Below are 140,015 nucleotides of genomic sequence, written 5' to 3'. Positions count from 1 at the left end.
ATCTTGATAAATTTGCCTATGCTGGATATTTCACATAAATAGATCCATACAATTTGTAATCTTTTGTGTCTGGCTTCTTTTGTGTAGCTTAATGTTTCAAGATATGTTCGTGTTATAGCGTATATCAGTACTTAATTTCTTTTTATTGCTGAATAATACAGCATTGTATGGATGTACCAGTGATATATCAGGTCATTAGTTGGTGGGTATTTGGGTTGTTCCCACTTTTTGGCTGTCATAAACAATGCTTAAGAAACCATTCTTAATCCAAGGTCTCAAAGAATTATGTCTGTTTTCTTCTAAGGATTTTATAGTTTTAGCTCTTTATAGTTTAGCTCTTACAGCTCTTAATTTTTGTATATGATATGATTTAGGGGTCCAACTTCATCCTTTTACATGTGGGTATCCAATTCTCCCTGCTATGTTTGTTAAAAAAGATTCTTTCTTGCATGAAACATCTTGGTACCCTAATCAAAAATCAGTTGGCCTCATATGTATTTTTTATTGCAGTAAAGTTGATATACAATATTACATTGGTTTCAGACGTACGACACAGTGACTGGTGTATTTTTATTTCAGTTTTATCTCTGGTTTATTTATTTGTTTTGACTCTCAATTCTATTCCATTGATCTAAATATCTATCCTTATGCCAGTACCAAATTGTCTTGATTACTGTAGCCTTGTAGTAAATTTTGAAATTTGGTAGTGTGAGCCCTCCAACTTGTTTCTTTTTTAAGTTTGGTTTGGCTATTCTGGATCTTTTACATTTCCATATAAATTTTAGGATCAGCTTGTCAATTTCTGCAAAAAAAAAAAAGGCAGCTTGGATTTTGATAGGGTTTGCAGTGAATCTGTAGATCACTTTGGGGAGAATTGCCATCTTAACAATATTAAGCTTTACAATCCATGAACCTAGGATGTCTTCCCGTCATGTCTTCTTGAATTTCTTTTATGTTACTGATTTTAGGCAGAAGCATGACATGATCTGATTTATACTCAGTAGTAATCTTCAGGGGTAAGAGCTGCTGCATGAACAAAGGCTATAATAGCAGGGACAAAGAGGAAATCACTTGTTAACAGAAATATTTTTGATGTAAATTGGCAGGATTTGATGACTGGCTTTATGTAGACAGAGAGGGAAGAGTAAAGAATGAGTCCCAGGTTTTTTGCTTGGGTACATCATGATGCCACCAACTGAGATAGAAAATACGGAGGAAGCAGTTTGGGGGAAAGGATAAAATGATTATTTGGTACACGTTGAGCTTGAGGTGACTGGGACACCTGGGTGGAAAGCAAAGGCAGTTGGATATTTAAGTCTAATGCTCAGACGAGCAGCCTAATCAGGGGAATGATTTGAGACTCATCATATAAAAGGGGGACCATGAGATTACATGAACCAACCAATGGGAACAATGAAAGGGTGCAAAGGAATACTAATACTGAAAGCTTGAGCTGGTGACCAAAAGGCCACAAAGGAGACAGAAGGAACAACCAGAGAGGTGGGCGGGAAACCAGGAAAGAGGCACGCTGGGGAAGTGCAGGCAGGCAGCTAATAATGAGTTTCACGGACTGAAATGCTTCGCTGGACTCAGAGGAGTTAGAAGTCACTGGGGACCTAGACAAGGGCTCTTCCAGCAGAGGGCTGAACCACACCGCTGTGGACTGAGGAGGTGGTGGCAGCTGAGAAGATGGAGACGGCGTGGACAGCTAATTCATTCCAGAAGCTTGGAGGGGAAGGGAAAGGAAGCGAAAGTCAGTAATCAGAAATGAACAGGGGGTCAAAGCGAGGATGTGTCTTTTAGAATAGACTTGGGTATGTTTCCAGGCTGATAGGAAGGACTTAGCCGCCAGGGCGGGGGATGAAGGACGGAGCAGAGTCCCTGTGGCAGAAGGCGGGAGGAGGCAGCTTTAGAAGAGTGCTTTTCAAATTTTCACACGCACACATATCACACATATCAAATCTTCCTCTTTTCTCCATCTCCACAGCCACCATCCTGGTCCAAGTCTAAGTACCTCCAGCGTTTCTCACCCAGACAACTGAGCTGGCCTCCGGATGCTCAACTCCATGGCATAGGCCTGGTAGTGGAGAGGCCAGGAGGGGGCTAAGTAGAAAGAAGAAGATGGAAAATATGAGAGATGCCCTCTCAAAAAATAAATAAATAAATAATAAATAAATAAATAAATAAAGAAGAAGATGGAAAGGGCCAGTGGCCTCCGTGATGTTAGGGGATGAGGCCCTGGGAGTGGAGTCAGGAGAAGGGCCTGCTACAGGGGAGGCCTCTGTGGGATGCTTGAGGCTGGGATTCCAGAGGGGGACATTCAAGGTATGGTTCCAGAGAGGATGGCTAGGGTCATGGTGAAGGGCAGCGAGTAGGTCAAGGAAGAGTATTCACGTGGATGAGCAGGACATTCGGACAGATCGTCGGACTGAGATCCAGAAACCAAACTCCTTGAGGGACGGAGAGCAGTGACAGGGAGAGCTACAGATTAAAGTGACAAGAAGGTGCCTCAGAGTAAAGCCAGTTGGCAAGAGACTCAGGAAAGGAGAAAATGCTATATGCACGTAGGAAAATACCCTCCGAAATGTGAATGGTGGTTGTCCATGGGACGGGGAGGATTATGAGTAGTTCTGATTTCTTTTTCATGCTTTCCTGTTTTTTCTTCCACGTTTTCTACAATAAACTTTTTATTTTAAAGAAATACAAAAAAAAAAAAATAGAAAAGATACAAAAAATTACAAACACCACCTTCACACCATATATAATTTGTGATTATAAACATGTTAAGTCCCCTTTAACCACTCCTCAGACAAGCTGGCTTTTCATTTTAGGTACATGTATATACATACCTAGAGTAGAATATGGTAGGGTCTGTGTGTGGTTATTTTATTTACATGGAGGAACTGTTCAGTCAGTCAGGGGGGGAAAAAAAGCTTTTTTTAAGGTGAGGAGGAGTTAAACAGGACTAGAAGCCTGAGCCTCCCTCCCCAGCCGAGCCACCCAGGCAGGGAGGCCATGCCTAGGAAGACCCAGCCTTCAGTTTAAGTGCACAGGGCCACACCTGGTTGTTAACTGTTCCAGGAAAAGAGAGAATTACTACTTGCATTTCTCTGGCTAATTTCCAACCCGCTGTCATGTCTCTCAAGTGGTTTACATCTCAGAAATTTAGGAAGCAGGAAAGGCAGTCATTATCCCCATTAGACAGGTGGGGAAACTGAGGCCCAGGAAAATGCAGTGAGCTGCCAGGGTGTCACAGTGAGTTGGTGGAGGACAAGGGCCTAGAGTTCTTGTTCTTTACAGAACTCCAGGCCAGGGTGCAGAAAGGGTGGGGCAAACGCAGGGGACACTGGGTGGCTCAGACTAATGGACTTTGTCCGCTTGGCAATAAGGAAGAGAAACGGCAATAACTTCAGGCCGCCAAGGCTGGGCCAGGGCTGGGAAAATTGTCTAGGGAGAAGCAGGTGTAAGTTTTCCCTCCTCAGAGGCTCCAGAGAGCAGGCCCACTCCTGGGAGGCTTAGACTCCCCCAAAACCCACCACACTCAGGAGCAGCCTTTCCTGAGAGGCAGGCCTGGATTCAAGTGTCAGCTCTACCATTGATACATGCTATGTGATCTTTGAGAAGCCTTTGACTTTTCTGGGCTCAATTTCCTTATCTGCAAAACAGGATAATAATCCTTAACTTTTCCAAGGATAAAAAGAGAGGGTCCTCATCTATACATACATCTGAAAGCAGAGACATTTAAAAGGTCTGGGTCCCCCACCTCATTGCAGAAGGCTCCAAATGGGCTCAGTGTCGAGGGGTCTGCCTGATAGAGAAGCCACATGCATGCACACACATGCCAGTTGGCATTGGCTTTGCATAAACACATTGCATGTTCTCCAGGGCTGCCCCTTGGGAGGTGGCCTTTGTTATTGAAAGTTGTTGGGGAGATGGGGGCAGGGTGGTGACGAGGAGGGAACCTTCTCTTTCTTTTTAACACAAGCAAGAAATAAATGCTCATTGTAAGACTTCAACAATACAGCCATGTGTAAAACAAAAAACAAAATCCTTCCCCTCCCTCTCTTCTGGGCGCACACCGTTCTTGGTCATCACTTTGGGGCTACTGCTTGCAATTGAACAGCTCCTACATTCACGTCATTAAATGCAAGTGTATCTTTGCACTCTTGGTGTGTCTGATAAAGACCGAGAAATGGAATTGCTAGGTCACAAATACAGGTGTTTGACCATTTACGGTATGGGTAATACTACCCAATTGCCCAACTGAAAGGTTGTCCCCATGGGCATGAACATTTGGATGCCAGCCTGGGAGGGCACCAGCTGGATGGCTTGCTGAACTGTCCCCATCTTGCCTTCCACCTCACAAGTCTCTCTCCCCACCCTGCACCTGGCATGCACTGTTCTCCTTCAGATGACAGGAAGCAGATCTGCTGAGAGGTCACCAACCAGCCTGCCTGACTGGTCTGCCAGTGCCCCAGGGGGCTTCCCAGATGGCTCCATTCCCTCTTTTGGTGTTTATACGCTAAAAACTCCAGAGGCTCTGCGTGCTGTCCCAGGTGCACGACATACAAGGCACCAGTAGGCACACACCAGTGGACATATGGTGTTGGTTCTTCAAGCCAGCCCCTGCCCTCAAAGCCCCTGACCAGTATTGTGTAGGGGGAGGGGAGGTGGCACAGAGATCATGAACTGATGCCGCCCAGATACTTGGTGCCTCCCAGAGGCCTGCTCCAAGGGCCCAGAGAGCCCAGGGAGAGGACCACGGCCCAGAGACCTGGGCTCTGGTTTACTCCAGCACTTCTGGCTGGGAGCTTTGGGTGAGATCCAGATGAGGTGGATCAAATGAGGGCAGGGGTCCATCCTGACACACTAAAGGGGCTCAGTAACCAATAGCCAGGATTAGTAAAGCTCCTATTTCGTGTATCTGCTAAGTCTACACTTTATAAAGATAGTCCGTAGAGAGGTTTCAGAGTGCTTTCTTATCTCGTTTTGTCTCACCATGACCTAGGGGACAAGAATTATCCCTTGTTTTCCAACGAGGAAAAAGAGACTCCCAGATGGAGAAGTAAAGCACCTGGCTCAGCGTGGAGGACTCAAGACCCCCAGGCTAGGCCACACAGGCCACGTGCATTGCCCAGTAAAACTAAGGTCCAGAGAGGGAAAGTGTTTGCCTGGAGTCACACAGCAGGCCCGGGACAGACCCTGGTGCCCCAGGCAGTGCTTTTGCACCACCCCTCCCCATTCTCTAGAAAGAAGCGGATTCCCAGCCTTCACCCTGGGGTCTGGCCAGTCCGGGTGCCCTCCAGGACGCACACGGCCCCCATCTGGATGAACACGGTCCCCTCTGAGCCTCACTTTGCACCTATTAATGGGCATCACCGGAGTGAACGGGCTATGACTCGGGGGGCGGTCGGCTCCGGCGGGGATCCGAGGCGGGCGCTGGAGGGTGGGGCCAGCGCCGTGACTCAGCCGGGCGGGCCAGGAAGGGCTGCCCAGCCGGTCCGACCGGCCGGCATGCAAACGAGCCGGCAGGGCCCTCCCGGGGCTGGGTCGCCCGGGGGGTGACGGGAAGGAAGGCCGGCCGGGGCCCCGCGAGCCCGGCTCCGGGCGGGAAGTGGGCGCGGCGCGGGCTCGGCGGTGCGCGCTGAAGGCGGGCGGCTCGGCGGCTGTGGACGAGGATGGGAGCGGGAACCCCCGGCCGCCCGCAGCCTCTGGGGCCCCGCTGAGGCCGCGGCGGAGGGCCCGCGCCGGGAGCCGAGATGTGTCTGCGCCTTGGTGAGCTGCGGCCGGACGGCCCGCGAGGCCCGGGCCCGCCCCAGTCGTCCCGCGCGGGCGGAGGGCCGTAGTGGGAGCCCAGAACCCCCGGCCCAGGCCGCCTTCTCTGCAGGTCACTTTCTGCTCTCGGCCTCAGTTTCCTCAGCAGTGAGATGGAGGGAGGAGGGCTGCTGGGACCTTCTGGCTGTGGGGCAGCACCTCCGCCCGCCCCCGCTTCCTTTCTTGCGGAGGAGGGACCCTCGAGGGGAGAGAGCAGCCCTCACCTCCGCCACAAGAGCGAGCAGAGGGAGTTGATCCAGGGCCCAGGGGGTTCTGAGCCGGCGCGCCTGCCCTGAGGCCTCCTCGGCCCCCCGCCCCCAGCTAGCGGGGAGGGCGGGGCCATTGGCAGACAGGGTCCAGATGGAGAGTGGGACTGATGTGTCCCCCTTCAATACCTGGGCACAGCGATGCTGCCTGAGCTTGTTTCCTCATCTGTAAAATGGGGATGACTGCACCACCTCCTGCTATCAGGAGAAAGAAGTCAGCTCGTAGGAGTGAAGTGTTAACTACTGTGCCAGCCACATAGCCCAGTGCTCCAAGAGTGGTAACTTAGAAACAGGGAAGCAGGGGACTGCCCTGGGACTTTGTCCAGGGCTCCAGGCACAGCTCCACACTGGTCCTGTGCCTCCAGTTTGACCAGGTCTTGGTGCTGGGATGCTCTTGTTCATGAGTCCAGCCCTGAGCCAGCTGGTATCTGGGCTGCCAGGTAGGTGGGTGGATGGGATGAGGTGGGTCAGGCCCCTGGGACAAAGCTGCCATGCCCCTTCCTGTTTGGCTAGCAGTTAACCTGCCCATTGTCTGTGCTCTGCTTCTGCTAGACCTGGTCTAGTGCCAGGGTCCTGCAGACTCCAGTGGGTTCAGAGACCAGCCAGACTAACACCTACTGTTTTACACACAGGAAATCTGAGACCCAGCTTGGGAAGGGGCTAGTCACACAGAGGGGCTGTGACGTGTGGCCACATCCCTCCCTGCTCCCTGGGACTGCCTCTTGGCACAAGGCCCCCAAGAACATACTATCTAGTGATTTCTTTCTTTGTTTTTAGCTGCAGAACTACCAAATATGAAATCTCCAACCCTCTCTGCCACAGATGGGAAGACTTAGGCCTAGCAAGGGACTCAGTCAGGTCCCACCAGGAGCTCTAAACAAAGAAGGGGGGCTGATTAGTTCTGGGGGCTTGGCCACTCGTAACAGTCTTACGGAGCTGCCTAGAGTGAGGGGCTGCTGGGGCCATGGGCTAGTGTCATCAAGGGCAGAGTTGGGACCCATGAGGGGCCTTCCAGAGAGCAGATCTGAACAGCCTGAGCTTCCCAAGGAGGAGGGCTCCCCGGCCCTGGGGCTGAACAGCCACTGGCCACTCAGAGAACTTGTATATGAGCCTCTGGTGGTCTTTGCCCCCAGGTCCCCTCACTTGCCCCATCTCTGCCTGTCTCTGTACCAAGAGCTGGCTTTTCCCAGCATCTCCAGGGAATGTCCCTCTTTCCCATTCTTCCACTCATGGGCCCCTCCTTCCCACCGGGAGATAAGTGTTATTCTTCCTATTCTACAGAGGGGGAAATGGAGACTCAAAGGCTTGAATTTTTTGCCCCAAGTCAGTTGAGCAATTGTGAGTTGAGTACCTACTGTGTGCCAGGCCCTATTCACCAAACTGAATCCCAGGCAGGATCTGATCCCTGCCCAGTGAACTGGGGGCTCCTTGAGCCTGGACAGTGAGTGTCAAGCTCACTGTGGTACCTCAGGGTGTGGCACAGAGCAGACACTCAGTGAATATTTGTTTAACAAACACATGAATGAATAAATCAGTGAATGGGGAGCTTAATGGAAGAATCATGGGTCTAGAGCTAGAGACCCAGGTTCAGATCTTGACTCTGCCACTTGTGACCTTGAGCACCAACAAGGGTTACTACCCTTTATTAAGTGCCACTGCTGTGTTTCTCCAACCTTAGAGTTCCAAGGAATCTCATGATGGCGTTGTGAACCCCTCCTCCAGGGAAGAAAACTGAGGATCAAAGAAGACAAGTTACTGGCCCCAAGTCATGCAGAAATAGATTTAAAACCCAACATCGGTCACTGCTGCCAGGGCCTTGGTTTTCTCCTCTGCCCACAGGATGAGCCCCACCCATGGCCTTGACACAGCTGTCCCCCCCAGGTGGCCTGAGTGTGGATGACTTCCGGAAGGTGCTCATGAAGACAGGGCTGGTGCTGGTGGTGCTGGGCCACGTGAGCTTCATTGCAGCTGCTCTCCTCCATGGCACTGTGCTGCGCTACGTGGCTGCCCCCCATGACACTGTGGCTCTGCAGTACTGCGTGGTGAACATCCTCTCTGTCACTTCCGCCATCGTGGTACGGCCAGTCTGGGAGGGCAGCTGGCCAGAGGGGACTAGGGGGAGCTTGAAAGGTGTTTGATGAGTCCCCACCCAGAGCCTGGGGTGGGTAAGCAGACAGCCCTGAGCGCTGGCCCCTGCTCTGCTCCACCACTTACCAACTGCACAAGTCATTCAACCTCTCTTTGCCTTGGTTTCCTTGTCTAAAAATGGGGGATGATAACAGTGTCCACCTCCAAGGGTCCTGGTGAGTACGGAATGAGTATCATTCACATACAGTGCTTGGCACAATGTCTGGCACATGGTTAGTGTGCACTACCATGAGTTAGGGTTATTATTACAATCGGGAAATAGTCAAGGCACTGCTGGACAGAAGGAAGGAGCCTCAGCTCAGCATACGCAGGTCCAAGAGGGTTCACAGGCTCCTGAACTGGGTATTGGTGGGCGAGTAGGAGTTCAAAGATAGGCTGCAATTACTTAACCCAAGTATGAAGCATGCTGGAGCCAGAGGGTAGGAGTGGAAGTTGGAATGGCATTCCAAGTACAGAGAACGGCAGATGCGAAGGTGTGGAGGTGGGAATGGGAAAGATCTGCTCTGGAGGCACTGAATAAACCAATCTGGCAGGAGCTTAGCATTAGGCCTGGTCTGCAGTAAGTGCTCAATAAATGGTAGCCATGGCTATGACTAGATGTCGGTACTTTTTTGACAAATATTTGACTGAAAAGACCTGGTATTCTCAAGCTTATCAAGTTGTTTCCCACCTGTTAGCAGAGGTTGCCCTTTGGGCAACATGTGCACATCAGTGTCTGAGTTCCATCTGCCACCTCCTCCTGGCTGAGGGATTTATGTCTCTCTCTAAGCCTGTTCCCTCCCCTGCAAGATGAAGCTCAGACAGCCTACTGGCCTCAAGGTTTAGGTGGATGAGGATCACACTCCCCAGCAAGTAGGAAAGCCTCCGGCTGGGGGACAGACCGTGCAGACGTATGCACTGTCCCTTGGAGGTCCTATGACTGTTGTTTTCTCCTCTCACCAGCCTTGTGAGGCAGGCAAGGCAGGCAGTGAGCTCAGGGTTAGCAGGTCCACCCGGAGTGGACTCTGGGCTGGACCGCTTCACTTGGCCCTCATTTCCTCAGTTCATCTTCACTCCTAGCAACGTGGGCCACTGTTACCCCCATTTTACAGAGGGGGAAAGCGAGAAGTGGGGATCCATCTAACTTCCTGCTGATACAAAGAAGCCAAGCTGGATTTGAAACTATTTGTGTCTGACATTAAAACCAGTATCCTTGCCAGAGCTCATCCTGTAGAGTAGGGCTTGGCCCAGGGAGGTTGAGGCAGTAACTTATAGCTGCACAGTAAATAAAAGACATCACCAGGCCCCCATCGTACCACCTGCCTCCCATGGGTCCAGCCCACGCATGGAAAAGTAGGGAACTCACAGAAGCCTGGCTGAGTGGAGCCCAAAAGATCCAAAGGGCAGCTGGTGGTCTAAATGGTGGGGTGCTCCCACATCTTGGGACTGAGGGTGGTTGGGGAGGCTTACAGGAGGAAGAACCGGGGCAGGAAGGGTGTTCCCAAGAGGGCACTGTGTGGGTGGGATCAGGAGCAGGCTAGGTGTGGGTGTCCATACCCAGGGCAATGAAAGATGAGACTGGCCAGGGTGCGGTTGAGAAGCCGACGGGACAGGTGCCAGGCCACTGAAAGCCTGGGATAATTTGAAATACTCCTAGAGATTTTAAATTCTGCCCCACATAGTTTCCTGATTTGTTTTAAAATAATAATTTTGTTTGTAGTTCTTTACCAGTTGAGTTACTTAGTTTCTTTCAAAATCTTCTCCACTCCAGGGAGACATGTCATGTGTCCTCTGACATGCCTGTGCAGCCCTGGGACACCCGACTCTGAGATACACAGCTATAGGCAGTGGGGAGTCAAGAAGGTTGTAGGCAGGGAGTGACTGTGTTTTTGAGGAGGCAGTGCCTTGGGGAGATGGAGGTAACGAGGCCAGAGCTAAGCAGAAAGTCAGGTAGTGGGGGTTTGGAGGGCTAGAGTTGGCATTGGCCTTGACCCTATGCCTGCTTTCCTTCAGCAGAGGGGTCAGGGCTGACTTAAGCCTCCCCCACAGGTCATCACCGCAGGTATTGCAGCCATCGCGTTGTCCCGCTACCTCCCCAGCATCCCCCTGGTATGTGGCATCTCCTGGGATGGGGCTCTAGGGGTAAGGTAGGGGCAGCCAGCCCAACGGCCTGGTCTGGTTGGAGGGGGTAAGGCTGACTCCATGGGGGCCAGAGCTGCCCGTGGGTCTGAGCCTGCATCCACTGACCAGTGGCCTCCCTCATCCAGCGTTGGACAGTGTTTAGCTCAAGCATGGCCTGTGCTCTTCTCTCTCTGACCTGTGCTCTTGGCCTCGTGGCCTCGATTGCCGTGACCTTTGCGACCCAGGGCCGGGCACTGCTGGCTGCCTGTACTTTTGAGAGCCCTGAACTACTGGCACTGGTGTCCGACTGTCCCTTCGACCCCACACGAATTTACGTGAGTGCTTAGGCCTGGGGTGGTTGGCAAGGACATGCAGGTTCTCGTCAGAGGTGGGAAGGGTTCCTGGAGTCCTGCCCTCCATCCCTAACCCCAGGCAGCCATCTCTGCCCCCTGTGTCCCCACAGAGCTCCAGCCTGTGCCTCTGGGGCATCTCACTAGTGCTCTGCGTAGCGGAGAGTGTGTTTGCTGTGCGCTGTGCCCAGTTTGCCCACCAGCTGCTGGAACTGAGGCCCTGGTGGGGGAAAAGCAGCCACTGCACGGTAAGGTCTGCCCCCCTCCCCACAGCCCTGACTCCCCACATTTCCTGGGAGCCCCAGCAGGGGAGCCCAGGCTGGTCTGCTCCCACCCCTCTGTACAAGCCCCCACCTTGAGAACTGGGGCAAGACTGTTTTCCCTTAAGTCCAAAGGAGGGTCAGAGAGGTCAGCTGAAAGCCCAGGGTGAGTCTTGAGGCAATGGGGGAGGTATCTAGGCTTGAAGTGGGGGCACTCCAAGGGTATGGCCTGCCTCTCCAATGAAGGGGGAGTAATGATGCATGCTTTTCACCCCAGAGATTCTCCCAGCACCCCCCTCCTCCCATTCCCAGGGTGGCCTGGAGGCAGAGACCCAGACCCAGCAGGCCTGGCTGCCGCTTGTGTCTCCACAGATGCAGGAGAAGCCAGAGCCCGTGGAGAGCCATGACCTGCTGAGCTGCACCAGCTCTGAGCTGCTGACCCTCTGACAACTGATGCCTCCTCGCCAGGCTGGGGCCCTGCAACCAAGTCTGCACTGTGACCAGGCCAGGATTTCTGGAGGCCACCCAAGAGGGCTCAGTGGCTATTTGGGGACCTAGGTGGGGCTTCCAACCCCTTCCCACAGTCACCCAGCCCACTGCACTGAAAGGAGACTTTATTCTGAAGTTATTAAAAAGAACAGAGATGCTCCACGTGGGTGCATGCAGCGGGGGAGGGGCTGGGCCAGGGGCCTGTGCTTCATTCCCACACAGGAGGGCTGTGGGTGGGGCTCCAGATGTGTCTGCCCAGCTGTCTGCAGGCCTGTTTACATGTCCCATAGAGGCGTAATTCACAGAAGGGTAGGTGGGTCTGTGTGCATCTAAGCGCTGAGAAGCAGGTAGGGATTCATGGGATCCACGTCTGGGAGGCTGGAATCAGGAGGTTTTCCTTTTGCATCATGGCCTCGATGCCAACAAGTGCTTTGGAGCAGGGAAGGTTGAGGATGGCTCAAGGAAGCTTTTCCTCAAACCCCCACACCAGGGAATCTTTCTCTCCACTCCAAATAAAAAGACAACCCCCCACCAGGGCCTGATTCCCCCTCCACCCAGGCTGAGATAACCAGGGCAGGGCAGGGGAGTTGGCTCCGTGGCTGGGGAGGGGAGTCTGGGCTGAGGGTCGGGGGAGGGATGGCTGTAGTTCTGTCTGGGTAAGCGAGGGCTGACTGAGGGGAACACCAAGCCGGAGCCTGTGTCTCCATCCTTGCCAAAGGGAGGGAGATACCGCCTCTTGGACTGCAGGACACTAACCGCTGGCTTGCTTGGGCCTTGGGGACCTGCAGGGTACCCTACTCCATAGCCCCCCCCTAGAGTGCAGACCCGGGGCGGGGGGCAGTCTGACCCCCAGCCTGGACGGACACAAGGGGAGAGGAAGCTGAGAGCCGGGAGGGGGCCAGTGAAGGCAGGGAGGAGGTGGAACCTGGCTCCTCTCGCTCAAAATTGGGAGGCGCTGCTGGGGTCGCACTGCAGCAGACGCACGATGGACGGGTCGCTTTTGGCCCCGCGGATGAACTCCTCCAGGGACAGCTTTCCTGCGGGGCAAGGGGATCAGTGATGCGGGAGAAGGAGGCAGCGTAGCGCGGGGAGGCAGAGCACAGAGCGGGGGAGGAAGGGTGTGGCGCCCGCCCAGCCCCGCCCCTGCCCCTCACCGTCGTTGTTTGTGTCCATTTGGCGGAAGATTTTCTCGGTTCTCTTTTCTGGGGTCGACTCGTCCTCCGGCATCTTCATCACGGAGGAAACCATCTTGTAAATGGCCTGTGGGGCGGGAGGGCAAGGCAGGAAGTGAGAGTTGCCTGCCTGGGCCCCTCACCCCCAACACTCAGAAGCGCCCCCAGATATGGTATTGCCGCCCCCGCCAGGGTGAGGTAGGGGGTCACGGAGACGTGGAGGAACTGGACGGCGCAGGAAGGAGTGTCTGGGAAAGCTGCTCGGAAGAGGAGGCTGCTGGAGCGGACCCTAAGTTCCTTTGGGGCGCTAGGTGGGAAAGGAATCGCTGGCAAAAAAATCTGCATGTACAAACGACCCGCGGTGGGAAGCGCTGAGTGGGCACTGAGAACTGGGGGGCGGCTGAATGCAGGGGGTCGGGAGAGATGTAGTACATCGGGGCCCAAATGGTCAAAGGCTTAGATGCTCTTAGCGCTGTAAGGTTCCAGGGTAATTACCGGGTTAGCGCAGCTTTTCAGAAACTCCGGGGCTTCCGGCGCTGGGCGCCCATGCCCTCGGTGACCGACAGAGGACGCTAGGCGGAGGGGGTGGCACTGAGCCTCTGTGGCCGGCAGGGGGCGCAGCCCGCACTGACTGCTGGAGGACTCCAGACAGAGGGGACCCGGAGCATTATACAAATAAACGCAAATGAGCATCTGCCTGAGGCTGGGACAGCCTGCGCTTTGCGGTGCTCAGGACAGCAGCCGCCAAGTGCAGGAGCTGCGGAGGCGACGCGGAGAGTTTTTATGCTGAATGTACACAGAGCACATGGGGCTGGACCAGTTGGATAGGCTGGGCGTCCAGTAGCTGAAGGAGCAGAGTCGTCGCCTCAGTCCCTGGCTGCTAGTGACACCTCCTCCAAGAAGCCTCCTTCATCCATCCCATAAACGTCCCTGGCCTTAGATCTGGCTTCAGCCTATGCACTGGTCTCTTCTGGCCACTTTCCCCGGGTCTGCCCCCAACACTGCCTCTGAAAGCTCTTTCCAAACACAGATCTCCAGTGCCACATCCTCAGCCCACAGCGGGCCGCCCCCTTGTTTCCTTTGCACGCAGGCCTCCCTCCGGGCCTGCCGTGCACCCAGCTCCAGGATGCTGCCCCACGCTCCTTCTGCTGCCTCCCACTCCTGGGGGCTCAGCTTTCATGGAGCTTTCTTAAGGAGGCCTTCTCTAATCCCAGCTGGGTCAGGGCCCATATGCTGACCAAGAGCCTCCTGAGCTGTTCCTCTGGGAATACCTCTCCAGAAGCAATTATGCCTTTGTAGGATTGCTCCTAGTCCCCAGCATACAGAAAAGGACCACGGACATTTAGCTAGTGCCCATCTCCACAGTGCCGGCCATCTGGCAGGGACTCCCCTGCTTAAAAGCCCTTGGCACCGCCCACTGCCCTCTGTCCCAAGTCCAAACCATTTGGCCCTTAGCCTTTGAGGCACTTCATGCTCTGGTCCCTGCTGACCTCACCCCCATCAGGCCTCCCCTGGTAGGTGATTTTGCCACAACCAAACATCCCTATGCCTTTCAGGTTCCCCAGCATTTACATACAGCCTGTACCTGGAACAATGATACTACCTACCACTTATCAGGCAACTACTATTTGCCAGGTACTTTACATGCATTATTTCTAACATCAGCCCTGAAAAGCAGGTATCATGATCTCCATTTTCCAGATAAAAAATCAAGCTTGGCACGGCAATTGACAGCAGATGCCAGATTAGAACCGGCTCCCTCTTAGCTACTGGACAGATGCTGTGGGATGGTGATGACCAGCAGAGACCTGGAGTGGTATCTGGTCCCACTAACCACTTTATGTGTAGCCCTGGACAAGTACTTACAGCCGCTGTGAGCCTTGGTTTTCTCAGCTGTAAAATGGGGGTAACCATATCTCCTTCATTAGGATTGTCCAGAGGATTAAAGAGGTAAATGACACCTCCTCCAAGAAGCATGTAGGTTAGAATAGTACCTGGCTAGAGTAAGTGTCAGTAAACAATGTCTCATATTATAATTACTCATTACACATTACATTACCCACCATATCCTCAGTTCTTCCCTGCCCATCAGTCCCCCAGACTCCCAAATGTCACCTTTGCAGTGGTCAGTGGGGCCTGCACATTTGTCTCTCCTGCCAGAGTGGGAGCCCCAAGGGGCCTTGATGCCATCCCTACCCTTCCCATGTGTGCACTCCCTGACCACGGGGCTGGTCCTGAGAAGGACTGAGCAAGTGACAGTGACTGCTCCCCTTGTGACAACCCTTCTCCTGGGCCTCCTAATTAATTGTCTGGAATTGCTGCTCATTCATTGTTTCACTGGAGCCGACTTGTAATTAATCAGTCAATGGGGTTTGCAGAGCCCTGTCTGCACTAGCCGTCTGGGGCTGCCGTAAAGGAAACGAGGGCCTACTTGACAGAGGCCAGCCAGGAAGGGGTCCTGATGATGCCCAAGGAATACCCTGGAGTTGGTACTACCAGCAGGGCTGGGGTTTACCAGTATACACCAGTGCAACCACACTAAGTAGTAGAACATGAACATCCCTCTTGACTGGTTGGCATCCAGGTGCTGCCTACTCCCTGCGTGATCTTCCATGACCCTGGCTATCCCAAACCTTCCACCAGGGCCCCCAGGACTTCTCAGTATCCATCATCTAAAGAATTAACACCTGGCCCACAGGAGTCATTGACAAGCATTAAGGCTTCCCCCTAACGATAGGCATAGGGAGGGCACTGCCTCCCAAGGCAGTCCATTCCAGCTGGAGAAAAACGACCCAGACCCTTAGCAAGAGAGAAGCCAAGAGTGCTGCAGAGGCCATTCTGGCTAGAGCAAAGAATGTGCAGAGGAGAAAATAACTGACAATTGCTAACGTTTACCAAGTGCCAGTTACATGCTGGGCCCTCTGCTGTCTCCCCATCCCTCTTTATAACTTCAATAGCCTTGTGAAGGAGGGAGGTAATGCTCTCACTTTGCAGGTGAAGACCCAGAGGCTCAGGGAAGAAGTAAATAAGGAACTAAGCAGGTAAAATAGAACCAGAGCTCTGACAGCCTTAAATGCTGGGCTGAGAGGATGGGCACTTGCGAATGTTTTTGAGATAAGGCTAAAATCTGTAACACTTAAATTTGTACTAAGAAAGGGCATTCACATCAGGTCATTAAATCTCCCCATGAGGTCAGCATCACCATCCCTATCTTACAGATGAGCAGTCTAAGAGTTTGAGGCCAACTACAGAACTGGAAGCCAGACCCCTATTCAAGAGGTAGCTCTGAGTGGTAGCCAGCCTGAACTTGACTCCACTTATGTGCTGTGTGACCTTGTGTAAGTCACTTCACCTGCCTGAGCCTTGTGGGGTTGTAAGGATACACTGAGTTCATGGGTATAGGCATCACTCAGTACTGGGCTCTCAGTGGACCCTCAGTCAGTTAGTTGGACGATCCAGATGGAGTGTGGATGGTGGAGCCAGGTGGCCCATTTGTAAGCTGTGTAGCCTCAGGCAAATCTCTTTACCTCTCTGAGCATCCGTTCTTCCTGAGTAAATGAGGATCAATGAAACATAATTGGTCTATACTCTGCAGAAACATCAAGTCTTGAAAGGCAAAGAAAGAGTGAAAAACTGCTACTTATTAAAGGGGGATAGAGACATGACCACTAAATGTAATGCATGATCCTAGACCAGGGCAAAAAAAACACTATAAAAAACATTATTGAGACAAAATTGGCAAAATTAGAATATGATCTCTAAGTTAGATAAATAGCATTGTTTCTGTGTTAAATATCCTGACTTTAATAATCTTATTATGGGTTATGTAAGAGAATGTCTCTGTTCTTAGGAAATATGTCCTGATGTATTCAGAGGTAGAAGGTCATGTTCAGGACAACAAGACATTACACACATGCACACACACACATAATGATAAAGCAAATTTGGTAAAATGTTAGTTGGTAAATCTGGGTAAAGGGTATGTAGGAGTTTTCTCAACTTTTCTTTAAATTGGAAATTACTTCCTAATGAAGTTTTTTAAATGGGTCATAAGAATAGCACCTGTCACACTACCTACCCACAGGGGCAGTCGAGAGGATAAAAAAGGGTGGTGGGTGCAAGCTGCTGGGCCCTGTGCCTGTCACTCTGAGGGGCCCAGGGGCCCACCTGCACAATCTCGAGCATCTCCTCGCGGCTGATGTAACCATTGCCATCCAGGTCGTACATGCTGAAGGCCCACATGAGCTTCTGCTCCAGGCGGCCTCTCGAGGTCACGCTTAGCGCAATGATGAACTCCCGGAAATCGATGGTGCCATCGCTGTTTGTGTCAAAGGTGCGGAAGACGTGCTCGGCGAACTTGGAGGCATCACCATAGGGGAAGAAGTTGGCATAGATTTTCTTGAACTCATCCACGTTGAGGATGCCCGTGGGGCAGTCCTTGAGGAAGCCTTTGTACCACTCCTGCAGCTCCAGCTCTGAAAATTCCGTGTTTTCCCGCAGGTCCTGCAGCATCTCAGGCCGCAGCTTGCTGTTCTGCTTGCCCATGGCCACTGAGCCAAGTCCCACCTGGGTCGCCAAAGGGGTTAAGGAATAGAGAGGAGTGGTCAGGCCCTCCTGGCCCCTTGACACCACTGCAGGAAGCCCCCAGAAACCGGCCACCCCAGGCCATTTGCCCCAGTGAGAGAGAGGAGATGGCCCAAGGTCACAGAGCCTGCACCAGGGCATCTTGCCGCTGTGACATGCCCTACACCATCTCCCCAGACCTTACACTTCCCCAGGGAACAGACCTGGAGACAGAGGAAGGGAAGGAAGCTCACCCTTACTGAGGCCCATCTCTGAACCTTCACAGGTGTGCACCATTTCACCTTCACAAAGTGCAGCTTGGGGATTAGTCCCATTTTACAGATTAGACAAAATCAAGGATGTTAGGTGACCTAGTTCAGGTCACACAGTCATGGAATGATGGCTGATTTCCAGCATTGACCAGGGAGATGCAGAAAGGCCTTGTAGACCTCCTCCCTCCTACACACTGCTCCCTCATTGCTGCACATATATATGCCTGCTCACCACAAAATACACCTGCAGCCCAGACACTGACCTGATCTTTCTTCCACACACATGTGCCTGAAAAGGAGCAGCATAAGGTGGGTGTTCACCGAGGTTCCAGAGCCAGACTACCTGGGTCTGAATCCCAGCTCTGCCTCTTACCAACTATGTGACCTTGGGCAAGTTCCTTAAACTCTCTCTGCTTCATCTGTAAAATGGGGGTAATAGTACCAACCTCATTATTGTTATGGAGATTAAATTAGTTAATACATGTAAAGCACTTAGAAAAATGCCTGCACATAACGTGCAACATAAATGTTAAATAAGTAAAAATTGTTTACACGTATCCAGATGCCAGAAGACTCATGCACAACACTACACAAATGAACACACACCAACATATTATGCTATCCACAGAGTCCCATGCCACTCAAATATCAATCCACACCCACTCAAGGGTCACCATGCCTCCAACATGACAGTATTCCCTCTGCTCTACAGATCACATGTACTGACACACGGCACCACTCACGAACAGCTCCCATACCCTGCGCATCAAGACACACCAGCCCACGACCCCACATGTCTCACACATGCCATCACAAGCCAACTCCCATGCTGACACCTCTCACATGGCCAGCTGCACGTGGGACCCTCAGACACCCTTGCCATCTTTCTTTCTTCTCCAAGGGATGCTGCCAGGTCTGAGGAGAGGGACCTGCTGCCCTTCTCAGACCTGGTAGGGGCCCCTCTTCCAGAACAACTCCTAGCCAGCCAACCCTCCCCCAACACTTACCTTTTATCTAGGCCAGAAAGGTCCCCTCAGTGTAGGAGGTTAGAGCATGGAGGGCTGAGGGGAAGGTAAAGGAGAGGAGAACCAAGCAGTTCTGGGCAGGGATGTAGGGGTCTTTGCAGGTAAACCTTGCCCCCCACCCCACTTTGGGGCTTGAGTGAAACAGGGTGAGGGAATTCCTTGTGTGTGCATTTGCATTAAGCTCTGTGCACATGTGTATGAGTGTGTGTATGAGTACATGTGCTCATTTATGCATGTGTGTCCCTGGTTTCTGCACTGCATTTGTCTCCCCATGTGCTCAATCCGTATCTATGCATGTGCATATATGTGCCTGTGACTAGGTGTGCACCCATCACAGTGTGAAGGGCATGTGCCTGTGTGGCCATTTGAGGGACCTGTGTGTATCCTCAAGAGTGGGTCACATGCATTTTCTGTAAGTTGGTGACCCTCCATTCTAAATAAGCCGCTTCTGCCCCAGACTGAGGACCCACTGAACAAGTGTGTGGGAGGGGGTTAAGGAAATGTGTGGGGCTGGGGCGGTGGAATGTGTCCCTTAGTCCCCTCCTCAAGGTCCAAGGAACTGGGTCATCAGGGCGGGGTTAGAGAGAGGCGCTGGGCAGGAGAGAGATCTTCCAGTGCCCCCTCCTCCCTGCCAACCTCAGAGCTGCCCCTCCCAGTTGGAAGACTTGGAAACGAGGGTGGTAGAGGGAGGGTTGTCTCCGCAAAGACCACCCTCCCCGTCCCCAAAATGAGAAGGACGCACAGCTCGACCTGAGAAACCCGCCCCGGGGACCCTCTGCGAACCTCTCCCAGATCTCGCCCAGAGCCCACGCCTCAATCCTGAGTGCTCGCACGCGGCCCCTCCTGGAGGGGGCGCTCGGAGGAGGCCGAGACACGACTCCTCCGGGCTGGCCGCTCGGCCGTCAGGACCCTGGAGAGCGCCGCGCGTTTCTCCGGGGGAGCCCCCGCTCCTGCGCCCGCGGAGGGAGTATTCCCGGGAGGCGCGGGAGCGGCGGGCTCTGGTAACCCAGGACGGGGCCCCCTCCCTCCAGGATGCCCCTTCCCCGCGTCCCCCAGCCCTGGCCAGAGCGGCCCCCACTCACCCAGCGACGCGGAGACACCGACTGCGCAGGGAAGGCGGCGCTGCTGCGGCTCGCGGCGGCAGAGGCGGCCGGAGGGGCGGGCGGGGGGCGGGGGGCGGGACTGCGAGGGAGACGCCCCGCAGCGTTCGCCCGGAGCCCCTCCCCGGGGGGCTCCCAGTTCCTCCGGTTCCCCTCCAACCCCGGGGGTGGGCAAGGCGGTGCGCTGCGCTCCGCCCCCGCCTCTGCTCGGGAGAGGGAAGGGGACGCCCCGGCTGCCCCGGCCCCCCTCACGAGGGAGCTCCCGCGGGGGGAGGAGGACCGAGGTCCCCATCGCCTCGGCATCTGACTCAGGTAGCCTGAGGCGGGTGGGACGGTGTGTCACTGCCCAGAGACCTCCTTCCCAAGCTGGGGACGACCCGGGCCGCTCCACCCGCCTTCCTCCCCCATGCCTACCTGGTCGCAGAGCCGCACGTCGCTTCGAAGGCGGAATCCAGATCCTGGGAGGATAGGCACCCTCCCCGCCCCCGCGCCTCAACTCGGGAAATAAGTGAGCTGGGGGCCCTTCCGCGAGGTGGCAGCGCCCACTCCTCTGGTCTTTGAGGTCTTCGGCGTGGAGGGGGGGGGCAGACACGCCCCCACCCCACCTCCACCTTAGAAAGCCTCGCCCCCTCCCCTGGCCGCCTCTCCGGATCTCGTTCCCAGGAACCCTCTGAGTGAACCCCACCTCCCAACATTGATCTTACTTGCTCCTCCCATTCCCCCCAACTCGGATCAAAGAACGCCCCCCCCCCTGCCTGCTCTGGATGGTGGTATGTGAGGGCTAAGGAGTTTCCAGCTGGGGAGTTCTGAGGGGCACAGGCCCTCTGCCTGCAGACGGGACAGCCCTTCTGCAGAGTCACAGACCCCCATCATAGCTGCTCCTGTCAGAATAGGGGCTGCATCCTTCTTCCCCAGCCTCCACAACAAGCCCCACCTCCTGGGCTCAAGTTTTGTCCTTTCTCTATCTTTAGGGGGTGTCCTTATTGTGTGAGGTGAGAAATAGGTTTCTCACAGGTGAGAAAACAGGTTCAGAAGGGTTAAATGATTTCCCAGTGTCACCGCTAGTGAGTTTGGAAGTCTTGGACTTGAATCCGTGTGTCTTCATCTGTTCTTCGCACAGTTATTTTATTTAACAAGCACTAGTTCTGTGCCCAGCACTGTTCTAGGCAGTGGGGTTACAGCCATGGACAGTAGACAACAGACATAACATGCTATATGGGGAAAAGTTGAGATCGGTGTGCAGGCGGTTAGGATGGCTGAGTGCTTAGGACCTTGCCAGGGACTTTAGGTTTTATTCCAGGTGAGATGGGAAGCTCTTAGGTCTTTGAACAGAAAGAAAGGATCTGACTTCCAGGTCAAGCTTACTCAGGCATCCTGTCCAGAACTGACTTTGTGAGGACTGGGGGTCAGGGTGGGGTCAGGGGGCCATCTTATGACCAGGGGTTATCTGACAACATCTGCCTTCTGATTGGACAGCTCCACAGCTCGTTCCAGTTTGATGGCAGCTGCTGTCCACCCCCCCATATCCGGCCATGGGAGTGCAGACCAAAGCTCACCTCCAGTCTCCCAGACCAAGCCTCTTAGGTGTCACAGTCTAGCCTTAGTCCCTCTTGCTTGAGGGCAAATTAGGAGGTCTCAAATAGAGGAACTGGGAGCCAGGCTGGGGACGGGGAGGTGGGACAGCTGGGCCCTCCTGAACACCAGTTCCTCTCTGTGCCTTGTGGTGTTGGGACCCCCGGTGGAGGCGTGAGAGACGCCAGACATGAGTGGGTGGTTCCCAGCTGCCTCCTGCATGCAGCCCTGGGGACAGGGAGAGACATGCTGTTCAGCCCCCACCCCAGGCCCTGGAGTGACAAGCTCCTTCTCTTCTTTCCATTAGTCCTGGAGAGCCTGCTATGCTTGGGCTGGGAGAGGGGCCTGCCCTTCCTCCAGCACTTGCTACTTCCTCTCTCCCCTTCCCGAAGCTGGAGAATCTTCTCAGCCTGGTCTGGGTCCCCCTCTCTATCCTCTGGGGCCTCAGCTTACCCTCACAGGGAATGCTTAGCCACTCTCTCTGCTTCCTCGCACCTCACCACCCCAGCCTCACCTCCTCCATGCTGACCCCTGGGCTCAGCCCCACAGGAGCCTACTTCTCCTAGTCCCATGTTTTTCTTCTCTGTGAGGTTGACTTTGATGCCCTGCCCTCAAGACCCCCAGTCTGCATCCTATCTCCCCAGTAGATGGGGCTTCTGAAAGCAAGACCATGTCTTCTCCCCACCCTGGGTCCCCCACCCACCTTTGACTTTCTCTGAACCTGGAAAGAGCAGGGTGGATCTGGTAGCAGTTTGCACTCTGGTAGGATCTGCTGGCTACTCCCCATCAGCCATCTCTCCCCTCCCGGGGGCCTAAGAAGCACTGGAAGGCCCCCATGAGCCAAAGGGGAATCCCAGCTTGGCGATCCCCACGCTCCCCACCAAGGCTCTTGGCCCCAGACCTAGTACCTTGAGATATAGCCGAGGAAAGGGGGGCAAACAGGCAGCTGTCAGGGGGCCTGGGTCCCTCCACTTCTGGATGACCTGGAACAAGTCTCTTCTACTTTCTGAGCAGAAAGTTTAGACAGGGAATATGGGTGCCTTGACATCCTCATCGAAATCCCTGAACAGAGTGCTGACAAGACAGCCTCACTGACTGCCTCACTGGGCCTCAGGCCTGAGGCACAGGTTCACTGGGACATGAACACAGAACATGGATAAGGCCCCGGAGCCCTGCAGGTTTGAAGGGTTCTATGAAGGCCTGTTTCCGGGGCTGGGGTGGTGCCTACTGATGATCCTCAGCCCCCTCCTGCCCCAGAATGAGGCAGCTAGGAGGGCGGGAGAGGCATGGCTTAGAGTAGAAGTAGAGGGGGCCTCGTAAGGGAACTAAGCAGTAGGCAGGGCCCATGGAGATGGGAGAAAGAGCAAGTCCCAGGGGAGGGGATGTCCCCAGCATCTAAGGGGTGAGGTAGCTGTACAGAAACCGGAGGTGGTAACCCTTCTCTGACACTAAAGAGAGCAGACCAGCTCCCAGGAGGCTAGAGAGAGAAGCAAGTGGCGGATGAGTGAAGGGACTGCATATCTCTTGAGCACCTGCTGTTTGCAGAGTGCTTTGCACGTGTCCCCTACTTGATCTGAGCTAATCCTGAGGAGTCAACAGTGTTGTTGCCATTTTACAGATGTGGAGACTGAGTCTCAGAGACATGAAGTCACCTGCCCCAGGTAATACAGCAGGAAAGTGACAATGCCAAAATTTGAACCCTGTTCCATGTGACTTAGGAGTCCAGGCCCCTTTCTGGGAGCCTCTTAAGGAAGTAGGCAGAGGTAGCCCCTCCACAGCCCCCTCAGAGGCACAGACCCCACCCTCCCCTCTCAGGTCCCAAATGGTTTGGAAAATCCTGATGGGAGCAGATGGTGGGGACAGATGGAGGGAAAAGCATCTCAGGGCTTCATTACCCAAACAAACACTGATAAAGTGATTAAAAACCTCAAGCCACCCCTTTCCAAAGGCCCTGCCTACCTCAGCCTGGAGCACAATGGACCCTGACATGGGGAGCTGGGCGGTGGGGGAGGTCTCTAGAAGCCCGACATCTTAGCCCAACAGATCCCGGTGTCTGCCCATCCCCCCTTGCCGCTGGGGACCACCCCCGGACCAGAGCCCAGGGCGCAACGCTGCCAGGAGCACAGCATGGGAGGGGGAGGGGTGGGTCTGGTTGTTCCCAAGGGAGCTGGGCCTTGAGGAACAGAACGGGGGTGCAGTGAGGGACTCGCAGGGGTGTTGGGAACGTCCTGGGAGCTGGGACGGCAAACCTGAAGTCAGGGGGAGGGGGAAGGTGTTGTTGCAGTGGGGCTGGGGTCCCTTGAGCAAGCCTCACCTTACAGATTGGGCTCAGAGAGCTGCCTGTCCAGCTCAAACAGCAGCCTAGCAGCTCCCACAAGGCAGGGCCGAACCCTGACACACTGACGTAGGCAAGGCCCTTCACCTCTGGAAGGTTTGGTTGGGTCCTTCATCTGTAAAATGGAAACAGTAATATTAGCACTATCCTGGAAGGGTCTCTGTGAGGACTAAGCGAGAGGAAGCCTGTAAAGTGCAGAGAGACCTGGGCCTGCACACGGTCAACACTCAGTTAATATTGGCTCCAGGTGGCTAGCTGGGGCTGCTTGGAGATGGTCCCTCTGCAGAGCAAAAGTTTGGGCTTACAGATCCTGTCTGTAGCAGAGTTTGGGCTCTGCAGCAGAGGGATGGCCAAAGTGCCCTCAAGAAGAGCATCAACCCTTCTTGGGTAAAGACAGCTGATCTGCCTGCCAAGCCCAGAGGCCAGGACTCCCAGCAAGAGAGAAGGGCCTGCATCTTTGCTGATGCCTCAATATGAGCCTACAGACTTGAGAGGGCAACAGATGCAGTTCAGGTCTTGGTCGGCAGCTTTGGGAAAGTTGGCAAAGAAGTCCTCTGTCCCTCTGGCTCCTCAGTAAAGCCTGTATTTCCACTTGCTTCCTGGACTTGCACCCAGAAGCCCACAGGCACCTCGGACTCAAGCCAGCCAACATCCAACTCACTGCCTTCCACTCAGCCTGCGCTGCACCTGACCTGGGTCTCCCTTCAGCCCCACCCCGTCTGGACCCTCCCTCCTCCTCACCCCCACACCTGCTTCCTTGCCAAGTCAGCCCATTCTACCAAAGGATGTCTCTCAGGCCTGCCCTCTCCCTCCCCCCACCTCCCCTGCCTTCCCTCCTCAGATGGCCCCGTGTTAATCACTCTGGTCCTCTTACAGCTCTCCCAGCCTTCAGTTTCTCTAACTAATCCCCCTCCTCCTTGCTTAATAACCTTCCATGGCTCCCCACTACCTACCGGAGGAAGCGGATGTTCGCTCCAGGACATTACCAACCCTTGTCTCCACCTCAGCTCCTACACTCCACGGTCCCCACGTAACTCCCCACCAGTCCAGCACCTCCTTTATGGATGTTCAGGGTCTCCCCTACACTGAAAGGAGGAATATGGAGCCAAGGCTGGGGAAAGGGGGATCCCTGACCCCCATATCCCTTCATATGCCCTTCAGCTAGGTGGGGGTGGGGTGAAGTGCAGGCAGCTGGAGTCACACGCCAGGCAAACCTTACCTGTGCAGGAATCCCACCTCCCTCTGCTGGTAAAGGCCGCACTCAGCTGGAAGGGCCTTAGGCTCAGCCCCAGAGGGGCAGTAACTTTCCTGAGGCCACCCAGTCGGGCCCACCCTTTTTCCCCCTCCCCAGAATGCAAGTGACCCCTTCTGGACCAGCTTTTCTGATAGGTAAGCATCTGGATTTTTCTCACACATTCCCATTGCTGAAGAGCTTGCTCTCCCCGCCCCTCCTTGTCTATCTCTGCCCATTTGAAAACTCTTCCTGGAATAGCTAATGGAACAGTCACTCTTGGAGGTAGAAGGGGGAGGCGGGAGGGAGCAGGCAGGAGCTGAGTGTTCACTTGGAGCTTTATACACAATTCTGTCTCGATCAATTACAACTTGCATTCAGGACACTGGAGACCTGAGACAAAAATCTACAGAGCCGAGTTTTGTGTTTTTTTTAGGTTCTTCCTAAACTGGGATCTGCCTCCCAGAAACCTTCCAGCATCCCTGCTCTATGCTGGGGCTTTGTCCCGGCTGCCCCCTGCACGTGATGGTGGCCCCAGTGTGACTATCGTCCCGGCCTGCTCTCACAACCCAGAAAGTGCTTGAAAGCCCCAGTCGCCTCTCTGGTGTGGCTCCACGGGCTGAGAGGTTGCACAGTGTTGCACGGCTGGTCCTGGGTGAGTGGAGGGCAGCAGCCCTGACCCCAAGCTGGCCAGCCATGTCCTCTCGGAAGCTCAGTCCTCCTCTTGTGAAATGTCTCCATCCCGGAGCTGCTGTCCACGGGACACTGGAGGGGAGCCCCTGCTCTGTGACACTTCAGGGCTCAGCGGTGCACGGCCCTGCCATGAGGGTAGGTACCCTTGGGGAGGCGAAAGGCAACATCCCAGCTTGAGGCTTCTGCTGGCACCTGCTGTCCTCCCCATTTTATACAAGAGGAAACTGAGGCAAAGGGGGATCAACTTCCTTGCCTAAGACTGTGCATGAAACCCAAGATGGGACCCAGCTCTGTTTCTCAAGCTTTTTTCAGTGGGCCAGGATGCCTTGGAGAAGGGAGGGAGTCCGAGAGGGATATGAGGGACCCAGAGGCCCAGAACCCAACCCCCAAAGGCCAGAGTTGCTGTATCCCAGGGGCCGCATGCTCTGGTTTGTCCCGCTTGCTGGAAGACTGGGTCAGCTCTCATTTCTGGCATCTTAGGCTCTCCCTGAGGCTGGGGATTGTCTCTTTGTTTCCATAGTAACAGGGAAAAGAGGGGCCTCCCGAATCAGTGCAAGGATCCTGCATGTGCCCTGGGAATCCCAGTGATGGGTAGCCTTAGGTACACGCACACACATGCACACTCTTGTATACCCTTGTACATGCATGCACACTCAACTCATGTGTATGCACACCTGTGCCCTCTTGCAAACACACATGTGCACCCTTGCAGGCACGTGCAGGCACATGAACAATGTTTCTGCTAATGGAGAAGTGGGTCAGGACATCACCCTGCCTGACAAGACCCACTCCCTCAGCCACCTTGGCCCACTCAGCACAGGGAGTCTTGGGGAAAGGAGGGACTTGCACTTTATGATAAAATCCACTGCTATACCCAGAAAAGACAAGCATTTTACTACACTGATGTACAGTGACTACAGTGGGGTATGTGGGGAGGACTTGATAATATGGGTGAAAGTAGTAACCACAATGTTGCTCATGTGAAACCTTCATGAGATTGTATATCAATGATACCTTAATAAAAAAAAAATCCACTGCTACATTTATGGGTATTTATGATACGCCCAGTGCTGCACTTTCCCTTTCACTGGTAACAACTCCTGTACTCCCCACAATGCCACTCTGAGGTAAGTGCCCAGGGAGGAAACAGGCTCTGAGAGGCGGAATGACTTGCCTGAGGTAACACAGGAGGCGTGGACCAAGCCAAGATTTGACCCCAGGACTGTTAAGCTCTTGCCCTCCCCACCAGACCCCTTGGTGTCCGACCCATGAGCACTCACCTGGGACTCCCAAACAGATGGGGGAGGCCTGGCAGCGGGAGGGACTGGAGCTGAGGCCTCCCAGTTAGAATGCCAGGCTCTGGGTCGGATTTCCTCTCTGGCCTCCAGCCATTCTCGATACTGAAGCCTGAAGGGCGGACCAAAGGACAGCAGGGCCTTTCCTTCTACTCCCTTCTCCCAGTCAGCAGGAAAGGAGCTTTGGGCAGTAAGAACAAGACCCACGGGGAATCTCCTACTAGTGAAGCCACCTGGGCTCACCTGTGAGCTCCCTGTCCTTCCAGCAAAGGCAGGGACTCAGCTGCCAGTCCTGGCGCCCTGACCTCATCTCCCTGGGCCAGCCAGAGGCTAGGCCAGCCAAATCACCCTGAGAAGGAGGTGCTGGTGGGGGGTCTTTCAGGAGGCAGCTTTCAGCAAGAGGAGCTGACAGGAAAATGGGCCTTTGGAGAGGTAGTGAACTCTCTGTTACTGGAGGTGTCCTAGGTCAGTAGGCACTGTGCACTCTCCAGTTAGGAAATTCAAAATAGTGACTGAATCCTGCGCCATTGTCATCATTGTCCTCGTCATAGTTTCCACTGATGGGATACCCTTTGTGTCAAGCACTTTAAGATACAACTGCCACCACTACTAATTAAAACAGCAGCTCCTATGTGCTCAGCCCTCCTGTGGCTGATTGTCCTTGAGTCCTCCCAGAACCTGCTAGGCAACAATGTTAGGCCCATTTACAGATGAGGACACTGAGGTTCAGAGAAGTTCAGTGACTTGTGCACTGCGGTGAGAGTAAGACTTGGGCTCTGCCTCGCTGCTGAGTCTGTGGTCTGAGCTGGCCTCCTGGGACTTGACGCCCGAGGGAGCAAAGGAGGAGGCAGGGCGGCCTTGCCCAGCTGGGGCTCCGGGTCCCTGGAGCCTTTCCGGTTCCAGGCAACACTGCCCTCACTACGGCCAAGGTGGACGCCCTCTGCTGGCTGTGCCCTAGCTCAGCATGTTCCTCCAGCCGAGCTTCGTTCCTTCAGGCTGAGGGAGGCAGGAGGTGGGCGGGCCCTTGATGGTGGTATCTGAGGTCACCCAGCCAGTCAGGGCGCGAGCTGGGGCTTGAGCCCAAGGGCTGCCGGATGCTAGGCTTTTTTTTCCCTGCTGGGGAAAAAGTTTTACTCCAGCTGCCTTCACTTCCTGCCACACCCCTTCCATAGCTGGGTCTTTGGCCCTACTGCTCTTGATGGATCTTGGGGACTGTGGTTTGTAGCTGAGTATCTGTTTCCCAAGCAAAGCTGGGGCCCAGAGTTGCCACTGGCCGGCTGTGTGATGTTGGGCAAGGTTCTCAACTTCTCTGAGTGCCATCAGATGGGAGTCAGTTCCTTTGTACTCTGAAGAACTAAAGAGATTTGAGGTCTCCTCTACCCAGTGGGAAGGCCTGTACTCAGCCCGTCTGCTTCTCCCTTGTTCCTCTGCTCCCTCTTCCCCCTTTTTTCTTTCTTTTTCCCCTTTTCTACCTCAGCCCCCCACCCCCATCACTTCCACCCCTCTGTGGTGTGGATAATATTATCTTCCTTTTCAAGAGGAGGGATTTGAGGCTCAGAGAGGTGGAGTGACTGGCCCAGTGTCCCCCAGCCAGGTGTTTCTGGCTTAGAATCCAGACTTTGGAGACCTGCCCCCCGCCCCCCACCCTACTCCCTCTTCATCTCCTTTCTCCTCATTCACTGTGTCTCATCCATCAGCTCCTCCTACAAAAAGTGTCCCAGATCCTCCATCCACTTCTCTCCCTGTACCCTTGCCACCACCCAAGCCTTTCTGGCAGCCTCCTTGCGTCCTCACAGGTCACTGCCCGGTTTTCTGCAGTCTGGTCCAAACACTGGAGGAGGCAAAGTGAGCCTTTTATAATGTAAATCAGGTGACCTCTCTTCACTCTTAGAAGCTTCCCACTGCAAGTGGAATTACTCTCATCTCTCTTCCACACCCCCACCTCCCACCCAGGGCCAATGCTATCAGATCCTAACCACCTTCATTTTCTCTTGCTCACAAAGCCCTAATCTCACCGGCTTCTTTAAGTTTCTTGGACATGCCAAGCTTGCCCCTGCCCCAGGGCCTTTGCACATGCTGTTCCTGTGGTTGGAGCAGCCTTCCTGTGATACATGTTATAGCTGCCCCCTTTTCCTTCTTTAGGTCTTAGTTCAATCTAGAACACCCCCTCAGACCACACTACCTAACATTACCCCACCCAGCCATTCTCTTCCACATTACTCCTTTCCTCAGGCCCCAGGTTTCACAGCCCACTTGTCTATTGCCTGCTCTCCCACTCAGTGTGAGATTCTTGGGGGCGGAGACTTGGTCATCTTGTTCACAGCTGTGTCCCCAGGACTAGCATAGGACCTGGCACTTACTAGGTGCTTATACATATTTGTTGAATGAATAAAGCCCCTCCCTACCCCTGACTGATTTTGCAAAGTCTTTCAAATCCAGTCCTATTTTTCCCACTCCCACTGTCACAACCCAGAGCTTGTAACAACCCCTTCTAGGCCTCCCTCCCCACTAATCTGGAGGAGAAACTAACCCTCCTGTTTCTCCTCCACATAAACACTATGCTCTCCCAGGCCTCAGAGAGAGAAATTCCTTTTTCCCTCTACTCCTTTCCCCTCATCTGGTTAATTTCCACCTGACCATCAGTACTAATTAATCTCAGGCATTACCTCCTCCCAGAGGCCTTCCCTGCTTTCCTTTAAATTAGTGCTCCTGATCCAGAGGGCAGTCTTCTCTCTGTATGTTAAGAGTGTTTTCTCCTCCTTGGACCTCCTCAAGGGCTAGGACCAGTCTGGTTCATCACTATGTCTATAGCACCCAAACCCAGGCTGGCCTGCCACAGGCACTCAGGAAACATTGAGCTGGGCTGGCCTCATCACTGCTGTGGTGGGACTTCGGGAATAAGACAGACCAGACCAGTGTCTCCCAGCTGTGACCTATGGAAAGCCACTTCCTCTCTTTGAGCCTATGTTTGCTTATCTGTTAAATGGGTATAACTATCCCAACTGCTCAGAGTTGTAAGGATTCCAAAGAAGCTTCTCTCATACATGTAATATACAGCATGTGAGAAATGTTGAGTGAATGGTGGGTCCCTTGCCCAGTATGGTCTTGGGCCTGGGCTCAGTGACTGCCTCTGTGAGCAGCAAGTCCTATCAAGCCCTCCAGGGAAGGAAAATGTATGTCCTCTAGTGAGCACTGCACCTGGGAACCCTTCCGTGAGGAGCCTCCAAGGGTGAAGGTAGGAGGTAGGCAGACTGGATCAAGCCCTGAACTTGAAGCCACATAACTGAATTTGAGACATGGCTTCATAATTCACTGCCTATGTGACACAGGGCAAGTCCCGACACCTTTCTGAGTCTCAGCTTCCTCATCTGGGATGGAAGCCAATAACACACACTAGCCTAAGACTCAAAACAACATGGCCAGAAAGTCAAGGTATTGGTAAGTGCTTGTAATTATATCCCCAGAGCAATCTTCTGCTCTTCTGCTGATACTTTCTGCAATTTGGGTGCATGTATCTAGGGTGTGCCTTAGACAGGCTGTGGCCATTCTAGGCTGTGAACAGGAAGGACCCTTCCCATTCTAAATGGTTTCCTGGGATCTGACTTGGGCTTTGCAGCCTAGGTTGTATGCTGGGACCCTGGATATCACTGGACACTCAGGAGATCCAAATGCTCTGCTCATGACCCCCGAGATGCTAATGTGTAAGTGACCAGCCAGACTCCTAGGAGATGTCTGTGGAGTTCCAAATACAGATCTGTATAGCTTGGGCAGACAGAGGGCCACTACTCAAACCCCTCTGAGATCCCCATTCATGCATTTCTTCATTCTTCCACTGCTGTATTTCCAGAATGTTGCACAGAGCCTGTGGTACATAATAGGTGCTCAATAAGTATATGTTGGAAGAATAAATGTATTCTATGCATTCAACAGACATTTATTAGAATGCCTACTGCTAAGTGTGCAGATGTTGTACATGAAGCAGCTGGTCCTGAGACCCCCTCCTGAGATCACTCAGGGTGCTTCTTAATCTTCTCAGCTCTTTCCATTCCCCGCCTAGCTTCTACTGGTTGCCAGGCTCCAGATACCAGGACTTTTCCCAGAACCGAGATAATACCCAAGCACCCTATGCCTCATGGGGTCTTGGAAGGCTACACAGCCACAGCCGCAACTCTCCAAATCCTCCCTGCCCTTGGTGCCCCCTCTTCAGCCACCTTTCCCCATCCCTCTCAAACCAGCAGGCTCAGCCATCTCCCTCAACGGAGTACCCTTCTACCTGGGGTTATATCTGGAGAGGCCAGTAGGTGGCGCTCAGGATCCCTTTTCCCCCCAGTACAAGACACCACCAGGACCCTCTCCCTCCCTCCTTTTCTCGCCAGCAGGGACAGGAATGGACTCTGTGACCTCTAACTGACCCCTCTCCTTCCCGCTGGCTCCTGTGATAAGGCCTAAGGAGACTCCAGTTGTTCCCGCAGGCCCCGGGTTGTCTTTTCCGGCCTGGTGGGTGAGAGGGGTCCCTAGGGGCCAAGCTGCAGCTGGTGGGGCGGAGCCGGGCTGGGTGGGGCAGAAAGCAGCTGCTGGGAGAGAAGAGAGAAGAGAGAGAGAGAAAGGAAGAAAAGGAGAAAGAGAAAAAGGAGGGAGGTGCTCTGGTTCGGAGCTCCTCTCCCAAACAGGTGGAGGTCCCAACGAAGGCTCACCCCAGGACAAGGTATGTGGCTGAGGAAGCAGGTGGGGCTGGGGGTGTCAGCCTGCCCAGAGCAGCAGGCCTGGGGGTACTGAGTGTCTAGCCAGTTAGTTTCCACTGCTCAGCAGGAGCCCCTGAGCCCCCTCCCATTTCACCCTTTCGAAGTAGAGACTTGGGGTCTGTGAAAGGAGTCCTGGGGTGGGTGTCAGGAGACGAGGGCTCTAGTGCTGCTCTCAGGTTCACTGTGAATTTGCACCAAGCTCTTCCCATCACTGCGCCTCAGCTGCTTGATCTAAAAATGGCAGGCGGGGAGATCTTGACGACATTCCGTGGGGTAATTTTGCAAGGTGTTCCTTTTCAAAACAGATCAGCCCTTCCAGGGCCTCTGGAAGACAGAGGCCTTTAAGACCCAAAGGAATGATCACCTAATGGTGGGATTTCAGACAGTGCCGGAAGGGGCTCATTTGGAAGGATGGGTGGCCCCTCCATGTCAGTGGCCCTAGGACCCTGGCCTGTGACTCTCCTTGACCTTGTGTCTCTGACTGGGACTCAGGGTAGACAGTGTCACAGGGTGGGTGGCGGTGAGGCCTTCCCTAGCTGCCTGGTGTTCCAGAGGTCCTCATTATGGAGAGAGTGGTGGGCGCAGGACCAGGGTATCTCCCTGCCATTCCAACATCAAAAGAGGAGTAGATTGGGCAAAAAGGTGTGTGAGACTGAGGTAGGGACAGTGACAGGCATATGGATGACCCCAGAGTTATGAGAAGGGATCCCTGAAGCCCTTTTATTAACTGCGATTGTGCCAAGTGTTCAAAGCCCCCTGCACTTCAGCGCCATTAGCTCAGTCACTGCTCACAGTGTTCAGCCAGGCCAGCATGGGGGCGGGGGAGCCATTCTTCCCTTACCCTGCTCTGGGGAAGAGATTGTTCCCGATGATCCTCTGGCTGGGGAGGAGCTGGCACAGGCAAGTTCTAGGATCTCAGGGATCCCAGGGTGGGCAAATTCAGTCTGCAGGGGGCGATGGGGGCATCAATCATACATTTGGTAGACAGATCAGCTTGTGTTCAAATCTTGGCTCTTCTGTGGGTTCTTGGGCAAGTCAGGTAACCTCTCGGAGCTGCTGGTGGATAACAGAGCAGGCTCTATAGGGTCGCCGTGGGAAAGCGGCATAATTCAAGTAAAGCGCTCAGCACTGTATTTGGCACCTAGTAGGGTTGGTTGTCATTGTGTGGATAAAAACGGGAGGCCCAAAGAAGGGGAAGGACTGACGGGGGTCCCAGAGCCAGGCCCGCAGTGAGTCAGAGCACCTCTTCTCGGCCTGTGGTAAAAGAAACACTGAGCACATACTGTATGCACCCCAGCCCCTCGTCAGCATTCTAGTCACCTCCATAGCTACTGTGATTGCTCCCCTCTGCTCACTGCACACCGGCCAGCAAGGCCGCGGGGCTGGGGTGGAGTGAGGGATGGGGACCCCAGGCCGAGGGAGGGCGGTCAGCAGTGGGGCGGGGTGGGCTGGGGCACAGCTGAGCGTCTCCGTGGCACTTGCCCACCTCTCCCGTGGGAAAGGGCAGAGACGACGGCCGGGTCAGGGCTGGCGGGGCCGGGGCTGTGAGCTTGGGCTTAGCTTGGTGGTGGCGGGGGCGCGGAGGACCGCTTGGGCTCCGCACCGCCAGAGGATGACAGCCGCCCGTCCGCTCAGCCCCGCGGGCGCGGGCCACCGGCCCAGGCGGGAGGGGGGCGCGAAGGGGGCGCCCTCCGCCCCTCACCCCGCCCCGCGCCTCTCCCCGCAGCGGGGGCGCCCCGCCCCCCGGGCGCCCGACGTGTACGCGGCAGCCGCCCGCCGCCGCCGCGCGGGAGTCGCTGTCCGCGGAGCCGACATGCAGGCGGCGCGGGGCGGCGCGGGGCGGCCGGGCCGCGGGCCGGAGCGCGAGCGCGAGCGGCCGCCGGGTGCCGGAGCCGCGTCCCCCTGCGCCGCCCCGGGCCGGCCAGACGGAGGAGCCGCCATGCACCCCGGGCCGCCCGGCGCCGCGCTCCGCCTATGGCTGGGCTACGTCTGCCTCGCGCTGGTGCAGGCGGGTAAGGGGGCCCGGCTGGGGGCTCGGCGCGGGCCCGGCGGGCGGGCAGGCGCCGGGGTGGACTCCTCTCCTGTGCCAGCCAAGGGAGCCCTCAGGTCCCTTCCCTGCTCCCTTGGGGCCCCGACCCTGCCCCGCTCACTGCTCTCCCAATCCCCCGCAGCCTCTTCCCTACCTGCTTGACCCCCAGAGCCCTTCCCGCCACCCCAGCCCTCGGTCTAGAGTCTTGTGACCCTCCAGGCCCCTCATCCCATTGCCCTGACCCCAGGCCTTTGCCTCAGCTGCCCTAGCTCCCTCCTCTGGCCCTGGGAGCAGCTGAGGACACCCGTCCCTCAACCTTGGGCCTCCCTCCCTGTCTCCAAAGCCCTGCAGGACAACTGTGCAGGTCGGAGCAGGCTGGGGTCCCAGAGTACCTGGGCGTGTGTAAAGGAATGGGGAACCAGTACCCTAGGGGGGATGGCCCCCTGAGCCTGGTGCAGCCAGCGTCTGGTGCCAGTGGGGCGCAGCTTTACCCTCAGGCAGCCCCTCCTGACGCCTGTGTCTGCTCTTTGGCTGCCACCGTCACTCCTCGGTCCCTCTACCCATCTCTCCATGGCTCAGTGCTCTCTGCTTCTGTCTCTGTGTCTGTCTCTGGTACCCCACTTGTCTGTTCTCTTGTTGTGTCTGCCGCCACCTGTCTGTGTCCGTCTCTCTACATCTCCATGTATGGTTTTGTCTCCCCAGGCCGCAGGCCTCCTCTGTGGGTGAGGGGTGCTGCTCAGGCCCAGGTCTTCCCCTTGCAGCACTGGCCCTGCCCCAGGAAAATACAGAGGCTTGTGCAGCTCCACTGCCCCTCTCCTGGAAAGGTTCATCCTTCCCTGACCCCCTTCTTGACTGACCCCCCTTCATCCTCTTCCCACACCCAGATGACCGTAACCTGTACTCTCTACTCTCTGCCAAGGGAGCCCTGCTCTGAGTGACCCTATCTTCCTCTTGCATCCCCCCACCTGTCTCTTGGGGCTGGCAGTGCGAAGAGGCTCACACGACCCTTCCCTAGGCTTCATTCCTCCTGGGTCACCACACTATTGGGGGTTCCTCCTTGATCCTCACTCCCATCTCAGAGCTCATCTCAGCCTGACTCTTCTCTACCTCTGGGTTTTCTCCTTCCCTCAAGGTCACTCACTTGACAGTGCCATATTGTAGAAAGAGCACTAGACTGGGAGTCCTTTTGACCACTTTTCACCAGAATTAACCTTCAGGTCCTGCAACCCCTGCCATCTATGCCCCCCTCATACCTGCCACCCCCCAGTTTACTGCCTCTCCGTTGGATCTGACCCTGGCCCAGGCCCATCAGTTTTTGCTTGGACCCCTGTTAGGGCCAGTTGTGGCCAGGCAAATTATGTCATGTCCTGGACAAAAGGAGCCTTGGGCCTCACAGGACTGGTTCTTCAACTACTAAGGAACTGAGACCCATGGACCAACCATCGGAGGCTATGGTTTCTTCCTTCCCCCATCGCATGACCTTTCCCAGGTTTCCACTTAGGAGACAGTGGGTCTGGGCCTGACAGCAGGGGGTGCTCAGGCTCAGGTGCCTCCACCCCTCAGACAGCCCCTCGGCCCCGGTGAATGTCACTGTCAGGCACCTCAAGGCCAACTCCGCAGTGGTGAGCTGGGATGTCCTGGAGGACGAGGTTGTCATCGGATTTGCCATCTCTCAGCAGGTAACCCTCCAGGTCTAAGAGGGAAGAACTCCTCGGGATGGTAGTGGTGGAGGGGATGCAGAAACAGAAAGGAGAAAGGAAGGAGGAGCAAGAGAGACAGGCAGAAAAAGTGTACATATGGCCTGAAAGGGGAGTCTCAGAAGGGGATCAGTTTTTAAGGGAGGACTCAGGGGCCTTTGAGTGGCACCTAGGAATTAAGAGTATGGTTTTGATCTTTAACAGACCTGAGTTTAGGACCTGGCTCTGGTTCTCACTGGATGGTCTTGGGCAACCTTTCTAAGCCCTCTGTACCAGTCTCCTTATCTGTAAAAGGATACCTGGCTGCTGAGAGGAGGGGATACATAAGGAAGATTGTGTATGTACAGGATGTAGCATGGTAGCCAGGTGAGCCCTTATCTCCACTGGAGAGGTGGGCAGAGTGCAGTTGGTGACTGGATAGGGCAAGAGTGGGCCCGGCTTTTGCCTTGGCAGAAAAAGGACGTGCGGATGCTGCGCTTCATCCAGGAGGTGAACACTACCACTCGCTCATGCGCCCTCTGGGACCTGGAGGAGGACACCGAGTACATCGTGCACGTGCAGGCCATCTCCATTCAAGGCCAGAGTCCTGCCAGCGAGCCGGTGCTCTTCAAGACCCCTCGTGAGGCTGAGAAGATGGCCTCCAAGAACAAAGGCATGCTGGGTCCCTTGAGGAAGGGACTGGGTGAGGGTGGTCAGCCTGAGCAGTGGGTGGCCTCAGGAAAACGCTAACTCCCCTGTTCCTCCCCGCCACCCCCTGCTGCCAAGTAGAGCAGCACCCGAGAGGAGCTCACTCTCTAGTCCCCAAGACAATGGGTATATGAACTCTCAACTGGATTAAGTCCTATCACTGTCACCCCAAGCGGACCCCAGCATGGTCTCAGATCTCTTTCAGTCAGTCATGTGGGCACCTGTAGAACGAGCGCTTGATGTCCTGGCCTTGGCCCTGGAGGAGGGGAGCCCTGAACTGAGTGTCTCTCTCCCCGCAGATGAGGTGACCATGAAGGAGATGGGGAGGAACCAGCAGCTGCGGACGGGCGAGGTGCTGATTATCGTCGTGGTCCTGTTCATGTGGGCCGGTGAGTCTGGCCTCCAAGGCCTTCTTTGCTTAACTCTGGGAATTGGAGGCCCCTGACCAGGCTCCTTCTCTCACAGAAACAAAGGGTAAGAGGCCTAGAGACAGCTGAGAGACAGTGTGAGGAGTCTCTGGGTCCTGCTCTGCGGACTGGCTCTGGTCCGTTTGCTAACTTACCCCTCGCCAGAAGAAGAACACATTGAGAGCTGCAGTTGGAGGAGGAGCACTGGCCCTTCCCCTCCCTCAGGGTGCCTCAGGTTCCTGAGAGTAGACAGCCACAGCCCCTGCACCTGCTGGCCACGGCTTCACAGGCTCTCGCCCCACTTCTGGATCGCTGTGCCTCCAAGTGCCTCAGGCACATCCTCAGAGATCTCTCTGAGACCACCTCCATAAAACTTCCCTCACCCATCCATTAGAACGTCTCTCCCACCTCCATGCTCCCACAGCACTCTTTGCTCCTCTCTTGAGCCCTTCTTAAATTAAGGTAGTCAGTCTCATGTCTTTTTTCCCATGAGCTCCCTGAGGATGAAGAACAAATTTCATCTTTGTAGTCAACCAGCATTTTCTGAAGCACCACTCCATTCCAAATAGTAGTGCTACAATCATGACTAAGAGGAGCCCTGTGCTTGCAGAAAGCTCAGTCTGAGAGAATCCATGCCCATATTTAACTGTAATTCAAAGTGATGAGGGCTGTAATGGAAACAGAGGGTAGGGAATTAATTCTGGGGGTAGGAGTAGAAATCAGGAAAAACACAGCGAGGAGGTACATGGGAATTGAGCTTTGAAGGATGAATAGGAGTTTACCAGGCAGCCAAAAAAAGGAATGGTGTTCTGGGCATGGTGTTTTCAAGAAACATGTTAAGCTCAGTCTGGCTCAGGGCAGCTGCACCCTGAGAGAGAAGGCGGAAATGGAGTAAAGGATGGTGAGGCTGGAGAGTAGGCCGGAGTCGTTCAGAGCAACTTGACCACCATGCCAAAGCTATATTTACAGGGTGGTCGAGAGGACAGCTTCTGTTTTAGAAGCATTTATAAAAAAAAATGTCCCAGAGGCACACTGAGAAAAAGAACAAACAGGAAAAACAAAAAATAGTATAAAAGAGGAGGTTTGCTTATGGTGCATTATTAGACTTGGCACAGACAGTATTTACATAATCATAATGATATAAGCACAGTGAATTAACCCCAAATTGTGATGTAATTCTGTTAGGATGATGGGGAAGGAAGGAGGGGGAGTTATAAGGCTTTATCTACCATGGTGGAGAGTGAAAAGATACTATCTAAAATGAATAGATCAAGGAACAGCACTATAAATAAAGCACAAGGTAAAAATGGGGAAAACACTTGTAAGAATTGGAATTGGCTGCCTTCATACTGACTTCCAAAAGAAATTATATTAATCTATTATTAGTCTGATAACGAACATTTAGCAGAATGCAGGCCCTAGAGTGCGCGGCCCAGCTCCAGCTCCGTGTGACCTTGAGTAAATTATCTAAGCCCCGAGTGTCCCCACTGAGAGGATCAGAGGCGCCCTTGTGAAGCTGTCCGGACTCGGGGAGTGCACAGCTCAGGGCTGCCAGTGCTCAGCAGATGCGTTGTCTCTGTTCACCCTTAAAGGGAAAGGGGAGCTGTCAGAGGTCTGTAAAGGGAAGGGAGACATGATCAGATGCGTATTGTGGGAAGATCAACCCAGCAGCGGAAAAGGGATGGCTGGTAAGGGGGCAGGCGGACACAGGAGCCAGAGGCCAGAGGCAGACTGTTGCAGTAGTGCAGTTGAGAGACCATCTGGAGCTCGGCACTTAACAAGAGCTCAGCAAGTGCAGCGAGCTGACAGGGACTTGGGCTCTGGCCTCTGACAGCTCTCCCTTGGCGCCCCCAGGCGTCATTGCCCTCTTCTGCCGCCAGTATGACATCATCAAGGACAATGAACCCAATAACAACAAGGAAAAAACCAAGAGTGCGTCAGAAACCAGCACACCAGAGCACCAAGGCGGGGGTCTTCTCCGCAGCAAGGTGAGGGCAGGACTTGGGCCTGGGTGGGGGGCCCCCTCGCTTGTGTGCTGGTCATCCCTGGATTGCAGAAGGGGTCAGCTCAGGGCCTGGCACGGCTGCAGCCGGGCAGAGCCAAACTTGGCTGCTATCTGTGTGACACAGGGGACACTGCAAATCGATTTTGGATCCTCTGCTTTTGCAGGGTGCCAAGGGCCAGTGAGGTCTGACAAAAAAGGCAGCCAATAGGGAGGGCAGAATTCTTGACTGGTGTGGGGCAGCAAGAGAAGGGGTTCTGGGCTCATTTCTGCTCCTGCTGTGCTGTGTGACCTTGGACAGGTGCTTCACCTCTCTGTACCTTCATTTCCTCTTCTGTATAACAGATCTGAAAACCTTTTCAGTGCTTGCTCTGAGCAGCTCAGAAGAAAGCCAGTAGAGAATGTGAGAGGATCTCATGGTCCTGATGATGAGAACCCAACAAGCAAACATCTGGCCCTCTCTACACTCCCTCCTCCTTCCATTCCCTCACACCCTCTGGCTTACTGTCCTCTCTTTTGGCTTCTCTTTTTCTGGCGCATTTTCCTGAAGCTTCCTGTTAACCCCCATCTCCAGAAGCACCTCAATGTCAGTGGCTGAGGCTGTGCTCAGAGGCAGAACTGCAGGACGTGAGAGAACCAGCCAGTGGGATGGTCCCACTGGGGGTGGACTGGGTGCCAGGGGCCAGTCTTGGCCATTCAGTTATGGGAGCCCGAGGCTGGGTTTGAGGAAGCAGAGAGACAAGATACCCAGGCAGGGCTCTCCTTTCCTTCCACATGGGACAAGAGCCTGGCTTTTAGGCTGCAGCTCTGCTGCTCCCTTCCTTCGTGTGTCCTCTTCCTGTTTCCAACCCTGCAAGAAGTCTATTCTATTTGCCCTGGCGGCTTCTCTCACTTTTTTCCTCCCAGTTTCCAAACAAGCCCTCGGTGAACATCATCGAAGCATGACCGCCTGTCTGCAGGGAGAAGGTCCATGGGCATGGGGAGGGGAGGACTGCAGTGGGGGGAGGCACAGCTAGCTGCACAGTTCTCCCCGCCCCCGTCCTACTCTGGTGAAGGAGGCTGAACTACAAACCCCAATTCTGCAAAAAATAAGCCACAAAACTGAGGCCTGGCCCCGTTCTGGAAAAGGCAAAGCTGCAGGAGACACAGCCTTCTTTCTGTCTCCTCGCCTCTCCTGGACTGGCTTCCTCTTTGAGAAAATGCACAAAAGCTCCTGGGAGATGACAAGCACCCAGACTGACTCAGGCTGTGTCTTTCAGACTGAAAACCATCAGGGAAGCCGTGGGGCTGCCTGCTGGGCAGGGTCATGGCTGCCATCAAGCTTTTTCTGGATCCAGCCATCAAGGACATGTTTGTGGTGTTATGTACAATTTTGCAAGTGTGTAAGATGTTATCTGTTTTGTCTCTTTTGGAAAACACAATCGAAGGGCTTTACTCCAGAGGGCAGAAGGATTCCCCAGCTGGTTGCCTGCATCCCCTGTCTTCTTTGGCCCTTCTTTTGACTGTAAGATCATCAGTCTGGGATCTTCAGAAGACAAAGTAGGAAAGAGACTGGAAGGTACTGGCCCTGTTTCTTTAGGTAAAGTCACTTGGAGTTGTAACAGTGCTGGCTTGTACAGCTGAAAAAGTACGTCCACATGGGAGCCGTTAAAATACCCACTCTGGAGTAGAAGGTGCTGGAAGGCAGGCCTGAGCTACTCACCATGGTCAGAGCAGCCCTGGCCTCTGGGGTCTCCATTATTCTGCCATCTCATCCAGGCTTCTGTGAAAGCTACCCAGGGTCCTCATGTCCTTCCCTAGAGCCTGAGCAGTATGAGGTGACAGGTCTCTCCACTGCTCCTTTCTGGTTAAAAAAAAAAAATGGTGCTTGATAAGGAAAGGCAGACTCTTCCCTGAGACTGACAAGTTCTGGCTGCTGCATGCCTGCCTGGGAAGAGATGGACCTCTGTATCTTCCATGGGTGGGTAAGGATGGGCATGTGACGGGGACTGTGCCTAGCACAAGCCTGGCACATAGTAGGCACTTAGTGAATACCTTGAACTGGATGTTAAAAGCAATGGCCCCCAAGCCAGAGAGCTGAAAGCCATCGCTCAATGACCGCCCCTTCCTTCCGGTCTACAAGAGCTCTCACGGCTGGGCCAGCCACCACTCTGCTTTGCCCTGGAGTGGCAGCACAGGGAGGGAGGAGAGACAGGGTAAAAGGCAGATGTCAGCAATACTAAGGGCTTTGTCATGGAAGGACATGAGTCTCCACTCACTGTCTTGTGACTTCCATCCCTGCTGAATGGGGCTGAGGCCAAGGCTCCTTAGGGGAGAGGTCCTTACCTCTGATCCAGTTAGAGCAATAACTACTTTTTAAATGTAAAATAAAAAGACAAATGAAAAGGCACATCCTTGTCTTCTGGTAAATGCCCAAATGTTGCCCTCTTTTTCTGGCAATTGGCAGCAAGTCAGGATGTGTGGAGGAGGAAGTCAGTTCTCTCCATCTTGGCCTGCAGCTTCTGAGGGACATGCCTGCCAGCCAAGCTGGAGTTGGAAGGGAAATCTCGAACAGATGGGGATGCACGTGTAGGAGGAGAAAATAGCTGCTCCATCTTCCTATTACTGAGGCCCACCCCCCAACACAGTCAGTCCATGCTTGGGCTGCCACACCGCATAGGTATGTGCACTGGTGCTGTTTTTAAAACAAAGGGTTTTCCCCCTCTGGTGCGGGGAAGGCAATTCCTGTTTCTCCCCAGGGTGAGCAGGGAAGTGAAGAGGAACTGAAAAGCTGCCGCTGCAGCTTGGTATCCACAGCATGCTGTTCTGGGCTGTTTAAGGATCATCATGATCCCCAAAGCAGGCCAAAAGGTAGAGAAATAATGCCATTAGCCAATGAGCAAACCAGTCAATGGGGTGCCTTGAACATTTCTGTCCAGAGCTAGCAAGAACTTGGAGAGAAAACATCAGGCAAGCAGGGCATAGGGCAGACAGTTTTGGAAGGTTCTGAGAGAAAGAAAGCAGGTCTTAGAGGCTGGGTGGGGAAGTGGGAAATTGCTCAGTACACAAAACTCTAAGCCAAACTTCAGAGGTTCTGCCCAGGCCCTCTGTGCCTGTCTAGTGCCAAATGTTAGAAAGTCCTCAAGTTAGCATCAGGTAGATGGCTTGGTGGGGCTCAGGGGGCACTGCCTGTCCTGCCTTCAGCTTATCTGCGCCTGTGGGACATACATCAGCTAAAGGTATGAGGAGCTATGAGAGGAGAGGAGAGAACTCTCCTGGCATAGGTAAACTTCATCCCCTTTGACTGACTCCCTGAACCCCAAAGCTCTGTAACCATCAACTTTTCCTACAGCTTCGACTTGGGATGTGGTCCTTTCTTCACCACTCCCTCAGATGGGCAGATGCCTCATAGCTTGGGAAGGTCCTGGGCAAGTTCTCTGAGACTGAGACCTGACTTGCAGACCATAGCAGGCCTGAGGGAGGCAACCAGGCCTGAGATGTAGGAGACCCTGCCTTAAAATCACAAGACACCTCAGGCCAGTAACTTGAGGTGCGAAGGGGGCTTGGTTTCCTTAGCCAAAAACAAAGGGGTAAGAACAGAGGATTCCCAGCTCCCACCCACCACCTAAAGTAGGAGCCAAGGGACTTTCTCACAGGAACACTAGGGAAACCCAGGACCTGAGGAGAGGAAGGACTGGGGTTTCTGTTGGGCAGGAGTCCCTTTCTCTAAGCTTGTCCCCTTAACCCCTGGCTTCTCAGTGTGGGCCTCCTCTAGAATCCACATTTCAGATCACGAATTCAACCCTTTACTGACATGATGTCTCACCATCATGTGATGTTTCAGACTTCTACTTTATCCTTACCCTCTTTAAATCTATTTGAGTTTGGTGATGTTGCTTTTAAGTAGCCCTCAAGAACAAACTGCTTCTATAAACAGGACACCCTCCACTACAGCCCTGGCGCCACCAAACCCCATCAGTATAATATTCCCAAAGCCTCAGATGCTATTTGAAGCTAAGTTAAAGACCTTTATATACAATGGTTCCCTAATGATATATTTCAGGACTATCACATGGACTGCCGGCAAGTTTGGCCAAGACTATATTCCACCCCCTTTATAGTAGGTGTTGGGGAGGGTCTGATTTTCTGTCTGTGGCATGTTCCATCTGTCACAGGGGGAGGGCAGGTGGGCAGGATTGGCAAGGCGGGAGCTGTTCATTAAGGAATTCCACCACTGACCAGCTGATACTTCCTGTGACAAGTGCAAATTTTTTTCCTGACAGGTGCTCTGGCATACAAAGCAAGCACACCCTAGAATCAGTTTAGGAATAGTAGTTTGTTTGTTTTTTAAGAAAAAGCAGGGAACTCTTTCTAGTGGTTGGGATTTTTTTTTCTTCCTGTAAAAAGCTCACGATAGGCTAGTTAGAGAATGAGCCCATTCCTTTTAGAGAAGGCCCATTTCTCTTTCTCCTTCTCACATTTCCATAATGTAAAATGAACTGGGAGTAAGGAACATCACCCTTTCAGAGAAGTCAGCCTGGTCTCTGAAACCTTTGATGCCTATAGTAATGAACTGCTAGAAAGGAAATAAGCAATTCCTGGACAAACGATCATCTACATCTGACAGGAACAAAATGGATACGTACAGGTCAAAAGTACCTCAGAATATCAATGAGTTGAGTAGCAAATTTATGTTGAACCTTTTACTTGCACTATAGAATGAATACTGGGCAAAACTTACAGAACAGCAGAGAGCCTTCCAAACATGTTGCTACTTTCTCAGCATGAACTGAGATTCAGAGAAGCATTGGCTAACAGATGACAAGCTATTATTGCCTTCCCTTTCACTCTGGCCCCTGGGGTAGGTCTAAGAAGCTTAGGCTCACAATAGGGACCTAAGGAGCACTGTGTCTCACATCTACCCACACTTCTCCAACCTTCACTCCAGGTTCTAGGGACAGTCAGTTTCTGGAGAAGTTAGGTTAAGAACAACCATCAATTTTGTACTATCAATTCTGGTTTCTTACATCCCTCTCAAAGGGAGAATGCCCCAGGATAGCTTGGCTTCTTAATCAGGGCTAGCTCTGGAGAGGCAGACACACAGAGGCCAACCACACAGCCCTGGGAAGAATGCAAGGCAGTGCCTGTCTGATGGGGCTGAGCCGTCGTCCCCCTCTGCAAAAACAGCAGCACAGCGTTATTGCAGGCTTCCCTGTCAGGTTCCTGACATGCCCTACATGTAGCTGCAAATCCCAGCCAATTTCAACATTTCTTAAATGCTGGAACGCCTTTCTTAACACTGTAATTTACACTCAAAAGAGTAGGGAGCATGCACCCTCGCCTCCCCAGTACCACATTCTACTAAGTGCCTCCCCCTCCATACCCCACTAACCTACCTACACAAAGGAGGAAGGAACCCTCCTTCAAAGCCCGCAATAGACGGCCACAGTACGTGTATGCCACTGACAAGAACTTTTATTTCTTTTTAATGACATTAAACACAACTGCTACAAGAGAAAAAACATGATAAAGAGGCACCAAACTTCAGTTTCATAATTGATCCTGACAACTCAAGTAAATCAGGGCCTGCATTAGATGCAAAACTACAGGTTATTTCAGGCGCTTTGCTTACAAGTAAACTATGTAAACAGCACATTTTTACTTTGCTCTGTCAAGACCCCTGTGGTGAGAATGTCGTCATGATGAGAGCTAGGTAGGCAGTTAAATGCACATAACCCTTATTCCAATAAAACAACATAGCAAGAATTCCACATGGAACATTAGACTTAGAGACCAACACCAAATATGAGAGACGCAGCTTTAGAAACTCCAGATTTTACCCACTACCGTCTTTTAGGTAAACAGGCCTGATGAGTTTTCTTTGGCTTTTTCTCCTTAAAGAGTACCATGTTAACTGCTGGAGAACAGTTCTCTCCTCCCCCAGTCCAACAGATTTCATTAAGCTGGGAAAGCTTTGGAAAAACAATTATTTGAGCAAAGAGGAAATGTGATTGTCACATTTTCTAGTTAACCTGTCACTTGTTTGATTTGGCAAAGGCAGTGCTTCTATTACACGGTCAGACTTAAACCTCTGGTACCAGAGAGGTAAGAACATGAGTTGTACAGATTTTTGCCTAAGCGAAATCCTGTCCCTTCACTCCTTGGGTTACCTGTGGGGAAGCAGGCAGCTGAACATCTAGTTATTCCAGCTACAATTTTAACTATGCTATGGTTCCAAAGGTGGATGTTTGCTGGTCTCACTCCATCAAGCTAATTTAGGGAAACTTGGAGAAGTGATGATGTAAATGTCAATTATGCCAACTGAACTAACAGATTTTGACTCTTGCCTTTGAACAGAACTTCTTTCCATTTTGGTCCCAGAATCTAAACCAAATGTCCAAGGAAAAGAGAACTCTCACCTGGGTAAGAACAGTAAACACGTAGGGACATCCATCTAAGTTTATTGGTGTCTTAAACCACCAAGCTTTTCCCAAGTCAGTTTCTGAAGCAGGGTAGGATGTTTAAGATGGATTACTCACATACAAAGATGAGGCTGATGAAGCAAATCAGACAGAGGCAGCCAGCCTAGGACCACAGGCTGCACTACAGCAATTACATACAGCCTTCAGACAGGCGACAACAGCAGCACAAATGCTGGACTGCAAAATCTCCCCAAAGATGCCCACAGCTGTCTGGAAAGAAAATAAACTCTAAGATATCCATTAATATGGCTGCACAAAGTCTGTCAACTTGGGCTAGACCACCAAGCCATAAGGTCAGGTAATGCTTTTGTGCACAGGCTTAATCACAACTACATTAGATCCACTTTTGCAGTCTTGTGAAACTGTATTAGAGGTCTGACCAGATGAGGAGATGGCAACATCCTGGGTCTAAAGGCACCTTTTGTAAAATGATAATGGAGACAAAAGAGCACCTCTCCAAGGTCTCTCCCACAGGATGGAAGCTCACCCACTAACACAACTCATACTTGAATTTGGGGTTCAGGAGATGAGACTAGAAAACTGAAGATCAACTGACAATAGCACTGGCTTTCTGGCCTGTTCCAGAGTCAAGACTCTGGGTGGGCAACTCTTCAATAAAGAGAGCAGCAAGGCTATTCTTAAGAGGCTTATCTATGTATAACAGGATTCAGGAATATGCTGACAGAACCCTACGGAGCAGTGTCACTGGAGAAAAAAGATGGAAAAGCCTTGAAGAATGGCAGAGATGAACAGTCACAAGACCACAAATCAACAGGAGTTAGTCAGCAGTCTTCTATCAGAGTTAAGATGTAGAAGATTTGTAAGCACTATTGTGCACAACAAATTTAATGAAGAATGAAAAAAAACAGCCAAAAAATAAAGGCAGCTAGTAAGGACAAAAAGAAGAGAAAATGTACACTTTCAATTTGTCCTTTGAACAGTATTTTTTCTTGCTCCAGCCTCCTTCCAATGTCCTGGATTACCAACTTTCAAATACTGATAGATATTCAGAGATTCAAATAAAAAGTAAGAGGGGCTGTTAAAAGTGACTTAGATCCATTTTTAAGTCATCAGCAATAATAAACACTGGCTTGCAGCCTGATAATCTCTTCCTTAGACATTAAAATATCATTTCTTTTGGGCACCAGAAGCAGGCTTCACCTCTGCACAGAGGCAGGCGTTTGGCTTGAGCCAGTGTGTTTTGGCTTAATGATGGCGTTCAGGAGGCAGCCACCTTCAACTTAAATTAAAAAATAAAAACTATATCAACTTATTACTGCTTATACACATACACGAACAGGAAGGACCTTATACAAAAAAATTCAAGTCAGCAATGGGCATTTCTTAAAGGTGACAAATTCTTTAAATAAAAATCTTGTGAAAAATAAAACTCAAAATCTACAAAGCACAAAACAGCAGAAGATGAGATACTGCTCTGGACAGGACCCTGGATAGGAACCTTTACTGCTGAGGGGATGAGACAAATGGACTGCACGGAAAATCTGAGAGCCGCTGGAACCGATGGTGGCTTCGCATGTTCCTGTCAACCCACTGAGTCAGACTGTATCTTTGCAGAGAACGTCGGAATCGGGCATAATTTCTATCAGGAGAGAGGGAAAATAAAAACAGAAAAGATTTGGAATGGCTATTTGTATGCAAAAAAGGCAAAGACAACTATTTTAAGAATACTTTTGAAAATCGGATTAATTTTATATTTCAATTTTCACAACTTCAGAAATTTTACACTATTTTGTTTATATGAAAGTCACACTGTAAGTTAAGTGCTATTTCCTTCTAACTTCCAAAGCCACCTAATTCCTACATAGGTATTTTGGTGATATGTGACACATATGCACATGTTCTAGGAAAACCTAACATATAATATGTAATAAAATTTAAGTAGGAAAAAAAATTTTCTCCCTTAAGAAACACTTAGAATGGGATCTATATTTCATTGCTTGCAATGAACCTGTACCTCCAACAGGGCCTCACTATCTGTCACAGCTCAAGGTTGCTCAGGACACAGCAGTTAAAATTAGAATAAAATTCCCCAAGGTAAATCATCATGCGAGTATCACACTGCAAGTTTAGACCGAATAATGAATAGTATCAACTCAAAGTTTCTTGAGCGTCTCCTTTAACATATACCCTGGCGGGGTTCTCAACAAGACTGGGACAATTTGATCCTATTCTCAACTCCCTATGTTTCTAATAACGACCTGAGAAAATTTAAATATACAAATTCTTAGCCACTCTCCCCTGCCAACCCAGACTCAATGATTTAGAATTTCTGAAGTCAGGGCCTGGACATCTGTATTTTGGACATCTCCATGGGTGATTATAAGGAGTGGCCAGAGCTGAAATTAATTCTAACGGTACTTGATCTTTACCTGGCCCTATATATATATAAAGCTGAATTCTTTGAAGACCTCATCTCATTTAATGCTAATAACAATCCTACCAGAAAAGCACTCTCATTAACTGCTTGTATGGATAAGGAAATAGTTTCAAGTTAAATAACTTGCCCAAGGTTATATGATGGAGTAAATAGAAGAGCCTCAAATTGATTTCAGTCTGACTCCGGAACTTATCTAATAACCATTACACTACACTGTCTTAAGCTGTTATTTTGGCAACCATACAGGAAACACTGAGTGTAAAGGTCCTGAAGTGGGAGCATGTCTGACATATTTGAAAAATAGTATGGAAGCCAGTGTGAGCAGAGTGAGCAAGGGGAAGAGTAGTAGGAACTGAGGTCAGTGAGCTAACCATGTCAGCCTAGGTCATGATCCTTATAGGGGATAGTGAAGCTGTAAAGTGTGAGGTGGGAAGCCACTGGAAATTTCTGAGCAAAGAAGAGAATTTGACTTACGTTTTAGAAGAATCTCTTTTGAGTTCTGCTGAGTTAAAAACAGTGCATAAACAAGGGCAGAAGTAGACTGTTTAAGACATGTGTAGTAATCCAAGTGAAAATGATGAAAAACAATAAGGTTTTGGATATATTTTGTAAGTTGAGCTTACAGGATTTGCTAGTGACTGACCACGGAGTGAGAAAGGAGTCAAAGATGACTCGAAGGTTTATGAGTAACTGGATCAAAGAAACTGAATAAATCTGTAAAACCACACTGCATCAAGAATCCAGAAGATTTTAGAACCAGAAACGTCCTTTGACATCAATTAGTATTAGTCCAACATCTTAACTTTACTGATGTGAGAAGTGACTTGATCAAGATCATGTAGCCAGTTAAAAACTGCAAAGCTAGTATGAAGAACCCGAATTTTCTGAATTTCAGTCCAGTTCTTATTCCAGTATACTGAATTGCTGCTTTTTCCACCTATGGAATTAAACAACTACTACAACCCCAACTCCCCATCACATTCCTTCTGCAGGCAAATCCTACTTTCCTCCCTTTTCTAATCACCCACTCACCGTGTGGTGAGGTCCGAGGGATGCTGCCATTTTTGGTTCTGCATATGATGAACTTGATCCATCAAGGCACACAGCTCCCTCAAGGTGCCTGTGATACAGAGCAATCGATGGTTAGGATGCAGCTCAGTGAACTACCATGTAATCATAGGCCAAAGCATGTGCTTTTAGGGAATGAGAAAACAGAAAAGTGGTGCTAATGCTATCAATTCGTGATGGTCACAGCAGTCAGCACAAAAACTATTAAGCCAAGAAGGGGAGCTTGCTCTTGGATGATGATGGTGATGAAGAAGCAATAATAACAGCCACCATTCATTTATTCATTCAACATTTATTAGCTCCTACAATATGTGAGGAATTTGACTAGTCCCTAGAATATGGTGGTAGACAAGCCACTATACCTGCCCTCAATGAAATTTATATAGGAGACAGGAAATTCCCAAACTTGTGACAAGTGCAATAATGGGAGAAATATAGGCTATTATATGAGCACAGAGACTGGAGGGTAGGGGTTAGAGAAAGCCCCCTCCAGAGAAGTAAACTAAACAGGGATCTAAAGGATGTGTAGAAGTTAGGGAAGTAAAAAAGGGTGGGAGGTGGGGTGTCCAAGAGAAATAGCTTGTACAAAGGCTCAGAGACACAGACACCAAAATACACGCAAGAAACTGGCTCTGGGAGGTGAACTAGCCTTACAAGTTTATTAAACCAGACTCAATACTAGCTCCTGTTTGACTCGATGCTTTTGCCACTATTCAATAATGCTAATTTTATACTTAAGGGCTGAGACTTAGGCTAAAGCTCTTATATAAGTATTAAATGATGGTTAAAGAGAATAAAATAATTTCTCTAGATGAGTGGTTCTCAAATTTTAACATATCATAATCAGCTGGAGGTATTACAAAACAGACTGATTCTTTAGGTCTGGAGTGGGACCTGAGAATTTTCACTTCTAATAAATGACCAAGTGAAGGTGATGCTGCTGGCCCAGCATCCACACTTTGAAAACCACTGACTCAGACAGTGGAGACTTTCAGCTAGTTTCTATACTTCTCATTACCTTTACTACACTCTCAGGAACAGAGAACAGTTTAATTAGGCTACAGACCATCTTTTCAAGCACTGGTAAAAGATACTTAAACTTTTAAGATTTATTTAATTTACTTGAAACCTCAAGAAGCTGAACTTTGTAGAAAAAAAAGTATATACTTTGAAGTCAGGCAGACTTGAGTTAAAATTCCAACCCAGACACTAACTAGCTCTGTGGCCCTGGGCAAATCATTTCACTTCTTTGGGCCCACTTTACTCATCTATGAAATATGGACAAAATATTTAAAGTTAAATATTAGGAATATAGTACATAAAAGACTTAGCATATTGCCTGCCACACTGCTGGTGTGCATAAGAGGTAGCTAAGTTATTATGGTGTTAGAGCCTCAGGCCTATGTTAGTTTGCAAAGTCTCTTCAAATCCCATGACAATCACCTATTTGTACGGCAAAAGGTTATTAAATGGATCAGTCTACATATCAACTACATGTTTTATAGCACTTGGCAGAAATTCTCTCTTTAATCCTAATGAGATGATACTTTCCAGGAAAAATTTAGATTCATGACATTAAAAGTTTCTGTGCAGTTAAAATACAAAACCACAATCGAGGGTAAAAGAAGGCAACTGACAAAATGAAAAATATATTTGAAACATATTTGGCAAGGATTTAATGTCCTCATTCTACAAACGTAAGTCTCATAAAACAAACAAAAGAAGTCAAGAACATGAATAAGCAATTTACAAAAGTAATACAAGTGATCAATAAATATAATGAAAGGATGTTCAATCTCACTAATGTGGAAAGAAAACACATTAATCTCACTTCTTGAGAAGGAAATATAAATCAGAAATGAGTTTCTCCCTTGAAAACAGAAGCAGCTTCAGTTTCCCTTTTAAGAACAGTAGTAGCTTTTGATTAGAAAATTCCCTTGCCTGCTGGATTTGTTAAGCTTGATAAAATCAAAGGTCTCAGTTCAAATTGGCTTTCCTACTTTCACATTACTAGCACACCACTCCCTCTAACCCCTTCAATAGGACATTTCAGTGACAGGGAAAATCAGCTTTGTGAGAATTTCAAGATACATTTTTTTTCTGCCCAAGCATCATCAAAGGAAGACTGGCAAGATACGGAAACTCTGGTGTCCAATCTCAAAATGGAACATTATCTGTAGACCACTTCTAGTTATGTCCTTCAGCTCACTCATCTCTTACCACTTAAGATCCTATAAAATTGCCCTGATGATGGAGACTGAAGATGTCCTATAAACCTACAAAGAAACCTATTCATTTTAAACTGAAAGAAGAAAATTGGTTGATTAAACCCAAGGCTTGAGGTATTTAACTCCTAAGAGTCCTAACCTAGCAATAGCAGTTTACATACAGCATTTACCAGATCAGGCCCTGTCTTAAGTGCATCACATTATTAACTCAGTTGTTCTTTACAACAATCCTGAGATACCTTCTGAATTTTACAGATGAAGAAACTTGAGGCACAGAGAATTAATTTGCCCTAAGTCAAACAGCTAATGACAGGGCCCAAATTCCAACAATATAATACCATCATAGGTTTGGTTCTCTAAAAAATTTTTCTGGGACTGACATTTCATAGTGGGGAGTAGAAAGCAAGAATCGTATTACAATTTGTTTCTTTTTTACCCAGTTGATATCTAGCACAGTGCTGAGTAAACAAGGGCTCAGTAAGTAGGTCTCAGCTCATGCACTAAGAAATGTTAGTTTTCATTAGTACTAAGAATTTACTAAAGGACTAGGGTAACCCCTTTACTACTAATAAGGCTTAATGATCTAGAGAGAGTGGGAGCTAACATTTATCAAGCATTTATTATATACCAAGCAGTTTGCTAACTGCTTTGCATGTATCCTGTTAATCCTAATAACCACATAAGGCAAGTACCATAATCCCTACTTTATTCCCAAGTAAACTAAATCTTAGAAAAGATACTAATCTATCATTTAGTAAATGGGAAAGCTAGGCTTCAAACCCATATAGAACTAATAATCCAAAAACCTTATTTCAGCTCATAGCTTCAATCTCTTCTACCAAATTTAGAGATGCTAACAAGAATGGAACATCTCAATTTTCTCTTCTCTTCATAATCTCTAACAGATGGGCTTTCTTGGACCAACAATCAGTACCATGAGTTTATTTTAAATTGTGACTTAAAGGTGGTGGAGGCTGTCCTTTGTGGCTAAGAATGAAACGAAGAGTTTTGGACAAAAACCTTAACATTTCAGCAATGAGCTCAGCAATTCACCTAAACCTTAATCTGTAAATGTGTAGCTAACTGGTTTGGGAGAACCCAGTCTAATAACTGTCCTAAGTGAATCAATTGTTATAAAGTGGAAGGAATGGATAATGCTGAGTGCTTGCTATGCCAGTGCCATACAGATTTTATAGGTCACCATACTCTGTACCACACAACCTTAGTCTGGCACATGACCCAAGAACAGAGAATTTTCCAGCTGGCCAAATGACCTAAGACCTAGTCTGGCATCAAAAGATCATTAAGTGCATCAATCAGATACTCTCCTTAGGAATATAACTATGAGCTTTAGTAATGAGAACAAGAGAGAAGAGTACACAGCAGGTCTCTAGGAGACAATAGACACTTGAGATAGCTAATAGGGAGCAGCAAACACCGGCCACAGGTAATCTTTCAGAAGTATCAGAATCACTAAATCAGCAGGCAAAGCATGAATAGGGAACAAAGGCATCTGCTTCTGAGCGGGCATGGCGCCTGGCTATATTATGGCTGATCCTTTTTACTATAAGGCCTGGCTATGTTATTGAGCATCTAATCTTCATCTTTTCTTTAAATCCCTTAACTATATTATTTAAAGACAATCACAGTGTCTCTATTTCATGCAATTAAAAAAATACCCAATACAGCAGAAGGAATTAAGGTAGGGCAGGGAAATGGGATAAGGATCATGCCATTGTAAGATCTACTTAGTCTGTGAAAAAGGCCCAGGTTATTCTTTAACTTAATCTATAAGCTGTTTTCCCTCTTCTTCCCTCCCCTTAGTCAATTACATAACTTTACAACCAGGACAGTAGATAGACCTCCAAAGTGAACCTATGTGGATAAAGAATGCCAAGACTGGGACCAACAGTCATCTAAATAACCTAATATTCTTAAGACAAAACTTCAAAGGAATTATGAATCACCTGTATACATCATGCTTTAATGAAGACCCCCTACCCAGAAGGCCCTATGAAACTCCAAAAAGTGCGCCTCCTCTCTGAGGCTGCCTGTACTCCCTTTGAGTGTGTACTTTTTAAATAAAGGCTTCTCTCTTGCTCAACTTACTGCATTTTGTCTCTGTGCTCTTCCAGTGGTGTCTTTGTTATTTGCTATTTCATTCTATTTTTCAGATTTAAGCACAAGAACTTCTCTCTGTCTCTATTCTACTCCAGATAAGGAGGGACTACTGACAACTTTGATTTGGGCTTGCAAGTTCCCGTCGCCTGGGTAACCTGGACAGGACTGTGGCTGTACAATCATATTCTTTAGTAGCCTGCCTGAAAATGTCCTTTCTTTGTCTTTGGGAAGTTCTCAGAACATAATCTCACTCCATCCAATGCTCTGCAACTCCCCCAAATCCTGGGGTGGTGCAGAATTAAGCAGACACTGGACACCAGGTGACCCTGCCTTTAGGAGTCAGCAAGAGATTTGCCCCATGCCAAGCAGGAGTTCAATGAGCTTCGCTTTCCTCCATTTGCTTTTACTTGCTCTCTGCTGCCTGCAAGGCAGCTGCCATTTCCTGCTACTCTCACTGTAATGAATTCCTTCCTTAGCTCACTCATCCAACCTGCTCAAGAATCCTTTCTTGTCCAGAGTCAAGACTCCCCCGTCCAGGTTCAAGTTTCTCTTAGTGAGCAGGGAGAGACCTCCCCAGACACAGCTTCCAGACAACAGAATGAAATAGGAAAGAAAAAAATGTGCTACAGGGGTGTAAGCTAATCTTTTTAACTAGATTAATAAAATAGGAAAAAAGATTAAATGGAAAACAAGAATGCAAATGTGTCACCTCTAGGTCAACAAAACTGTGATGATCTAACTATAAATCTTGACTGATTTTCCTTTCACACAAGGCAAAAACAAAAGAAACAAGAGTTGTATAGTTCATTTCCAAAATGTTGTATTCTAAAGGATATTGAGCAATATATGAATGTCCTCAACAGTTATGGCAAATGCAGTACCAGAATTTACATAACAACTGCTGCTTTTGGTCTGCAGTAAAAATCAAAGCAGAAACTTCCACTTCTAGTTATGATGAATGGGGCTTACTTCCTATAGTAAGCAACCACAAACTGGGTAAAATACATAAAGAACAACTGTTTTCAGACTGTTCAGAACTATCATCCCTGAGAGAATAAGAACAACTGAGATCAGTCTTAAAGCTTCTAGAGTTTCTGAGTCTAATTTTTCAAAATAAAGTTTTTTTAAATGAAGGCAAAACAAATACTTTGTAAATAGACAAAAGCAGAGAGACTTTATCACTAGCAGACCTGCACTATAAGAAACTAAAAGGAGTTTTCAGGAAAAGGGAAATCATCAGATGGAAAGCAATTGAGTACTGGAAATGGTAAATATATGATAAAATATAAAAGACTTTATCTCATTTAAAAAATGTCTTTAAAACATAACTGTTTAAAAGTAATGTATTGAAAGGTTTAAAATGTATGTATATGTAAAATGTATAAAAACAATAGCACAGAAAAGAATGAGATTTGGAAGCATATTGCTATTAGCGCAGGACATTATTTGTTAAGTGGTATATCATTTGAAGGCAGACTGGAAGTTAGAGGGTATAAAACGTGTGTGTGTGTGTGTGTGTGTGTGTGTGTGTCTTCCCAAACAATTCTCAGACACAATGGCTAAGTAGTATATCATTTGAAGGCAGACTAGAAGTTAGAGGGTATAAAACCTGTGTGTGTGTGTGTGTGTGTGTGTCTTCCCAAACAATTCTCAGACACAACGGCTAAGTGGTATATCATTTGAAGGCAGACTAGAAGTTAGAGGGTATAAAACGTGTGTGTGTGTGTGTGTGTGTGTGTGTGTGTGTGTGTGTGTCTTCCCAAACAATTCTCAGACACAACGGCTAAGTGGTATATCATTTGAAGGCAGACTAGAAGTTAGAGGGTATAAAACGTGTGTGTGTGTGTGTGTGTGTCTGTGTGTGTGTGTGTCTGTGTGTGTGTGTGTCTGTCTTCCCAAACAATTCTCAGACACAACGGCTCAACTCGATTCTGATGCTACCTGCCAGGAGACAACACCACCACATCCCCCAGGTTAAGGGCTCGGTCCTACAAGACTGCCCTTCACCCCCCCACTCCAGATGCCAGCTGCAGACCCAGCCTGTTACCCAATTAATTTACTAGAGCAGCTCACAGACCTCAGAAAAACACATTTACCAGTTTAATAAATAATACCATAAAGAATACTAGATGAAGAGATATACAGGCCAAGATCCCAAATAAAGGAGCTCCTATCCTTGTGGAGCTTGGGGCCTCATTCCATGGCAATGTGGAAGTGTTCTGGTTCCCCAACTGTGGAAGCTGTCTCCAACAGAGATGCAGGTATGCTCCTCTCACAGATTTTTTTAAAGACTTCATTGCATAGTCATGATTGACTAAACATTGGCCATTGGCTGATTCAACTTCTAGCTACCACCCTTGGGTGGGGTCCAAAAGTCTCTCATTAACATGACAAGATACCCATTCCACCATTAAGACTGCAGTGTTTTTAGGCACTGTGGATGAAGACCAACTACACCTAGGAAATATATATATGTGGTCATATGAATGACCAGATATACATATTTCTTATAATTCATGATATTGCACAAGGTCAAAATTATTTTCATAACAACACCCAGATATTATCTGTCTTTTCCAGTTGAATTCTCTCAAAAGTGAACTGTGGAGTTTTCAAGAGGCTACATGACATACAGAATGCAGAACCACTAAAGAGAATCTAGCAGTCTTCTACTAAGCCAGACATTAAGAGATAGGCAAAAATGTAAATCACTGATGTTGGGTATCTGTGTAATTTTAAAACATGGGGGGCAGAAGAAAGGCAAGTGTTGCTTAAAGATGGCAACATGAAGAATCTTGTGAAGATGGAATTCCTCTGGTGGAAATGCAAACTAACTCAGGTGATAAACTGTCTAGAATTTAATACACACACACACACACACACACACACACACACACACACACACAGAGTACACATAAAATTAGGGAAATCTGAATAATACTGATGAATTGTATAAATGTCAGTATCGGGTGGTTATACTACACTATAGTTTTTCAAAATGTTACCACTGGGGGAAAACTGTACAAAGTATACAAGGGAACACTCCATATTATTTCTCATAATTGCATGTACATCTACAATTACCTCAATACAATTTTGATTTAAAAAAATGAAAAAAGTAAATCATTATGCCATTCTTCTCCCCAAATTTTTGGTTTTGTTTTGGAAAATATATTTTTAATAAAAACTTGATTTATGTTAACATGCAATATGTTTATTGTTATTTTTAAATGTATTACTAAATATTTTAGTAACTTACCATTTTAACTTTTAGTATGTTTGAGTATACATAAACATAAATATAACCCACACAAACAAGAACACTTTGGGGTCCTCAATCTGTAAGAGTACAAATAATTTTAAGAGTGTAAATGGGTCCTGATAACAAAAACTCTGAGAACTACCTCCCTAGAACCACCACTAAAAACAGAGATACAGGGAGTAGGTCAAAGATGAAGATTAAATAGAATACTAAAAAATAGTTAAAAAAAAACAAACAGGAAAAGATAAAGGAGGAAACAAAAGAAAAACAGAAAACAAGTAGCAAGAAGATAGATTTTGTCCATACTGATTGGACCAAAACTCAAAAGACAGAGATTATGAGACTAGAAAAAGCAAGATCCAATTATAGCTGATGCTTGAACAACAGGAATTTGAATGCATAGCTCCACTATAGACTGATTCTTTTCAATAAATATACTGGAAACTTTTTTGGAGATCTGTGACAATTTGAAAAAACATATTCTCTCCTCTTGCTTACTTTATTGTAAGAATAGAGTATATAATACACCTAACATAAAAATCTGTGTTAATTGACTATTTATGTTATCAGTAAGGTTTCCAGTTAACAGTACTACTAATTTTTGGGTAGTCAAAAGTTACATGCACGTTTTTTGACTTCATGGTCCCTAACCCCCATGTTCTGCAAATCTGCAGAATATAAAATCAATGTACAAAAATCAACTGAATTTCTATATACTATGAATGAACAATCCTCAGTAAGGATGGGAGCAACAGGAACTCAAACCCTGCTGGTAAAAATTCAAAATGGCACAACTACTTTGGAAAAACAGTTTTGTAGTTTCTTCAAAATTTAAATATAGGCCTACCATATGCCCTAATCATTTTATTCCCCCATACTGAGAATAAAAATGAAAGTATATCCATACAAAAACGTGGACATGAATGCTCATTTAGGCTTATGTGTAATAGCTAAAAATTGGAAACAACCCAAATGCCCATTAGGTGAATGGATAAACGAATTGTGCTATATTTATAAAATACTACTCAGCAATAAAAAGAATAAACTATCAACAAAATGATGAATTTCAAAATAATTATGCTTTGAGAAAGAAGGCTAATAAAAAAAAGTACATATTGCATGATTCCATTTATATAAAACTCTAGAAATTACAAACTAATCTATAGTGATAGCAGATCACTGGTTACCTGGGATTAGAGGGGCAAAAGGAAGACAGGAGGGAAGAATTACAATGGGGCACAGAGAAACTTTTGGGTGTGATATGTTAAACTTAATTGCAATGAGTTTTGTGGGTGTACACAAATGTCAAAACTCAACATTTTGTATACTTAGAATTTGTGCATCGTAGCCATGGCAATCATGCAAAACAAAGAAATACAAGGCATCCAGATTGGTAAAGAAGAAGTCAAACTGTCACGATTTGCAGATGACATGATATTATACATAAAAAACCTTAAAGACTCCACTTTAAAACTATTAGAACTAGTATCGGAATTCAGCAAAGTTGCAGGATACAAAATTAATACACAGAAATCTGTTGCTTCCTATACACTAACGATGAACTAACAGAAAGAGAAATCAGGAAAATAATTCCATTCACAATTGCTTCAAAAAGAATAAAATACCTAGGAATAAACCTAACCAAGGAAGTGAAAGACCTATACCCTGAAAACTACAAGACACTCTTAAGAGAAATTAAAGAGGTCACTAACAAATGGAAACTCATTCCATGCTCTTGGTTAGGAAGAATTAATATTGTCGAAATGGCCATCCTGCCAAAAGCAATCTACAGATTCAATGCCATCCCTATCAAATTACCAACAGCATTCTTCAACGAACTGGAACAAAGAGTTCTAAAATTCATATGGAAACACCGAAGACCCAGAATAGCCAAAGCAATCCTGAGAAGGACGAATAAAGCAGGGGGGATCTCACTCCTCAACTTCAAGCTCTACTACAAAGCCACAGTAATCAAGACAATTTGGTACTGGCACAAGAACAGAGCCACAGACCAGTGGAACACAATAGAGTCTCCAGACATTAACCCAAACATATATGGTCAATTAATATACGATAAAGGAGCCATGGACATACAATGGGGAAATGACAGTCTCTTCAACAGATGGTGCTGGCAAAACTGGACAGCTACATGTAAGAGAATGAAACTGGATCATTGTCTAACCCCATACACAAAAGTAAATTTGAAACGGATCAAAGACCTGAATGTAAGCCATGAACCATAAAACTCTTAGAAAAAAACATAGGCAAAAATCTCTTGGACATAAACATGAGCAACTTCTTCATGAACATATCTCCCTGGGCAAGGGAATCAAAAGCAAAAATGAACAAGTGGGACTACATCAAGCTGAAAAGCTTCTGTACAGCAAAGGACACCATCAATAGAACAAAAAGACATCCTACAGTATGGGAGAATATATTCATAAAAGACAGATCCAATAAAGGGTTGACATCCAAAATATATAAAGAGCTCATGCACCTCAACAAACAAAACGCAAATAATCCAATTTAAAAATGGGCAGAGGAGCTGAACAGACAGTTCTCCAAAGAAGAAATTCAGATGGCCAACAGACACATGAAGAGATGCTCCACATCGCTAGTCATCAGAGAAATGCAAATTAAAACCACAATGAGATATCACCTCACACCAGTAAGGATTGCCACCATCCAAAAGACAAACAACAAATGTTGGCAAGGTTGTGGAGAAAGGGGAACCCTCCTACACTGCTGGTGGGAATGTAAATTAGTTGAACCATTGTGGAAAGCAGTATGGAGGTTCCTCAAAAAGCTCAAAATAGAAATACCATTTGACCCAGGAATTCCACTCCTAGGAATTTACCCTAAGAATGCAGCAGCCCAGTTTGAAAAAGACAGATGCACTCCTATGTTTATCGCAGCACTATTTACAATAGCCAGGAAATGGAAGCAACCTAAAGTGTCCATCAATAGATGAATGGATAAAGAAGATGTGGTACATATACACAATGGAATATTATTCAGCCATAAGAAGAAAACAAATCCTACCCTTTGCAACAACATGGATGGAGCTAGAGGGTATTATGCTCAGTGAAATAAGCCAGACGGAGAAAGATAAGTATCAAATGATTTCACTCATCTGTGGAGTATAAGAACAAAGAAAAAACTGAAGGAGCAAAACAGCAGCAGACTCACAGAACCTAATGGACTAACTATAAGATAAATTCCAACTGAAATAAGCAGGCGACGAGGCAACAAAGGGCCAGGCAGTTTGAGTGCAATCCCGGGCGAGGTTCACCAGTCTGCTTAGACACAGGCCTGAGAAGTCACGCCCAGCACGGCAGGCGGGGAGTTTTTATAAGCACAGGGAAGGGAGGGGGAAGTGGGCCGCACCAGGGGTATGTGGGGAATTTTTATTGGCTCAGGGTTGGGTGATGGACAGCCAGAGGTCTCCTCCTTCCGGATGGAGGGGGTCTGCATCCAGAGTTTGTCGACATGTCACGGGACTGGAATCCAGGAAGAGCTGTCCATTCTTTCCTTATATGGCACAGAGCTATTTGGTGCTGTCTTTGTTCCGCTTGCACTGTCCTTGCTTTCCTCTCTCTGGTACCTCCAGCCTTACACTAACAGTTACCAAAGGGAAAGGGACTGGGAAGGATGGGTGGGAAGGGAGGGATAAGGGGGGGGAAAAGAAAGGGGGTATTATGACTAGCATGGATAATGTGGGTGGGGTGCACGGGGAAGGCTGTACAGCACGGAGAGGACAGGTAGAGATTCTACAGCATCTTACTACGCTGATGGACAGTGTCTGCAATGGGGTATGTGAGGGGAACTTGGTGATGGGGGGAGTCTAGTAAACATAATGTTCCTCATGTAACTGTAGATTAATGATACCAAAAAAAAAAAACTCATAGAACTAAAGATAGTTGCTAATTTTACTGTAATATTAATTTAAAATACATAATTAAACTGGTGAGGAGAATTAATGAGCAATAAAAGTAAAATTTGTGCAGTTTACTATATTTCAATTATAACTCAAAAAAGAAAAAATATCCTGAGATAAAGAATTCATAAAATAATAACATGATATGAAAAGGGAACAAAACAGGAAAGAACTCTTGGAAACAAAAAACATGCAAAAAAAAAAGTCAATAAAAGGAATGAAAATATCCCAGACAGTACAATAAAGAAAGGTAGAACAAGGAAAGAAAAGATAAAACTTAGAAAATCAATCCTCAGAAGTTCAATTATCTATTAGGAGTTTCTTAAAGACAGAACAGATTATAGAGGGGGTGCAGTTATCAAGGAAATATAAGAAAGTCTCAGAACTGAGATATCTATGCCCAAATGCCCACTGAGTACCTGGTATAAAGAATGAAAGGAAAACGAAAAAGAAAGACCTGTACCAATGTAAATCAGTAATTAGTACGCATTTTTAGAATACAATGGATAAAAAGAAGACTCTAAGAACTTCCAGGGAGAATAAGTACAAATAAATAAAAATTAAACTGATAATGGACTTAACAGCAACACTTACATGTATGCCTTCAAAATTCTGAAGAAAAATTATTTTAAATTTAGAATTCTATAGCAAACTACCAATCAAGTGTGAAGATAAAAGACATTTTCAGATATGGAGAGGGCCCCCCAAATTTAACTCCTGTGTATCCTTTCTTATAAATTCTCAGACAATGTGCTCCACTAAAACCAAAGATCAAGAAAGAGGAAGAAATGGGATGAGGAAACAGGATTCAACCCAGAAAGTAAACAAAGGGAAATACTAGGATGATATCCCTGTAGCAAGTCTAGAGAATAAGCAGTGCAGACTAGAGCAGAAGGTCACAAGGCTCTAGGAAGGTCTTCAGAAGAGATTTTAAAGGAATTGATAGATTACTGGGTATGTCTGAACATTTGCAGGAGAGTAACGGGAACACTGATAAGGATATAAACTGCATTTATAAAATAAAATTAAGGATAAATCAATTTGTAGTTTAAGAAATAAGTGAGGTAATTAACAACTCCAGAAAAACAAATAATTCAGAAAGGAAATGACACCATAGTACATTATTGGCTTTGCAGCAAACAATATTTACTTAGTTTGTAATACAAACAACATGTAATGATTTAACAACCATTTGGATATACTGCCAGAAAACAGAAAATAACAATTGTTAGTGGGGATGTAGAGAAACTGCACACTAGTGGTAGGATTTTAAAATAGTGCAAACCTGTGTTAAACAGTATGGAGGTTCCTCAAAAAATTAGTAGGACTACCATAAGATCCAGCTATCCCACTTCTGGGTACATACCCAAAAGAATTTATAGAGTAGGGTCTCAAAGAGAATATGCACACCCATGTTCATAGCGGCATTGTTCACAACAGCCAAGAGATAGAAACAACCCAAATACCTGCTGAAGGATGAATGGATAAACAAAATATGGTATATACATACAACAGAATACTATTCAGTCATAAAAAAGGGAACTTCTGACACATCTATGGATGAACACCATGGATGAACCTGGAGGACATTATGCTAACTGAAATAAGCCAGTCACAGAAAGATAAGTACTGTATGATTCCACTTATATAAGGTATCTAAAGTAGTCAAATTCACAGAAATATAAAGTAGAATGGTGGTTACCAGAGGCTGTGGGGAGGTAGAAGAAGCTAGTTTGCTTTTAAAAAATTTTTAATTGAAATATAGCTAACATATATAATATTATATTGGTTTCAGATGAACAACTTAGTGATTCATCAATTTATATCCTTTACTAAACACTCATAAGGCTAGTTGTTTTTTGTGGGGTTTTTTTGTATCATTAATATACAATCACATGAGTAACATTGTGGTTACTAGATTTCCCCATTAGCAAATCCCAACCACATACCACATTACAGTCAACTGTCCCTCAGCGTAGTAAGATGCCTTAGAGTCACTACTTGTCTTCTCTGTGCTATACTGAGGCTAGTTGTTTTTTAATGGGTAACAGAGTTTGAGATTTACAGGATAAAATAGTTCTAGAGATCTGTTTCAAAACAATGCAAATAAATTTAACACTATTGAACTTACACTAAAAAATGGTAAAGAGAATAACTATGTTACTTTTCTTCCACAATTAAAAAAGACTAATGGAATCACATCAGAAGACATACTAGTCAACTTGAAGGAGTTCCCACTGGTCAACTTTGGGACAAATTGAGCATTAAAAAAAAAAAAAAGACGATAATCAATTGATTTAAAAGAATCCATGAGATAACAGTTACACTAAAAAAATTAAAAATAATTTTAGAGAAATGCTAGGTAACAACTGTAAAAGAAATGATACAGAAAATGAACGTTTTCTGTGCAACTCTGTATAGGTGCTGTTTCAGGCAAGATCACCAATGAACGTTCAAACCATCAAGTGAACAACTGCTGTGGAACAGGATATTCACATGGTTCCAAAGCATCACCCCACAAATGACTAATTACAGGGAAAATGCACCTTACAATAGAGAGATGTGGCACTTAACTCCTTAACAAAGTGATCTAACTTGGCATCATTATTAGTGGAACAACCTGTCATTAGATGGTACCTCCTAATAACATACAGGATGAACACAGTTATCTATGAATTATTTCAGCCAAAAATATTTAATCCTAATCTAAATCCCTCCTCTAGACCCAACCTCCAGGTTACAAGAACTACGAGGGATGGAGGAACAAGTTAAATGACATCACAAGGAAATAGTCGGACACAATTCAAATTGTGGGACAATCTACAAAACAAGTGACCTAGATTAAGAGAGACTTAGGAGACAATAACTAAACATATGAACCTTGATTAGATCCCATTTGAAAAATTTACAGGACATTTTTGGGACAACTAGGGGAATTGCAACATGGACTAGATATTAGGTGATTTTAAGAAATGATTAAATATAAAGCACCAGTATCTAAAAATTTTAATCTAATTATTAAAACAAAATATGTTAAATATTACCTATCAAACTGTAACAGCAAAAATTAATACAATTTTTGGTGAGGACAATCTGGTAACATAAAACAAATTTTTTTTTACTGTTTATATATTTTACCCAGCAATTCCACTTCCAGGTATTTATCCTATAGAAATTAAGAGTTGTATATGAACGTTTATTGACCAGAATGTTACTGTAGCATTACTAATGAAAATGGACATAACCTAATTATGCAAGATGGAATACAAAATTACATAATACTTTACATATATATTAAAACTCTTATTTTGAGATATTTCACATGGAAAGGTCCTTAAAATACATTAAGTATATAAAAGAGAGTAGTTATTTTTTGTGACCCTCAAGGGCAGAACTAGGAAGGGCCACTGAAAATTACAGGGAAACAGAGTCTGGCTCAACATAAGAAATAACTTTCTAACAACTAGAATTTTCTAATCAATGAATGGCCTGCTTCATGAAGTAATGAGTTTTGCATTATTCCAACTCTAAGCAAAGGCTGAATGGTCAGTTGGCAAAGATACATAGAACAGATTTACATGTTAGGAAATTAAAGATAAGATCTAAATGGTCTTTTCTAAGAACTTAGAATGTCAGAAAGGAAATAATTGATGACTTTGTACATAAAATTAAAGAACCACGTGGCACTAAACTGAGATTATACCCAAATGAGAATAATGGAGTTGAAAGATGATTTATATTATTATATTCTGTATCAATAATATATACACATTATTGATAAAGTCAAAGATGATGATTAATCCAATGGAGAGTATTCAAACTGAATTGGCAGGAACTACAGCTGAATCTGCCCCCTACTAATTTCTATGTGTCTTATAAAGAATCTGAAAAATTGTACTTTTTGACAGTGAAATAGCACAAATATCTTGAAAAGGAGGACTGGAGGTAGTATGCTTCCTCTTTATGTAAATAGGGAAGAGATGAAAAATATGTACCCATTCCTCCTGCAGTATGGTATATAAAATTTTTAAATCTTATTATGTATGCATACTGGACAATAGAAAGTGATTTAAGAACTTAATATTACAGCAGGTTCCTAGAAGGCAGAAGCAAGCACTGGAGACCTGTGAAATTTTTAGAATGACTGGTAATGTTGACAATCCTTAGATGTCAAAAAGGAATCCCTTAAAAGATGTACTTTTTAAAAAACAGTTTATTATGGAAATTTTCAAATATATACAAAAGCAGAGAACAGTATAATGAACTCCCACATACCCATCATCAGCTTCATTTATTGACATTTTATTACAGCTGTTTTAATATTCCAGGTTTTTTTTTCTTTTGAGATTTAAAAACAAACACCTGACATACTATTTTACTTAAAAAAACTTTAGTATGAAAACATTCACTTTCTTGCTAATAATACTAAGTATTCAGTAAATGCTAGTTGCTATGGCTAGGTACTGTTCTATGCATTATACTCATACTTACATGTTTAATCTTCACATAAGCTAAGCCTCATTATCATTCCCACTTTACAAATGATTAAACTGAGTTTTTACTGGCTCAAGGTCACACAGCCAGTAAGCAGTGGTGCTAGGATATGAACCCAGAAATTAACTCTACACTAGACTTTAGTTTCCCAACCACTAAGTACACTCTTTCCTCTGTACTAGTTATTCTAGCTGTTCCTTATGGGTTACACATAAAATGGGAGCAGGACTGCTGAATGGGGAGAGACTGGAAAAGATGCTGTAATATAAACACCTGCTCATTGCTTTTCTTGTGAAATGCCCAAAATGAGAAGGGAAAATGTAATTGGATATCATCAGTGTCAACTGCCTTGGGTAAAAGAAAAGTCACCTCATGGAAGGCAAAGCAATGATGGAGTCGCATCCATAGAGGCTGAATGCAGACAAACTGCTTTTAATCTGCCCTTTCAATGGGGAGGGGACAAGCGTCTCTACTTCAATCAGGCCTTTAATATAGTTAAGCAAAGGGAGCTCACAAGCAGAAGTCCAAGCAATCAGCATGACTTTAATTGTACTTGTAGTAGTATCTGATTATTTAATGAAATCTTTTGAGTAAAAAGTAAAAGCACCTGGAATAAAAAATTCTTCTGGCTGATGTCTCAGATTTCTAAGAATTTCCCTCAGAGCCTTGTAAAACAAAACAAAAAAACCTACTAAATAATTCAAGATTTGTCAGAGGTGAATCTCCTCTGATATTCAGCCAAAAATTCTCCTAAAACCCTCTCTAGTGATTTAGAGTACCTGAACTGATTATCTTCTCTGTGGAGCCTACCTAGGGCATCCTCCTTCCCCATTTTTCACTTTCCCCAAACTGCACTTTGTACATAATTCTGTTAGAGCACTAATCAATACTGCAATATAGTTATCTTCCTTCTCTGGACTATTATTTCCCAAAGGGCTAACACTCTAACTCAACACCTCTTTACATTTCCAACACCTAATGTTCAAACCCAGCACAACTGAAAGTACTCAAGAAAGGTATGTTGAATGAACAAAGGAGCTAAAGATGACAGAATATGAAATCATCTGTGTAAGAAGAGATTATTTTATTAGTAGCTACTAACTTCTGCACCTTCAGTACTGCCCTCAAGTTTCCCTTTAGGAGTTTTCCCATCAGCTAATAGTTCAGGATGAATAATAACATGGACTATTAGTTACAGTCTCTTGGGGGCTGGGGAAGGAATCTAGCCATTTTACAATAGCTTTTATAAGAACTAGGGAGAACTTGGCTTGGAGGATCAGAAGGTAAAGCCTTTCAAGAGCTTTTATTCAGATGCCAAGATGCAAGATGTATTTGAAATGCCTGCTTTTTACGTTTAAATGCTGAAGGCAGCAGGGAAAATAAATAATTCCAAATAAAAAAACAATGACCAAGTAATCCCTTGTTACCCACATACACTATTTTTCGGACAAAAATACCCAGCAAAAAGTACAGGTCTAGTTACAGTCCTCAACCATGGGGGAGGGAGGAACTCTTCATGTACTGGAATGAGTCTCCTTGGACCACTCTATAAAACTGGTTAGCCAAACCACTTAGGTGATTATCTAGTTAGCAGTCCTTTTAAGTGAAAAATCTTTAGGTAATTAAGGAAATTCAAAATAACCTCCCGGTTTAAGCTATATAACAATTGGGAGAAAAAAAGTCCCATCACATCTTTTACATGCCATTCTTTGGTTACCATGTTACCTTGGTTAGAGTCCACTGGGTCTTCTATGTGAGCAATGACACTCCTGAGGTAACTTTGCTTCTGCTCTTCTAGATCTGATTGTGAAAACGTTGACTCATTAGTCCTTGAACAAAGCAAACCAGAAGGAGGAAAAACAGTCTGTTAGAAACATGAGTATAGCGCTTCGTAAAGACATATTGTTGATCAGTTAGAACTGCTAACTTTCAGAGACAAAATACTCTTAAAGATCCAGAGATAGAAGACAGTGTCAGTCACATAGCATAATGCTGAAATCAAGTATGGAGTTTAGACAAAAATTAAGATAGATACAACCTCTTATTAGCAAGGCATAGGAAAGTAATGATTCCCTAGTCCCTGGAGAAAGAAAGCACTTGTTGAATAATTCAAGGTTAGTCAAGAAACAGCGAACTTCATAGAAGCTACAGAAAAGCTGAATGAGATGAAGTTGCAAAAGAACCAGATGAATGTGGCAGTTAGAACACTGGTGACCTTGGCAAGAACAATTTCTGGCCCTTGCTCATCATGCCTTTACTGTACTGAGGAGTCAGTGGATAAGAACATTGAGATAGTGAATTTATTACTATTCCAAGTTGTCTGACTTGTGTTTTTTGGTATAATGTCCATCATAAGCAATTCACAAAGTTTCCCTCAATTATGCAAAGAAAACAAAAGAAAAAATCAGAAAATTGGGATTTGGGGTGGTAGTCAAAGAGACTTTAGCCTTATTTGTAATATTTAATTTTTAAAAACAATACATACAGTATCTGGATAATCAAAAAAAATTTTTTTTAATATTGTAAGGAAGCCAATCTGACGCTAAACAGCTTTACTAATTGAAAATGTCCATGTAGACACTGCCATCTCCTGGCAACAAAGGGCAGATTGAAAAAGTGACCCAAATCTGCAACCTCAACTGGAACTTTTTCCCCAAGAACAAGTTGTGTGCAAGTAGGAAGAGATGACTCAATGATTTTCTATATATTTTTTAACATTTTCATTAAAATTATTCTACCCTCCTGTCATATCTGTGACCAGGCTGCCCCACAGAAATCTCCTATTTGTACAGTGCTTTCACTAATATGGCTTTCTTACTCTTCAAAATTAAGCCTATGAAGCAGCATAGAAGACATCATTAGCCTCATTTTATGGACAAACTAAGGTCATAGATTTGACTTGCCCAAGATCACACAGCATCTTATTGGTGGTCCCAAAACTTCAAAATGCTTACTCCTGGTGCAGTTTTTTCCCACACTAACCGGAAACTGAGGAGGGAAAGGAAGAAACTGAAGAGAACCAAAAGAAACCAGAGTATTTCATTATACTATTACCTTGTTTGGGCTTGCAGAACAGGAATGACTTTGCCTAGTCTTCTCTCACGGACTTTCAGCTTCCCAGAATCCTTGTCAAGAACATCCTGTTTTATTTTTTTCAGAGCAGAAAGAATGCAGAAGGAAAGATGGTCCTTAGTTATAAGAAAACACTATGGAAATAGTATTGAACTAAAGGCTACAGAGGCATATTTTTCAACCTTATTGTGTACCAGGCACTACGGTAGGTCCTTTAAATGAGAGTGACTGTAATCTTAAGAAAAAAACAAAAAAACCCCAAGCAGTAGGAGTTAATTAGACCCTTCTGACAGATAGAGAATCAGGCTCAAAGAGGTCAGGTAAATTGCCCAAGATTTTTCAGCTCTTCAATGCTCACTCAGAGCTGGTGCTGTATTTAATTCAGCATAGTAACCGATGATTAAGACTTTGGCTAAAACCCAAAGAAAGGAGAAATAGGAGTAAAATCATCATCTCCTTAGTAATTTTCAATAAATGGCAATTTAATATGATGTACCAATTAATGTAAATACATTATTTCATTAATCCTTACTATACCATAAAGTATTAGTTTCACTTACAGATAAGAAATGTGTTCCCACAAAGACACTAAATAATTTGTCCAAGGTCACAGTGCTCATTAGGATTCAAACCCTAATTTATCTGATGAATACAAAGCTTTGCTATATAGCACCTGAATGAAAATAATTTCATTTTTTCTCTCCACCTTGATAAAAATATACTTACTTTGTTTGAAGAACTGGAAATAACTGGAAACCTCATTTCACAAGTTGATTTATGCGATCCATTTCTCCAGGATGACCCCATATTAGGAGTCTCTGAGTGGTGCAAGATCTGAGAGAATTCAGGTGTAGGTTTTGTACTGTCAGGCCTATTTTTATCAGAGACAGTTTGTTGAAAGTTATTGTCTGAAGGAGAAGGAAGCAGGGGCCCATCCCAAGTAGAGTTACTGGGGCTGCCTTCAGAATCAGTGTGAAGTTTGCTCTCATTTGGGCTAAGATCATCTTTTCTCATCTCTTCCCCAAAGGAAAAGGGTTTTTCAGAATCTTTGGATGAATCAGTCTTGTCCTTATCAAGCACAGTATCACAAACTGTTGGATCAAATGGTGCAACAACTGTTATTTTTATAAGATTCTTTTCTAGTGCAAAGAGTCTGTTTAATGGTTTAATAGGAGTCGGTCCATGACCAACTGATGTACTTAGATGAGGTAGTTTGAAGAGGCCAGCGGTCTCAGCTACTGGTCCCAAGCTGCACAATGAATTTTTCTCTTGGGGAGTGTCAGGCAGAATTTGACTCCCTCTCCTTCCCTTTTCAACATGCCTGCTGTCATCTTTAAGCAACCCTTCTCTCCCAGAAGAGTTCTCATTTGATGAGTCATCATCCCTTAAGAACTCCTCAATCTCTTCCTCAGTTAAACTTAAATTGCCATCATCTTCTTCTCCATCACACAGCTCCAGCAAGGAGTCATCCAACTCATCCTCATCCAAGGAACCACAAGAAAATGAGGCAGTATCTTTAGGCAAGAGAGAAGTACCAAAAGACTGTCCAGAGGGCACTAGTGAGCACATCATATCTGGAAAAATAACAAGCAGTTTTGCTGAGGAACAGGAAATAATACCCTTACACCAACACCCATCTGGTCTACAGAGTGGTTGGTGGTGACCTGATACTTCAAATTCTTTGCACTGCAACTTATAACATGAGAAATCAAAGATATTTAACCTTAGCAGAATCATGGAAATATGCATTAGAACAATGAGATATTTTTTCCTTATCAAAATGATAAAAATTAAGATGCCATGATAATCTAGGTTGGTGAGGACATGAGGAACAAGCACTTTCACACACCATCAGTGAGAGTTTCAGATAGTACAATATTTTATGGAGAGTAATTTGGCAACACCGTTTGATCCAGTGATTTCACTTCTGCAAAAATTCCCTGCAGAAGTACCTGTACAAATGCACAAGGATACATTTACAAGGATGTTTAAAGCAGTATTATTCAAAATAGCCAAATACTGAAGACAACCTAATGTCTGTCACCAGAACCACTGAGTAAAAATTACAGTACATTCAAGTTACTGAATACTTAACAACTATTTAAAAACACGAAACAGATCTGTATATACTATCATGAAATAATATCCACCACATACAAATATATATTATATAGTGATTTCACTAATATGTATTTTTATATAACATAAAACATATGTAAAATGTTTGTATTTTCACAGTCTACACTTTTAAAAAACAAACAGGTATTGCTTTTGAAATTATCAAAATCTTTAAGAATATAAGAAGAGAGAGAATTGTCTTCCATACTGTATGGAGCTGCTGGCGTGATCTTTGCCTTTGCCGTGAGACCAAATGGGAAAAGCTTCAGCTCCTGCTAGCTGTTCCTTTTGGGAGACTTGTCAAAATGATTGACTCCCACCTTCCTGCAGGCACAAAGAAAATTAGAGGATCTTCTCATCACTTTCAACTCTGCTAATTACAAAGTCAACTGTATTATGTTTTAAGGTGTTCTACCTATTAATTTTGATTTTGATTTTTTTTAAATCCCAGAAAGTTGGATTTTGAGTCAAGAACATCAAAGAAAAATCTTTAGAGAAAAATTATGCAACTAAGGAACTAGTTTTGTTCCTCCCAACAATTCGTACTTTCTTAAGAGTAACATTTGCTCTAGGAGGATTAATACTGGCTTGGGAGTACAAAGAGCTGGGTTGTAATCCTGGTCCTGTCGTTAACTAGTTGTAACATTTTGGATAAGCCACTTAACCACCTGCACTTGTCTCATTTATAAATTGGAGAAGGGATAGAGAAGGGCAACTAGGCAATATCCTCCTAGATCTAAAAGTTAATCATGACCACACATACAGAAGTCTCATTTTCAATACATACATAAATGCAAAGAACAGGTCTAGAAAAATACAAACACAAAACCAATAGCTGTTATATCCTGCAGGGGGACTGAGAGGTCAAGAGGAGACTTTATAGTCAGTATCATTTTACTTTTCTACTTCAATATTTATATATTACTTATATAATTAAAACCTAAATTTTACAGCTAATGATGGATCTTATTTATTATTTTTTAGATGGGCAAGGTGATACATATTACATGTCAACATCTGAGAAAAGCTGTAAGAATAAACACCAAATTCAATTTGGAGGATTCCTTATCCAGCCTTTTAAGAATTTCCCCTCATCCCACTTCCCTCTACCTCACACTCTGAATTAGTTTTAGTTCACACATTCTTTTAGAAAACATTTTCTGAGCTAACATCATCACACAGCACTGAGCTAGATATATCTTTATATGATTTCTAAGAAATAAAGCTATGGTTTCCACCCTCAAGGAATGTATAATCTGCTAGGGAAACAACATTGAAAGTTATGCAAAAATATAAGAAAATATAAAATGGTACAGGGAAAGAGAAGGACAGGGATTATAGAATTTTAGAAGACACCTAGTGAGTAATGTACAGCATGGTAACTATATTTAACAATACTATGCTTTATATTTGAAAGCTGCTAAGAAAGCAGAACTTAAAAGTTCTCATCACAGGAAAAAAAATTTTTAAGTATGTGAGGTGATGTATGTTAACTAAACTTATGTGAGGTGATGTATGTTAACTAAACTTATTGTGGTAATCATTCCATATGTACATATGTCAAGGCATTATGTCGTACACTTTAAACTAACACAATCTTACATGTTATTTATATCTCATTAAAACTGGGAGAAAATATATTTTAAAAAAGAACCTAGTTAAACTCACTCATAAATGAGATAGGAAAGAGAGGGAAGAAGTATTGAATACCAAGTACTGAGACACATTTTTTAACCCTAGCCTTCCACAGAACTCTGTAACATAGATTGTTTTATCAAAGAAGTTAAGCTTTCTGTTGTATTTGTTTGTTTGTTTGTTTGTTTTGGCATCACTAATATAAAATCACATGAGCAACACTGTGGTTACTAGATTCCCCCCATTATCAAGTCCCCAACACATACCCCATTACATTCACTGCTTTCTGCTGTATTTAAACTTAGACCTGCTAAGAGTTATTTTACCAATATTCCTGCATTGTTCCGAGGGAGTTCCAGGCACTTAAGCAGGCGCCTCTATGAAGAGAAAAGTGATTTCTCCGATCAGTGACTGGGTTATTTTATAGAGCTATTTCTTTAGGCAGCAGTAAGAAAAAGTTTACTTTTAAAAAATCTTTTCTTTTACTTAGTTAAAAGTTTGTGGTTGTCAGGCACAAGTATTAGAGGCACTGGGGTTAAACAGCTACATTTCTGAGAAGCCCTTTCTGAGCCACTACCCCCTCTCTCATTCCAACTCCTTCAGGGAGGTTAGTCCAAACACTTGCTTGACCAAAAGAAGAGTTCAACAGATTTTCCCTCTTGGGAAACTAAAGTTCAGAAGCACTATGTAACTTAACCAAGTACACAGAGTTCCTATAAGATAAAACAAGGATCCAAACCCAGGTCTAATTCCAAAGGCAATGTTTTTTCTACCACCCTTTTGAGACTTTCCCTGAGTCAGTCAATAAATGGCAGAACCTTCTAAACTCAGTACCCTCTTTAATATACTATGAAAGATGCAGATACCAAAAAGGGCTTTCGGTCCACTGGCAAAAATAATTTAAGACATCTCATTATGCACGGGCTTCCCTTGACTTCCCAGGTAGAACAGAACATGAGAAATACCTCTGAATGTGGCCAAACCTCACCAAAAGAAAAACATCATTACTTGCTAACTTTACTGTGCATACACAGGACCAATTTCCTTCACAAACACTGAAAACATCAATTTCTGTACCACATGACATTCAGAGGCACAGAGGACAGCTCTTCTGAGCTGTCCCCAGACTGTTCCAACAGGTCTGGGAGCAGAAGCATGCAAAGCAGGACCATATCCATAAAATTTTTAACTTGCACAAATCATTCTTTTATAACTTTTATTTCCTCCTTTTAGAAAATATTTTTGTTCTAACTTAAAACATACAAAAATAACATAACAATGAACCCCCATATACCCATCACCCAGCCTCAACAACTATCAACCCATAGCTAATCTTGCTCCATCTACTTACCCCCCTTTACTGAATTATTTTGAAGCAAATCCCAGACATTACATCATTTCAACCATAAACAATTCTTTATCATAAAATACCAGTTCAGATTTCCAATTATTTTATAAATGTTCTATTAAAAAAAATTTTTTTTAAATCAGTATCCAAATTAAGATCAATACATTGTGATTGGTTGGTATATCTTGTATTTTTAATCTCTAGATTCCCCATTTTTCTTTGCAATTTATCTGTTAAAGAACAATTCCATATATTGTACATGCATACATCTATCATTAAATTATAAAAACATGCATAGGAATAATAAACACCAAATTCCGGATAGTGGTTACCTCTGCTGGAGTGGAGGGAAGAGGAATGACAAGGGAGCATGAATAGCTTCAATTCTAACTGTAATGTTTTATTTCCTTAAAAAACAGTAACAAAAAAAAAACCTAAAACACATATGGCAATGTTAAGATGGTGGGTATAATGGTATTCATTATTATGGTACACCCTATAATTTTTATATGCTTAAAATATTTAACGATAAAAATATTTTAAAATTAATCACTGGGGAAAGATTAAATGATTACATTCTTAAGTTTCAAATGTCCTCCCCTATAAAATAGGGACCATCATAGTATCTACCTCATGGTGTTGTTGCAAGAAATGAGATCATGAACATAAAAGCACCAGCACACTACAGTCAAAACTTAAAAGCTAAATTAGTAGCGGCTATAGTTATTATTTCACTCTCCTTCATCATTTCCCTGACCCATGAAGTGTCTTAAAAAAAGCAGAGGAATGGTAGGGAACAGAAGTGCTAAACTGGTAAAGAACGTCTCCTCATCCCTGCTTGTTAAGAATTCATCCAGTATGCTCTAATCTCTTCTAGTTAAATCCCAGCTGCAATCATATTATCATTAAATTAATTATAGATGAGGCTATGTGGGCCTCTGAAATATTAGGCAAATTCTGCACATTAATGGTCACAGAATTATCTTGTATGAAGGCCGTGGACTAAAATTCGGAGACCTCAGCAATTCACTAGAAGTCCCTCAACCTCAGTACAGATGAGAACACTCATCTGAAAAACAAGGGAAAATTACTCACTGTTAACTTCAAACAGATTAGGAGGATCAAATGAGGGGACATGTATGAAAGCACTCTACAATTAAAAGCCCTATACTAATGAAAGCTGATATTTAATGAACTTGTAAGGGTGAGGGGGGATCTTTGATAAAATTAAAAGTTCAAACTGAAGTTCCACAAGACAGCCTTAGTACTTCTGTCTGCTATTCTACCATCACCTGCCTTTCTTTGCACTTGCTGTGTAACCTTCACGTTCTTTATTTTTAAAGGAAGAATACTTCTCCCGTCGCCCAAGTCTATCTACTAATTCCTCTGCTCCCCATCCCTCCTGTGACCCCATTCTGTCCTTCCATGTCTTTCTTACCTGTCCACCCCCTTCTTCACACTTCAGTTTACCACCCCCTCGCTCTGTTCTCTAACCTCCTGGTTGCAATCTCAGAAACTGGTTTCCTTTCTATTTTTATCGTACCTAAGAAAACCTATTGCCTTAGAGCACAAAGCCTTATTTTATTCAGGCCACTAAAAGTGCAACACCAGACACACCCCACCTATCCCTCTCTTAAGGCTATAAAATCAAGAGCATTAACAAGCTGGACCTGACAAGTATGGCCAAGAGCAAGGATGGTTTCCAAAGGACGAAAGACTTCCTCACTGGCCTTTGATTTACATTTTTTTACATACGCAATCCATGTGAGGCACACAGCACAAAATGCACTCAGTAAACTATCACCCCATAAAACGGGCAAAACATTTAAACAACATCAGAGTGAACTGAATTTATCTGTTAAAATTCTTCAACTCCCTTTGAGGTAACTGGAAACACCGTAGGACAGAAAAACATAGCCAGGCTGAAAATCTCTGCTTTAGGTAACATTTCACTAGATAAGGGTGCCAAGGACTCTTCTCCCACAGGGGCATAGATACCAAATCTTACTAAGCTGAAGCAACAGGTTTCCTTCTTTCTTTAATAATTTAGACAGGTTTGCTAAAGCCTGGTGCCTCTGACAAATCCACAAGGAACCAGAGATCAGGTTGGGGCAGCAGGTGGACAATTCAATCACTTCTTGGCCTTCACCAAGTCCCCGCCCCCCCTCACCGGGCGGTTCCAAATGCCTTCCTCCTGCCCAGTCCTGGAGAGTCAGGAAGAAGGATGGCCCAAATCCACCCTTGGTAGGTTACCGCTTGGGCTCCCTCTGCTCTCCCTCAGAAATCCAAGGGCCAAGGCGCGGCATCGCCCTCGGGCTAGGCCTTCGCACTTCCCCGCCCCCTCCTCCGTAAAGACCTAGAATTCCCGCCTCCCCGCGCGGGGCGGGAGAAGCCCGGGCTTGCTCCCTGCTCCTCCCCAAGCAGGACGGCGCGGTGCACCCCTCATCCTGAAGATGGCTATCCACATCCACACCTCAGGCCGATCAAGGCCCCGCTCTCCCGAGACTCCCCTCCCTCCCCCACCTGAAGACAGCGATCTCCTCCCAGGCAACAGCCGTAATGGGGTCGAAGGCAGAGGCATTCTCCATCCACCTACACCTCCATTCTCTCCGACCCCCACTGGAGAGGGAGAACCGACGTCGCTCCCTGCTTCTCTGGTGACCAAACAGCCTCTATTTTCCTGAGCAGGGTGGGGGCATCTATGGCCCGCCGACGTGGAGGTGGGAGGCAGGGAAACGACCCCCTCCCGCCGCCATCACCTCAGGAACGAGAATGGGCCCTTCTCCTACCAGGGTGAGGGCCTCCCAACCCTTCAACGGGGCGGACCGTGTTCCCAGCCCCCTGGTGAAGCAACAGGCGCCCCCATACCCCTCCCAGCTGGGAAACGCCGACCCCCAGTCCCTCCCGCTCTTCACCTCCGGAAGCGGGGCCGAAGCCGGGCGAAAGACTGCGCCTCACTCCGCCCCCTGCGCCATTTTATCGCCCCCTTCCCGACCTCCCCCACCCCGAGGCAGCCGGACCAGCGCCAGGGGGCGGGCAAGCAGGCCTTGATTGGCAGGAGGTAGCCCCGCCTCCCAGGGGTTGCGCCTCGCGCAAGCGCTGTAACCCCGCCCTTCGCACCGCCTATCCCGGTTAGTGGCCCCACCCCGTTTAGTCTCATCGACCCACTCGGCTCTCTGCTGCTCCTGACTTTTTTCTCAGGAAGGTTCCAGGACGAGGAAGCCGAGCGAAGAGCTCAGCTGATGCAACCTAACCTGATCCACGCTACAGTTCCCGCATACAGCGGCGGCGGCGGCAGCGGCGACTGAAGAAGGGTCCAGCGTGGTTACCAGCCTGAGCGCGGGAGACAGGGTCAGCGGAGCAATGGGGGACACTCTGAGCCCTGAGGAGAAGCTGCACCTTATTACCCGGAACCTGCAGGTCGGGCCTCAGGGTTGGAAATGCGCCGTTGGAGGCTGGGGGCCCAAGATCCATTGATTCTGAGCCCCATTACTGGGGTCCCAAGTGTGTGGGGTCGGGGACTCCGCGCTGAGAGAAACTGCATACTTCACTTCTGGTCGGTCAGTCAGTCAAACAGCAATTATTTGGGTAGCACAGAAAGCACTGGGGTCACCTCCTATGTGCAGTACCTTGCATCGGCCGGGGTTTGAATCCAGGTCTCGCACCCCTTCACCCCCGCCCCCATGTACCAGGCCCTAAGGATATGTCAGGGCCCTGCCCTCCCAAAGCTTGTCTGGAGGGAATCACACGTACGTTTAAAATGATCCATAATCCAAAGAATTAACGTGTGAAGCAAGTACTGGAAAGTACTATACCTGGAATTTTGAAAGATAATTAGGGGAGAGGGCTGGGGAGTGTCAGGGAAGACTAAGGGAGTCACCTCTGAACTGCTTGATGGATGCAGATTACCTCTTCACCCCGCATATGCTCCTGCTGTTTCCAAGAACCGCAGAAGCATAAGTTAACCAGAAGAATGGAAGGAGGGAGGGAGAAGAAACCCAGGTCAAGAACCAGAGGGAAGAACAAACACTATGGTTCAGAGAGAAAGCTAATTCAGCTAGAGTGAGCAAAGTGCAGATCAAGCACTTAAATATTTATATTGTTCATTCCTTTGTCTCCTTTAGACAACTGACTATTGTCACATTAGCAGGAAGGCCTTTCCTGTTCACTTTATTTAAATAAACCCTCTACCACCAGAACTGCCTCATCCCTTGCTCTACTTTTTTTGTTTCTCCAAAGAACTCACTACCCTCTGATGTACTATATATTTTTTAAATGTTTACTTTTTAAAATGTGTTTTTTATTGAAGTATAGTTGATGTACAATATTATATTGGTTTCAAGTGTACAACACAGTGATTCAACAGTTACCCACATTATTAAGTCCTCACCCCACCTAGTGCAGTTACTATCTGCCAACACAGGAAGACATTACAGAAACATTGACTATATTCTTAATGCTGCCCTTCCATCCCTGCGACCAACTTATATTAGGATTGAGATTTTTGTGCCTCTTTATCCCCCTCCCATGCATCCACCCCACAATTCAGTGCATTTTACTTTTTTTGTTTAAGAGGGGTAGGCAGGGACCAGGTCATGAGGGCCTTTAGACTGCATTTAAAATTGGGATTTATTCTAAGAGCAATGAGACGCTGGTTGATCCACAGCTTGGTTTGTTTGTTTTTTTGAGATACACTTCACATACCATAAAATTCACCCTTTTAAGGTGTACAATTCAGTGGGGTTTAGTACAACCACAAGGTTATGCAGTTATCACCATTATATAATTCCAGAACATTTTCATCACCAAAAAAGCCTTGTAGCTATTAGCAATCATTGCCCATTCTTCCCTTCCCCTCAGCCCTAGGGTAACATGATTTACTTTCTGTTTCTAATTTGCTTATTCTGAACATTTCATGTAAATGGAGTCATGTAATATGTGGCCTTTGTGTCTGACTTCTTTCATTTAGCATAATGTTTCAATATCGGTACTTTATTCCTTATTACAGCTGAATAATATTCCATTATATGGATATACTACATTTTGTTTCTTCATTCATAAGATGATGGACATTTGGGTTATTTCCACTCATAACTTCATCTTAACCAGAGATTTTTAACATGCTTCCCCATAGCCAGATCCTTTGTTTCCTAGCCTCTCTCCATGAAATAGTGCTGGCCAGGGACAAAGGATATACAAAGCTAGTGGTGTTGACTCAGTCAGTTTTTAAAGGGTAAGTGATAAGCCCTTTCCTTGGGGAGTGAGAACTCTCCAAGTGTCCAAATAGTCAGGGGCTCAGAGGATGCAGGATCAGGCTCCATCCAGCTTGGAACATAAGATTTTAACAAGTCCTGCTGATAAATTATTTAAACCAAGGAAACAGTATTTGTCCTTCATGGTTTCTAATAGCCTCTTCAAAGGATCACTTAACAAAACACTAAGGTCTCTATCAGCAGCATATACCAACTTCTTAGGATTTTCCCAATGTTGTTTCAGGGCAAAGGGAAATCATTAAAGTATTCAAATAGGTGAATGAGTTCATCAAATTTGGGGTTTTAAAGATCTCTTGGCTACCTTTTGGAACATGGAGAGAACAAGAAGAGATATGAGAGACCTGTTAGGGGTTCTTAACAGTAAACCTGGTGTGATCAAGTGGTGGCCTAGACTAGAGTGGTGGGAAGGTGGAGAGAAGTAGGAGGTTTTAAGAACTGTTTTGGAGTAACTTGTGCAACTTAATGAATGATAGTACCATTTACTGCACTAGGGGTGAAATTATAAGTGAAAAAGATGATTAGGGAGGAGGGAGGAAGGTGAGCCTGAGTTTAATTTTGAACTGTTGAGTTTGAATTGACTGGATTTTTAACAAGTGCACAGTTCCATATATAGGTTTGAGCAGGAGACTTGGTAGTTACTAGCTCGTAAGTAGTAACTGAAGCAACTAAAAGGCATCAGTTAGGGAGGATGTAGAGTAAGAAGAGAATACTTAGGGCTGCAAGGATTGCTAATATTTAATGATTAGGAGGAAGAACAACTGCAAAGAAACCTGAGTCAACAGCCAGAGAATTAGGAGGAAAACTAGGAGAATAAAATAAAGGAAACCAAAAGAGGAGAGTGTTTCAGGGAGAGAGTGAGGACTAAAAAGCATCCATTGAGTTTAGCAAGATGGAGGTCACCTATGATCTTCGCAAGAGCATTTTCAGTGGTGTGATGCTGTATGAAATTCAAATTGCAAAAGGAGGTAAGGCATAGAGACCAGAAGAAGAGACAGTTATTTCAAGAAGTTGGCTGTGAAAGGAAGGAGAGTGAGAGGTAGCTGGAAGGAAGATGTGGTCAGGGACATGCCCCATTCCTCTAACCTCTGTGTCATTTCACTAGAGTGTTACTAGCAACATCACCAGCTTGCAATGGCTCTCACTCAGCTCTGAGAGCATGGCTGGACCTCCCTGCCAGCCCCAAGCCTGGCCCCCCAGTGACACGTGCCTTTGTTTTCCTTGTCACAAGGTAAAGGATGTGCAAGGTAGGGCACCAGCACTGAACCAGCCCTTCTGCTTCCACAATAGGAGGTTCTGGGAGAAGAGAAGCTGAAGGCGATCCTGAAGGAGCGGGAACTTAAAGTTTACTGGGGGACAGCGACTACAGGCAAGCCACATGTGGCTTACTTCGTGCCTATGTCTAAGATTGCAGACTTCCTGAAAGCAGGATGTGAGGTAAGAAGTAGTGTTATATGCCAAACAGTCGCCCTTAGGGAATGGCCGTTAGAGACTTAACAAGGGCAGGAAGGGGGTTTGGAGGTTCTTGGACAAATCCACAGTTTAGTTGTCCCTTATCACTTACCCAGGTAACAGTTCTGTTTGCGGACCTTCACGCATACCTGGATAACATGAAAGCCCCATGGGAACTTCTAGAACTCCGAACCAGCTACTATGAGAATGTGATCAAGGCAATGCTGGAGAGCATTGGTGTACCCTTGGAGAAGCTCAAGTTCATCAAAGGCACTGAATACCAGCTCAGCAAGTAAGTGCTTAACCAGCCACCCTCATCGTGACTCTCAGGCTTCTGGCTAATTATAGGCCTGTGGAGTCTAGACGCTCTTTAAATTTGCTTTGGGAACTGTTTGGCCTTACCTATTAAGAGCTATTAAAAAATGGATACCCTTTGTCCTTTTAATTCGTCCATCAAAAATGCATTGACTAGTCACTCCAACTATTTGTTGGAGGTACACATGTAAGCGTAACAAGTCCTTGGCCTTGTAGAGCTCATAGCACATGGGAGAATGATGAACAATTCAGATTCACTTTCTCCTTCGAGCCTTGGCAAATGATAAAAGAAATGTGAAAGAGAAATATTTCCCTTGTTTCTCACCTTCTCAACAGTTGTTACATCTTATCGTTGTCAGTTTTGTTCATATTTGTAATATTCACATAGATTAATCTTGTGGCCTAATTTTTTAACTTAATTTCCTAAGCAATTCCCCAGTGCTGCCTCACAGACTCTGCACTTATTTTTAAGACCTCTCAAATAAGCCATGTATCTCTGTACTAGTCACTTTTGCATTTAAACCCTTGAAACAACTTTTTAAGGTAAGCATTGTTTTATCCTATTTCACAAATAAGGAAATAGATTCAGATTTAACTTTCCCAAATTCATACAGCTAGAAAATAGAAAAGCCGGAAGTGAACCCAAATCTCTTGCTTGAAAGTTAGTTTTTTTAACTTTATCTAACATCATTTTCTTTACCATTTCCCACTGTTGAACATTAGAGGTTTAAATAAACCATATAAACATCTTTATATAAACAGATGTTTGAGCCTATAGCCTTGGTAGAGTACCTGAGGTTTCATTGATTTTCATATATATTCTAAAGGTATTTATGGAGCATTTGTTCTATGGCAGGCACTGTTTTGGTGCTGGGTATACAAAAGTAAACCGAAACAAAAATCCCTATCCTGATGGGGCTTACATTTCAGCAGGGAATACAGATGAAAAAATGAAAAAAAAGTAATTTATATAGTGTGTCAGATGGTGATAGGTACAAAGCAGGCAGGTGGAGGGGGGCTGGGAGAGGAAGTTCTTGGAGAGTAGGGATTTTTATTTAAATAGGGCAACTAGAGAAGACCTCTATGCTAAGATGAAATATGAAACCTGAAAAGGTGAGTCATGAGAATATTTATTGAGTTCTTACTATATGCCAAACCCTGTTCTAGCTATTGGGATTATAACAGTGAATCATTCAAGCAAGGTTTTTATTCTCCTAAAATTGAACGGAATGTGGGATATGAGAAGAGGAAGTAAATAAAGCTATTTTGCTTCAAAGTCACTTGATCTTTTTCTGCATATAAAAGTGACTTCAAAGGAAGATAGCTTTATAACTACACACTTCACTGTGCCTCTGTTCCAAACACAGCAGTGATAGACAAAAATATAAAAACAAAAAACTGAAACACATAGCCAGGTTCAAAAACAAGGTAAACATCTCTGTGGTAAGAGAAATAGAGCTGAAAAGCAAATTCGTGAGTTGGGCTGAAGTTACAGGCCTGCAGATTCCAGTCTGGAAGCAGGCAGTGGGGACAAAGCAGGCTTCCTGCTGAAAGCCAGAGGAACCATCGTAGAACCAGGCTGTTCGCCATGTAAGAGTGCTCTGTCCCTGATATTACCAAAAAGACAAAAAGGTCTAAAATGCCAAGGAATAACATCCATTTTTTTTTTTTTTAATTAATAATTATTTTTTTATTGAAGGGTAGTTGACGCACAGTATTACATTACATTAGTTTCAAGTGTACAACACAGTGGTAGAACATTTATATACATAATTCGAGGTTCCACATAATTCGAGGTTCCAGCTATCACCCTACCAAGCTGTTACATTATCTTGACTATATTCCTTATGCTATACATTACATCCCGGTTACTTATTTATTTTACCATTGGAAGTCTGTCCTTTTTTTTTTTTTTTTTTTTTGTGAGGGCATCTCTCATATTTATTGATCAAATGATTAATAACATCCATTTTTTAAAAAAGGAAATTATAAAACAGAATAAGGTAGAAATGGAAAAGTCAGTCATTAAAGTAAAACAAAACAAAACAAGAAATCCCACAAGCCAACTTTCAATAGAGGAGATCAACTCTAAACTCAACATAGTTAGAGAAAATTAGAGATTTGAAAGGTATTACTAAGAAATTCACCCAGAGTGCAGTCCAGACAGATGGACCAAAAAAACTGTAAGTGTGTTTTAGATGTGGATAAGGACTTTGTTTCCAGTAGTCTAGCAGACTAGGTACTCTGACCAGCCTTCCTGCTGAAAACAACTAAAACTGCTAGATAAAATATTTTTTAAACTTCCTCACTGTTTCATATTAGTCAATTGACAGATTAGTCAAGAATACTCAGTGTCCAGAAACCAAATGAAAATGGGAATACAAAGGGATATTGTATTTCAGTAATTTAAGATATCTTTAAAAATACTGCTAATTAAGTTATAGAATGTTGTTGTTTGAAAGATACATCTAGATTTCAGAGATATTAATGTTCAAAAAATGCATCTTAGAATCTACAAATACAGTAAGTAGAACACTGGAAAACTACTTGCACTTTGAGGGAGCTCCTTGAATTGTAAATGTTTGACCTTTGGTTTTTGTGGCCTCATGGAGCGCAATGGGGGAAAAGAGAAAAAGGTAAGAAAATCAGAGTCATAGGCCAGGAGATTCCCATATTTGAATAGGAAGTTTTCCATAAAAGAAAATAAAGGATCAGAGGGAAGGAAGTCATCAATGAAATAATTTAAAGACAATGAAAGGACATGGGTTTCTAGATTGAAAAGGCCCATGGTGCCTAACACATTGATGATATAAACCCACACTAAAGTACATTATCTTGAAATTTCAAAACACTGGGGACAGAAAAAAAAGTATTCTACAAACTTCCAAAGGGACAAAAGAAATTGTATACAAAATGTCAGGAATCAGAATGGCTTTGCATTTCTCAAAAGGAACACTGAAAACCAAAGAGCAATGAAGCAAAGCCTTTAAAATTCCAAAGGAAAAGAATTTCCAACCTAACAATCTATACCCATCCAAGCTACCATTCAAGTGAGGGGTACAATATCTGAAAAAAATTATTTTCATGCTTTTATTGGCCATTTGTGTTTCCTCTTCTGTAAAGTGTCTATGCAAGTTTTGGTCCATTTTTCTATTTTTTTTCTTAAGGAGTTTCTTATGTATTCTGGATACCAAATCCTTTGTCATTTATAAAGCATGGGGATAGAGAATTACCCACTGGAACAGAAAAGAGAGTTCAGAAATAGACCTTCACAAATACAGAAAGTTGACATATGACAGAGCTGGAATTTGTAGGTCAGCAGAAAAAGAATAAACTTTTTAAGAAAAACCAGTGCAGAGATAATTGGTTATCCATATGGGAGAAAAACGATCTTTCTATTCCAAACGCATTAAAGATTTAATTAAAGGCCAAACTATAAAATATTTAAAAGACAGTATATAGGACTATCTTATATGGCAGATAAAGACACACAAAAATCACAAATCACTGGAAAAGGTTGGTGAATTCAACTTCATGAAAATTAAGACCTACAGTACATCAAAAGTGAAGTAAAAAGACAAGCCACCAAATGGGAAAAAATATAACACATATAATGGCAAAGGATTAATATCCAGTATCATATGTCAAAAACTATAAAATCAATTCTCAAAAAAGTGAATCATAGCCAGAGACGGGTAAGATTCCTCAAGGGAGGAACAACCTAAGACAGGCACAGTCGCAGGGGGGTCATCAGGTGAGAAATTGGGGATCAACAGAGGTGAGGCTTAGAACCTCACCCCCCCGTTCTGAGAGAAATCTTCTGCATATGTGGATGTTTTATTGCCCTTGTCTAGCTTGGATTAACACATAGTCTATAGGCACATACCTGATCATCTACATTTGCTCTCTTACAACACTAAACTATGTTTTCGACCTTTATCTTGTATCTACCTACCACTTCAGCATTTTATTAAAAATAATAATAATAAAGAGAGAAATGTGGTATCCACATATAAATCAAGTATAAAAACCAAATGAGTATTCATATTTGAACTGTTTATAGTTCATAATGCATGAGCAAAACCAAAAGTTTCTGTGATGACTGCCCTTGTACTGTTCACTATGTAACTTATTCATTATGTAAGAATTTGTTCTCCATGTAAGAACTTGTTTGTTATGCCTCAGAAGATTGGAGACTGACGAAAATTAGGCTTGGGGTGGATTAATGATTGTGCATTGAGCATTGACTCCCCTATACAGAATTTTATTGTCGTTAACAACCATTTGATCAATAAATATGAGAGATGCCCTCACAAAAAAAAAAAAAAAAAAAAGGACAGACTTCCAATGGTAAAATAAATAAGTAACCGGGATGTAATGTATAGCATAAGGAATATAGTCAAGATATTGTAACAGCTTGGTAGGATGATAGCTGGAACCTAGAATTATGTATATAAATGTTTTATCACTGTGTTGTACACTTGAAACTAATGTAATGTAATACTGTGCGTCAACTACCCTTCAATAAAAAATAATTATCTAAAAAAAAAAAAAAAGTGAATCAGTCCAGTAAAAAAGACTTAAATAGGCATTTTGCAGAAGATACCAAATGACTGATATGTATATAGAAAGATGCTTTACCTCTTTTTATTATTCAAAGAAATGTAGATTAAAACTGCAGTGAGAAACCATGTTTTCCAAATTGACAAAATTTTGAATAATGGCAATATTAAATATTTTAAGTAAAATTTATAAAAGCCACTTTGGAAAATAGTTTGCCACTATCCAACTAAAGTTCAAGATTCAAATCTGGGAGTAGGGAAAAGTGGTAAAAAGGCACAAAAATCTCAATCATAATGTAATTTAGTCACAGGGATAAAAGTACAGCATAGAGAATATTGTCAGTAATTTTGTAATATTCTATGTTGGCAGTAACTACACTAGTTGGGGTGAGCATTTAATAATGTAAATAACTGTTGAATCACTATGTTGTATACGTCAAACCGATGTAATATTGTATATCAACTATACGTAAATGAAAAAAATGTTTTTAAAGATTCGTGTCCCCTGTGGTCCAGAAATTCTCCTAGGCATGCACAGAGGAACTTGCACATATAAACCAGGATACACATTTAAGAATGTTTACAGCACATTGCTTAGAGATAAAAACAGTGTAAAACCAGAAAGAAATACATAACTTCAGGAAAGCAGGTATCCTGGAGGGAAAGAAAGTGAAATAGGACTGTGAAGGGGAGCACAGGAGCTCCAGAAGTAATTAGGTCCTTTTTCTTAAACTGACTGATGAGTACACTATTCTACATGTTCATTATTCCTTCTATGTATTTAAGTTTAAAAGACATGAAAGATAGAGAAATTCTGGTGTATATTTAATAGGCATTTCAGAAAAAGAATTTAGGGGAATGGCAAGCTAACAGTACTTCAAGAGATAAGTAAAGAAAAAGATAAATTAAAGCCATCTTAACAAAGGAAACACATAAACATAAAGTAGTATTTTGAATGAGAGGATGGGCCACTCAACATTTTAGAAGCTACCAGGCAGTACTGTCTTGGAATATTTTAAGATTGGGAGAGCTAATTAATGTGCTTTAGGTTGAAGCTGAGGCCCAGGCCCGGTCTTACAGCTGTCCCCAATTCCTTTCCTCTTCAGAGAGTACACACTAGATGCGTACAGACTCTCCTCCATGGTCACACAGCACGATGCCAAGAAAGCTGGAGCTGAGGTCGTAAAGCAGGTGGACCACCCGTTGCTGAGTGGTCTGCTGTACCCTGGACTGCAGGTACTCAGGAGGAGGGTAGAGTTGCCCAACCACCTTTTCCGCCCTTTTTCTAACACTGATCATGAAACCTACCTTAGCCCCCGCTGGACTGATGTACCCCCACCTGCTGCGGGCTTTCCTTCCCTCCCCCTCCCGCTGACTCCCCAAACACTCTGACTCTTCAGGTGTAAGTCCGCCCCTGCATATCTGTCCTTTACCACACTGCTCATCTCACACCTCTTCTTTATGTTCATAATTGAAGAAAAGGCATTTCAGAGTGATGTCTGAAAGTAAATTTTAGGGATGATCTTATTTTCTATTAAACAGAACTAACACATGTTGTGTGTGTATAATCTGTATGAGCAACAAGAGAGATGAAAAATCTCAGCCCAAGCTGTCAGTGCTAGTTACTAGCTCAGGAAGGTGGGATGAAAATGTACATAGACTTAACTTTTTCTTTATGTATTTATATAATGTTTGATTGAAGGAATCAAGTCTTTCCTTGTCATCTCAAAATGATCTTTCCAAAGGTTAAACCCAGAGACATTCTGGATCTGCACTGTCCATGGTAGTCATAGACACAGTCGTATGTCACATGTCATATATGGCTATTAAAAGTATTAAAATTTTTAGTTCTCCAGTCACATTTGGCTGTATTTCAAGTACTCACAAACTGTATGTGGCTAGTAGCTAACCTATTGGACAGCACAGCTATAGAACATATTCATCATCACAGAAAGTTCTATTTAGACAGTACAGTTCCGAATTCTTCCTTCTTGCTCACCTTTCTCTTCCTCCTCCTTCTCCCCACCTCCCCATCCTATCAGATACTAGATTTGGTCAATTCTACTTAAAAATCCCTTAAATTCATTCTTGCTCTATATCCCACTGACTGAGCTCTTCATTATTTTTTACCTGGATTCTTAAAGCAGCCCTCCAACTATTTTCTTTGTCTCCAACCCACAGGGCTCCACTCTGTTCTCTGTCCTCTTACTGGCATGATCTTTCTGTGCTGCAGGTCATGTTTCTCCTCGCCTTAAAACCATCACTGGCCAGGATGGTGTTGGGCACCCCAGCGTGACCTTCAGGGTCCTTACCTACATTTCTGACCTCATCACTAACCACTCCCTACATCCCCTTGCAGTTGCTGCTTTACAGACTGAATCACTCGTGATTTACCTGCACACATCACACCTCTGTGCCTCCTTACATTTTGTTTTCTCTGCATGATGAAAAACATTTATATGTTCCTCAAAACCAAGCTGATCCTAGGAAGTCTTCATTGCTGAGTGTCTACCAGATAGAGGTCATCTCTAGTTTCTTTGTGTTAGCACTTAGCCCTTGGCACACTGTGTTGAGATGACCTGTGTACACGTCTCTCTCCTCAGCTAGGCAACTGGCTTCACAGAGGGAGAGTCTGGGTCTGATTCATCTGTCTGCCCACAGGGCTGGCACTAGCCTAGCATTGTGTGACAAATAATGATGGTAACTCTTTTCTAGTTTAGTCTTGCCTTTTGTCCTGAGCTCTCAAAGCACTTACTTCTTATGCCACTGATTTGACATTTGTCCCAGGCTCTTACTCAGAAGGTGCCTTTGACATGACTATGGTTTGTCTTCTGTCTTCCCTCCCTTCCCTGCTGGACTGTGAGCTTCCGTAGGGCAGCGACTGTTTTTTTTTTTTTTTTTGCCCTGTGACATCTTCATGGAGTGCTGTTCACTGCAGGCACTCAGCAAACGTTCATGCAGCTCTTCAGGTCAAGGAGGCTGAATGCTGCTTAGTTGTGTTTCCTACCTCTGCCTTCTGAAAACTCTAGTGATTCTCCAAAGTTTCTGATTTCCAAGACCCATATAGAAGAAATACAGTAGGAGTTAATGCTCATGTGTCTTTTTTCCCACAGGCATTGGATGAAGAATATTTGAAAGTAGATGCCCAATTTGGAGGTGTTGATCAGAGAAAGATTTTTACCTTTGCAGAAAAGGTTGGTGTCCTCTTTCCTGTCTTTTTTCTTTTGTGCCTCAGAGGTATGCAGCTAAAGATCATTGAATATGCCACTCCTACCCACTCATAACCACACTGTATGGGAGGTACTATGCTTGTTGTTTTGTGGATGAAAAAACCAAGGGTACAGAGAATAAGAAAGTTGTGCATTATCACACAGTTAGTGAGCAGAAATTAGCATTCAGATATCTCTGACTCAAAAGCCCATGTTCTTGCTGCCCCTGGGAAGCTGCCCCAGACTTGAATTTGCATCTTTCCTAATAGCTCAGTTTCCAGGGAAAGACACTACCAGTCAGAACTACCGTTCTTTCCCTGAGCATTTGGTCCGTGTTGCTCGGGATCTTTTAAAAGCCACTCATCTCTGACATGAGATTTAAAGGAGGAAATAAATCAACACAAATGTGCTGGTCCCTCCCGGCTTCTGATCCACAGATAAGGGAGGAGACATGATGAGTTATCAAAGACCTGAAAGGACCAGCCAGGGGACTCAAGACATAAGAGCGCAAGAGTGATGCTGAGAGAGTACCCTTTGTATTTATTGAGCAAATACATGTTAACAACAATAGAATTCTGTGGGGGGGACTTAATAGTCAACCATTAACTAACTCTAAACTTAATCCTGGGCAGTCTCCAGTCACCTGGGGCAGGATGTCTTACATGGTATTGAAACAATAGCAAGGGCAATTAGGTCACAGAAACTGTTTTGGTCTTATTTGTTCTGTTCTTGATCACTTATCAGGAATTACAGGAAAAATAATCAAGTCATATATGATTATACATTTGATTTTCATACTTGATTTATATATTAATCCCACATTTCCCCCTTATTTTTTTAATAAGGAACACCAAAACAGAGGGGCTTAATACAAGCAAGAAGTCCGCTTTTAAATTTAGGTATTAACTTAGCTGGGCGAAAGCAGCAGAGAATGCCTCACATAAAGGGGGGGATGAGGATCTAAGCCTTGCCTCAGTTGGCCCCCTTCTCTTCACCTGTTGGCCCCCTGCGACTGTGCCTGTCTTAGGTTGTTCCTCCCTTGAGGAATCTTACCCGTCTCTGGCTAACCAGCCATCCTCCGGGGCCATACAGGAAGATAACATGCAGCAAAAAGAGGCATTTGAAGTAGGTCGATGCTTTTCCTCATACTCTTATGTCCAGCCATAATCATAAAAATCACAAAATACAATGATTCACTGCACGGACTTTCACGGGGGTAATGTAGACAGAGAACAATCACTTCTTAGACATTACTTCTTGAAAAGTAGCATAAGCATGTATTGGCTTCAGTAAGCTAGTGATCAAATGACGTACCCACATTACCAGAACAAGAGGACAAATACATAATAGAAGTAAACCTATAAGTATTGGCCATATCCAATGGAACCAAGAAAACCAGTTAGGAAACACAGGCATTTGTGAAAACTTATTAATAATATGATGAATATTGTCTAATTGATTTTGAATAGTTTGAGAAAAATCAGACAAATTAAAACAGTACATTCCTGGAAACTGTTCACATCCCATATGTTCTTTTAACAACAGACATATATAGTAGCCCGATTCTGAAGCACTGCAACTCGCACTTCTCCTAGCTCTTGATTGAGTTCAGATAATACAGAAGCAGTCAATTTCATTGTCTTATTGTATACACAGGCCAGCTTAGATATCTCTTTTTGCATTCCAACGACAAATCCAGGAACTGGCGGGATGAGTGCCGCTGCAACTGCAACAGAGGTGGGATCTAAAAGCTTCAAGTTGTCATCACAATCAGATGGCAGAGCTCGGAGAAATCTTTCATGACTATTTCCAGGGTTATCTATTAGAGCAGGAAGGATGCATCCCCCACCACATTTACCTTGATAATGTGAAGAGAGGGCTTAGGGTGTGGACTTCTACCACCTGCCCTGCCCCTAAGGTGGACTGCGTTGTTGTCTGTTTGCTAGGGCTGTTTAGAGTGAAGTCACGGGTTATGCTGAGATACCCTTCTTTATTTGCAGAACACTCAACCATTCCAGGCCAAGTTGCTCCTGGCCTTTTGAGCTTTAACTGATCTCACCGAAGAATGACTCTAGAGCTTAATGTTTAACACAGTTTTGGTAGGGGGTTTCCTTGCACGTAGTTGCATGGCTCTGACTGCAGATATCCTGCCTTGCTTTTTCCGGAGGCCCTCACCCTATTCTTTTTTTTGTTTGTTATTATTAATCTACAATTACATGAAGAACATTATGTTTACTAGGCTCCCCCCTTCACCAAGTTCCCCCCACACAGCCCATTACAGTCACTGTCCATCAGCGTAGTAAGATGCTGTAGAGTCACTACTTGTCTTCACTGTATTGCACAGCCCTCCTCATGCTCCCCCCCACATGCTAATTATACATGCTAATCGTAATGCCCCCTTTCTTTTTCCCCACCCTTATCCCTCTCTTCCCACCCATCCTCCCTAGTCCCTTTCCCTTTGGTAACTTAGTCCATTCTTGGGTTCTGTGATTCTGCTGCTGTTTTGTTCCTTCAGTTTTTCTTTATTCTTATACTCCACATGAGTGAAATTATTTGATACTTGTCTTTCTCCACCTGGCTTATTTCACTGAGCATAATACCCTCTAGTTCCATCCATGTTGTTGCAAATGGTAGGGTTTGTTTTCTTCTTATGGCTGAATAATATTCCATTGTGTATGTGTACCACATCTTCTTTATCCATTCATCTACTGATGGATATATAGGTTGCTTCCATTTCTTGGCTATTGTAAATAGTGCTGCAGTAAACATAGGGGTGCATCTGTCTTTTTCAAACTGGGCAGCTGCATTCTTAGGGTAAATTCCTAGAAGTGGAATTCCTGGGTCAAATGGTATGTCTATTTTGAGCTTTTTGAGGAACCTCCATACTGCTTTCCACAATGGTTGAACTAATTTACATTCCCACCAGCAGTGTAGGAGGGTTCCCCTTTCTCCACAACCTTGCCAACATGTGTTGTTGTTTGTCTTTTGGATGGTGGTGATCCTTATTGGTGTGAGGTGATATCTCATTGTGGTTTTAATTTGCATTTCTCTGATGACCAGTGATGTAGAGCATCTTTTCATGTGCCTGTTGGCCATCTGAATTTCTTCTTTGGAGAACTGTCTGCTCAGCTCCTCTGCCCATTTTTTAATTGGATTATTTGCTTTTTTTTTGTTGAGGTGCATTGCCAGAGTCTAGCTCCAGCAGAGGGGTGTGAAGCCCAAAAGGATGAGACGGAGTCGGTGCACGGAGAGACAGGACACAGAGTCAGATGGAGGTGGTCTCTCGACAAAGTGCCGATGGCAGCTTTATTTATACCATTTTGCACAAGGATATGATTATTTTTTATTGTTCTGTTGATTAATTGGTATCCATAGTTGATTAATAGGTATAGGCAAACTTTTTCTTTCTTCTTCTTTCTAATCTATTCATGGTTGGTCAAGTGTTAGACAGGTGATCATTTTCTGTTCCTTGACCGAAACTTTTCCTAGCAACATGTACTCTTTTATGTTTTATGTTTCTATGCAACGCAGTTTCTAAGTAGTGCATGTGACCGTAGGAGCGTGCAGTATGTAGCAGTGACTATGGAGTCTATCAGCTCAGGGTGAAATACAGGTCACCTACTGCCACAATTAGCTATGATTCTTTCCCACAAAAATATTCTTAGAGGCTTTAATAAATTTATAACCAATTTAAAATCATAAACTCATATCTTCATTATACACCTCTTTATAGGGCACAGTAAGCAGCAAACTAAATTTCCCCTTCTTATCTACATTTCTCTTTCTTCTGTGTGGATACCAAAATCTCCCTGACATATAATACACAGGTCTCCATGACTCCACTACTGCAGGGACTAAACAAGTTCTTACATGGTGAACAATGCAAAGACATTCATATCATATAAACTGTTTCTGTTTTAACTACAAACTTCAAACTATAAACAATCAAGTCAAATATGATGTATGATTATTCATTTGATTTTTATACTTTATATGTGAATCTCACATTTTCTCCTTTACATTTCTAATAAAATGTTGATGTAGTAGGTAGATGCAAGATATAGATAGAAAGCGTAATTTAGAACTGTAAGAAGGCAAGTGTAGATGATCAGGTCTGTGCCTATAGACTAGGTATTAATCCAAGTTAGACAAGGGCAACAAAACATCCACAGGTGCAGACAATTTCTCTCAAAACTGGGGGGGGGAAGGTTCTAAGCCTCACCTCTGTTGGCCCCCATTTTCTCACCTGATGGCCCCCCTGCAACTGTGCTTGTCTTAGGTTGTTCCTCCCTTGAGGAATCTTACCCTTCTCTGGCTAACCAGCCATCTTCCAGGGCCATACAGGGAGATATAAAGCTGGTAAGTGAGAGAGAAGTAATGTTCTCTGAAAATGTTAGTTTTTCACTTCTTTGCCGATTTATGCCCTGTGGCTTCTATGCCCAGCACTTGTCTTGAGGTATCTTTACTTCTTGGAAGAATTATGGTACTTGGTAATTTCACGTATGAGGCACAAATTCTAGTAAAGGGCTGTAATTAGGAAGGAAGAAGAAAAACTATAGAAATAGCAAAAAGAAGAAAACATGAGAAGATGGATTAAGTGTCAGACAAGGTTATTCTATTCAATATTCTCTCATAACTCTATTTCTATAAGACTCTGCATCACTAGTTTCACTAGCATTGTAATAAAAAAGGGGGGCATTCTCACTTAGTGGAGATGAGGCGGTCAATGTTTGACTAACTAATAGTAGGTTTTGGTATTTTATGCCAAGATCACTATCTGGCCCCTGCGTGTTCCATTCTTCAGGAGCACTGTCCTGAAAAGCTTCTGGGAAATTTATGTTCTCATCCTTTCCACACTGCTCAGCAAAGGTTAGTTAACCCTTAGTAAAAATGCAAGTAAAAGCAAAGCCAATAGTAGAATGGAGAAAAACAAAATCAAGGTGGGTAATAGGGGGAGCCAGCTGTGAAGGCCCCTGCTTTGTGGGGGTCTTCCTCCAGCCTGAGCTTTGCTACATAGCTTGAGTAGCATGGCTCCCGCCAGTGCATGAGCTCTTTATATATTTTGGATGTCAACCCTTTATCGGATCTGACATTTATGAATATATTCTCCCATACTGTAGGGTACCTTTTTGTTCTATTGATGGTGTCCTTTGCTGTACAGAAGCTTTTCAGCTTGATTTAATCCCACTTGTTCATTTTTGCTTTTGTTTCCCTTGCCCAAGGAGATATGTTCATGAAGAAGTCGCTGGCCCTCATCCTTTCTGTCTAAGCTCAAGGTCCCTGTCTCATTCCCTCCTCTACAGATGGAGACCCTAGCTGCTGCTAGGGAAAAGGGGCAACGACCGTTTTGGCTGCTTCATGCTGAGAGGGGGCCCATAAAGGGTGCAGTTAGGTCTCCAACAGTGGTCAGTTGAGAGGGTCTTGGAAGATTGGCACTTCTATTCAGGGTTCCATTTCTATTACTATTTGCAGTTTTATGGCTTCTAGGCAAGATAGAACAAATCATGTTATTAGGTTAAGTAGCAACATCTAGAGTTGGATTTTCCTTTTTGGGGCAACTTGACAAGATAAAGAATGCGTGGCTGAATATGAGGACTAGAAACAGTAAAATTTTAATTGAAATAATGGGAGAAAACTAAAACATCTGGAGAATCATAGCTAGATATTTTGAGGAAACTAGAATTCTGGATCTAGTCTACGTCCCAATGACTAGTATTAGGATTTAATATAGATAAGGCTGCATTATTGAAACAATACTTTTCTCTGAAATCACCCTCATTTTTATTAGAATTAACTAGATTAAGAAAATAATTAACACTTGGCTTGACTATTTGCATAAGTGCAGCAAGAAGAACAATTAATTACATAGGATCTTTTAAATGTGGTTTGCTGGAATTTTTTATAAGGAATTTCAGATTGGACTTTTAAAGCCCTCTTGAGGCCAGAAAGCCAAGCCAGACTTGCCATCAGGTTGTGCCTGCAGTACCTGTAGATTTGGGTGAATTCCTCTCTTCTTGAGGCTCCCAAGACATTCCTGAGGTTCCTGCACCTGCCAGGAAGTGACCTTCTTTACTGACCTGGTAAGGCTGCTGGGAACCCTGTGAGCAAGGTACCAGGCTTTGTTGGCTTTATAAAGTCAACCTTAGTTCCTTAAAGCTGTCTGTTCATATCTGAGTTTACACACGTGTCTCTCAGGTATAACATTCCTGTCAAAGCCTTGGTAATATAACCAGTGTTTTTAATTGGTCCTCTTACAAGGAAAGCAGATTCTCATTGAGTTTATGCAAATAAACATACTGCTATGAAATATAAAAAATAGTCACTGAGAGTTTTTAAATTCTGGAGGGATTAGGTAGAGAGAAAGATAATGTTTCAATTCTGCTTACAAAGGTATTGTCATTTACTAACTATTGTCAGTCAGCTTAAGAGAAAAAGCTTAAAACACTTTATCAGCAACATTTGAAACAAAAAGCCACAAAATAATTTCCCTAGTTTACTTAATCTTATGTAACCAATACTTGTGCTGCTGAAATCCAGTAATAAAACAGTGACTATAAACGACAAAAGACTTACAAATGACTATCGTTAAAGATCTGATGAGAGCTTACTATAAGATAGTTGACATAAGAAAATTTGGATATTTCTGTAACATAAAACATTCATTAACAAAGTTTAGCATCATTCCCTTTGACAGTGCTTTCCAGGTTAATATATATCAGATAAATAAGCCAAATTAGCCAAATATTTTCCCCAATGAAGAGAAAAAATTCCTCTGACATGTTCCAAGGGCCCTCTGGAAAATATCAGAGTGAACTAGAGGTAAAAAGCACCTTTTTGAATTTGATTTTGGGAAGCTGTCAGAAAAATTTTAAGGCACTTGCCTAAAAAGCCTAAATAGAATCATAAGTGACTATGAAACAAAACTTATCTATTTAACCAGAATGACAATAAAATGTTTTAAAGGCAAATACAGAAGATTACACAGTTGTTAGCAAAGCTTAGCTTTTAGTCCTTTTAATATTAAGATCTCATTTTCTTAAATACTTAGACAACTCATTGAGACTTTAAGCATGAGAAAACTGCTTTGATATAACAAATTTTTGTAAGTTTTCAACATTAAGAGCAGACTGACAGTTTAAGAAAACTTTGTCCTTTTAACTGAGAACAAAATTCTAATTGCTGTGTACTTGATATCAAGACTTACTTGCTTAAATTTTACATAGCATGACCATATTAATTCTTCCACAAAGTTTCTACAATTTTTTTTGTTTACCTTTAGAGTTCTTCCTCTTTAAATAAATAGCTGTTCTTTAGAACAGTTGCTTTCTTTTACCCTCAACAAAACAGATTTCCATTCCTTATACCTTCTCTTATTAAACCACACATCTTTTTTAGCAAGTAGAGATGTTTTCTTTATTATTTTAAGTAGCTTTAATTAGACCTTAAAACCATTAGGAACTTTAATTTTCAGTGAACACTGAGAAGTGGGCTATTGTAAACCATTGCACTAGCATTCTTTAGATTAACAAATTTATGAACACAGTTTATAATTTTGGAACCATGTACTTTACAGCACAATCTCTCACTAAGCACAAAATATGTCTACTTAACTTAGCAAAACTTTTAAGATTTTAGGTCACCACAAAGATTTTCAGGCTGTTTGTAGATATACACACTGTACACACTGTAATACATTAACACACTATTATTAAGATGTTTACTTGCTATACTTATTTAGTTTACTCATTCCTAACAACTATGCTCACAAAACTTTTACCAAACAATGGACAAAGTCAGGCCTCTCTTTAAGCATTTTTTCTTGAAAGATTTAACAGATAACATCAATTTCAATGACTTAGGTAAACTTAGGCAGCTGATAACCATAAGGACATGTCCTTTTTAGTTCAACTTAAATTAGCATTAATGCTTAATATCTTCTATTAGAATTTTCTGGAAGTTTTAGAACACCCACCCAGTTTTCACAAGCGCTTGTCTTTGAATCAGTTTTTATTAATACCATCCAGAGGTAAAAAAATATTTTTCATTTATACACTTAGACATGCAAACATACAGATTGAGACATAATGACTACAGTTAGCAACACTTTTCATAAAAGAACATATACACAGACAGATAAACTGATACAAAGATTTGATACTAATATTCAATTGCCTTCTCTCTTTTTAGCTTACTTGATTAAAAGTATCTCAATTTTCAAGAATACACTCTAAGGGCGAGCAGTTTACATAACTGGGTTAAGGTTTAGATGGCCCCAGACTAAAAGGGCCGGTAAAGGCTCTGTACTGATAGGGACTGTGTGTGTCTAGGCGGCTGGAAATGGAATGCAAATACAATTCTAGCACCAGTTATTTAAAATCAGGATGTATTGCAGATGATAAATTTCTTCCATTTCAGGGAGTCTAGTATAAAAAACTCCCAATTTTTGAAGATAAAAATGAACCCAATAAGAATAGATTTCCACTGAAAACTAATTCCATATTGTAGTCTATGGGATTTTTGACCATTTCCCTTCTTTGCATCAAAATATAATCTTATTATACTGTATACTTCTCTCAGGGGCCAAGCCTTTCTAATCAGAGACTTAAGACTGGTAGCCGACGTTAATTGTCTTTTTAAGTGGCTAACGGGTACTCAGACATCAGACACATTTTATGAGATAAAGAGTACAGCATTTAGTCAGGAGTAAGAGCAGTCTCTTACCTTGCAGTGGTGGGCATCAGGTTCCATGAAACTGATGAAGTTAGAAGAGAGGGACGCCCCCTGCTTCACCCAGAGGCCAGGGCGGCCTGTAAAAGCAGGCTGGAAGTCAGAGAGACAGAGAGACACCTCACGGATACCCAGTCGGGCTGTGGGGGCCTGATCCCAGACACGCGGCCCTTTGAGAAGCCGCTGAAGTGCAGCCTCAGCCTAGACTCTCGCAGGTGCCCACGCTGCCCACGGCTTTCCTCAGCCCCTTGCATCCGAGGAGAGGCCTCTGAAACGGGATCCTGGCCTCCACTCAGCTGACTTTCCCAGCTCCCAAGGGAGACAGGGGATCCACTGAGGGAGATGCAGGGGAACTTGTCGCTCAAGACTTTGAGAACGGCAGGCGGGCTAGTCCCATTTAAGTGGCTGACGAGCACCCCATGCTGTGTGCCATAGATGGCTTCCTTCTATAAGGACAGAGAAAGAAAAGGCAGGCTTGGATGCCGATACTCACCTCTGAAGTTATCCTGGACGAGCCCCCAAAGATGATGCCAGGGTTCTTGTTTGTGGAGCGGATAAATGAACTTTACAAACAGTCAAGGTAGGAGAGCTGAGGGGAGGCTTTTATTTAGAGATACAGCGAGAGGACAGACAGCTCCTGGCTTACGCCGGGAGGGGACAAAAGAGCCCTGTGCACATAATTTTGACAAATTGTAGGGCTGTATAACATTCCTTGAAGTACTTTCTATTGGAATTCTTCTGAAGGAGCTTGTAAATTTAAGGAGGGTACAGTAAAAGCAAACTTTTCCCTATATGCCATGGCTAAAGGAATTGTGAAAAAAAACAGTCTTTAAGATCAATGATAACCATGTCCCAGTCTTTCGGAATCATAGCTGGAAAAGGGAGGCCTTCTTCTAAAGGACCCATAGGTTTAAGGACTGCATTAATTTGTCTTAAGTAATGTAAGAGTCTCCATTTTCCGGACTCTGCAGGGGAATTCCATGGGCTTGTGAAAAATTCTAATCTATCTCGCTGAAGCTGTTCATGAACTAATGTGTGTAAGGCACATTTTTTTTTTGAGGGGCCATGGATCCACCCAAACAGGTACAAGGATAATGTTTCCCTGTCTGTGAGCCTTTTTGAAATTTCTTAATACATTGCTCTAATCATCTTGTCTGAGGGTTGTGGCGGTAACTAGTAACAATGTTTTTTAATATATTTGTGTAGTTGAGCAAGGTGTTTTTTAGAAGTTTTCACTCCTGAGGTTTTTAGGAGGGCACAGAGTAATTTTAAGTAATCCTCCAGTTTATCTGCTTTAGTTTCATGTTGGCCCATTATAGTGTCCCTGACGTCTCGACTCTGTCCCTATGTACACTTTCCTGGGAGTCTTAACTGGATCGATGATTTTCGGAGCTTCCCTGCTCTGAGTTTCAATGGTCCCTGTTTGGGCGCCACTTGTCAGTCTCTCTGGGCTTCTGATCCGCAGATAAGGGAGGAGACACCATGAGTTATCGAAGACCTGAAAGGACCAGCCAGGGGACTCAAGGCGTAACAGCACAAGAGTGATGCTGAGAGAGTACCCTTCGTATTTATTGAGCAATACATGTTAACAACAGTAGAATTCTGTGTGGGGGACTTAATAGACAACCATTAACTAACTCTAAACTTAATCCTCGGCAGTCTCCAGTCTCCTGGAGCACAATGTCTTACATGGTGTTGAAACAATAGCAAGGGAAATTAGGTCACAGAAACTGTTTGGTCTTGTTTGTTCTGTTCTTGATCACTTACCAGGAATTACAAGAAAAATAATCAAGTCTTATATGATTATACATTTGATTTCTATACTTGATTTATATATTAATCCCACACAAATGCATAATAGTTATTTTCTGAGAAAGACTTTAAGTTGAAAAGGACTATTGAAAAATGGTTGGTATTTTTTAAAGCATCTCAGAACCTCGTATTGGCAAGGTTTAGAGAAAACACTGTTAGTAGAAATGTAAATTCCTGCAAGGTGATTTAACAACCCTAAAATGTTTCTACCCTTTGCTCTAATAATTCTACAGATTTCTGCTAAGGAAATTATTTTAAAAGTGCAACTTCAGTTATGTATATAAAAGTATCACATTATCAATTTAAAGCAAAAATCTAGAAATAAATTTATATCCAGTGGCAAAGGATTGATTAAATACATTATGATAAATCCTTATGATGGAATATTACATAATTTTAAATTGTTTTACATGTATTTAATGAATGGGGAAATGCTTACAGTGTAAATTTTTTGATGAATCAAGTATTTCTACTTATTCCACTTTATCTCATCTCTTAACTTTTTAGATGAACCTTCTATTACCCTAGCAGAGAGGTGGCCCATGGCTTGTTTTTATATGACCACAAGCTCTAAGAATGTTTTTTATATTTTTTAAGGGCTGTACAAAAAATTAAAAAGACTATGCAATAGAGATAATATATGGCCAATGATGTCTAAAAATAGTTATTATCTGGCCCTGTCCAGAAAAGTTTTGCCTACTCCTGCCCTGGAGATTACAGTGTGTATCTTTGTGATTTACTGCAGCTTCAGTTAGATATTTTTATCACTGTCTCAACACTGTAAGAACCTACACCAATTTTACTTTATTTAATGCCTCCCTGCCTTTTGTGCTGTTTTGTATTTTACTTGCATATATATTTTAACTCCCAAAGACTTTATTATAGTTTTTTTTATATAGTCAATTTTCATGAATACTTATCCCTACTTACCCTTTCTGATACTCTTGATTCCTTCCTGTACTTCTGTGCCTCTGTTCTTCCATCTGGGATCATTTTCCTTTGGCCTAAAGAGTCCACCCTCAGAATTCTGTGTTCGTAGTACAGATCTCTTGGTAATGAGTTCTTTCATCTTTTGTCTGAAAACAGCTTTTTTTTTTTTTCCCACTTTTTGCTTTTGCTTTCACTGAGTATAAAATTCTAGGTTGGCAATTATTTTTCTTTTAGTACTTTTTAAAGGGTTGTCCCATTGCCTCTGGCTTCTATGGTTTCCATTGTGAAGTCACCTATAAGTAGTATTGTTCTCCTTGGTAAAGAATCTATCCTTTCTTTGGCAGCTTTTAAGGTTTTTTTTCTTTGTCTCTAATTATACTTAAGTTCAACCTCTTGATTTTGTCCCACATGTCTCTCATACTCCATTCTGTTGTTTTCCTTTCTTCCCTCTGTGCTTCAGTTTGGATCTTCTCTTGACCTTTCTTCAAGTTCATTAACCCTGTCTTCCATTAAGTCCATCCAATATTGTATTGTGCTATTTTAGAACTTCCATTTGATTCATTTTTTTATAGATACCAGTTCTTTTTTTTACAATTCTCCATCTTTTATCCATTTTTTCCGTCTCTTTCTCTATTTCCTTTAACACACCAATCATGGTCATTTTGAAATCCTGATCTACTTATTCTAGTTTCTAGATTGTTTCTGGGTCAGCTTTTATTGACTTTTCTCATAACTGTCAGTCACTTTTTCTGGTTCCCATTTCTAGTACTTTTTTATTGTATCAAAGACATCATAGATTTGTTGCAGAGGCTCTGGATTATGTTTATAGCATGCTTTGTTTTCTGTAAGCTGTTTAATTACTTATATCACCTTGAACCTGTACAAAGGTTGATTTTAGGCTTTGTTAAAACCAGTCTTTCAATTTTGCCCTTACTCCTATGTTATGATCCTTATTCTTAGGATGTGGTCTTTCTGGTTTCTCACGCTGGGATCTCAGGGTGTTCACAAAGCCCTCTCTGCTTTGATTGGACCTAATCTTCGACCTCTATCCCCCCAGCACTGTGTGTAGCCTCTGAAACCTCTGCTCAGGCCTCCAGCCTCCCAGAGCCCATTCTCTCCTGGGCTTTCTGGAGTCTCTCCATTTGCATACACAGCTATTAGTCAGTTAATAAATCAATGGGGAATTTTTACTTAGGTTTGTGGAGAGGGGCTCCCTTTTCTCTAGAATCTTTCCTAAACCCTAGCCTCTTGGCAGCCCTGAAGTCCAGTCTCTGTCTCCTGTGCTTCCTAGTCAGATTGCTACCCTGTGCTTGGTCTCTTTCTCTGAGCACCTGGTTTGAAAAAAAAAAAAAAAGTCCTCAAGGAGAAAGCCAGCATTAGTGTAGGGTCACTTTGCTTTCCCTTTTCTCAAGATTTGTAGCCCTACGCTTGCTGCTGTTCAATGCTCGCAAATGATTATTTTATGTATTTACAGCTTTTATAGTTGTTCATGATGGGAGGGTAAATCCAGTAGCCTCACAATGTAATACTACCTGCAAAGCTGTAGAGAAAACTTTGTTTACATTATGATCACCATTGAAAAGTTATATATTAAGTAGAAACAAGATTGGAAGGAATATATCAAACCATTAAGTTGCTAGCCAAGTTAGATGAGATCAGGGTACTGAGGAGGAACTTATACTAATAGAACTTACAGTACTTTGTATGTTTCTTTCTAACCCCTCAGTACCTCCCTACACTTGGATACTCAAAACGGGTCCATCTGATGAATCCTATGGTTCCAGGATTAACTGGCAATAAAATGAGCTCTTCAGAAGAGGTAGGTTGCCAACTCTGATTTGATAGAAATCTTATCAGGAGATGAAGAGATTGAGGATTCTTCTAACCTGGCTAACTAGAATTCTCAAGTATTTGAATTATAAGGAATCTTAAGCCATCCAGTTAATTCCAGGATTCTTCAATACTGAAGGACTCAGAAGCAGTCCTGATGGGATCCAGTCATAATTTTAACAGTTTTACTGCTACTGACAAAAAGCACAAGCCAAAATAATTTTATCATTTATAGAACCATGATAAAAGTCAGCATTACTAATGAGAAGGCTGAGATTGCATTACACCAATTAGCATCTTGATTCTTAGGGTGATGTTTGATGTGATTAATAGGATAAATATATCTTTTAACATTTAAAAGTCTTAGGGAAAGTATATTTTTGTTTTGATCTCAAGGGTACAGAATAGAGGACTTAGTGGAACCCAAAGATGTGAACGGTTGAATTATGGTTTCCCAAACATGGCTGATCTTCAGAATCACATAGAGAATGTTTTTAGAAAAGAGTTGATTAGACCCTGTTCTTAGAACTCCTGATAAAGTGGGGACCACTTTAGGGACCACTCTGGTGTCTGTATTTTCTCTCAAATCCTCCTGGGTGATTCTCATCGAAGTCATGTTTGGTTGCTCATCTAGTCCTTTAAGCCTGGCTTCTTGATCTTTGATCAGAGGTTGGTCTCTTCATCTTTAATGGAGTATACTTACTCCTTTCTCTCTCTTGTTAAAATGCTCCATGTGTCAGTTACTTCTCTGACAAAGTGCCATGTCACTCACCCTATCTGGTGATATTCATCATATCTTCACCTGGGAAATGGGCACCAGCAGCAGTTCCTCAACCTGACGGCACCAGAATCACTCAGAGAGCTTTTTAAAAATACACATTTTTTTAATGTTTTGACTCACAAGGTTCAGGTAGAGTCCAGTAATTTTATACTTTTTTAAAGTACCCAGGTGACTCCTACACAGTCATATGTGGACCAGAATTTGTTAATCAATGAACCCAAATGAGCATGAGCTCACTGACTGTAAAATAAGAACTAAATCCTATTACCCTAAAAAGGAAACATGGCCCTAGATCATGCATAATATCTGGTGTCAGTGATCCATTGAAACAAGTACCCTCACACATTGCTGATGACGATGTCAATTAGTGTACCCCTTTCAGGAAATAGTTTTGGGCCTAGCAATTTCTGTTAGCTTAAGGAAATAATCCTAGAGAAGGCAAAAAAACCTCTGCAAAGATGTTCATTGTAGCATTATAAATTTGTGAAAATTAAGACATAATCTAACAGTTAAGAAGTTAAGTTATATTGTCACTAATAATAATTGTAAATGTAGTACATCATAAAAATTGAAAGTGAAGACTAAGCAGCCACTCAGAAATACTTACAATATAGTCTCAAGTGAAAAAACAAAGGATAGACATTTGTTCTCTAACTGTACCTTTGTAACGATTCTGTGTGCTATAGACAAGGCCTGGGAAGAACACAGTAAAAATAAAAAGTTGTGTTTTTGTTGTTATTGGGTGGCAATATTATGAGTGAGTGATTCTTCACTCTGATTAATTCTGTTTTTATAAAAGTTGTTAATGTTTAAATCTTTATTTAAAAAATATATATTGGCCATCCTGCCTAAAGCAATCTACAGATACAATGCAATCCTTATCAAAATACCAACAGCATTCTTCCATGAACTAGAGCAAATAGTTCTAAAATTCATATGGAACCACAAAAGACCCCAAATAGCCAAAGCAATCCTGAGAAGGAAGAATAAAGCTGGGGGGATTACACTCCCCGACTTCAAGCTCTACTACAAAGTCACAGTAATCAAGACAGTTTGGTACTGGCACAAGAGCAGACCAATAGACCGATGGAACAGACTAGAGAGCCCAGATATAAACCCAAGCATATATGGTCAATTAATATATGATAATGGAGCCATGAATATACAATGGGGAAAGGACAGCCTCTTCAATAACTGATGTTTGCAAAATTGGACAGCTACATGTAAGAGAATGAAACTAGATTATTGTCTAACCCCATACACAAAAGTAAACTCAAAATGGATCAAAGACCTGAATGTAAGTCATGAAACAATAAAACTCTTAGAAGACAACATAGGCAAAAATCTCCTGAATATACACATGAGCAAATTTTTCCTGAACGCATCTCCTTGGGCAAGGGGAAAAAAAGCAAAAATGAATACATGGGACTACATCAAGCTAAAAAGCTTCTGTACAGCAAAGGACACCGTCAGCAGAACAAAAAGGCATCCTACAGTATGGGAGAATATATTTGTAAACGACATATCTAACAAGGGGTTAACATCCAAAATATATAAAGAACTCACACACCTCATCAACCAAAAAGCAAATAACCTGATTAAAAAATGGGCGAAGGATATGAACAGACAATTCTCCAAAGAAGAAATTCAGATGACCAACAGGCACATGAAAAGATGCTCCACATCGGTAATCATCAGGGAAATGCAAATTAAAACCACAATGAGATATCACTCATTGAATGGCCACCATTGAAAAGACAAGAAACAACAGATGTTGATGAGGATGTGGAGAAAGGGGAACCCTCCTACTACACTGCTGGTGGGAATGTAAATTAGTTCAACCATTGTGGAAAGCAATATGGAGGTTCCTCAAAAAAACTAAAAATAGAAATGCCATTTATCCCAGGGATTTCTCTCCTAGGAATTTACCCAAAGAATACAAGTTCTCAGATTCAGAAAGACATATGCACCTCTATGTTCATCACAGCACTATTTACAATAGCCAAGATACGGAAGCAACCTAAGTGTCCATCAGTAGACAAAAGGATAAAGATGTGGGACATATGCACAATGGAATACTATTCAGCCATAAGAAAGAAAGAAATTCTACCATTTGCAACAAGATGGGTGGAGCTAGAGGGTATTTTGCTGAGTGAAATAAGTCAGGCAGAGAAAGACAAGTACCAAATTATTCCCCTCATTTGTGGAGTATAACAATAAAGCAAAACTGAAGGAACAAAACAGCAGCAGACTCACAAACTCCAAGAAGGGACTAGTGGTTACCAAAGGGAAGGGGTGGGGAAGGGTGGGTGGGGAGGGAGGGGGAAGGGGACTGAGAGGTATTATTATGATTGGCACACATGGTGTGGGGGGTTTCATGGGAAAGACAGTGTAGCACAGAGAAGACAAGTAGTGACTCTGTGGCATCTTACTATTCTGATGTACAGTGATTGCAATGGAGTATGGGGCAGGACTCGATAATAAGGGTGAATGTAATAACCACATTGTTTTTCTTGTGAAATCTTCATAAGAGTGCATATCAATAATACTTTAATAAAAAAATTTTAAATATATATATATATGCAGATTAGTTGAGTATACTCTATCATTTTCAACCACAAGAGGTCCTCTTCTCCATGGCTTCTAGGAGTCCAAGATTGATCTCCTTGATCCGAAGGAGGATGTGAAGAAAAAGCTGAAGAAGGCCTTCTGTGAGCCAGGGAATGTGGAGAACAACGGGGTTTTATCCTTCATCAAGCATGTTCTCTTTCCCCTCAAGTCCGGTAAGACACTCCCTGATGACTTCTCAGAGGCCGGGCTGAAATGTGAAACAAGTGCTCTGATCAAATTTCTGATTTTTAAGAGTCTTTCTCCAGGGATGGGCTTCTCTGATTTCATATGTATTAATGTATGATTGAAGTTGGGATATCATTTTAGTTATCCATGTGTTTTGTTACTGGATTAGGGTCTAAGTGGAGTGGGTGGGTGGGAGGGGTTGTAGAAATGAGGGCAGGGGCAGGCATGTTGAATCAGAGGCACATAAAATCATGTAAGGCACAATCCTTCCTCTTGAGCTTGGATGCTTTCTGGGCTATAACATGGCCACTCTTCAATTTGTGAACAATAAATGCCATATAATGAAGTTCAAAATATATGCAAAAACTACAGATACCCATACATTTGAGCTAGGAATGCTGACTCTGCCATTATCACTGATTTTGTTGGTGTGGATCCTTTTTCTTCTAGAGTTTGTGATCCTTCGAGATGAGAAATGGGGTGGAAACAAAACCTACACAGCTTACCTGGACCTGGAAAAGGACTTTGCTGATGAGGTAATACCAGAAAAGGAGTAATCCCCGCTGAACTCATTGTGGCAGACCTCTCCATCTTGGCCTACCCAGTTCCTTCTTATGTACCACAGGGCATTCTTGCTCCAGGACTAGTATATTTTGTAATGTTCACAGGTTAGTTGGGCAAATGGCACAAAGCTAATATTTTGATGTCCTAATCACTCTGCAAAGGACTTAACCTGGGATGAAGGACCAAACCCAATGATATGAAGCATCTTAGGGAAAGGTACAGAAGGTTCAAAAAAGATACAACTATAAAAAGACAAAATAGAGGCTACTATTCATTTCACCAAATAGTTTAACGAAAGATATACGAGGTGCCTATGTGTTAGGCGCCATAGTAGGGGCTGGCATTGCAAAAAAGATTGAATTCTCATGAAGCTCATCGTCCCATAGGAAAGGCAGACATGTAAATGTTATCATTTACTGTGTCGCTGTACAATGAAGATATGTACATGGTCCCAAAGTAAAATATGAGGAAATAATTAGCTGGCTTCATGGTGTGTCAACATCTAAACACTGTTTCACTTGAGGATTAAGGGTTCCTGAGGAGGTAAATTGGGCACAGACTTGGTAAGATGGAGCAGCATGGTACATGAGGAACACAAGTGGTTTGGTCTGACCAGAGTCTAAAAGGAGGGGGAACATTTAGGAGAGAGAGGCAAGACCAGCTCATAAAGTGAAGATATAATAATAGCCTATGTAGGGAAAGAAAATGGGAGGTTTTGATTGACTGAATTTGGGCTGAATCAGCATTGTGATAGGGCTGTCAGAAATGTTAATGAAGTCTTGGCCTAAGACATCAGAAATGTTGAGTCTCGAACCAAGGAGTTGATAGTCCATTCAGTTTCCCATTATTGCAGGTACATTTGGGGTTGCACATTCAGCCGTGGGCTCAATTTTGTGTGGGTTTTTTGACAGCCTGGGGTGTGTGAGTGGGGAGAGGAAGGCTGCTGTGATAAGGAACAGACAGACTCAATGCCATGTCACAAAAGCACACTTGAAAGACCTGGGAGAGTTTATCTGGGAAGGAAGTATGTGTTTGATCATCCTCAAATCAGTGAAGGACTCTCTCAGTAGAGGGGTTAGGTTTCTTCTTGTGGCACCATAGAGCCAACCCAGAACTGCAGGTGGGACCCACAGGCAGGCACGTTTAGGTCCAGCATCAGGAAGAACTTTCTCATGATGTCAGTTGTATGACAATGGACAGGCTAACTCGCATGACCTTGTGTCATCGAGGTCTTCAGGCAGAGGCCAGAGTGTTGTATGAGGGCTTGAGCATCAAATGAAGGAAAAGACCCAGTGACCTCTGAGGTTCTGAGGGCTGTTAAGTCCCATTTTTTGGATGTTTCACCACCGTAGCTCTGCATCCCTTCTATACTCCAGTCCTCAACCCTGTGACCAGTTCTTTGTGGGAATAATGAGAAGGAATAGAAGAAATGCATCTGGAAAAAGCCTGGAGCAGTTTATCCAGCAGCAGCTCTGTGATGGGGGAGGTGTTCTGCCTGTACTGTCTCACAGCTGCCCCTGGCCACATGGGGCTGGTGAGCCTTACAGTGTGACCAGTGCAACTGAGGAACTGAATTTTAATTTACATTTAAATATCCACATGACTACCATATTGGACAGTGTAGGTCTAAAGCTTTCTTATTGTAAAAAACGAAATAGTCCCAAGAAAATGAAGGAATAGCATCAGGAACAAAAATGTAAGCACTGTTATAGGATAGGTATTCATACCTAAGGCATATCCCCTCAGAATATCTAGAAGATACTTTCAGGCCTAGTCACAGGACACAAGAAGAAAAATTGGGTTACTGAACTGCCAGCACTGCTCACCATGTCCCCCGATGTTGTGATTTAAGCCTTGTTCTGATGTTACGAGGTAGAGGTGTTGTTACCTTACCAGGTGAAGAATATCAAACTTCAGTGCTTGGTTTGGGGTCACATGCCAGCTGGGACTCTAAGCCCTGTCTGACCAGATCCAGAGCCCTGTTCCCCCTGCTCACTCAGCCCCACCTCAGGCTATCTTTAGCCCTTGGGTTGCTGGTGCAAATATTTCTGTGCCTATAAATGACACCTCGCTTATGCCACTGAACTTTGCATAAATGGAGGAACAAGAATAATTTGTCTGCTAACATCTGGCATCTAAAAACCCTCAAGTTAGCTTGAAATTCAGAGTCAGAAGACCTGGATCTCAGACAAGTTTGATACCTTTCTGAACTTTTTTCCCCTTCTCTGCTCCACCAGCTTCACAAAGTTGTTCTGAGGATCAAATAAGACTCTTGGGAAGACAGCCTGCATCCTATATGCACATTATTCGTAGTGGATTTGGATGGCCTGTGCCCCCCTGGAATGCCTCATCTCACCAGGCCTTTGTGTACTTTTGCAGGTAGTGCACCCAGGAGACCTTAAGAAGTCTGTGGAAGTCGCCCTGAACAAGTTGTTGGACCCCATCCGGGAAAAGTTCAATACCCCTGCACTGAAGAAACTGTCCAGCACTGCCTACCCAGATCCCTCAAAGCAGAGTAAGGCCTGCTGGGACAGCCAGGGAGGGGGATGACTCCACCAGGATGGAGCCTGTCAGTGGGCCTCAGAAAAGGTCTCACATTGAGGGCCAAAAAGCCCCGGGGCCAGAAGTGTAAGATTGTCTTACCCTGTTGGCTACGGGAATGGAATGTGTGTCCTCTTCTTCGGGATTTGATTCTGCTCTGGAGTTACATCCTGCTGTGCCAACCCTCCTGGGGGATGCTGGTGTGAGATGTGTGCTTTGATCCTTCTGCTAAACCCGCCTCTTCAGTTAGGGAGACAGGCAGGTCCGACCATGAATGTGCCCTGCCTGACTGCTCTGCTCAGGCGGAGCCCGCATGGTGTCTGTAGGGAAGCTCGTCTTCAGATTTTCCCCGGTCTCTTCCACATGCTTCTGACTGGCTCTTCTTTGGCCAACTATTTGTCTGTGATGTTGAGATACTTAATATCAAGTTTTGTGTGACCCTCCCAGAAAAGATGCAGTAAATATAAGTGGAATGCGTGAATGGAAATGCGTAGAGGTGGCAAAGCCACTGCTTGCCCCCACCCTGTCCTTCCAGCCTAAGAACTGAGGGAGAGAATAGATGAAAGTTTGGCGGGTCCCTTCTCAAAGGTTTCTGACCCCATTTTAAAGAAGGTAGAACTCAGTGGGCAGATTCTGGAGACTCTGCATCAGTTCCTGCTACTATCCTCATTTGGTGGGATCAGCTAGCCATTGACCAATCATGGGGAAGGAGAATTCTGACCCCTTGGGGTTCTTCTCATTCCCAGAGCCACTTGCCAAAGGCCCTGTCAAGAATTCAGAACCAGAGGCCATCCCATCCCGGCTGGACATCCGTGTGGGGAAAGTCATTAGTGTGGACAAGGTACTCGTTTTTCACATCCCAGAGAGGTGGGTAGGGGTCAGGTCTGTCTGTCTCCATCTGGAGGAAACCTGGCCTAGGATGGGAAGCAACATTCCCACGGTCATATTGCAGGTCAAACCCAGTTCTGATTCCAGGCGTCAGGCTTTTCCCTTTGCTGCCTCTGGACCCTGTGCAACCAAACACAGCCAGGAACTCAGAGTAGGGGGCGGATGTTAGTCAGAGAGAACTTGTTTATCCATTAAATCAATCTGGTGGACTCACCTGGCCGCTACTGGCTTGTCTGGACTAGCTGCAGGCCTTATCTTGGATCAGCTGCTTTGTCTCGCACTCATCCCCACCTCCCGGAAAATGGTGAAAGGAGAAGGACTTTTCCCCAGAGACGGAAGGTTATGCAGCCAGTGACCTGAAACCATTGTTGTAGGCATTTTTCCCCTCCCAGCATTGATTTGCCTTTTTTTTTCACTGTTAACCACCCGACCACCTACACTGCTTTGCGAGAACAACTGATGCACTTTCAGATGGCGAGGCCAGCCATGGTGCCTCTCCCACCTCCCAGTCACTGAGGACCGACCTGTGCAGCTATGGCCGTGATGGTAGCTAGCCAGACAGCCCAGACCATTTAATCTCTGTTAGAGATTTCTTCTCGTCTTACACAGTCAGGCTCATTTTACTCAATGCCTGCCTCTTGGTTGAGAGTAGAATGTACCTTCGAAGCCCATTGGCCTGTCTGCTGTCTGGGACCTGGAAAGAGAGTTAATGCTGGAGCGTCCCTCGGAGGCCTCTGTGGGGAGCGGATGAACCTTTCCAGGGTCTGGGTTCACCAGGCCTTATGATCTTTCCCATTATGATACTCTCTGGGACTGATATCTCTTGCTGGCAGCATCCAGAAGCAGACAGCCTGTATGTGGAGAAGATTGATGTGGGGGAAGCTGAGCCACGGACTGTGGTGAGCGGCCTGGTACAGTTTGTACCCAAGGAGGAACTGCAGGATAGGCTGGTGGTGGTGCTGTGCAATCTGAAACCCCAGAAGATGAGAGGAGTTGAGTCTCAAGGCATGCTTCTGTGTGCCTCTATGTGAGTGAGGATGTGGGGTGGGGCACAGCACCCAGGGAGGCCAAGAAGAGGGGGGAATTGGCCCACAGGATGCCCTTCCATTTGCCAGATAGAAACCATGAAAACATTGTCCAAAAGACAGTGCATGAAGGAATTATTTATTGTGCAAGTTCTGTGAATGAAGCACTTTACCAAAAGTTAATTTTATTAAAACAGAAATTGAAGGTTCAAAGCAGTGTCTCACTACAAACTCTCACTACTAGGAAAAGGTGGAGCCAGGATTCAAACCCAGTTCTCATTGGCTATTAAAGCCATGTTGTTTCATTACAGACACTTCCTCCCTTAAAAGCCCAGATTTTGGGGTCTCTCCCAACATAGGATTTCAGTTTAGCCCTGTTATCCAGACATTTAGTACAACAGTGAGGACCTGGGGCTCTGGCATTGAGAAAGCTCTAAATCCCATTAGGGCCCCTATGTAAAGGCCCTAATGCTTTGGCCTCCATGGCAACCGGAGGCCATCCGTAGCCTCAATCTTTCCTTGTCCTGTGTCTCCCCAGAGAAGGAACAAGCCACAAGGTTGAGCCTCTGGACCCTCCTGCAGGCTCTGCTCCTGGCGAGCGAGTGTTTGTGAAGGGCTATGAGAAGGGCCAACCAGACGAAGAGCTCAAGCCCAAGAAGAAAGTCTTTGAGAAGTTACAGGTAAAAAGCTGCAGTAGTTCTCTCTTCCCTGGGCTGCCAGGCCTGTGTTCCTAGAACTGCTCTGTTACTGAATCCACAGCTGCGCGAGATGAGAGACTGCATCTGAGCCTCTCCTTCGTTCCAGACCTTTCTGCAGGAGATGCCCAAAGAGTATGGGCACCCTCCCGTCCTCAGTACTGAGAGACTGTCAGAGGCACCATGTGAGGGACTGCAGACATTTTTTCATTTGATCTTCAGCCATCTTAAGGAATTATCCCCATTTTAACTGGCAGGATACCTGCCAAGGCCACACAGAGTCACCGGAAGTGATGGGCCAGAATCAAAATCCTCCCAGGGCCTCTCCCACCCTCCGTGATCTTAGAGCACACATTCCCTCTTCACCTTCAGGGGCATTGACTCCTATATGGCCTGCCCTTGTGACCCTGAATTCATTCATTCAAGTAATACTGAGTCCCTAGTATCTATGTCAGGCACAGTTCTAGGTGCTTAGGCTACGTCAATTAATAAAGCAGCAGAAATTCAGTCTCTTCATAGAACTAACGTGTGACTTTTTCTAGTTAATACCTTGTTTCCTCAGTTGGACAAAGTGTTTCTGGAGGACATATAGAGAGGTTTCTGCCTCTCTCCATCCTCCTACATGTGGCAAATGGCTCTGTCCACCCTTTCCTTACCCGATTTTCCAGGCTGGTTTTTTTAATCATTTATTTATTTTTTGGCTATAAATAAATGTTGATTGTAGGTACGTCTAAAATAGAGGGGTAAATGAAAGAAAGAAAATATCCATAGTCTGGGTACCTGGAGATACTGAAGAATGTCATTAGTGTTCTTTCCTTCTGGACTTTCTTTGTGCAAAGATAATATATTTACAGTTTGAATCATACTCATTTATTCTTTTTTTATTTAACTTAGTGCAAAAAAAACTCCCCCGTCCTCTTAAATATTGAGGGGGATCTTAGTGATTAGCATTGCATCATAATTAGCATAATTTAACCAAATTACTAAACCTTGGACATTAAGGTTTTCAGTTTCTCACTATTAGAATGGTGGAATGGTGTCCTGGTACATTGTTCTTTGTAGTTATTCATGACTGTTTCCGTAAAATAAATCCCTAAAATGAATTTACTTGAGTCAAAATTTACATGAACATGACAGCTTTTGACAAACTGCTCTTAGAGAAGTTGAGTCTGTTAACTCATCATAAGAGAGTTATTGTTGTCTTGAATACTTGCCACCTTCAATTTGGATCAATGTAGTAACTTTGTTTGTTTATCTTGTCTAGGCTGACTTTAAAATTTCTGAGGAGTGCATTGCTCAGTGGAAGCAGAGCAACTTCATGACCAAGCTGGGAAACATCTCCTGTAAATCGCTGAAAGGGGGAAGCATTAGCTAGCTAAGCCAGCGTCTTCCTCCTTCTCCCATCTTCCTGACTGATCTGCTCTCTCCTCAGTTTGCTCCGTCCATCACCTGTTTACCCATCCCCCAGGACACTGAAGCAGGAAGCTTGGGACTTGATTACGGGCAGAACTTGGTGAGAGGCAGCTCAGCCTCCCCCGAATGCAGGATCATCCAGGCTGACCTCCCAGGTAGCAACGAGGGTGGGGCAGCAGCGAGCCCAGCTCTGCCTTCTTCCTTTGGCAGCTGACTTGAGAAATCTGGTTTCAGTGTAATTCATAGAAAAAGTTTATGCCACAACCCTTCTAATTGGAAAAATATTGGTTCCCAAGTTTTCCTAGAGTTATCCCAGCAGCTGTACCTCTGACTGGGTTCTGGTGTCTGACTGAACTTAATTACAGGAAATTGTGGGATTTGAAAAGGAAAGGGAAGGGAAAACAAGAACCTTGTGGTCTACCAAGTGGTTGGCAGCTGTCCCCCAATGCCTGCCAGCCCTGAGGCTTGGCACTGAGGGCAGGGCGTGCCCCAGGGCTCCTGGAATTTCTCTTGATCCTCTAAGTTGGGATATTCCCCAAACCAGCTGTGTGTTAACATCAAAAGTAGAATAGATGGCACAGGCTGGTTCTTTCTTGAGAGAGGGTGGGGTACGTCTCCATAAAGCATCTCAGAGTCACTGACCATCACTGTCATGAATTCAAATAAAATCTCTGAACGAGGATGTCTGGATAGAGCCTGTGAGCTAGGTCACCTCAGGAGAGAGGAACACAAGTGTGTAGCAGCTGCTGGGCCCTCACCCAGGACTGCTTGTGTCTTGGACTTTTAACCCTGTAACTGGGGGGGTGGTTTGGATAGGATGATGGTGGACACCTGGACTTCTTTGGCAGTATGAAGATGAGGCCCACTTTGTGGTCCTGTGTTTGGAGTGGGCTGAACATGTTCCCATTTAAATGTGGGCCCAGACCACCTTCCTGTCCCTCCTCCTCCTAAGAAGCAGCAGCCACAGCCAAGTTTTAATCATTTAATTATTTAACACCTTTGAATGACACACACACAGAGCCTTTTTATGTGTCTCACTCAGGCTTCAGGGCAGAGGGAATGGATTGTTTGTATAGACATATCAAAGACTCAAAAATTTAAAGAAATATATATATACATATATATATATATATGTATACATACATGTACTTCAATCTCTAACGTTTTTACGGAAATTAAAAATCAGAGGCTTTTGGTCTCTCCGTTTGCACTAGGTCACACTCAGTTACCCTAGAGGACAAACAAGCTCAGAAGATTCTGAGGATAAGGAGTTGGAGTAACCTGGGGAAGGGAGGGGAGGGGAGGGGAGGGGAGGGAAAGAGACCCAGAAATTGGGCTCCCTCTCCCTCCAGCAGCTCCAAGGGCCTGGTTTCAGGGGGCTCTGACCTGGTCCTGGTTCCCAGGGGGCTGCATCAGAAGCTCTGAGCAGAGAAGTGCTTACTGACAGTTCTCTTTCCCTAGTGTACCCAGCAGCAGCTCCCTATTACCCGAAGGGTAAGGGGAGAACATTGGTTCACAGCTACAGGGAAGAGACGGTAGTGAGAGGGTCAGAGAAACCTGGGCTCTCGTACCACATCCCCTGTGTTCCCAGCTCTTGTTCTGGGAGGGGGCCAATCTCCACAGAAGCAGCTAGAGCAAGGTTCCTTGCCAGGTGCAAGCCCAAGCCACTATTGAGAAAACAGGATCAAAATAGAAAGGGGTTGCCCTGGTGGCAGCTATGCTGCTGTGGAAGGAAGCACCAGGGCCACCCCTGTGGAGCCACAGGGGCCAGTGGGGAAGCCAGCTAGATAGATGGCACAGGCTGAAAACAGGTGGTTAAAATTCCTGGAGATCAGTAGCAGAGGCCAATGTCTAGGAAGCAAATACCCAGCCTGCCCTAGGAGCACTGAGTGCCTCCTCCCTAACTAGGGAAAAGTCTGCAACAGATGCACCTTTGGCTTCTCATCCTTGTCACTCCGTATCAGCCCCCATTCCTCACAGTGGATAATCACCTGTGCTGAAAGGCCATGTGCCAGAGTAAAGAGGGGTCAGAGAATAGCATCTGTAGGGCCAAGTTTGGGCCCACTGCCCAAACAAGCTCTCCTTCTGCCAGACCCTCCCCTCCATCTACCTCCTCAGAATTTACTGCTCAGCTAAAAGGAACATAGCTTGCCACCACCCATGGGCTCCTGCCTCTGAAATGTGCCTGCCCACCCCAGCCTGCTCAAGTAAAATAAGGGGCAGATGCTTGGCATTACTAAATGCCTGCCAAGATGGCTCCCTGTTCTGTTTTCCTGCTCTCCGAAGACAGAGCCGTGGGCCTCCCTGGCAGTCTCCCACTCCTGGTTCCCTGCACAGAGCACCTGGCAGAACTAGAAGGCAGGCAGGTGGTTGGTAAGTTGAGGCACAGGAAGGCTAACCCCCGCTGCACCTTTTGTGCTTTGGAATTCCACAGCCCTGCCCCTGCCTTCAGCCTGGAGAAGCCTATAGGAACAATGACTGGCCCTCCTCCAAGAACTAAGAAAAGGAGCAAGCTGGATCAGAGAGAGGGGACAGATTGGTCCCAGACATGGGCCAGCTACCAGGGATTAACGCTGCTGCCATGTAAACAGGCTCTTAGAATGTGGCTTCACGGGCCCTGGAGGATGGACATGCAGCTGCTTTTCAAAAGTGCTTTCATTCTGGACTACAGTATGTGCATGATTTGGACATGAAAAAAAAAATGAATTCAGATGAGGTGTTCTGCTCCCAATTCTGTGGCCTCAGGGCCAGCAGGGGGCGCAGCCACCCGCTCCCTCCAGCTACCTCTTTCCAGATGAGGCTAAGGCCAAGGCTGAAGCGGCAGCTACCAGAGATGAATCCATTCAGGAAAAGGCATGAGAGCTGGATGACTTGGAGGACAGGATCAACACCAGGCTTGCATAAATATCAAAGGCATGAAGGTTAAGGCTGCAGGCATCCTCTCTTATCAGGTTAAGTGTCTGCCATATCCTCTCATCCTTGGAGCTGCTCAGGTCCCTGAGATTGTAATCCTGGGATGGGTCAGCAGTGTCTGAGGTGCCTGTGGTCAGACCAGCTCTTTCTGTAGGTCTGTGGGAAGAAAGAAGAGACAGTCAGCAAAGGGCCTCTGGTGGTTCTGGCCACTAAGAGCCCAAGGTACATCCTCATCCCCTCAGTTTACTGACCCTGCCAGCAGCATTGGGCTGGACTCTACAAATACCACTTCTGACACTACAACGTAGGTATCACCGCCCCACTCTTTACAGTGAGTAACTTGAGGCCAGGATGGGTAGATAAAATGGCAGAGTTGGAATTCCAACTCAGCAGGTCCAACTTCAAAGCCCCACACATTATGCTCCTTCATTGTAGCTCATGGGTGACAATTCATCCTCCCCAGGCATCCTGAGTCTGGAGAAGTCTTAATGATGGAAAAGCAAATCCCTAACGGGACCTCAGATACCTCTTTCCTATCACCAGTGATGGGACCCACATGCCACCAGTCCCACTGTACCTGAGCCGGGCAGGCCCAGCTGCTGCTGCTCTGGGCCCATCAGCTGCATGACACCTCCATTCTCCGTCAGCTCCCCCTTAGTCCTGTCCTCGGCATGAGGGAGCCCGTTGGTGGGAGGAGCAGTAAGGGTCTCAGCTGGCAGAAAGCTGGGGGATGAGAGCGGGTGGACTCCCACAGAGGGCTTGCGGGCCACAGGTGGTGGGGCCTTAGGTGGCTTCTTTGGGGCCTGGGGTGGCCGTTGCTCTGAGATGCTCCGAAGTTCAGCCACCAGATTCCGCTGGAGGTCAGCCTGGGTCTCAGGGGACACAGGCCGCTCCACCTGCTTCTTAGTGCCCTTGGAGAAGATGAAGCTAGCCGTAGAGGCTGGGGACTGTGGAGACCATGGCTTTGTCTCAGGCGGTCCATTGGGCTGGGCACTCACGGGGTCCTCACTGGCGGCCAGACTGGAGGCCTTGAGTTGCACGGCAGCATGAAGCCCTGAGGAGAGGGCAGGTGCTGGGCTGGCCCGCCCTGACAGGGCCCTTCGTAGCGGCTTCTGGGGGGCTGATGGCCCTGAAGCTGGGGTTGGTGCCACTGTGGGCGCACCCACAGAGCGGAGCCGAACCATCTGCAGGAGTGAGGGCGTGACTAGTGGCGCACCAGCATCCTCCCTGGGAGCCCCACTGCCCTTGCTGCAGCCCACTGTTTCCTTTAGTGGGAGCTTGGGCGGAAGCCCTGTGACAGAACCAGCAGGAGGTGGGGCTGGCAGAGCTGGAGAAGTGTCTGGGGTGCCATGGTGCTGGCTCTGGGAAGAGACAGTAGCTGAGGAGGGCGGAGCAGCCAGAGACCTGACAGGCCCTGGGGGCTCTAAAGAGCCTGCAGGCTCAGGGCCAGCCACAGAGAAAAAGGCCTCCTCGGGTGGGGGAAAGTCAGCCATGGACAGGTCCTGCTCCTCGGGTGCAGGAGGTGGTGGTGGGGGCCAGCTGGGATCTTGAAGCGACTCCTCAGCAGTCTCTGGAGCAGATGGGGCCTCCCCAACCACCTCTGGCTTCTTGGTGGGTGGTGGGGGTGGATGATAAGATGGGGGTGGGGATGGTGGGGGTGACAGGTCTTTAGAGGCAATGGGAGACTCCCGTGCTGAGGTCACGGATGTCTGGGGAGTGGGAGGGGACTCAGGACTGGCATCAGTGGTAGGGACAGGCCCAACGACAGCCGGTGTACAGGCAGCTTGGTTAGAACTCTTGGGCTTGGAGGGCGGTGGGGAGAAGGGGGCAGGCACCTTAGGGTGAGGGGGTATGACAAACCTGTCACCCAGGGTGGCTGACATCTGTAGACCAGGACGGTCTGAAGGGGCTGGGTCCGAAGAGGAGGAACACAGAGATGTGAGGGAGGAGGAGACAGAGGCCCCAGGAGATCGAAGGGAAGTGACACGATCTGGTTTAGGAGGCTGGGCCTTGCCTGGGGAGGCAGGGGCCCCTGCTAGACCCTTAGGAGGAAGGGTAGGGGTACCACTTTGGCTTGAGTATCCACTGGAGGGTGAGAGTGTCCGTTCTGGGGAGCGTGGGGGGCGCCGGGAGCCACCTGGAGACAAACCTGGCACCCAGCTGCCTGCTGAGTCGGGTGCACGGGGTGCTGCCCCCATCCTTTCTGATCCCCCAGTGGTGGGCGGCCTAGGCAGCTGTGGCTGCTGCTTCCGCTCAGGCTTGGGGGGCAGCCCCAGGGGCCCATCGGGTGCTGCTGAGCCCCGCTGATGGAGTGAGTAGGTCCGGCGGGGAGGTGGGGGAGGCCGCTTTAGCTTACGTAGAGACACACTCCGGCCAGACAACTGCCCACTGCTCCGAATGCTGACAGAGTCTGAGGCCTCAGCAGTGCTGCCTCCACTGGGAGAGCCCCTCCCGCTGCCCCCCTGGGGAGGGGGCGCCACACTACTGCTGGCCGCAGAGCCCTCAGGCCGGCCCTCTGAACCACCCTTGGAGGAAAGGGTGGAGCCGTCAGACACAATGGTCTCAGAGGACTGAGAGTGGCTCCAGGTGTCACTGGAGGAGGACGGATGACGACTGTGGGGCCGTGGGCTAGAAGCCGAGGAGAAGAGGCCCAGCGAGCGGACAGAGGCCGGGCTGGCCGACAGCAGGCTGCCGCGGCTCAGTGTGCGCAGGCTGCGGCGGCCCAGGGCCACCACATCCACTGTGGGCGGCAGTACAGCATGCGGGATCAGTTTCGACAAGTAGGTGGCCTGGGGTGAGATGGACATGGCCGGGCTCAGGGGCTCTGGAGGCCCTGCCCCTCCTGTCAGTCCAGGCACCGCTAGGGACATGGGTCGGATCACTGGTGGGGGCCGTGCCCCCGTGGACCTGCCAACAAGGGTGTCATCCCAGTAGACACGGTCAATGTGGCGCTGGAGCACGGCCTCTGCCTCAGCACCGGCCTCCGCCTCTGCCTCCAGAGCCTGCAGAGATACCCGGGCTCCTGACCCTGAGGCCAGGCCCACCAGGCGGCCATCCACTGTGGGAATGCGTACAGCATCCCGTGGACCATGAGGTCGAGGAGCACCTGGTGCCTCACGCTCACTTCGCAGGCCTGTAATGGACAGGAAGGTCATGGGAGTCAGCAGAGGGGTCCACCATGCTCCTCCCCATCCCCACTGTCCTAATCCAGGCTCACCAAGTTCCTTCTGCACATGCTGCGGCAGTCCCAGCACTGTGCTCCGCCGTTCCCGCCGCCGCCGCCCTGACTTTCCAGATGATTTGGGAAATGAGTCATGGGGTCGGAAGGTGGAGCCTGGGGGCCGGTCCAGAGGAGAGAAACTGTTAGAACAGATCTCAGGGCACGTTCAGCAGAGCACTACTTTTGTTGAATATTAGTAAGAGCTCTGTGAAAAGAGATTTCCATAGTCAAGTAGGTGTGGACACAGCTAGGTTAAACAAAGCTAGACACTTCTCTTCTATAAAGACTAAAGACTTCTGGAAAGCTTCACCAGGTGAAGAATGATCATTTCCATGTAGTGAACCCTTATGTGTTAGCACGCTAAACCCTTGGCATTCATTCCAGTACTGTAAGTACTCTTGTCCTCATTTTTATAGAACATCAAAAGCTCAGAGAGGTTAAGGATTGGCCCAAGGTCACACAGCTGGTAAGTAGCACCACCAGACTCAAACCCAGGTTTCCCAACTCTTAACTGTCCTGCTTTGCAGTTAATATGCATCACGAATCTCCAAGAGGACAAAGGGTGATGTGTTTCCTGAATTCACTGAATCGTGGAGCCTTGGGAAACACTAGATTACAAGGAAAAGGGGAAGCTGTAGATGCTAGACCCAGATTGTGCCCACCACCCTTCTCTCCTGTCCAAGAATCCCAGCTGGGAAGCAGACACACCTTTGCGCTGGATCATCTCTGAGCGGATGGAGAGAGCATCCTCTGCTGTGGAGCTCTCAGCCGTGTAGGATGTGGTCTGGCTGCAGAAGGAGATGCTATCTTCATCCGGCCCTGTCCGGGAGGACTATTGGGAGAAGAAGGGGATCAAGCCCTGGCCTCAGATCCAGGAACATCCCAGAGGCATGGGCAAGGTTTCCTACTGCTTCTTGGGGGCTCTCCTTTGGAACTTTTGATTCAATTTCTCCCCAGCATCACCTAGCACTGAACAGACATCAGCTAAACTGGCCCCCTCAGGGGTCATCTTGTCTAGCCCTTCCTGATACAGGACAGAAACTGAGATCCTTTGACCTGAGAAGGGTCAAAGACTTACTTATGAGCGGTCAAGCAGGGAGGGAAGAGGAGAGTCAGGACTGAGCTGGGGGCAGGCCTCACCTGAATGCTCTGGGTATCTCCATGGTCCCAGCTACCCTTGTTCAGTTTCTGTTTTTCTAGAAGACACCAGAAAAGTATGTTGGGCTAGGCCCTTGACCTTGGGAGCTGAGAGCAGCACTGAGGGAAGGTAGATTACCTTGGTGTTGTAGGGAACGGAGCCCCTCCTGGGCCTGTGTGTGCAGCTCTTCCAGGTGAGGTGGTCGCCCACTGGGGAAGAAGACATTGTCCTGGTGCTCATCCACTACAGACCCTGGCCCCTGGCCAGGCCCCACACTTAGTCGTTTGTCGCTCTCAGCTTTGGCAGAGCCTAGTGGGATGGAAGAGGAAGAAGTGAGGCCTGAAGGCATCTGGGCCCTGGGAACGCACAGACACCACCACAAGGGCACCCACAGTCTCTAGACTGCACGCGTATACATGCAATACCCACTTTCCCCGAGTTTGTACACACAGCCCCCAGTTCTAAGGCGGGGACACAACACACTCAACCTCTATGTACGTACACAAACTAGACCCAAGTGTACATGTATCTGACTACTCACACTAAATGAAGGACCCCATACAGGGCACCACACCTAGAGCACACAGACCACTGTATAAGCATACAAACACCCACAGGCTTCAGTCTATATACACACCAACAGGGTCAGTATGTATAGAAATAAGTAGCACCCAAGTATAAACACATCGTGTACCCACACCATACACAGGGGTCCCCACAGAGCACACCCCACTCCAACATATACACATGAACACACAGTCCTCATTCTGCACACAAACAGTACACAAATATATATACAATTATGTATATATATGTATACATCACTCAGGGCCCCATACAAGACACCCAGTATACACACAGCCCACAGCAAATACATTTCTCTTGTCCCCAGACCCCATGCTCTACACTTCACAGGAAATCAAACCACCCTTTTCATACACCACCTTGGCCCAGGTCCAGGAAGACACCATGGGACACCAGGGAGGGCTGGAGGCTAGCAGGGGTCATAACCAGATTCCCAGGAAGTCCTGGAGGGAGGGACAAACCAGGGATACGGCCTCTTGGGTCCCCTACTCACCCATGTGGCTGTCCCTTAGTGGAAGAATGGGCAGGGGAGAGCAGAAGAAAGACCCAGGCCCTTCTAGCCCCAGACAAGGCAACTCAGCCTCTCTTGGGGTAACGTCCCACGTATCCCCCTCACTTGGAGGCCCCCTTCCCCTGGTGCAGAGGAGCCAGGGATCCACTACAAAGGATCCTGTTACAGGCTCCACCCATCGGGGAGCTGGCCATCTAATCCTAGAACTTCGGGGCTGAGTAAGCATTTTGCAGCCCCAGCCCCCCTTTAAGTGGAACCCGCAACAAAGCAAAAGCTCTGGGAGGGCAACGTGACCTCGAGAGCACCTTGTGGAGGGGCAGGAATAAACCAAGCTCTTTAAAGAGCCACACTGCAAGTCAGGGGCTTTGGTCAGACACCTGCCCCTTTCCTCTTCCCTCCTTCCTCAGCACATTCTTCAACAGTCAGCTGCTGCCCAGAGAATCTGCAGGAACCCCACAAGGTCAGAGCTGGAAGGTCTCCCAACAATGGATTCAGTCAAGCCTCATATGATCCCCTAATTTTACAAGTCTGGAAACAGGCTCAAAGAGGAAAGGCCTTGCCTAAGGTCACCCAGCAAAGCAGAGTCAGGACTGTACTCAAGGTGACCAGAGGGAAATCCTGGATCACACTCAAACTGGGGATCCTCTGGTCCCCCAAAAAGTCCAGTAAGCTCTGACCATCCTTCCATACTGACTGACTTAGCAGGGGGATGCCCTACTTCTCAGAAGTGAGGTACTGGGATGTACCCAGTAAGTGTGGGTAACCCTGCAGGGAGGCAGTCTTGCCCAAGGGCTGCAGGCTTCAAGGTCAGAGACACCTGGATCCATCCTCCCAAACACAAGCCAGGCCCTGACAAAGGCGGCAGAAACGCGGCTGGACAAAGGCAAGGCGGCGGACAGGGGATTCGGGCCTTATTACTAGTCCTCATCCCCCACCCATTACCCTTCCCCGGCCTTGACACCCACCCCCTCCCCATTGTACAGAAGGGTCTGGCAAACAGAGGTGTTAGGGACCCCTCCTGTCCCCTGCCAAGCCACACCCACTCACCCTTCTTCTTAAAAAGGCCGAGGAGCGCCGGGAGGTGGCGGCCCAAGACCACCACCATGACTGCGGCCACCTCTCGGACGGGCCCCTATTCCCACCTCTCCAAAACGCGGGCGCCCCCTTCGCGGTAACACGGCACTGGGGCTGTGACTCGCCCGCCCAGCTGCAGAGCGCAGGCTGCAGGCAGCGGAGGGGGAGAGGCTACTCTCCGGGTCCTCCTCCCACCTGCGCGCCGGCCCCGCCCACACGCCGACCCCGCCCCTCGGTGCAGTACAGGGGTAGGAACCCACCCGGACCCCCTTACAGGGAAATTGAAACCAGAGTCTGTTGGCGTTTGGCTCTGGTGTACGGTATGACTGGGAGGGCTGACGATACTCAGTTCCAGGGGCTGGCCATTAACCCTGTCCCCAAGTCTTTCTAAAGAGTCAGGAGCCAGAGAGCTAAGGCAGGGGTCCCAGTTGCCAGATGGTAGGTGAAGAGCCACCAGACTGGACTTGGCATGGTGCCCACCTTCAAGTCCTCCTGGCTGGTGAGAGTAATTCCCTGGGGAAGTAGCTCAGAGCATGGAGCAGCTAGACAGAAGCCCAGGAGTGCCTGGAGAGATGGCAAGGCCATTGGCAGAGGCCCCTGGAGGGTGGGAGCCAATCCAGGACACAGTACTGGGAAGCCAGGGACACGTCCAGAGTGGAATTACAGTGGCTGGTGGTAACAAATCCCCCATGTGTATGTCAGCCCCACACTTTCCAAAGGACTTTCTTCCCCCTCTGGTAATGTGACACCAGTGGCCCAGAGAAATGCTCTGAAGTCTCCAAGGTCACACAGCAGAGGCAAGCCTTCAACACAGACTTGCTGCTCCTTCGGTGTGTGACAGGAGGAGGTATTTGGTTCAAATCCACCTCCAGCAGACACGAGGTCATGCCTTGGAGAAGAGGCAATGACTCCTCTTTCTAAGACATGCCATCAGTAAGTATTTATTAAGCCACTATGGGGGGCTACAGCTAATGGAGAAGAACTTTGTCTAGTTCACCAGTACATCACTAGCACATAAATCAGTGCCTGGCACACACTGTAAGTTCAATAAATATTTGAAGAATACATAAATGAGGCAAACTAATAATTTTAGACAGTGAAGACTGAGGAGCTGTGACAGGAAGGGGGTTCTTTTAGGGGGCATCAAGAAAAGCTTCTCTAAGGAAAGGCCACTGGAACTGAGACCTGAAGAAGAGGAGGAGTCAGGGCAAGTGCTGGGCACAGAGCCTTCTAGACAGAGGCAAGAGCAAGTGTAAAAGCCTTGAGGCAGGAATGGTGGGTTTCCCAGAACAGAGGGACCAGTGTGGCTGGAATATGGTTTGTAAGGGAGAGAATGGCAGCAGATGGGAGTGGAAGCCGGGTCAGGTAGGGCCCCATAGGCCCTGGCAAAACCTGGATTTTCTTCAGAGAGCCCCAGGAGGTCTGTACGGAAGGTTAAGCTGGGTAGTGACAGTGTTAAAAGAGATCCCTCTAGCAACTCCAAAAACAGTAGCTGAGAATATGGAAGAGAAAGTCTGTGAACTATAAAGTGCTACCCACCGACCATTCTTGAGGACACCCCTCTCTCACAGCACCTTTCTCTCTGAGTCCCTGGTGATCTAAGAATTCACAGTGGCTCCCACACTGCAAGACCCACCTGCAGCTTTTTCCCCATTTGCTCCACCTCTCAAAGACCACTCAGGCAGGCAGCTGGGCCTTCACTCTCTGGGAACAAACTTCTGTGGAACTGCAGAGTATGTATCCACAATCACTGAAATCTAAATAACAATCCTAAGAAGTAGGCACTTTATCCCCATTTTACAGATGAGAAAACAGAGGCCAGAGAGGGCAAGCATATAAAGCTAGCAAACGGCAGGGCAACATTTGCAGTCAGGACAATGTGAATGCAAAACCATGCTCTGCCCACTACACCAGCTACAAACCTATCTCCCTTCTGAAGAAGGGCTGAGGAACCCTACCATTCCCACAAATTCTAGGTTTCTTGACTACATCCATCCCTCTTCCCTCCTTAAAGGCAAGACCCACCCACCCCTCTTAGTCCCACTCAATCGGTAGAGCAGCAGACCCAACACTTACAGGGTGATTAATTCATGTCAGGCACCATGCCAGGTGCCAGTGGAAGGCAGTCACAGCCCTCATGGATCTTACAACAGCCCTTCAAGACAGGTAATAAAAGATACTTTTCCCAGTAATCATGGACCTATGAGGCTCAGAGAGTTAGGTGGCTTCCCAAGCTCTGGCTGGCTCCAAAACTGGAGCCTTTAACCTTGCAGGACACAGTCATCTTCAGCTTCCCCCTAACCAGGGCAACTAAGGGCTGAGCTCCCGCTAAGTAGGACATGATCAGCTCACCAAGGTCTCAGGTCCACAGCTGGCAGTCAGGGCCACAGCTGCAAATTCCCCAACTGGATCCAAGGCTCTCACATACTTCATAACATCTGGTTGCCCCAGCAACACCCCCCCACACCAGCTTGCCCAGAGCCTGAGATCTCTCTGAGCCACCAGGGCACAGGTCTACACACCTGTGGCTTGCTTGGGGGCGGGTCTCAGCAACCTAAGTCTCAGGTGGAAAGCAGGTACCTCATAAAGAAACTGAGGCCCAGAGAGTAGAAGGACCTTGCCCACGGCCACACTTAAGAGTCCCTATTCCAGGACCTTCTGCCTCAGCACAGTCCAGAGGCACAGCATGAGGCTGAGACTCACCCACAGCCTTGCCTCCCCTCCTCCCACACCTACGTGAGGGAGGAGGCTTCCGGGATCTGAGAAGACACCTTGCTCCCAGCCACGCCCCCCACAAGACGCGGGGCACACCAGGAAGGACATTTGCAAGTTCCCAAGCTCAAACACAGTCCCCCAGCACAGGTACTGGGCACACACCTCCAAAATGTCCCACTAGGACACGTCCACAAAGCACACCCAGGACACACTAGTCCACATCCTCCTTACCTAGGAGCAGGCCTGCATAGACTCAGGCAGGGCCCTGACAGGCGGCTTTGTGTACACAAAAGCAGATGCACAGACCCACCACTCTGGGAGTTTTCTGAGCTGGGGACAGGGAGGATGGGGGTGGGAGCCCCAAGGCCAGGCACACATGTGTGCGCATGCGTACGCACTCTCTTGGCAACATCGTCCACAGGGTGAGGTCTCAACCTGCCCCATTCCAGAGCAAGGGGCGGGGGCGGCAGCCAGGCAGGCCTGACTCAGGGAAGAGGAATGAGGGGGGAGGGCAGGGCTGCCCAGGTGGCCTCTCTGAGGACTGGAACCCTCAGGGCCTGCCTCCCATCACTACCCCGCCCCATTCTGCCTGCCACTGGCCAGCCCTGGAGCCAGGACTCAGGGTACTCAGAGGCCCTAAATCTCACTTCTCACTGTATGGGTGGGCAAACCAAGGCCCAGAGGGGCCAGGGCCTTCCCAGAGAAAGAACACAGAGAGTAGGTAGATTGTATTTTCCCAGAAGCAAGACAAAGGGAAATGAGCACAAACTTTCAGATAGAGACGTTTACAGTTCTCAAAGCACTTTCTCCTGTACTGTGTACTGTCTCAAAGAACACCTAACAAACTTGAAAAGTAGGTAACTTCCCTTTTTACACATGAGCACAAGGAGCCTCAAGGGAAAGTGACTCACTCAAGGTCACCCAACCAGGAAGTGGCCCAGCCCAATATGGCCTTAGTGGTCCTAAGTCTGAGGAAGTTAAAGAGGTCAGGAGGCCACATCCACAGTCCCTGCCCAAAGAGAGGGAGCTCTGCACCCTACCTCGGCAGAAGGGAAATCGCCCCCCTTCTTTCCCTCAGTGCCAAGCCCCACCCCAGCAGGGGAAAAGCTGACAGGCCAGTTCTAAAGTAAATATTGGGGGTCAGGGAGTGCCTCAACAGGGAGCAGAGGATCCCATGCCACAGGCGCCTGGGATAATGGGCAGTAGCAGAGGGAGGAATTAGTTATAATAATATTAATGTCAGAATGGGTTTCCGGGTCAGTATCTGCTCCTGACAATGACATAATAATCTTTCAGCCAACATTCAATTCTGACTATCCAAAGCCCTTTCCTTTTTCTTCAAAGATGATTATTCCCATTTCATAGATGGATGGAGAGGCAGCCACCATGAAGCCAGGAGAGGAAAAGAAAAAGCTGAGTCAGGAAGTCTGGATTCCAGGCCTTGAACAAATGATCAGCTTCTCGGGTCCTCAGTCTCCTCTTGTGCAAAGTGGGGATAGTATCCACCTCACAGAGTGCCTAGGAAAGTTAAAGCCGTGCAACTAAGCGTAAACACAAGGTTGTCATCAGAGGATGCCTCTGCCTCTCCAGGGTGGTGGGGCAGGTCAAGGGTCCTCTCAGGCCTTTCTGCCTTTCCACTCATGACACAATGAATATAAAGATTCATGTATCAAGTGCCAACTGACTGAGAGACACATGGTCTCATTAAATCCCCCTCACCATACAGAGGCACTCCCCAGGATAGGTGACTTGCCCAAGATCACACAGCTAGTAATGGCAGAGTTAGGATGTGAGCTCAGCTTTGACTGGCTGCAAAATTATGCTCTTCCCATGCCAACAGAGGCCTTGTCTCCCACCCACTTCCGGACCTCTCTTCAAATCTCAAGTGGAGTTAAGGACTAATATTAAGATAAGGTCTGATAAAGGGCACTTAACATCAGCTTCCTATCAGCTCCTTCAGTGACTTAAGCCTATCCAGCAGCCCTAACCCCCCTGTTCGGGAGGAAAGGCAATTCCTAGTCCAAACCAGATACCCCACTGACCTGCAAGTCAGGAGTCCTAGGTTTGAGCACTCGCTGCTCTCAGCTGCAGTATGTGACTAAATCAGGCAGGCATTGCCCTTTTCTGGGCCTCAGTTCCCTCATCTATGAGGTGGGAGGGTTGGAGAGAAGTTCACTAAAGCCTGGGGCATGTTTGACTCTGCCCCTAGAAGGAGAGGAGTGGTCCCCTTCTTTGGGTCAAGGACTGGGCAGCAAGGGGGTTCAACTTATCTCAGATCCTTCAGACTAGAGAGGGCGGGGCTAGCCCCTTATCTGGAAGCTCTGTTCTCTCACAGGCAAGTTCCAGACAACAGTTAGGCACACGTCTACCCCTAGGAAAGGAGAGGAGACAGAGCAAGAGGATGCGGGGTGGGAGGGTTAGAGGAGCAGGGCTTCTCCAGCTGTGAGTCCTACCAAAGAGCCCCAGCACTCCAGGTCCAGAGGCAGGGGGAGGGATGAAAAGAATTCCAGGTGGCCTGACTCTACAAGGACAAGTCTTCCCTCAATCCCATCTGCAAGATGGGATCAACAAATCCTACCCAGAGGAAGCATGGGAACAGGAGGATAGTGTGTTACGGGATGGGCAGGGTGCTCCCTGGGCTCCCAATTCACATCCTCCACCAATCCCCCCAACTGCACAGGACCAAGTGCTCAGGAGGCCTGGGGAACCAGGAGGCAGGTTGGATTCCTGAGAACAAGGCCAAACAATCCCAGCAGGATACAGTGCCTTTCCAGTGTGGAGAGGCTTCTCCCCACCCACCCTCACCCTTCTCTCCAAGGGCATTTGATCCTAGGAGCCAGTACTTCCCTGTATCTTGGTTCCCCTGCCACTTCCCATCAGCCCCCTCAGCCCTTGGGGGATTCGGCGCCTAGTCCTCACCCCCTGCCCCTCCCCCACGGTATTTCCTCCTGATCCTCCCTACAGAGTCCAAATCCCCCAGGCTCAGGCTTTCTTTGCCCAGAAGACCAGCAGGGCCCTCAGTCATAAAAGGAAACCCATCTATCCTAAACTGATAAAGGGCACAGACTTTGAAATCTGACAGGTTTGGATTTGAATTCCAGTTCAGCCACCTCCTTGCTGAGTTGCCTTGGGCAAGAAACTTCATTTCTCTGAGCTACAGCTTCCTCATCTGTAAAATGGGAAGAATGAATAATAGATTCTAGCTTGTAAGACTGCTGGAGGACTCATGAATTAATTGATGTAAAGGGTTTAACATAAAGCCTCATTATCCCTGCATTTTTATCTTGCTACCATCCCCCAACCAAGCAGCCTCAAGCACAGAGCTTTGCAGCCCTCTCCCCAACATTTGATTAATCCCAGGTCCTATCACTTCTGCCACCTCCTCCGCAGTGTCTCTGCAGCTGCCACTCCTCTCCACTCCTATAGCCTCCACCCTGTCCCCAGCCCTTACCTCATCACCTCTTGCCTATATTACTGCAACAGCCTCCAGACAGCTCTAGAGCTTCCACTCTCACCACCCCAGCCCCTAACCTGTCCTGCCTGCACCTGTCCCCGCCCTGGAGCCATCTTCCTAACACACCGTTTGCATAGGCTCCTTCCTTACTCAAACACCTTCGCTGGCTCCCTATGGCCTGCAGACTCCAGCCCTCTCTGCTTGCTTTGCATTCTTTCCCTCCTCCTCTCAGACTAATCAAATGGACAAGTACTCAGGCTCCAGTCCCATACCTAGGCCTGCAACGTAAAATCAAAGGAATTAAAATTCACACTCACAGTGGAACTTTTCTTCCTAGGCACAAGGAAAGAGCATTAACTATTTTTCTCTCCAACCTCAATACACTCAGTCTCAACTCCATGCCCTTGTTCACTGCCGTACCCCAGAGCTGAAATGCATCCCAAGCCATGTTCTCATTTAATCAACAATTCAGGAAGGACTAATTCCAATCTTGCAGTTACTTCAAAGACCAATTAAGACCATCTCTCCTGTTTTCCAAAACTGACCCCCAACCCAAAGCCTTTTAATATATAGCCTAGAATATTCCTCCTCCCCACTTACTTCCGTGCTTCCTTGACATTGCTTTTCTGGTTTTTCAGGAACACCTTAAAGTCTTTCCACCCTTGAGTTATAGCAGTAAGTGGAAGAGCACCAGAAGCCCCCAGGGTCTCTTTCTTAGGGGCCAGCAGGCAGGAGACTATAAACACAGCCCTCTTAATCTCTCTCACACCCACCACAAATGGTCACAAGGCTGGACCCACAGCTGGTTCTTAGGAAACCATCAGATTAGAGTGGCCTTGGGAGGGCAGATGAAGAGCCCCAGGCCCTGGGTACAGATTCCATGAGAAGAGACCAGTGGGCACAGCCGGGATTTCAGGATTGCTAGACAGGGAGACAACTAGAAGGTCCTGGAGTTTCTCATCAATCCACCTTCTGAGGAATCATCAGAGAGCCCACTAGAATTTAGTCCCTTTCTTATGTTATTTTGGTTATTATAATTATTCTTCAAACCACAGCAGGCAAATGACCTTGGACAAGCCCACCATTTTTAGATCTCAGTTTCTTTGTACACAAAATGGCTAGCTAAAATTGTAAGAGTTCCAAGAAGTCACCTAATTTCAGACAGGCCCTCCAGTAGGAGCCAAGGAGGTCCAGAGAAGTGAAATCAATCTTCTCAAGGTTACCAGAACTCACACCAGAGCCACACTGAGAACCCAGACCCCGAACGCCCAGCACAAGGCTCTTTCCATCACCCCCTGCATGGAGAGATGAGATCATCAGGTTCAGCTCAGAACCTCTAGGAATGTGGGCCATCCTTAGGAATACGGGTGGATTCCCCACCACAGTAGGGGTGGCCCACCCCACCTTCTCTGGGATTCCCTCACTCCTAAAGACCAGCATTTACCCACCTTTGAGGGAAAACCCTTATCCACGACCCTGCCCCTTCCCCATCTCTGGATTCACCAAATGAGGATCTAGGCACCCTCGACAGCCCCTCTCCGGTACCCCTTGGGACTTGTGGGATACCCTGAACTGCCGCACCCGCTGGGGGAAACCAGGAATCCCAACTCGAAGCCCTGGGGTTGAAGACCTTCACCGTTCTCCCTCCTTCCCCCCACTTGGGAGGCTGGAATGTGACCCGCGGAGGGATCCCGCAGCACGCCGGGAAAAGCTGCGTTCCAGCTCGGTGGCTGCACTGAAAAGGGGGAGATGCAGAAGCAACCAGGGGGTCCGCGGGTGGGGGAAAGGGGGACGGAGAGGCAGCGGTGGTGCGGGTGGGGGTGGGGAGGAAGCCCAGAAAACCAGTCGGACTCCCGGTCGCGCCAGATTAAGGCGGCCCCGAGTCGCCTGTCCCTGGTTTCCTGCTTCTCCCCTCCACCTTTGTCTCCCTTCTCTCTTGCAAACTTTCGCTGCCTGTTGGGGGCTGAAGCCTGGGAAACAAGTGTGTGTGTGTGTGTGTGCACAAGTGCCCTAGGGTCTGTGTTTGAGCCTGACCTGAATGTTTGTCTGGATGGTTGTGCAGTTTTGAACCCGTGTGTACATCTGTGTTGCCTAAGCCACTGGGCAACCGTACCTACACGACTGAGGTGTGGGTATGATTGTGTGAATCTGCGCGTTGTGGTGTAATTCGTGTGGCTGTGTAAACCGTATACACAGTTATTATGTACCTGTGTCTCAGGATCTGTGCGTCCTATAAGCACTGTGCGGGTGTAAATGTGTATGTGATTTTGTGTCTGCATCTGTACATCTGCGTGGGTGTTGTGTGTCTGTATACATTGCAAACATGTATGTGTGCCCGCCTGTGGGTATTCATGTGTACGTGTCTCTGTGTGCATGTGGGGTGGGCTCTGTGCGGGTAATTCCTGGCCTCCCACACTCACACCCACCAAGCCCCGGGAGGGGCAGCAGCGGTGGCGGCGGCTGCGGCGGGGAGACCCTCCTCCCCGCCTGCCCCGCCCCCACCCCCGGCCCCTACCTGCCGGCCGCTTCGCCGACCGCCCGAACCGCCAGAAGCTGCGGGCCCGGGGGCCGCTGGGGGCCTTCCTCTTGTGGTGTGAGTTGCCCATGGCGAGCGCGGGAGCCGGCGCGGGAAGCCTAGCGCAGCCCAACCACCCCGGCCGCCGGGCCCGCAGCCTCGGGAGGGAGGCAGAGACGCGCGGGCGGCCACCGCAGGCGCCCCCAGCCCCAGCTCGGCCACGCCTCCTGGCCCTACAGCCAATGGCCGGGCCAGGGGCCGGACCGGCGGAGGGGCGGAGCCTGGCTCGTGTCCCGTAGGCTCCTCCCCCCAGGACCTGGGAGACCAGGGGAACAGCCCTGCCCAGAGCGCTAGCGGAAAGGCCCGGCCTGTCCAGGTGCGGCGGGCCGGTCGCCCGCTCTCCCAGCCCCGGGGCTCTCCCAGCCCAAGGGCTGCCTCTCTGAGGACTGCTGTGGAACCGACAGAACTAGGGACCGAGCTCTAGACAAGCGAAGTCTGGAGCCCTGGGGCAACTAGGCCCCACCAGCCACCACCCCCGTGTGTGTCACTAGTCTCTCCTGTCTCTGCGTCCGTGTACAAATGTACCCGTCTGACTGTACTTCTTTAATAATGGTGTTCAGAATAATAGTAGCAGCCTTTTATACAGCACTTACTATGTGCCAGGCAGTGATAAGCGCTTTCATGCAGCTACTTCATTTCATCCACAAAACAATTCTGTATTTTTACAGATGGGGAAGTAAGTAGAGGTTCTATGAAGTCGGCTGACTAGCCCAAAGTCAAACAGCATTAAGTTACAGATCGAGGACTGTACTCAGACTGACTCAAATACCCACTGCTCCATGCTATCACCCCTCCAATTTATCTATGCCTCTGTATGACCTTGCAGGGTATATAAACTGGACATTTGTAATTGTGTGCTTGAATGTGGCTATATAGTTGGGTATCAGTGTATATATGTGACCCTGAACATGTGGGTTCCTCTCTGCATAATCATGTGTGTGTGACTATGTGCTATATCCATATCTTTGAATCTGTTTTCAAATATCTGGATCTGTTTTGTATATCTTCCTATGTAATTGTGACTCTCAAGGGGCCTGAATATCATTGGTTTCATATATTTACTGGGTAACAGTCTGCTTGTATGCTTGTAAATATGTGTTATAAGTTGTGTAATCAAATAGGCTTTTGTGTTTCAGTATTACTGTGCAATTGATGAATGTCCATGTGTACGTGTAAGTGTGAGTAATACAGTATATAAACCTATGTGAAACTGCCCATGTTTGTGTGCATTCATGGAGTCGTGTGCCTCTCATTCATCCCTCCTTACACAAGTGTTTGTTTTTCAAAACCCAGGCCAAGCTTCTCTTCTGAAAGCTTTCCAGGCTGCCAGGCTCACCCAACCTCTGTGTCCTCACAAGCATCGTTGTGCCCAGGGCACCACAGCCTGGGCAATGACTCTCCTTTACCCTCACTCTGCCATCTTTCCAGGGAGAGGCAACATAGGGTAGCAGAGAGGCCACTGGGCTGAGTCTGGAGCCCTCAGTTCCAGTCCCCATGTGGCTCATCCTTTCTGCCACCCAGGCAAGCCCCACCACTACACCTTGCTGCCTCTTATGTCCACTGGCTCCAAGACTCCCTGTGCTCTCTCTGTAAAATGGGAGAGTCAAAGCTGACCCCCACCCTCCCTGAGACCCATCTTTTGCTAAGGATCTGAGGTTGACAATAGTGCAGTCCCTGAGGGGCTGTATTGTATTTATCCATCCAGAAAATACTTGTTGAGCATATGCCGTGCACATAGCAAGCTGTGTGCACCGGGCTATGCACCTTGCGCAGACCAGAGGGTCCAAGTGTCAAAGCTGGAAGGGACCTCAATCTGCTAGCACAATTCCCTTAATTTACAGATGGGGAAACTGAGGCCCATAAAGGGAAAAGGTGGTGTGAGGGAACAGAGAGAGCAGGGTAAAGTCCAAATCCCTTGGCTATACTGAGTGAGGACAGGAATGCAAAGCCTTGAAGGATGTCTGGAGTGCAGTAGGTGCCTTGGGCTTCACAGGAGGCCTTGCAAGAGCTGCCCCTGTTCAACCTCATCTCCAACCACACCCCTCTCAGTCTAAGAGCTCCACTATACAAAACTACTTGCCACTCCCCAGTGCACACCAACAGGCCTTCACACATACTCATTTCTCTTCCACCTTTGCCTGGAAGATTCCTTGTTATCCTGCTCAACAGTTTATTCCTCCATGAAATGAAGCCTTCCTAGCACCCGACACACACACCTGCTCCGGCTCAGCTCTCTGTGCCCCCACAGGCGGCAGTGCTGCCCTGTGATTGAACTATTCACACCAGCCCAGTACTTGTCTCAAGACAGCAGTTTGTTTTGGCATCTCCTATCCACCCAGAAAACAAGATCCTCAAGGGCAGTGACTGTCTCACTCCTCTTAGTAACCCCCAGGCTCAGCATCCTGTCTGGCACACAATAGGGGTGCTATATCGAACAGAAACTGGTGGAGGTGAAGGTGAGGCTTGCATACTGGTGGAGGTGATGGTGGTGGCCTTAAGTACTGGTGGAGATGAAGAGGCATGGGCACAAGAGCCCAGGGCACTCTCCTGGTCTTACATTCTTTGACTACAGCTGTGCTTGCTCCAGGATCCTAGAGGGCGCGTACTGCCCACAGCCAAAAGCATGGGAGTGCCTGGTGGGAAGACGTAGGCGCTATAGAGAGCATATGGCCCAGAACTCCAGGACACCACAGCACTGGGCCTGAGTGCCTCATGACTCTTGAAGAATGGTGACAAAGGCCTTGCCTGGCTAGAGGCTTGGAGGATAATGTATCCTGAACATACAGGAGGCCCTACTTGAAGCAGACCCCACCAGCAGCCTCCTGGAAATCATGCACTTTGTCAGAAGATTCGGGGTTTAAACTCTTTGCAAGCTGAGCTGTCTCTGTCTCCCCTCCATGCCAAGCACAGAGCTGGGCACCCTCTGACTAGAGCTATCTTTCGTAAAGTGGCCCCCAGGGAACAGTGGACACAAGAGCATAGCATACAGTGGAGCACAATAATGGGAGAAGTGGACAGAGATTTCACCCTTCCTGCCTAAGGAAGCTGCTTCCACATACTTCCTACCCCAGGTCAGCCAAGGGGCTGGAGGAGGCTGAGGGGTCTGCAGATGGAACATAGAGGTGTATACTTGCTCCCCGCACCCAACGTTCCCCGTGGCTCAAACAGTATACAATGGCTCCTCTCATTAGTTGTCATCAGCATGTGACAGGCCAGGAGCAGCTGAGACAGCTTTGAGGGTTTGGGGAAAGGAGGATTTCAAAGGAGCAGGTTGGTGGGGGCAGGCTCTCCTCCCCTCATCTTACAATAAAGTGTAGATTTTTCTGGTCCCCAGGTTCAGCCAACCTTGCTGGCAGCACTGCTTCAGGGACAGCGGAGAGGGAGACGAGTGGGGGAGGGCCCTCCTCCCCTCCCAGCCCGGGATTTCCATGAGAGCCCTGGGAGGTGTGCCACGGGTGGGGATCTGGAGCCTCAGCGAGGAGGGAGAGGGAGAGGCAGCTGGAATGAGCCCCTGGGCCCCTGAAGGTATCAGAGGTTGGAGGGGATGGAGGCCTTCTTGGCCTCAGCTTCCCACTCATCTCATCCCACCCCTGGGTGGAGGCATCTCTCCGGGATGCAATCTTCCATTTGAAGCTTGAACAAAGGAGTGGAGGAGCCACAGTCAGGCTGGCAGCTGTGGGATCCTGTCCTACCTGTGACAATGGCTGGCTGTATGACCTTCAGCCAGTCACTTCATCCCCTGGGCCTCAGCTGCCCATCTGTTTGTGCCATGAGGGCCCCCTGTGACCTCAGGCCATCAACTCAGTGTCTGCGATGTGAAGATGCCCATATCGGATCACCCACCTATCACCCAAAGCCACTCAGTGCCAGGCACTGTGCTGGGCAGGGCAGAGGAAAAGGACAGTCAGACTAGCTGCTGCCCTCAGTGTGTTCAGACAGTGAGATACGGCAAGCCCCCGCAGAACCCCAGCCGGCTAGCTGGTCCCAGCCCTTGGGGGTGCCGTGCCTGATTCGGGCACTGCAGGTCCCTCCACCCCAGCTTCCCCTCCACTTCCATTTCAGTTCATGTGTCACCTCCGTGGAGAAGGCTGGTCTCCTCTGGGATCACCGTGCTCCCTCCATTGTCACACTTCTTGCCCCTTAATTACTTGTTCAACATTCAATGTGTAGGTTCCCCCCTCAGTAAGGTTTGTGGGGACTGGGACCTTGTCTCTCATTCATCCCCAGGACAGTGTCTGGCACATACTAGATATTTATTACCTAATATTAAATACTTAATAAGTATTTGGAAATACATTAATGAGGTTCATTCTCCTATCTGGACCCAAGGCAGACAATGCTCATCCCATCACAGGGGCCTGGAAGAGTTGAACCCATTCCACTGGATGTATCCTACAGCAAAGGGAATCTTATCCCACCACAGGCTCCAGGCTAAGGACACTGAGATGCCTCTACCCAAGAAGGTGGCCAGAAAAACATATACTGTCCAATTCTAAATATCTAGCACCTTGCTCTAGAGTCTGGGGGCAATGATTTCCCTGGGGGTATCACAGAGATGATGAACATTGGAGCTGGGCCTTGAGGGATAAGTAGGAGTTCAATGGATAGAAAAGTGAAGGGAAGCACATCCTAGGTAGGGGGAACAGCGCATGCAATGGCATAGAACATGGAAATGCACGGAGTGTTTATTGAAAAGCAAGCAGACACCACCTGACCTCAGAAAGGCAAAGTGTCCATCACGCAAAGTGCCTTTGGGTCCTCACTTTGAGCTACACAGGCCCCTTCCTCAGCAGAGAGAGAGATGGCATAATTCACACTGCACCCTCCCTCCACCTTCCTATGACATCCAAGCCACTGGGTCTCAATGTCTTACTCACAACTGGCCATTGGTAGGCTCTCCTTTCCCAGACACAGCTTCTATCTCCAAGCCTCTAACCTTTACCAGCTTGCTCCTTCAGCCTGTTCTCCAAACCATAGAATTCTAGAAATAGAAAGCATCTCAGAGGCCATTAAACCCCATCTTTGTCGAGACAGGACATATCTGGCCCAGAATGGGGCAGGACTTGCCCAAAGTCTTACAGCAGAGCAGAACTATAACACATGAGTTTCTCTACAACCTCCAACTCCATACCAGTGCTCCCTGAGTGAGTAGCTAGAGTTCAATCTGCTGGCCTTGCAGAGTGGCTCTGGGATTCTCACTATCAGTACCAAAGTCATCCACACCCAATGCCACTGGCCACTGCCAGGGGGAGAAGCCTTCGCAAGGACTATATATACTCTTTTCCCCCAAGTTGCTCCTGTGTAAGGCTCCACAGTACTCCCCTTCAGAGTCAGAAACACAGCCAACCTCACAGTGTTTTGTTTGGAGTGTGTGGCCTCCGGGGGCCAACTGAGTGCTTCTGCCATTGCCTGCTGTGAACGTCACTTCCATGCAGGAAGCGGCCTTGCCTGTCTTATGCCAGGTGGTCAGTGCCTGAACAGTGCCTGACACTATATGGGACAAAAAGATGTCTTTTTCAAATGAATGGCACTAACTGACCTTGATATCCACTTATTTTCACACTCTGGGCCTATTGTCTCACCTCTCAGTGGCAGTAACTGCCCAACTCTCAGGTTGTTGTGAGGACAAGGGAAAACATTCATAAAAATGCCTGACCAGAGCCCAGCACACAGCAGTCCATGTTAATTCTCTTCTCCTTCAAATTAGCCAGCACCCTGCCCTCCTTCCATACTCTGATCACCTCTTCCAGAAAGCCTCCCCTGATTATCTACTAGGCTCCAGTCTTGACATCTGTCCCAGAAACACTTCCTCCCCACACACTTGTCTAGAGTCCAGGTGATATTTCTGGAAACACAGATTCCTGTTTGTTAACCTTTTCTTATGCCTGAGTCCTCCTGTTAGACAAAGGTTAAGACTCCACCTTCTGTGGACGACTCCTCAATAATCATCATCACTGTGGGTATCTGAGGTGTAACTGAGTTGCTTTCCAAACATGGCTCAACATAAACTTAGCTAATGCCCAAGTCTCTCAGCATCACAACCTCAGAAACCTGCTACCTGCTGAACCATTCTTCATAGGTCACAAAACTCTGTTATCTAATTTGATCCTTGAAATGCCCAGTGAAGCCAGGGTTTATTACCCATATTTTAGAGATAAGGAAACTGAGGCCTGGAAGAGTTAATAACCTGTTGGCTGTCACATGGCCTGAAAGGGGCGGACCAGGGCAGCAGCTGTCCAGTCAGCCTCAGAGCTCAGGTGATTATAGTTATAAACACAATAATAGCAACCCCTTGCAATTCTGTGGTGTCTTCACTTTCATGTAATTTTTACATCATTTCTTGTGAGAATCTTGAAAGGACAGAGAGGTCACAGACACATCAAGGCAATGTCCAGCCAGAAAGTGACCCCTGTGAGAATGTCCCCACTTTTGCCTGAAATAGTGATGGAACCAGTGAGGCCAGAGAGAATTTGCTTGCCCAGTGTCATGGGGCTTGCTAGCAGCAAAGCCAAGATTCAAGCTCTCATTTGCCTTATTCTGATACTCTTCCCACGTTGTCAATCAAATTCCCTCACTTCTTTCTGGACCTCATCCCATCTGTAGAATGCATTGGTTGGATGAGAAGATCTTTAAACCTCACCCCATGGCCCTTTAGAGAGTCATAAAACAGTACCAGTTTTGGAGACATGATTTGAGTTCAAATCCCAGTTTGGACAAATCAATCACTCACTGTTCCTGGGCCTCAATTTTTTCATCTGCAAACAGGCTCAAGTGAAATCATGGAAAATGTGCTCCTGGCAGAGCCAGGATAATCAATAAATAAATGTCAGATATCCTCTCTTTTCTAAGTCTGTGCAGGGCACTGAGAAGAGCAGGGGAGTCATGGAAGACAGGTGCTCAAAATTCTACTCCATGCTCAATTTTCCCACTTTGCAGTAGGGAGTCAAATTAGGGGAGCCAAGACCTGCATCTCTGGGTGTCTGGTTCAGAGACTGGGATGTGGGAGACAATGACCTTCCCAGCAAAGGTCTCTGACCTCCCAGAAGTTTTCTATGTATCTCTCCTCCCCATCTTCCCCAATCTCCATTTTGAACATTTTTGCCTGAAAGAGTTAAGCCTGTTTTGGGTTTCCCCTTCCTGAGCAGCAGTGCCAGTGGAGATTAGAGAGATCACATTTGTTTCTCTTAATAAACAGAAAGAAGTTGGCCCAGGCAGGTGACAAGGAAACAATTGGAATAATAGGTGGACTTCCTGCAGTGGTACCTGGGGCCACCCCCAGACCTGAGGAAACAACAGCCAGGCACAGGGAGGTGTCTCCCATGCACGTGGGCCCAAATCAGGCCGACCTGCTGCCTGAAAGCCCAGTGCTACCCAATACCAAACACCAGGCATGGGGAGGCCTAGCCACTGACCCAATGACCCCTAACCCAGGCTGCTGAAGCAAGGACCTACAGGGTTGGCTTTTCCAGCCTCTGGCTTCAGGATGGTCTCCCAGGGGAAAAGAGTCCACTACCCTGGGGTACACCACTTGCCTTCTATCTCCAATTCTGACAGTCTGAACACAATCCATCCTGCTGCAATTCTGACCCATGCCCTCTTGAGTGAGATGGGGATGATTTCAGACTGAATCCTAATAGGACAGCCCTGGGATGGATTTCACGCCCTATTGAAGGAAACACCCCTCACCCTAACCCTCCTCAGGGCCTACGCCAGTACCCTGACTTCTATTTGTGTCAGGGCCACAGGGGAGCAGGACCTTATCCAAAAGGAAGATCAGGCCGGATGCAATCACACAAGAGGCTTTTCACCCTCTTCCTGACTCCTAAACTGTTCCTTCTAATTCTCCTCCAGAGGTGGCTAAAGGACACGGGGAGGGTAAACACAAGTGGAATGGGATGGGCCGGCACACACCGCCATTTCCTCACCTCAAGCCCTGCAGCAGCACAGGAAAGGTAGAATTCCAGCATGGCAAGCCCCAAGGGAGCCCCACCCCAATGCGGAGACTCCCGCCCTCTCCCTCAAAAGGGAAACAGAAACAGAGGGGGAAATGAGGGAGAACCAAGCAAGTGGCCAAAAGAAAATTGACCCCAGACAGAATGGGCCAAGTCAGCCTCCTCCCCCACTTCTCCTCTGATTGCTCACCCACCAGGCCAGAGGGTGCCCAAACGCAGAGAATTAAACACTATTTTACGTGCCCACCATAGCCCAGGTACAGCGTCTCCATGAACTTGGGCCTCAGTTTCCCCCATCTATAAGCACACCTCCAACCCTGGCATTTTCTGCAGGGACTTGGGAAAGGAATGATGGGGAGGGGCAGCTAGTTCACAAGGTGAGTTCACCACCCCAGGAGGTGGATATTTGCAGTTGCCTGCCAAGTGAGTGGTGAGAGGGGTCAGGTGGGAAAAACTAACACTGTTAAGAACCTAAAGCATGCTATCTCGTTTGTGGGGCTGGACACCCATATCTACCTCGACGACTTAAACACCTTTTGAAAGCAGTTGACCTTCCAGACCCAGAGGGACCCCCACCAGAGCTGCAAGGCCACCGGCCCCTCCCATTGGCCCCAGGCCAGAGTCAAGTCTCTGACCCCCTGACTCAGCAGAGGGCTGAACCTCCGTGAGCCGGGGGGAGGGGGTATTGCCTCACTGTCCCCAGAGCCAGCACTTCCCGCTTAAGCCAGGGGATCCCTGCCCCAACAGGGGGTCCCCACCCCTAGAATAGGGCAGGCTGAGTCTGGGAAATTATGGGGGAGCGGCGCAGATTGGGGGTGTTCTGGCTGAGCCCTGGGCTCTTCGCAGCCCAGCGCCTTGGGGGGGTCACCCCCTCCAACACGCCTCCGACCCTCAGTGGAGCCACCCTGGACGCGCCGTCGGCGCCGCCCGGCGCGCAGCCCAGGTGCCCGGCCACCTTACCTCGGCCTTTACCCTTGGCCTTCCTGGCCTTGTCATCGGCCTTCCTGGTCCGGGGGGCGGCCGGCTCGGCGCCCTCGGCCCCCGCCGCCTTATTCTTGCGCCGCTTGCCCCGCAGCCAGCTGAAGGCGCGGCGGAGGCCGGACGCGCCGGAGCGGGACTTCTTCCTGCGAGGGGGGCCGCCAGGGCCCCCGGGCTCTTCGGCCGCAGGTGCGGCGGGGGGCGCGCGGGTCGCCATGGCGGGGCGTGCGGCGGGGGTCAGGCCCCCTGTGGCGGGGCGCCCATGCGCGGGGGCGGCCGGCCGGCCGCCGCGGGGAGACGCGCCCGAGAAAAGTTTGGGCGCGGAGGGAGAGCTGGCGGAGGGCGCGCTGGTCGCGGGAGCGGCGCGGGAGGGGCCGGCCTGCGGCGGGCGGGGCGCGGAGGCCGGCCCGGAGGGAAGGCGCCGGGGGCGGGAGCGGCCGCGGGGCGGGACGGCGCGGCCTGGCGCCCCTCCCCGCCCCCTGCCGGCCCGCAGCCGCGGCCCGGGCGCCCCGACGCGGGGCTGAGGGGGGCGAGGGTCGGTCCGGAGGGAAGGCGGCCTGAGCCCCCGGAGTTGCGCGAATAGCCCGGCACCGAGAGGGCGGGGTCGCGGGCTTGGCCGGGAGGGGCAGCACTGAGGTTCGGTTCCGGCGGGGGCACCAAGGGGAGTTCGGTTCGCCAGAGGGAGATGAGAGGCGGGGATGCTCTGGGAAGGGGAAGGGAAATGCCGCGGCTGAACCCCGAGAGAGCTTGCTCTTCTGAGTTCGGTAAGGGAAGCGAAGGGGGTTCCTGAAATTCTTTCCAGGAGGCTCGAGAAACTGAGGCTTCAGACGCACCTGAGACCAACAGCGGGCCTTCCTTGGAGTTGCCCCTTCACTCCCTTCCCTCCCGCGCCGCGCCTTCCCCCAGCTTCCAACAACCCTCAGTGTGGAGCTGGGTTTCACATGCCGCTCGGGTTCCTGCTTCACTCTCTGGTATCTGGGATAAGGAGAGCCATGCCTCAGCTTACCCTTCGGCTAGGCTGTAGGGCCCCAGTGCACCCCTACCAGGGTCTGGATTTCCCACTGAGATGCTCAGCACTGCTTAGGGCTGATCTTGGTCCTGCTGGGCTCACAGTTTGTAAGCTGCTCTGAGATCTTCTGCAGGTGAGAAAGCCCTGAGGAAGGGCTTTGGGAAAAATGTCTCGTAAGAATCATGAAAATGCTGTGCGCAGTTTCTCCAGGCCTCTGACTCGTTATAGCTGACCAAGTACTTTTATATCATCTGATCTTACAACAAGCTATGAGAGAAGCAGGGCAGGGAGTATTACCCCAGTAGTACAAAAGGGAAACTGAGGCCAGGAGAGTAAGGAGGGACTACTAGGTGGTCAGCAGCAGAGAAGTCAAGAACCCAGCAATCTAGGTCTTACCTCTGCCTGGTTCCAAGGGCTATAAATTGCCCCCCGGGTCCCCAGAAAGGCACTGTGATGCTAACTCCACCAGTGAGAGCTTATCTACATCACTCAACCTCACACTGGTCACATAGCTTTCTCCTGATCCTTGTCTCCATGAGAGCAGAGACCCATTTATCTGGGGGCAGCCAGCCCAGTCAGCCCTGGCATAGTGTGCACAGCACTCACTCTAATAATGCACAATGACTGGAGTGCAGTTTGACCTCCCTAACCTGCCTTAGCCCCCTGAGTGTCCCCAGGGGCTCAACTGTG

At 46.9% G+C, this 140,015-nt stretch overlaps 6 protein-coding genes across 25 annotated transcripts; 3 read left to right on the top strand and 3 right to left on the bottom strand.

Moving 5' to 3' along the window:
- The first annotated feature begins 5,516 nt into the window (after positions 1-5,516).
- On the top strand, positions 5,517-11,587 carry TMEM54 (transmembrane protein 54). Of its 8 annotated transcripts, none has more exons than XM_057499961.1 (6): positions 5,517-5,775; positions 7,759-8,155; positions 10,257-10,316; positions 10,475-10,663; positions 10,761-10,926; positions 11,317-11,587. In XM_057499961.1, the coding sequence occupies exons 2-6, from the start codon at positions 7,934-7,936 to the stop codon at positions 11,343-11,345; spliced, it is 666 nt and encodes a 221-aa protein (XP_057355944.1). In that variant the 5' UTR covers positions 5,517-5,775; positions 7,759-7,933; the 3' UTR covers positions 11,346-11,587. The 8 variants fall into 8 exon arrangements, with proteins under 8 accessions (XP_057355944.1, XP_057355945.1, XP_057355943.1 ...); XM_057499962.1 differs by having other exon boundaries at positions 5,521-5,775; positions 7,759-8,122; positions 10,792-10,926; positions 11,311-11,587; XM_057499960.1 differs by having other exon boundaries at positions 5,522-5,775; positions 11,311-11,587.
- Positions 11,588-11,810: 223 nt separating this feature from the next.
- HPCA (hippocalcin) lies at positions 11,811-20,269 on the bottom strand. 3 transcript variants are annotated; one of them, XM_036885224.2, is made up of 5 exons: positions 19,974-20,237; positions 19,542-19,641; positions 16,767-17,165; positions 12,582-12,687; positions 11,811-12,464 (listed from the first exon to the last, which is right to left on the bottom strand). In XM_036885224.2, the coding sequence occupies exons 3-5, from the start codon at positions 17,142-17,144 to the stop codon at positions 12,367-12,369; spliced, it is 582 nt and encodes a 193-aa protein (XP_036741119.1). In that variant the 5' UTR covers positions 17,145-17,165; positions 19,542-19,641; positions 19,974-20,237; the 3' UTR covers positions 11,811-12,366. The 3 variants fall into 3 exon arrangements, with proteins under 3 accessions (XP_036741119.1, XP_036741120.1, XP_036741121.2); XM_036885225.2 differs by lacking the exon at positions 19,974-20,237 and adding an exon at positions 18,442-18,495 and having other exon boundaries at positions 19,542-19,587; XM_036885226.2 differs by lacking the exon at positions 16,767-17,165 and having other exon boundaries at positions 19,974-20,269.
- A 10,810-nt stretch (positions 20,270-31,079) lies between these two features.
- Positions 31,080-40,638, top strand: FNDC5 (fibronectin type III domain containing 5). 3 transcript variants are annotated; one of them, XM_057499957.1, is made up of 7 exons: positions 31,080-31,390; positions 33,154-33,439; positions 35,020-35,135; positions 35,607-35,805; positions 36,140-36,229; positions 38,102-38,235; positions 39,677-40,638. In XM_057499957.1, exons 2-7 carry the CDS (start codon positions 33,241-33,243, stop codon positions 39,749-39,751), a joined length of 813 nt encoding a protein of 270 aa, XP_057355940.1. In that variant the 5' UTR covers positions 31,080-31,390; positions 33,154-33,240; the 3' UTR covers positions 39,752-40,638. The 3 variants fall into 3 exon arrangements, with proteins under 3 accessions (XP_057355940.1, XP_036741113.1, XP_036741111.1); XM_036885218.2 differs by having other exon boundaries at positions 31,084-31,390; positions 39,156-40,638; XM_036885216.2 differs by having other exon boundaries at positions 31,089-31,390; positions 38,595-40,638.
- A 3,050-nt stretch (positions 40,639-43,688) lies between these two features.
- S100PBP (S100P binding protein) lies at positions 43,689-75,511 on the bottom strand. Of its 4 annotated transcripts, none has more exons than XM_036885212.2 (7): positions 75,307-75,509; positions 69,617-69,732; positions 68,017-68,864; positions 67,273-67,358; positions 65,944-66,047; positions 48,141-48,228; positions 43,689-46,310 (listed from the first exon to the last, which is right to left on the bottom strand). In XM_036885212.2, the coding sequence occupies exons 3-7, from the start codon at positions 68,860-68,862 to the stop codon at positions 46,172-46,174; spliced, it is 1,263 nt and encodes a 420-aa protein (XP_036741107.2). In that variant the 5' UTR covers positions 68,863-68,864; positions 69,617-69,732; positions 75,307-75,509; the 3' UTR covers positions 43,689-46,171. The 4 variants fall into 4 exon arrangements, with proteins under 4 accessions (XP_036741107.2, XP_057355938.1, XP_057355939.1 ...); XM_057499955.1 differs by lacking the exon at positions 75,307-75,509 and adding an exon at positions 74,915-75,243; XM_057499956.1 differs by lacking the exon at positions 75,307-75,509 and adding an exon at positions 71,370-71,409.
- Positions 75,512-75,592: 81 nt separating this feature from the next.
- On the top strand, positions 75,593-111,881 carry YARS1 (tyrosyl-tRNA synthetase 1). Of its 2 annotated transcripts, XM_036885210.2 has the most exons (13): positions 75,593-75,811; positions 78,952-79,098; positions 79,230-79,405; positions 85,097-85,226; positions 87,104-87,184; positions 100,395-100,487; positions 103,927-104,062; positions 104,526-104,611; positions 107,019-107,154; positions 107,927-108,021; positions 108,902-109,095; positions 109,632-109,773; positions 111,053-111,881. In XM_036885210.2, the coding sequence occupies exons 1-13, from the start codon at positions 75,755-75,757 to the stop codon at positions 111,161-111,163; spliced, it is 1,584 nt and encodes a 527-aa protein (XP_036741105.2). In that variant the 5' UTR covers positions 75,593-75,754; the 3' UTR covers positions 111,164-111,881. The 2 variants fall into 2 exon arrangements, with proteins under 2 accessions (XP_036741105.2, XP_036741106.2); XM_036885211.2 differs by lacking the exon at positions 100,395-100,487.
- A 288-nt stretch (positions 111,882-112,169) lies between these two features.
- Positions 112,170-138,679, bottom strand: KIAA1522 (KIAA1522 ortholog). Of its 5 annotated transcripts, none has more exons than XM_036885207.2 (7): positions 138,299-138,679; positions 118,611-118,781; positions 118,475-118,530; positions 118,043-118,166; positions 117,332-117,448; positions 114,692-117,247; positions 112,170-114,270 (listed from the first exon to the last, which is right to left on the bottom strand). In XM_036885207.2, the coding sequence occupies exons 1-7, from the start codon at positions 138,531-138,533 to the stop codon at positions 114,248-114,250; spliced, it is 3,282 nt and encodes a 1,093-aa protein (XP_036741102.2). In that variant the 5' UTR covers positions 138,534-138,679; the 3' UTR covers positions 112,170-114,247. The 5 variants fall into 5 exon arrangements, with proteins under 5 accessions (XP_036741102.2, XP_036741103.2, XP_057355937.1 ...); XM_036885208.2 differs by lacking the exon at positions 138,299-138,679 and adding an exon at positions 129,327-129,562; XM_057499954.1 differs by lacking the exon at positions 138,299-138,679 and adding an exon at positions 123,165-123,351.
- Between the last annotated feature and the right edge of the window lie 1,336 nt (positions 138,680-140,015).

The sequence above is a fragment of the Manis pentadactyla genome, chromosome 4 (genome assembly GCF_030020395.1).
Source record: "Manis pentadactyla isolate mManPen7 chromosome 4, mManPen7.hap1, whole genome shotgun sequence".
NCBI lineage: Eukaryota > Metazoa > Chordata > Mammalia > Pholidota > Manidae > Manis > Manis pentadactyla.
This window is presented reverse-complemented; position numbering and strand designations above follow the sequence as displayed.

What these genes read in the sequence shown, in the direction of transcription:
- S100PBP (XM_036885215.2), bottom strand. Translation starts at nt 68,862, where the DNA reads ATGATGTGCTCACTAGTGCCCTCTGGACAGTCTTTTGGTACTTCTCTC. An exon ending in GTTCTGCAAGCCCAAACAAG is followed by an intron (nt 66,048 to 67,272) that starts GTAATAGTATAA and finishes GCTTTGTTCAAG; the next exon opens with GACTAATGAGTCAACGTTTT. An exon ending in CCCTCGGACCTCACCACACG is followed by an intron (nt 46,311 to 48,140) that starts GTGAGTGGGTGA and finishes CTCTCCTGATAG; the next exon opens with AAATTATGCCCGATTCCGAC.
- YARS1 (XM_036885210.2), top strand. Translation starts at nt 75,755, where the DNA reads ATGGGGGACACTCTGAGCCCTGAGGAGAAGCTGCACCTTATTACCCGG. An exon ending in ACTGAATACCAGCTCAGCAA is followed by an intron (nt 79,406 to 85,096) that starts GTAAGTGCTTAA and finishes TTTCCTCTTCAG; the next exon opens with AGAGTACACACTAGATGCGT. An exon ending in CCCAGATCCCTCAAAGCAGA is followed by an intron (nt 107,155 to 107,926) that starts GTAAGGCCTGCT and finishes TCTCATTCCCAG; the next exon opens with AGCCACTTGCCAAAGGCCCT.
- HPCA (XM_036885226.2), bottom strand. Translation starts at nt 20,254, where the DNA reads ATGTTGGGAGGTGGGGTTCACTCAGAGGGTTCCTGGGAACGAGATCCG. An exon ending in CGGTGTCTCCGCGTCGCTGG is followed by an intron (nt 12,688 to 19,541) that starts GTGAGTGGGGGC and finishes CCCGCCCCACAG; the next exon opens with GCCATTTACAAGATGGTTTC. An exon ending in AATGGACACAAACAACGACG is followed by an intron (nt 12,465 to 12,581) that starts GTGAGGGGCAGG and finishes CTTGCCCCGCAG; the next exon opens with GAAAGCTGTCCCTGGAGGAG.
- FNDC5 (XM_057499957.1), top strand. Translation starts at nt 33,241, where the DNA reads ATGCAGGCGGCGCGGGGCGGCGCGGGGCGGCCGGGCCGCGGGCCGGAG. An exon ending in GATTTGCCATCTCTCAGCAG is followed by an intron (nt 35,136 to 35,606) that starts GTAACCCTCCAG and finishes TTGCCTTGGCAG; the next exon opens with AAAAAGGACGTGCGGATGCT. An exon ending in GGTCCTGTTCATGTGGGCCG is followed by an intron (nt 36,230 to 38,101) that starts GTGAGTCTGGCC and finishes TGGCGCCCCCAG; the next exon opens with GCGTCATTGCCCTCTTCTGC.
- TMEM54 (XM_036885233.2), top strand. Translation starts at nt 7,934, where the DNA reads ATGGCCTTGACACAGCTGTCCCCCCCAGGTGGCCTGAGTGTGGATGAC. An exon ending in TCGACCCCACACGAATTTAC is followed by an intron (nt 10,664 to 10,791) that starts GTGAGTGCTTAG and finishes GTGTCCCCACAG; the next exon opens with AGCTCCAGCCTGTGCCTCTG. An exon ending in GGAAAAGCAGCCACTGCACG is followed by an intron (nt 10,927 to 11,310) that starts GTAAGGTCTGCC and finishes GTGTCTCCACAG; the next exon opens with ATGCAGGAGAAGCCAGAGCC.
- KIAA1522 (XM_036885207.2), bottom strand. Translation starts at nt 138,533, where the DNA reads ATGGCGACCCGCGCGCCCCCCGCCGCACCTGCGGCCGAAGAGCCCGGG. An exon ending in GGCCAAGGGTAAAGGCCGAG is followed by an intron (nt 118,782 to 138,298) that starts GTAAGGTGGCCG and finishes CCATCCCACTAG; the next exon opens with GCTCTGCCAAAGCTGAGAGC. An exon ending in AGAGATGATCCAGCGCAAAG is followed by an intron (nt 117,449 to 118,042) that starts GTGTGTCTGCTT and finishes ACCGGCCCCCAG; the next exon opens with GCTCCACCTTCCGACCCCAT.